The sequence below is a fragment of the Agelaius phoeniceus genome, chromosome 17, assembly GCF_051311805.1.
Source record: "Agelaius phoeniceus isolate bAgePho1 chromosome 17, bAgePho1.hap1, whole genome shotgun sequence".
NCBI lineage: Eukaryota > Metazoa > Chordata > Aves > Passeriformes > Icteridae > Agelaius > Agelaius phoeniceus.
Genome location: NC_135281.1, coordinates 12,648,763 through 12,773,056, shown reverse-complemented (window position 1 = coordinate 12,773,056; position 124,294 = coordinate 12,648,763). Strand labels below are relative to the sequence as shown.

The 124,294-nt window shown below is 42.6% G+C and overlaps 8 protein-coding genes and 1 long non-coding RNA gene across 23 annotated transcripts in view; 5 read left to right on the top strand and 4 right to left on the bottom strand.

Annotated features, from left to right (window-relative positions):
- Positions 1 to 689, top strand: part of GNAS (GNAS complex locus) — a 129,950-nt gene extending 129,261 nt beyond the window's left edge. For both annotated transcript variants that reach the window (XM_077187549.1, XM_054644754.2), the window contains exon 12: positions 1 to 689. This exon is cut by the window's left edge and continues 3,167 nt beyond it. The gene's annotated coding sequence lies outside the window, so the exon portion shown is untranslated.
- A 6,770-nt stretch (positions 690 to 7,459) lies between these two features.
- On the top strand, positions 7,460 to 15,961 carry NELFCD (negative elongation factor complex member C/D). 2 transcript variants are annotated; one of them, XM_054644504.2, is made up of 15 exons: positions 7,460 to 7,586; positions 8,012 to 8,127; positions 8,292 to 8,401; positions 9,179 to 9,288; positions 9,592 to 9,699; positions 10,262 to 10,414; positions 11,181 to 11,311; positions 11,728 to 11,893; positions 12,528 to 12,662; positions 13,037 to 13,176; positions 13,362 to 13,476; positions 13,778 to 13,873; positions 14,045 to 14,185; positions 14,517 to 14,646; positions 15,053 to 15,961. In XM_054644504.2, exons 1-15 carry the CDS (start codon positions 7,521 to 7,523, stop codon positions 15,085 to 15,087), a joined length of 1,752 nt encoding a protein of 583 aa, XP_054500479.1. In that variant the 5' UTR covers positions 7,460 to 7,520; the 3' UTR covers positions 15,088 to 15,961. The 2 variants fall into 2 exon arrangements, with proteins under 2 accessions (XP_054500479.1, XP_054500478.1); XM_054644503.2 differs by lacking the exon at positions 15,053 to 15,961 and having other exon boundaries at positions 14,517 to 15,012.
- A 637-nt stretch (positions 15,962 to 16,598) lies between these two features.
- Positions 16,599 to 21,661, bottom strand: CTSZ (cathepsin Z). The gene is made up of 6 exons (XM_054644517.2): positions 21,352 to 21,661; positions 20,735 to 20,898; positions 18,985 to 19,164; positions 18,246 to 18,396; positions 17,897 to 18,059; positions 16,599 to 17,438 (listed from the first exon to the last, which is right to left on the bottom strand). The coding sequence occupies exons 1-6, from the start codon at positions 21,486 to 21,488 to the stop codon at positions 17,325 to 17,327; spliced, it is 909 nt and encodes a 302-aa protein (XP_054500492.1). The 5' UTR covers positions 21,489 to 21,661; the 3' UTR covers positions 16,599 to 17,324.
- Positions 21,662 to 25,049: 3,388 nt separating this feature from the next.
- On the top strand, positions 25,050 to 29,143 carry TUBB1 (tubulin beta 1 class VI). The gene is made up of 4 exons (XM_054644263.2): positions 25,050 to 25,193; positions 26,636 to 26,744; positions 26,906 to 27,016; positions 27,136 to 29,143. Exons 1-4 carry the CDS (start codon positions 25,137 to 25,139, stop codon positions 28,212 to 28,214), a joined length of 1,356 nt encoding a protein of 451 aa, XP_054500238.1. The 5' UTR covers positions 25,050 to 25,136; the 3' UTR covers positions 28,215 to 29,143.
- Positions 29,144 to 29,811: 668 nt separating this feature from the next.
- On the bottom strand, positions 29,812 to 30,979 carry ATP5F1E (ATP synthase F1 subunit epsilon). The gene is made up of 3 exons (XM_077187227.1): positions 30,824 to 30,979; positions 30,557 to 30,683; positions 29,812 to 29,949 (listed from the first exon to the last, which is right to left on the bottom strand). Exons 1-2 carry the CDS (start codon positions 30,853 to 30,855, stop codon positions 30,560 to 30,562), a joined length of 156 nt encoding a protein of 51 aa, XP_077043342.1. The 5' UTR covers positions 30,856 to 30,979; the 3' UTR covers positions 29,812 to 29,949; positions 30,557 to 30,559.
- A 756-nt stretch (positions 30,980 to 31,735) lies between these two features.
- PRELID3B (PRELI domain containing 3B) lies at positions 31,736 to 42,527 on the bottom strand. 6 transcript variants are annotated; one of them, XM_077187335.1, is made up of 6 exons: positions 41,883 to 42,346; positions 41,595 to 41,763; positions 41,160 to 41,249; positions 40,722 to 40,792; positions 39,863 to 39,965; positions 31,736 to 33,499 (listed from the first exon to the last, which is right to left on the bottom strand). In XM_077187335.1, the coding sequence occupies exons 2-6, from the start codon at positions 41,742 to 41,744 to the stop codon at positions 33,272 to 33,274; spliced, it is 642 nt and encodes a 213-aa protein (XP_077043450.1). In that variant the 5' UTR covers positions 41,745 to 41,763; positions 41,883 to 42,346; the 3' UTR covers positions 31,736 to 33,271. The 6 variants fall into 6 exon arrangements, with proteins under 6 accessions (XP_077043450.1, XP_077043446.1, XP_077043447.1 ...); XM_077187331.1 differs by lacking the exon at positions 41,883 to 42,346 and adding an exon at positions 42,370 to 42,527 and having other exon boundaries at positions 31,749 to 33,499; XM_077187332.1 differs by lacking the exons at positions 31,736 to 33,499; positions 41,883 to 42,346 and adding exons at positions 33,506 to 34,121; positions 42,370 to 42,527.
- Positions 42,528 to 43,891: 1,364 nt separating this feature from the next.
- Positions 43,892 to 111,558, bottom strand: LOC143695405 (uncharacterized). 4 transcript variants are annotated; one of them, XR_013184551.1, is made up of 5 exons: positions 110,527 to 111,558; positions 63,113 to 63,378; positions 49,893 to 50,066; positions 45,145 to 45,703; positions 43,892 to 44,397 (listed from the first exon to the last, which is right to left on the bottom strand). It is a non-coding gene; the product is annotated as an uncharacterized LOC143695405 (long non-coding RNA). The 4 variants fall into 4 exon arrangements; XR_013184549.1 differs by lacking the exon at positions 110,527 to 111,558 and having other exon boundaries at positions 63,113 to 63,625; XR_013184550.1 differs by lacking the exon at positions 110,527 to 111,558 and having other exon boundaries at positions 45,497 to 45,703; positions 63,113 to 63,625.
- ZNF831 (zinc finger protein 831) lies at positions 59,094 to 76,125 on the top strand. 3 transcript variants are annotated; one of them, XM_077187329.1, is made up of 7 exons: positions 59,094 to 59,362; positions 63,698 to 63,754; positions 67,181 to 71,384; positions 71,858 to 72,000; positions 73,637 to 73,806; positions 73,935 to 74,086; positions 74,382 to 76,125. In XM_077187329.1, the coding sequence occupies exons 3-7, from the start codon at positions 67,212 to 67,214 to the stop codon at positions 75,231 to 75,233; spliced, it is 5,490 nt and encodes a 1,829-aa protein (XP_077043444.1). In that variant the 5' UTR covers positions 59,094 to 59,362; positions 63,698 to 63,754; positions 67,181 to 67,211; the 3' UTR covers positions 75,234 to 76,125. The 3 variants fall into 3 exon arrangements, with proteins under 3 accessions (XP_077043444.1, XP_077043445.1, XP_054500643.2); XM_077187330.1 differs by having other exon boundaries at positions 63,588 to 63,754; XM_054644668.2 differs by lacking the exon at positions 63,698 to 63,754.
- EDN3 (endothelin 3) lies at positions 96,500 to 112,561 on the top strand. 3 transcript variants are annotated; one of them, XR_013184548.1, is made up of 7 exons: positions 96,500 to 96,517; positions 96,803 to 97,058; positions 97,163 to 97,230; positions 97,412 to 97,628; positions 108,668 to 108,832; positions 109,332 to 109,437; positions 110,183 to 112,561. XR_013184548.1 is itself a non-coding variant. In XM_077187336.1 (5 exons), the coding sequence occupies exons 1-4, from the start codon at positions 97,007 to 97,009 to the stop codon at positions 109,402 to 109,404; spliced, it is 507 nt and encodes a 168-aa protein (XP_077043451.1). In that variant the 5' UTR covers positions 96,695 to 97,006; the 3' UTR covers positions 109,405 to 109,437; positions 110,183 to 112,561. The 3 variants fall into 3 exon arrangements, 1 of the variants encoding a protein (XP_077043451.1); XR_013184547.1 differs by lacking the exon at positions 96,500 to 96,517 and adding an exon at positions 96,532 to 96,672; XM_077187336.1 differs by lacking the exons at positions 96,500 to 96,517; positions 97,163 to 97,230 and having other exon boundaries at positions 96,695 to 97,058.
- The last annotated feature ends 11,733 nt before the right edge of the window (positions 112,562 to 124,294 follow it).

The window sequence follows — 124,294 nt, the reverse complement described above, 5'->3', positions numbered from 1 at the left end:
GTATTTTCTTCTGTCTCTAATTTAGTGGCCATAATTTGCAGTTAATTGAACCATTCCAACCTAATGCTTACCCATATTTCTTAGTTTTGATTTATTTATTTATTTGAACTTCTTGTTTTCATGATTGAGGACTGTCACTTCTGTCTCATTCATCTGTTTGGAAACTTCTGACCTTACAGCCAAAACTTAACTCATTCTACTCAGTATTCATCGTGATGCTGAAGTGTAAGATACCTGCAAATGTAAACACTACCACTTTTATTAATAAAAGCAAATACAGTGTTTTTAGGGCACATTTGCATCACTGTAGTTGAGGTTGTGTCAGTATTTCCATTGTAAACCTATGGAGGGTTGGCACTAAACTGCCCTAAGCTGAATCTTTGCCATACAAGGCTTCTGCTCAAGCGTGATTTTGGTGGGTTGGTTTTTCAACAGTTTCCAACACAAACTCTTGTTTCTGTTTTAAGTTATACAACTGTTTTGTTGGATGGGGGTTGGTTTAAAAAGAAAACAACAAAAAACAACCAACAAACCTGGTTCAAGATTGTTTTTGGCACTTCTGTAACTCAGAAATGGTTTTGATTTTAAAACAACCTTCGGCAAGCCAGTAACCTACAATATGGTCTGATCACTTTGGGTATTTTGTAAAAATAATAATAAATTGTAGAGATGTTGTGGTTTCAAAATCAGCTACTGTGCATTTGCAGTAACTTATTTCAACCCAAGAACTTTTAGTAATTTATGCATCAGAGCACACATTCAGTGTGGTGCAGCAGAGTAGGGATAACTCCTAAAGATTTTTTTCTTTTATAATAATGTGGAGAGATAAATCCACTACAGACTAGAAAAGGATTCAGCTGCCTCTGAAAGCATCAAAAACTGCTCTCAGAAGCTGAAACTGGAGCTCTGCAAGTTGGTAGGAGCAGACTTTGATGCAAAAGCCTAGGAAGGCATCCTGGATCAGCTGTCATAGGCAGGAGTCCTGAGGGCTTTTCTTCATTTATCTAAAAACTGTTTTGATTCGTGGCATCAGGGCAGGATTTAACTGAGGGCATGTCCTAGCTCCAGAGGAAGGGAAGCTAACACTGCTGCACTGTGCTGCACAGAATTGATACCTGCAGGCTAATTTCCTCCTGCCAGTAAATCTATGCACTGATCTATTCATGTTCATGGCTTCAGAACTTGAGCACCTTGTAATTCCTCGTGGTGTGTTGTTGCTGTAAATGATGGAGAATGTTTTGTATTATTTTATCTTATTTTCCAATGTCTAAAGTTATGTGCCAGTAAAAACAAAAGACAGAAACACAGGAGATTGACCCCAGAGCTGGAGGCAGAGCCCGTGACAGCTGAGTACCAGTCCAGTGCCTTAGTGACAATGCTCTTGGTGATTGGTGCTATACAAATGTCTTAAGAGTGATAAAGTTGTTCTAAGTTATAAAATTATGTGACTCATTGTGGAAGAGAGTAAATTCTCTTCTTTCCCCAACTGTACCTAATGTGCTGTGTGTATTCCTAACAATGCTGGCACTCCTAGGACCTCTTCCATGGGAGTAGATGTTAAAATTCCTACTAAATTTAATAAGCAGGATCAGGGCCATAGATTATTATCAGTGGAAATCTCACACAGGAGCAGGTCCTCATCTCTAAAGTACATGTTGAGTTTTTGTATAACAGTAAAAATATTTATAAGCAAACATCTCTTTGCAGTCCAAAACTAAACTGTGCCCTTCTTCCTCAGCTTGCTATCTCTGAAAATTCATCTGTTGAGAAATAATCCTCCTGTTCTGTGACAAACTTTGAAGCGTCTTTGTAAATAAAATAAGCTACAAAAGGGATTTCTGAAAGCTCTGCTGATGAAAGCCTGACACTGAAAAATCCCTCTGGTGACTGACAAGACAAATTCCAAGGGTGAGCCTGTTTTAATCCTGGTCGTACTCAGTTGGCTTCAGTCCTGTGAGTGGATGCAGGTCAGGGTAGGTAAAACTGCTTCAGAATTTTACTGTAGTGCCCAGACTGCTAAAATTTGAGCCATAAGTACTGGCTTTGTCATTAATTGTTTTGATCCCTGATTCTCATTAAGAGCTCAAACTTCTTTTTATCCTGGTTACTTTCAGTGTATTGAGCTGAGCAAAATGGGTGCAGTATAAAGCACAAATCTGACCTGGAAAAGCAACATGGGAGGAGGTGGGAAGGCAAATAAGATCTCTCACTGCATTAAATGTAAAAATAATAAGGTGGAGGTTTTTGTCTGACATCTGTGTCCTATAAACTTAGCCTGGTCCTGTGGAAAACAGGGAATTCACCAGGGTAACAACAGCATTGATACCTCTGTAACATGGATAACTGACCAAATATGGAATAGATAATTAAAAATCCACCAAAAACAAACTTTCAGATTTTCCTAATTTTTTTTTCACTTAGGAAGTCTGACTCAAAATTATTGAATGACAGAACAAAATAAAACCTCTGAACATTGTCCCAGATAGGGAGAAGGATAAATTTTTGAGGGAGAAGGGATTTTTGTGTAACATGCTTTCTAATGCTGGGGTACCAGCAGACAAATGTGAGCTAATTCAAAATGAAAATGTGAATTTATCTCTTCACTTTAATTTACCCAGTCATTTCATTGAATGAGTTGGCTAATTAATTTTTTTTAATTTACTACTATGCAAGTTTGGAGAAAGACAAGCCTAGGACAGAGGCAGTAATGTTGGGAATTCTCTGAGTTCTGTTGTTCTGTCATGCAAACTATTGTTTTAGGCTGTGAATTTTATGTGGATTATTAACAGTGAAGTACAAGGTTTCTATCTGTAGTTTTCTGGTATTTGATGTGACTTTGGAACTGCATCATTCTTGCAACTGAAATGCCAGAGTGCCCAGAGGAAGGAGCAGCTGTGTCAGGGTTAGGAATTGCCACATCGAGGGGCACATTCCAGTTCTTTTTTTGCTACATTTTCAGTTTGCTGTTGGCAGGAGCAGAAGAGCTTCCACAAAAAGACAAATTAGGGGTTGGGTGATAGAACTCAAGGTATTAATGAGGAATGTTTCAGACTGGTGCTGAGGTGGAGCCATGGAGATGTGTCCTGAGGGGGCTCTGAGGGCTGATGAATATCTCAGTAGTTTTAATCTCTGTTCTCTTACTGTTTGAAGGCACAACATCCAAAATGAAGTAAATTGTGACAGTTTTGGTGCTAACCCTGAGTTCTGTTTCTCACAGGGCAAAGCTCTGCTGGGTTACAGAGGTTTGTCTGGAAGCCACGAGCAGCAGCTTTTGGGAACCTGTTTGTGATTTAAAACTGGGAAACTTAAAAGCCAATTGCTCTGTCCTGCAGCATGGCCCAAACCCTGCTGCCTCTGGGTTCAGCTGCTTTCTCCTGCCCTCACCCCCCTCACTCCTGGAATGGTGTGGTTGATAATAGAGCAGAAAGAAAGGTATGAGACAACTTCAGAGTTCAAAATCCATCACCTTGGACCCTGAAAAAGAGATTTAGGGGGGAAAATTCTTCATTCCCCAGGTGAGTGACCCAGTCTGGCATCCTCATACAAATTTTCAAGGTCAGAGAATGAATCTATCCCAAAAGGCCAGGGTTATCCAGTTAAGGAACTGCAAAAATAAAAGCACTTTGTGCAACCATTAGAGCTGGGAGATAGTTTAGTGAAAGGTGAGTTTAATGATCAGCATGAAAACCAACTGGAACTTGCTTTAAAGCAGAAAATATTTCCACCAGAGTCTCATCTTGAGAAGCACTTGGGGCGCTGGGAGGTTCAGTGTTTAAAGCAATCTTCAGGATATAAAATACACTTCCAACTTTTGACATTTGAGGGACACTGGAATGACATCACATCAGCAACCTCCAAACCACCTTGTTTTGTCTTGGAATATTCTTGGTTACCTGGTGAAGTGTTGTGTGTTCAATGTCTGGAATAACTGTTACCAGTACTTGAGGTACAACGAGAAATGCTTCGTCTTGAGGCTCTGCTTGAGAAGGAAGAACTCTTTAGCCAAAACTCATTAGCCTAATGATGCTGCTGTAATTTCCTACTCCATTGGAAAGTTATTACCTTAACTCTAGTTGAATGTATTGGCTGCTTTGTAAAGGGCTAACGATTACAAAAATACAAATTTATGCTAAAAGAATTTGTAGAGGGCGAGGAGCAGAGGGAATGACAGAGAATGCCAGGGTGGATATTTTTAAAAAAACATATGAATAAAAGGCAAACAGTTTTGTTGGAAGTCGGCTCTTCTGTTTGGGATTTTTCTTCTATATTTTAGGAAGGAACCAAATGAAGTTGGATGATTTCATCAGCTGTGTTACATTCAGCCCTTTAGGCAGCAAATCCTGAAGTATGGTTGTTTAATAATTTGGTGAAAAATCAAGCAAATTTTGATAGTTGGAACTGAAACTTGAGCATTTGATACTTTGTTTCTTTTTCTGTTAAATACTAACAAAAAAAAAGGTACAAAAAGAAAAAGTAATGCAATTTTCCATGTTCCTGTACATCTGGCTCTTCTTCACACACTTTCATTTTCCAGAATGCCTTTACTGCTTCCTCAAATCATGCAGCAGAGACACCATGGCTGACCTTCACTGGATATTTTTTGGGTCCAAATTTATCTCAATTTATCTCGAAATTTATCTCAAAATTTGTTCTCTGCCTCATCGAAATCTCATTAGATAGAAATTGTCACCCAAGAATATTTTACACATAAAATGTAGTCAAATATGCATTTAGGGGAAAATTTGTTGCTGCATAATAAAACCTTTCAGGGACATTCAGGTAAATCTAAGTGCTTTTAGTCATGAACATTTCACTGATACTTTGTAAAACAAAAATCCATATGGGGGAATGCAGTTAAACCCAAGAGACAACCAACATTATTTCCATTCAAAATTGTAGAGGTTTAGTTAGCAAAATCCATTTCTGGTACATTTAATATTTCATCACATTTTAAGTGATATCTTGAAACTGTTTGGTTTAATCTGATTTTACCTCTTGTTTATTGACCTGAAGCAAGGCAAGCTTGGATACTGCAATTCTGCAAAGGGCTATTCAGCAAATGTCTGGCTGTTACAGATCTCTAGTTTCCTTCTCAAGGGAAGCTGAAAGTAAATGCTTTGAGTATTGTTCATTCTTTATATATTAAAAAAAAAATCTTTTTCTGTTACTGCAATCGAAATAAAGAGATATAAATATATAAAGATGAAAACTTCTAGTTTTAAGATTCAGGCACTGAAATTGTATCATAAATGTCTAATACCACTATGTCTCTTAGTGGCAGTTGGTGCTGGGGACTGTTCCCATTTTCTACTCTATTAAGCAGGAAGTTTTGTAACATAATTACCACTGAAGTCCCACAAGTCCAACTGTTGTCACCAGACAAAACTTTTACCTGCTCTGAAAACGCTTTACTGAGGCTAAGAGTGTTCCAGGCCATAAGCTCTGGCACAATGAAATTCTCTGGGCTGCAGATCCCAATGTCCTGCCCAGGAGACGTACAGCAAATTTTGGTTGTGGGAAGGAAAATTCTCCTACCCATATAAAAATTGTCATGCAAAGTGTATTTAGTTGAACTTTCTGTAAAGAACCAGGATCTCCTCCAAAGCCTCATGAAGTCTCAGACTTGTGGTTTTCCCATTCAGTTTCATTGGAATGTTAAGTTCTGGGCTCACTTTTCCTCCAATCTGAACTTTTCTGAACCTTCTGTTAAGGTGTGATAATGGTTACTCTGAAATCACCTCCAGAGAACTTTTCTTTCACCTAATAGCTGATACAGGAGGTGTAGAGATGTTTCTTACGAGACTCTCAGTACCTTTTCTTTCTTGGATGGGATGGTTTAAATTCAGATCTGGTACTTAGGAAGCTCCGACTGGTTAATCACTCTGTCTGTTCCAAGTTCATATTATTTCTCACATCTATGGGATGGAAATTGCCTGCTAACCAAATGGAGATGAGCCAAAATCTTTTTCTCAAGGATATTTCCATTGGCTCCCAGCCTCAGCTTGTCACTTCACTCCCAGTTCATCCCTCATAAAAAACGACCACAGGCACCAGGGTGCCCTCACCGTCCCCTGCCTGCAGTGGAAAACGTGGAAAACCTGTCCCTTGTGGCTCTGCTTCAATCTGTGGCTGAAAAAGTCTTTTTTCTTTCTGCTGGCAGAGCAAAAAGCATCGAATGTTTCTCTCCCGACTGTTGTAGCAGTGTTCCAGGAAAAGCTGCTTCACCACTGTAGGGCAGCACAGGACAGCACAACTCTGCTGTGCTGCAGCTCAGGTGCTGGGGTACACTCTCTGTATTGAGCTTTGAAATGCAGCAAATCCCTTGATTAGCACAGCAACCACATTTGAGCAAGGATTTTGTCTGTTGGAGATCCTGTAACTTATTTCTGAACAGGGTTTTTTTTGGCCTTTCTTACCTAGCAATGCATGGAAGACAATGTCATTTCTTTTGACTATTTTTCAGTTAGAAACTGAATGAGAATAAAGGACCTTTTAAATAATTAATCAGCAAAACTCCTGGCTGGCCTCCAAATCCCAGAACACAGCCTCACCCTCCCCTTTTTTTACAGTGAAACTCTTATACAACTGAAGAACAGGAGTGGATCTGAAGAGGGACAAAGGGACTGTTTCTGACATGGTCTCACTAATGCCTCTCCGTGCTGAGGCCTGTTTATGTGATCAGTTTTCATTGTAGGCTTGTCCCCTCATGAACATGGGAATGTTCATCTCATTCCCTGTCCCTCCCTTCCTTGGGGACCCTCTTGACCCATTATCTTTGCTCAGCACCCCCAGAAAGGTTCCAGGGTGAGCACAGCCAGTGCTCTGGGATGCAGTTTTGGGGATGGGGAGCAAATCCTGTGTCACAGGCTGCCCTGCCTGCTTACAGAGGACAGGGGACGTGGCTCCCACAGCACCTCTCCTCCGCCCAGAGATGCCCACTTTCATTCTCCAAAGTTACCCCTTTTTGTTTGTTTGGGGGTTTTTGGGTTTGTTTTCCTACTTGTCAAATACTCTATTCTACCCTAACATCATTCCTATCAACTTGCTGTTGTTCAACATCCCCCTCATGCTTCCATGGGAGGGAACTGCCTTTGTCCAGCCGCAGCCAGAAAAGGAACACATCCCTTGGGGCAACACATCCCTTGGACAACACGTCTCATGGAGAACACGTCCCTTGGAGAACACATTCCATGTCCATGGAGAACACACCCCATGGAGAACAACCCCTCGGAGCAAGGCATCCCTTTCTTTCCTCTTCCCTTGCAATTCCCGTGCGATTGCTGCTGCGCTGGGAGGCTTTGCAGGGCAGTTTGATGTTACATTTCCTGGTTTGGTTTTATATTTCCACTGGTTCTTTCCCCCTCAGAAGTGTGTGCCCGCTGCCCGCCTCCCCTCAGAGCCCGCCCGCCCTCAGGGCCCCCTCAGCCGCCGCCATGCCGGCTCCCGCCCCGCCCCCGCCGCCGCCATTCCGCGGCGCTCCGCCCGTTCCGGCCGCCGGGCGGGGAGGCCGGGCCGGAGCCATGGAGGATGCCGATTACTTCGAGGGCAGCGCGGCCGAGTGGGGCAGCGAGGCGGACGGGGGCGCGGTGAGCGCCGGGGGGAGCGAGGCGAGGGATGACCGCAGCCCCAGGCGTGTCCCGGAGCAACCCCTGGGCACAGACTCCGAGCGTTCCCCTGGGTCCGGAGCATCCTCCGGGGCAATCCTGGAGTGTTCCCCGGGCGGGTCCCGGAGCGTCCCCCGGGCCCTCCCGTTCCCCCGCGGGCTCTCCGGGCTGGGGCGATAGCGCCGGGTGTGGGGGCAGGGGCAGGGGCCGGGCCCGGGCCCCGGGGTTAAACAGAGAAGGCGGTGCGGGTTTTTGCGCCTTCCCCGTTAATAATCGCCGTCTGTCGGGGTGCAGGTCGCTTGCGGTGCTGAGCCCAGGTGTGTGTGCTGCTGTGGGCAAACAGAGCCTGAATATGGGAGTGGGGGGAGACGGGACAGGGAGGCTGACCTGACTGTGCTTGTGAACAGCAAGATGATGAGGATGGGGAGGGAGAAGACGATGCCGAAGTCCAGCAGGAGTGCCTGAAGAAATTTTCAACGCCTGATTATATAATGGAACCGTCTATATTTAACACGTTAAAGAGGTGAGTGTGACCTGATGTGTGTTATGGTGTGTTCGAGGTGTCACTTCGTATGGAAATGTGTGCAAATGTATAAATGGTGCTGTTGTTTTCCCTTTAAATTTAGACTTCTATTTATTTTTGGTTTTAATATGACTCACATAGTTCTTTGGTAATCCTTTCATCAGATATTTCCAAGCAGGAGGCTCTCCAGAGAATGTTATTCAGCTCCTCTCTGAAAACTACACTGCAGTGGCACAGACTGTCAATTTACTGGCAGAGTGGCTCATTCAGACAGGTATGATACAAGATACAGAGTATTTTGGGTCTATATTCTGTCAGAAATATCTGAATTTGTGGCAAATTTGTTCATACACAGGAAGTGGATTGTTATAAAGTTGTCATCCTTTATGTGCCTAAATCCTTTATAATAATAGGTGTATTCCACTTGGAGAATAATGATGCAATATGTTGAGGAAAAGCCAACAAACTGTGTTATAAAAGGTTTCATAGTTGAAACAGCTGCATAAATTATAGCTTCTTTTAAATTTCATTCAAAGGGCAAGGGTGCTGTTACATAGGCAGCATAAGCAGTGTTTTTATCCTGTAATGGAATTATTTAATCGTTATTACATTACCAGAACTATTATACTCTGATTTCAGAAATGCAGAACTACTCATTTCTATATGTGTGTTATTTTGTAGAATACTATCAAAGCTACTGATAAACAATACTTAAAAGGATGAACTTTAGTGTGTAGTAATGTGGGTTTGTGCCCCAGCCCTGGTAATCCCTCTTGTGGTTAAGACACTCCTGCATTTGTGTGTCTGATGAGGAGAGAAAGAAAAGGTTTTGACCTGAAATCCCAAGCAGTTCAGTATTTAGGGAAAAGGTGGAAAATCTGTAAATCTGTATCAGTGTGGCTCAGTAGCAGAACTGATGGCTCTCCTCTTGTCTTCTCTGTGCTGATAAATTTTGGAGTAGTTTCTGTTCTCATTGGAAAATGTGGGATGCTGCTGCTGTGTTCCACTGGACTGCAGTAAATCTGCCAAGAGTTTTGTTCCTTCTATGCAGGTGTTGAGCCAATGCAAGTTCAGGAGACTGTGGAGAACCACTTGAAGAGTTTACTGATCAAGCACTTCGACCCTCGGAAAGCAGATTCCATCTTCACAGAGGAAGGAGAGGTGTGCATGCAATCCCTGGTGCTGTCCCTACAGAGGATCCTTCCTCCACACCTTCATCTGATGGAATGGTGAAGGGAAGGGAAATTGAATCTTCAAAGCTCTTTGGCTGAGGAGCAACTGGTTTCAGAAAACCAGCTCTGTCTGACTGGAGTCCTCAGAGGTTTAGAGAGCTTGGAAATTTGGAATGCATCCTCCTTTGTAATAAAGCTCTGTAGAACAACTCACAGGACTGCTGAGAGGTAAAAGCCTTGCTTTTTATGATCCTGACAACAAGACATTCTTAAATTTTTTTCTTCTTTTCAGACTCCAGCCTGGCTTGAGCAAATGATAGCACATACCACGTGGAGGGACCTCTTTTACAAATTGGCAGAAGCCCATCCTGATTGTTTAATGCTTAATTTTACTGTGAAGGTACTATGCTTAAGTCTAATCAGTAAGAATATCCATAGAGGGCTAATTGTTCTGGCATCAAATATTAGTTGTGGTCTTGCTTGATTCTTTTATGTATTCCTGCCAATACCAATTAGTAAAAGTACTCCTTGGTGGGAGGACTTGTGCTACAAGTTGCAGTACATGTAATTTCCCAGTTTGAAGTACTGCTTTTTCAATTTTTGTTGAGGTGTGGGGGTCTTCTTTTTTTTTTTTTTTTTCTTGTTTGTTTTCCTTTGATCTCTGTCTGAAAATTCTGGATTTCTGGTGCAGTGGAACATCTCAGTCAGTTTTCTATGTTTCTGTGACAAGAAAAGAATGTTATATTTTGGTGTGCTCTGCTACATGTTTTATTATTGTGCTTTATTTATTCTTGCTGCATCTTTATTGGTTTCTTTTTCTGTAGACCACAATATAAATGTGAATTCCAGTCAGTGTATGCAGAGATGAAACTTAGATTCTCTGTGTTCTTCTAGATTTGTTAGGATAACAGAAATAGAAATGTAAATAACACAAGATTTCTGTGATGCTTTTATTTTTATAGCTTATATCTGATGCTGGCTATCAAGGGGAAATAACCAGTGTTTCAACAGCATGTCAGCAACTAGAAGTATTTTCCAGAGTCCTGCGTACATCTCTGGCAACAATTTTAGATGGAGGAGAAGAAAACCTTGAGAAAAACCTCCCTGAATTTGCTGTAAGTTTGGTTTTTGGGTTGTTTTTTTTTTTCCTTTTTATGTGGAAAAAGAAGTGTTCTGCTTTCCAGTTAGGAGGTACAGATCACTGTGGGTTGTAGCCAATCTTGATGTCCTACAAGAGCTTCTGAAGAGAAGGTATATCTGAGTTAAAACAAATTTATACTTTTTGGTCATTCTGTGACCAAGAATTTTTGATTTACTTATGTGACACTTCTTATATTTATTAAATGGATTGTAAAAAGGTGGGGGTAGAACCGTTGTCTTTAACATGTACTTCAAGATCTAAAGATCAGTATTGTCAGTCCCCTGGCAAATGAAAATAATTCTCTTATCATCCACATCAGTGTGAAAGTTGCCATCTGAATCAACCCAGCATTTCAGTGTTGTGAAACAGCACAATTATTGTACTCTGATTTCAGAAATGTAGAACTACTCAAAAAATGATTTTCAGCTGGCTTTGAACTTCTCTTAGTGTTCAAATACTGCAGAGAAAGTTCTGAGCATACGTAGAACGGATTTTCCTCTCAGTTTTGGAATTTGAGAAATTAAGTTCTCAATTCAGAAATTTCTTCTTGTGTGGTGTCAGTGCTTTTCTCTATTTTCCTCTTGGCTTTTGGGGTTTGGGCTTTGTTTGTGCTTTGGTTTTTTTCCTTCGCAATTTTGCTGTTTATTTTTTCCCCCCTTTGCTCTCCCGGCAATGTAATCACAGAAGGCCATTGGGCTGTCTGCTTGCTGTCTGCTGAGGTTTGTGCTGTGCTTTCACAGAAGATGGTGTGCCATGGGGAACACACTTACCTCTTTGCCCAGTCCATGATGTCCATCCTGGCGCAGGAGGAGCAGGGCGGCTCCGCCGTCCGACGCATTGCGCAGGAGGTTCAGCGCTACGCCCACGAGAAGTGAGTGGCACCTGTGGGAGCAGGGAATGGAGCTCGCCCCAGCCCGTGAACCCTGCTGGCTTTTGGCCTTCTGCTTCTCCTTCCTCACCTTTCAGCAGCAAAAGGGGGATCTCAAACTGCAACAGAGCAGTTTTTGTAGCAGGGCTTGAAACTGTGGGACAGCAGAAGAGTTCAGTGTCCTGTACCACAGAGACCTGAAACTGGAAAAGCAAATATTTGATGTTTCTGTCTGTTAAGGAATGTATTTTTATTTTTCTGTTAGCATTTTGGAAACAAACCAGGCAAACACAGGCCTATTTCTGTAATTACCCTAAGGCATTACATCCCATAGAGTATGCCCTGTTGACTCAGTGAGACTTCATCTGAAATGTCTGAATCAAGAAAAATAATCACTGTGTGGTTTGCTCTGCCTGCAGAGGCCACGATGCCAGTCAGATCACCTTAGCACTGGGTACTGCAGCCTCCTACCCCCGAGCTTGCCAGGCTCTGGGGGCAATGCTGTCCAAAGGAGCTCTGAATCCAGCAGATATCACTGTCCTCTTCAAAATGTTTACAAGCATGGACCCACCTCCAGTAGAACTGGTCAGTATTCACCTGTTTGTAACCTCTGAAACTTATTTCTGTTACAGTAGCACTCGGAAATGGGGTGCCTTGTGCTTAGTGTTGTATGGACACAAAAATTAAATCAGCACTCACTTGTCCCTCTGTCATTGTAAGTAATGTCTAAACGTGAAGCTGCTACTTGCATTCTGGTTTGCATCAGCTTTGTGGTACTTCTGTTGGGGTTTTTTAATCATTCCAAGTTGTGGTTTTACATATAACTAAATTAAAAAACTTTTCCACAGGAGATAAAGATTGCAAGGAATTAATTCTTTAAACAAACAAAAAAAAATCAGAAAAAAAAATCCCTGCCCACTTTAGTAGTTTGTTATAAACAGGCCTAAATTATACATTTCACATTTCTCACTGCATTGTTCTAACATGGGTTTTGGTAAGAAAAGGCAAGATTTTGATACTTTAGAAATATAGTTTGTAACTGATTCCTTTTTTTTTTCCTTTTTTCTTTCAAAAATCTGTGTCTCTTCAGAAAACTGTTTAATGTACTCTTAAAGGAAAATGTATCTATCTTGTTTAAGGTATATCAAATGCAAAAACTCCATTCTTAGTCACCTCTCATAATTCCCAGGCTCTGATAAAATGCTCTTTCTCTTCACAGATTCGAGTGCCTGCATTTCTGGACCTCTTCATGCAGTCCTTGTTTAAACCAGGTGCTAAGATCAACCAGGATCACAAACATAAATATATCCACATACTGGCATATGCAGCGAGTGTTGTAGAGATGTGGAAAAAGGTAATGTTCACTTCTGTGAATAATATTCTTTTTTAACTGTCTGTGCCAAAGAAAATGTATGGTTGTGAAGTCGTTTAAAATAATACATTCAGCTTAGTTTAATTATTTTAATATGAAATGCTTCTGCCTTCAACTGAGGTGATTAAAAAGTGTAGATCCTGATGATCAAACAAAAGTCTGAGTGCACTGAGAATAAATAAAGCAAAACATCCTTGTACTTCAGCTCACTCATAATTAATTCTTCTGAAACTTGCATGTGAGTCTGCATTTTGAGACAGGATGCAATCCTAGGCTTATTGCAGGTCAAGCTCCTTTCCTTAAATAACCAAAGACATCTGCAGCTCTTGCATTCCAACTTTGCAATAATTTTGCAGAACAAGAGAGTCAGCATCAACAAGGATGAACTCAAGTCGACCTCAAAAGCCATTGAGACTGTTCACAATCTGTGTTGCAATGAGAACAAAGGGGCATCAGAGCTGGTTGCAGAACTGAGCACTCTCTATCAGTGCATCAGGTGAGCAGAGAGGCTGGGAGTCTCCCATGACTGATAAATCCTGTCTTTCACACAGAACTTGTCCTCCTTGGGTGGCAGAACATGATTTTCTGTGCCACTGGAAAGTGATGGCAGATTACTTTGGGTTGCTAATAAAACTTCCATTTATTTTTCATGCTGCTGTGCTAAGGTGATTCTCTCTGTAGGTTCCCAGTGGTGGCTATGGGGGTGTTGAAGTGGGTGGACTGGACAGTGTCAGAGCCACGGTACTTCCAGCTGCAGACTGATCACACCCCAGTTCACCTGGCACTGCTGGATGAGGTGAGAGTGTCTGGAAACTGTGCTGAGAGCAGGAACGGTTCTGGTTCTTGTGTAACACTGAATGCCTGTCATTTGCAGTAAGGCAGTAAATATGCAGAGATGAATCTATTCAGAGTAAATTGTTTGGTTTTGTCAGCTCAGCATGATTTATGCCAGGAAAACTTGGGCATTATAGAAAGAAATGATGGAATGCTTTTCTAAAGGAATTTCTGTCTGGCCCTGAACATCAGTGTAAACTTGTCTGGTGCACTGTGTTTTAAATTGCAGTTCTGAGGATCTCACTTTGCTGTGTTGTTTGCAGATCAGTACATGCCATCAGCTGCTTCATCCCCAAGTTCTGCAACTTCTTGTCAAGCTCTTTGAAACAGAACATTCTCAGCTGGATGTGATGGAGCAGGTGATACTCAGAGGATTCAGGTCTTTGTTACTTCACATCTGTCACTCCTTTTCCTCTCACAGCAGGGTTAATGTAGAAGTGGTTAAAATGTAGCAGATATTGAAAGAATAAAAATTGCACACTCTGAGGGCAAGTTCTGAAGTGTTGGCTCTTCCCTCCCTTCCCCACCAGCTGGAGCTGAAGAAGACTCTCCTGGACAGGATGGTTCACTCGCTGAGCCGGGGCTACGTCCTGCCCGTCGTCAGCTACATCCGCAAATGCCTGGAGAAGCTGGACACCGACATCTCCCTCATCAGATACTTTGTGACAGAGGTCAGCAGCAAAAACTCTTTACTGAAGTCTAGATATCAAGTTTAAATCAGATCCATGTGTTTTGGATATTCAGAAATACTTCAAGTTCAGGTCAGAGTCTGAGCAATGTCTCAGTGTTCACCAGGATGTGATTTGGTCCTACTGATCCTGACTTCTGGCTATAACAAGGTACTCATAGAGCACCCTCAGAGTTCATAACTAAATACTTGCACTTGAGACCTCTTGTTCTCATCCACCTACCTGTATGCTGCCAAGACTGGTATATTAATTAAATGTTGTCCCTCCTCCCCCTGTAAGTGCAAGAGTCATCAGTTTTTGTCTGCTCTTTCAGGTGCTTGATGTGATTGCCCCTCCATATACCTCAGACTTCGTACAGCTTTTTCTTCCAATCTTGGAGAATGAAAGTATTGCAGGCACTATAAAAACAGAAGGTGAACATGATCCTGTCACAGAGTTCATAGGTAAGTCACGTTTATTCCTTCCATACCTGCTTCCATTTGTGTCTGTTACAACTTGCAAATAATGTTTAGGAGGAAGATTGCTAAATATAGGAATGCCTGCCAGCTATTTTCACAGACAACTTCCCTTTTAGGGGCCTGTGTTTAGCAATTTTCCTGTGATCAAGAATCTGTGGGTAGTAGTGGGGAAAGTGAAGATAAATACTGCTTTTTGGGAACTGTCACTGCAGCAAGGAAAGGAAGGAAGGAAAGTTGTCTGTCGTAATATGGTACTCCACCCTAAACCAGGAACATCTGTTCAGACCCTAAAAGCCTAATTATTTACATAATGCAGAAATCCATATGCAAATATATAAATCAGAATCATTGTAATGCACTGAACAGTGTCTTTTTTTTCTCTCCTTTTAAGCTCATTGCAAATCTAACTTTATTATGATGAACTAAGCAGTGGAAAACATCAAGAATGCAGCCAGAACTCATGATCACTGTTTTGCCATGCTCTCCACCTGTGAGGTTCTAAAACTGGGGAAAAAAACCCCAATAAACCTAAAATGAGGAGGAAAAGGCTGAAGGGCACTTGCTTGACTTGCATGGTGACCTTGAAATTCTTAACCAGAGGAGTGTTTGTGTTTCATATCAGAGAACTGTCAATGTCATTTGGAAAATGGAACAATACCAAAGGTCTTTCTGCTGTTACACAAATCAGTATAAATCTGTGTTCTGAAGGGGATGGATAGCAAGAAACAGATTTAGTTGAAAGAACTTGCAGAATTTGTCACTGATTCTTTGTGTAATAAACAAAATATGAAGAAGGGGTAAGGTAATTCCTACTAAAACACTTTGCAGATCGTTCTCTGAATAGGTCCTGAATGCTCCAGGCTTTGATGTTGTAAGTTGTAAAAATAGGAATTTGTGGATTTGCTCTGTGCCTGCAGCACAAAAGCCCTAATGTCTGTTCCTCCCCTTTGCTTTATATTAGAATTCTAAATATGCTACATGAAAACAAAAAACCTGTTTTGTGTAACACAAGAGGAGTTGCAACAGCCAAGGTTATTTTGTATTAAGAGAGGAATTCTTTGTGAGTGTGTTACCTTTCAGAATCTATTTTTGCTAAATAGATGCATCAGATGTTACTGGTAAGTTTCATTACCATGTCATTACTGTCCCAAAATACGAAACGTGTGCCCAAATTTCATTACTGCTTGTTGTGGCTTTGTTTTTATACTGATCTCTACTCTGTCCTGGCTGATGCCAAACTGTGGGAAAACACCCAGCAATATAATTTACCTTTAAATAAAGGTGTTTGCTCTTTTCCAGAGATGTCTTTCAGTTTCATTATGACTCGTTCTCTCTGCTCATTGGGGCTGGATTCCTCTTTACACCCCTCACTTTTAAACAAACAGTAATTTTGTTGAACAAACAAGCACATTTTGCTTCTCCAAGTACATCTGTTTTCTGAAGAATCTACTTCGTAAAAGACATTTAAACTCTAAGTCCAGAATAGAAGATTTACTATTATTCCAGCTAACCCTCACAATTTAAAATTTGCCTGAGACCTAGTTTGTGTAATTTAAGTAAACTGTTGAATTAACAGCAGAAATTATTCACCTTATAGAGAATAAATTTAGGATAGAGCCCTGTAAAAGCTCTTGGTGATAATTGAGAGCAGCTTGCTCTGTGTCCATGCAGCTTTACCAGCAGTTTAAACAAGGTTTATTTTTACTTTTCCTGTGTTCTGCTTAGTATCACTTCCTCTAAACAGTTCCTCTGTAGATGATTTTTAACTTGTTGAACCCTTTGTGATGCTGTGATCAGTGCTGTGTTCATACCCACTTGTTTGAACCAGCATCCTTGCTGTATAAAATTGTTCATCAGGCCCATGACAGCAGCCCCATCCAGGTGGAGACAACCACACACCTCTATCAATAAGCTCTTATAATAAAGACCCAGTCATGTAAGAGAAAAAGTCTGTTTATTAAATCAGTTAGCAATGCCAGGCAGTAACATCTGATATGGCACTGATTTGTCATATTAGTGAGGAGTTCAGGGTTATGGCAATTTAGGTTTTGCATCTTTAGGAGAAAAAGGGCACAGTCACATATTAAAGCAAGAAATTTGAGCAAAGACAAGACTAATTAAGTAAGAAGTGTTTAGACTGTCTTTTGGTTAAAGTAATTCCCATTTTATACTTTTGGTGGATAAAAGCACTTGGTTATGGAACAATTCCAACACCACTGTTTCACCAGGAGGTCAAGCAAACAAGGTTCAATATTTTTGATTTATATCATGTCCAGATTATCATGGCTTTTGCATCATTGCAACATATTTGGTCAGTACTGTCACAGAATTTAAAAGCTCTAGACCCAAATATTGAGTACACTTTTCCAGTACATCTACATGATTTATATTTAAAAAAATAGATATTTACATGTACAGGTCCTGTGAGTCAGTCAGTGTGATTTTAATACTGTGCACCAAGGTAGACAACTCCTTCATGGGTGAATTACTTCAAGGTGTAAATAAAATTAGGGCAGTTCTGTATTTTTTGAAGGCATTGTGTGTTGCATCTGGACTAATTTTTCAGAACTGTGAAGGAGTGTTAGGCTATTATTCTTTAAACAAGAGGAGGTTGTGCTGGGCAGCTCCCAAAGCACCCAAACACAAAGCTGTACCATGTAGAATCAAGGCAGTATAGGATCTCCATATGCACAGTCCTCTTCAATAGCCAGATTGTAGTCTGCTCCTCTTCCACCCTTGTAGGCACTGGTCACAATCCTCAGCCACCCTCTTTCACCCTGTAAAGGATTTCATTTGCATTGTAAATTAGGAAACACAGCTGTAGAAGTTGTGTGTTGGTGAGTCTGTTCTGTCTGCCAAATATGAGTGATTGAGGTGAATGGAGGAATTCACTCAAGCTGAAGTGCAGCCCTGGAGTCATGGGGCAACCTGCTGGGGTGAATTTACATCCCACTCATCCAGTCCAGGTACATGATTGGATTTTTGCCTACAACCAATAGCAATTTCCAGCTGCCCATAACAGGAGCTGCACGTCCTTGAAAGGCAGAATTTGGGATAGAGCTGAAAGTTTTACTCAAATAACTTCCAAATATCCTTGTCTTCAGATTGGCTGGGTGTCATTTTTAAACTGGCAGTCTAGTTCAAAGCCAGTTCCAGTTTTCTATCCACAGGCTGCAGTTTTGCAGTGACAAACCCCTCCCTCCCAAGCCCAAAGTGTGCTGCCATGTGTCCTTACCCAGGGCTCACCCCAGGAGTTCCGGACTATCCAATATTCTGTCCCGTTTTCCACTCCCCAGCCAGCCACAGACACGATGTGATTCACTGTGGGTGAGGGGTTGTACTCTGTGTATAGCCCCCCTGTGTAGGCATCCAGCTTTTCTGTAGCCATTATGCCACAGCTGCAAGAAAACAGAGAGAGGAGGTTTCATACAAGGGGATCAGGGCAGGGGCCTGCCTAAAAACCAACTGGTTTTCTTGTATTTTGAATTCTGATCTCAGAATTCAAGTCTGCATGTCAGAGCAGAGCTGCTGACATGTGCTAGAGTGAAAATGTACATTGAGTTTCATGTATCTTTCTTTTTTACCTAATTGGTCCATTAGTGTAGATTTCTGCCATCATTTTTTCTCTTCCACTGACAGATCCATAGTCAGCAACTTTCCAGAGAGTGTAGTTCTTGATCACATGGCATTCTCCAAAAGTGACACAAGTTCCACACTGGTTAAACTTCTTACACTCTGGAAAAAAAAGGTGAGATTACTCCTGGAGGTAATCTGCAGGAAGGTGCTTTTCTTCAAGTGAAGGGATTTTAGGACACTGAGCTTTTATAATATAATTGAGGCAGATATTAATAACTTCAGAGTAATTATTAATACATATTCTCTTTGGTGAACTCAATTGTTTTCTGGAAACCACATTTAAAGTCCCTTTTATCACCACTTACTGTTCTTTACTTCACAGGTATAAATACTTTGTTGAGGACACAGAGAAACCATTGCAGTCATACATGACCAACGGTTAAATTTCTTCTTTGTTCAGCTTGAGGTGACACTTGTAAATATTTCAGTACACTAGAGATTGTGTGTCACAGATTTAAGAGATTAAGTTAAAACAATTCAGCTGTGCAAACTTGCCTGAGCATGATTTAGTGCTACACTGTCTGTCTGGAGCAGGAAACACACACAGGCCCGTAAAGAAAACCTGTTCTGTCAGTCAAACAGCAGGAACCAGTACTCTGAAAACCCAAAACATTTTTTTTTTTTTTAAATACACCAAGATCTGCTAAACCTGGGAAGAAATCCTAGAGCAAAGCAGAGCCATCCTACTTTGGTCCTTGGCTTGGTAGTTGTTGCAGGTCTCGTCGGGGATGCCGTGGTCGTGCGCGTACCTCCAGACCCCCGAGTGGTCCCCGCCCTCACAGGAGCCAGCGTCGGCACAGTCGATGACATTCTGCACAGACAGGTAGGCAGAGGGCCAGGCACCTTTCCTCTTGATGTTGATTCGGTCTGGAAGGATAAGGAACTGGGGTTTGCTGCTGGAATACGTGGGTGGCTACACATTGCAACTGCTTTTGAAACTGTCTCCTCTTCATTGAGCCTGCCACTGGTTGCAGACAGCAGCACTTGTGGTTGGAAAGGCTCTGCTGTCTGCAGTGAGGAACACAGCGTGACCTAATTCAAACCAGAGGCTGAGCTATTATTGTGGGTTTCCATTAGGAGGGGTTTTTCCAATAAAAACTCAGCAAAAACATGGAGATGAGTAAGATCTGTCTAAAGCCTTGAAGAGCCCTAGACCTCTTTCAATTCAAGACACAGCTTCTGAAAACTTCCAGATCTATTTCCTGACTTTGACAGCAAAGAGTTTTCAAATTCACATCTAAAAACAGCTCTGAGCATCATCTTTCAGAGGAGTAGAGATTTATGTATAAGCCCATGCATAAACATAAGCCCATGGAGCCCAGGCTGCTGGCTCTGTGAGACAGTCTAAATGCAGGAGAAAGCTTTCAGAGTTATCTCCTTGCTGTTACACCAGCACCTCACTGTTATCCTGCCATCTCAGACAGGCACCACCACCCTGCTGCCTTCTTTTGTCAGAAACAAGAAGCTTACTTGGCGGAAAAGCTTCCTGACGAGTATTTATAAACTGCTTTTCTGCATTAACAGTCTTAACTGATGCCACTGTAGTTACTTTAAATCCTATTAGTACCAACAACATTCAAATAAACTTGACAGAACAGGAAGCTATCATCCCAGCCTAATCTTCCTGCAAGCTGCTGTATTTTACTGTCCCAGTACTTCACTCCATCCTGGCAGGTGTCATACATCCTTGTATGCTGCATGACTCCTGCTGTCTGCTCACACCTGCATTATCTGCCCCCTTCTCCCCAGTTTCCTCTGTTTCCCCTTCACAGGTAATTTTCCTACAGCCTCCCTGTGCAAGTGCTGCTTCTCCAGCACGAAGCTGTTGCATGCAAATCATGCACTCTCTCTAGAGCCACTACTTCTCCATCTGTAGCAAACCACTACTTCCCCTTGACTAAGAAAAAGGCTGAAATCAGATTTCGTGTCTGCTGTGGTGGTCATGCAATGACAGGGCTCCTGCAGCAAATACCCCACAAGAGGCATCTCCTTTCATTTCCTCATGGCCAGCATGGCTGGAGAGCCCCTGCTGTAAGGAGGTACCAAGAGACCTCACAACTCTTTTGCATCTCCTGCCACACCTCTGGGGGGAGGGCAGAAACCTTACCCCAGGACCTAAAGAGCAGTTTGGGAGGAGCTATGGCCACATTCCTTCTGCAAAGAAGGTTTTTAACCACACACCAGTGCTCTCCCCTTGCTGCCTTTGGATGAGGTGGAGTCAGCCTCACTCTGGTTGCTTTTCCTACTGAAACCAACCCTCCTTGCCTTCAGCTTGGGCATTCCCACAGTTCTGGTGTATTCACAGACACATCAGCCTCGGTTTTGCTGCGTTAGTCCCTGCAGTGATTTAGCACCTTATACCAGCTGTCAGTACCCTGAATCTAAACTTCCTTTGCTTCCCAAACACTCCCGACTGCAGCGGGGAGCCCGAGGGTACCTGCCAAGGCGCTGGTGCTGCCGTGGGCCCAGCAGGAGCCGCAGTACTGGGGGATGTGCTGGTTCCGAGTGGTGCTGGCGTAATTCACCCCATTCACGTTCCTCCAGTCCCAGCTCTGCGGCAGCGCCGACACGTCCAAGTACTCGTGCGGGCGGGGGTAGGTCCTGCGGGGGGGGATGGGACGAGGAGGTAGCGCCGGCATCCCCCGGGAGCAGGACGGGCGGGTGTTATTTAAAAAAAAAAAAAACAAAATAAAAAATAAATAAGGATAAAAGGCAAAAAACCCCCACGGATTTCACCGAGTTTCACAACGAGCCCGCGAGTGTCCGCCGGGGTCACGTGACCGATCCGGCCCCGCCGTCTCGTGACCGCCCCCCCCCCCCCCACCCCGGACCCCGGCACGGCCGGAGCGGCCCTGGGAGCCCCGAACCACTCCCGGGCACCCCCGAAATCCCCCGGGCATCCCCGAAATTCCCGAACCCCCCGGGCACCCCCGAAATCCCTGAACCCCTCCGGGCACCCTCGAGCCCCGGCTGTGCCCGCCCAGCCCTCCCCAGCGCCGCTCTCGGCCGTGCGAGCCGTGAGGGGCCGGGAGGGCACACGGGAGCGAAGCGCACCTGAGGCCGGGCGCCTTGCGTGGGGCCGGGCGGTAGCAGTGCTGCCCTTCCCTGAAGTGGAGCCCGGCGCGGGCGGGCGGGCAGAGGCAGCCGCAGAGCAGCAGGAGCGCGATGAGGGGCTGGAGCGGCGGGGCCATGCTGGGACAGCGGCGGCCGCCGGGCTACGGGGTTTGAGGGCGGCGGGAGCGGAGGGGAGGAGCGGAGGGCCGGGCCGGGCCGGGCCGGGCCGGGCTCACCTGCGGCGGGCGGGGACTGCGGGCCGGCCCCGCGCCCTCCTCGGCGCCGCCTCAGCGCGTCCGAGGGAGCTCCTGGGGATGAGGAACGAACTCAGATCCCGCCGCCCCAGCCCCCAGGGACGCTTCCAGCTCAAGAATTCGATCACATGGGTTGCGATTGTATCTGGGACAGGCCCTGTCACAGGTTTCTTCACCTTTGGCCTAACACCTCAGCATTGTGCTAGACTGTGGCCAGCGACTGTGACTGGATTTTTTTGTTTGGTTCTTGTTTTTTTCCCTAGTCCCAAGTTCTGGGTTTCTCAAGCCCTTTAATGCTACAATTAGCAAAGGAGCACAGGCCTGTGTCCATTTTCTAGGCTGCTCCTTAGGGTTTGAATATCTGAAGGTTCTTTATTATTTGCTAGAAGATTTAGTCAATAGTAAAAATAGTTTTCTAATTTTCCTGCAGAAGCTTCTAGGGGCTGTGTGAATGGATTATCAGTCTCTTTTGCATACATTAGCTAGAAGTTTTCATGTTTGATAAACCGGTTTAGTAAACCACAGACAGTTCTCCCCTCCTTGCTTCTCTTCCTTGGCTTTCAGCACTTTTTGTAGAGGACCTGAGGTTTATTAGTTCCACACTATGAATAAAGAAACTGAGGCACAGAGAACAAACGCACCAAAAGGAGGAGCAGAGCACAAATGGAGCCTGTGAGTTGAATGCAGTGGTTTTGGTATCATTCTTAAGGGTGATTCAGCAAGCCCAGGTTAGTTAAGACTTGCATCAGCTCGTCTGGTAGCCATTCATAGATCTCTGTAAAATAATCTGATGCCCTGTAGCCATGCTTATCTCAAACTGAATAGGCTTTCCTCTCAACAATCTTCTCTACTACTCTGAAAAGCCAGCTCCTCCCAAGCAAACCATTAAAAAAGATTATCCCAGAATGCCTCCTTGCACATGCATGTTTATCGGGGGTAGTGTTAAAAAACCCCCAAAATCAACCAAGGAAACAAAACCAACAACAAATAGCCCAGCAACCACAAAAGCCTTGTGTCTCTGTGGTCTCAGCTCAAGCCCATCAGCAGGGCTGTGGTATCTGGGAGCAGTGGCAGCCTGATAATGGCCACAGTGGGACAGCTGCCCTTGCTGTGCCCAGTGCCAGGCTGCTCCTAATCTCCCCAGTGCCACAGTGCCTGTGAGCCGGCCCATCCAGCTCAGCCCCTCTGTCCCAGCGCCTCTCTCTGCTAATCTGCAGCTGCACATGGGCCATGGCAGTGCTGGAGTCCCTCGGGTGTTAACAGGCCTGGGGCTTCTCTGGGCTGAGCAGGGACTGCAGCTGAACCTCCACAGGAACAGCCCCTCCTAGGCCAGGCTTGGATAAAGTCAGACTTGAGGCTCACAGAAATGCAGATGGGGAGGAGAGGGAAAAGAGGCCCAAGCCCACAAAGCGTCTCAGCTGCCTGGTGTCATGTGCCAGAATGTTTAAGGCTCTGTAAGGAAGCCCTTCAGAGGAGGCACATGATCCTAGGGAGCTATTTTCAGCAAGAGGAAAAACCCCTATTGAGTAACTGCATATTTCTTTTGCTTCCCTTTTCCCCCTTTCCTTGTGAGATTTGCTCAGTGAATTTATTTATTGCTGAAATTATTTTGTCAAATTTTTTGGACAGTGAATTAGCACCTTCAGCCTCTTCCTAAGTTGTGTCTGTTGTGAATACATTGCGTATTTTTCATTTATATGAATTTAATTTTTTATAAATTCATATATTTTTTATATTTTATATTGTATTTATTTAGTATTTGTTATTGACATTGTATCAATGTCTATTCAAAATGCAGCAGTTGAATACACAACTCAGATGTGCATTACTGCTCTTAGCTAGAGATGGTTGGAGAAAACAAGTACAAAATGTGCATAAATAAAATGAGATGCACATAAAATAAATAAAATACAATGCTTTTTAAGTAAATGTCCAAATAACCTTTTCAGAATTTTCTTAGGGAATTGTAGACAATATCCAAAGCTATTGTGGAAAATATTGACAATGTGGCAATGGAACAGAACATTTTGTGTGGGTAAACTGAATGGCTTAGAGGATACTTACCTTTTGAAAATGATAAAATGATTGTGTTTTAAGGAAACAAAATGAATTTATCTGCATTTGAAGTCTTCCTTTTATTGCTCCCTAAGCAGTATGTTCATAGCATGGCAGAGGATGATGGATATTTGCTCTCTATTTTTTTAAATGCACTTCTGATGCTGAGCTCTGTGTTTCAAGCACTTGTGTGTTCCTTCATTGGCTGGTGGGAGAAGTGGAAGTCCTCAAGTGGAGGGGAAGCCTGGAATAAGCTGATTTTTCTTCTGGAACCATATGGAAGCTCAGAAATCCCTTATCTCTAGCAAGCCATAAAGTGGTCAAGTAGTTACATTCAGTGAGTCAAGCCCTTCCTCTGTCACCATTTCATGCTGAATAGTTTTAAGGTGCTTTCTAAATTCTAGTTCCTTTCCCCATCCTTAAAAGGAACACTTGCAAGGCAGTGACAGTCATTTGACATGTCATGAAACTGCTCTAGGCTTCCACAAGTCATTTTACCCTGGGTTTCTGCTGCTCAGTGATACTGGTGCTGGTTATCAGCAGCCAAACACGACTGTGCTGTGTTTGGTTCTGCCTCACAGCGTTTCCTTCAGCACAGGGAGATGTTTCACTCAGTGAATGTTACAGTTCACTTCAGAGAACTTCAGTGAAATGGGGTTTTCACCTCTAGCATTTTCCTGGCAAGTTCTGAAGCACATCTGAGATATAAGAAATTAAGAAATATTAGAAATGCTGTATTTCTTCTCCCTTCATTTCCTGAAGGGAGAGAAAGAGAGTTAACTGTGCACGTTAGTCACAAGTTAATTCAAGTTTTGGCTAAATATGATGGGTTCCTAGAAGTATTAAAGGACCATGCATCACTGAGGGTACAGTGTTATTTTTATGTGTTACAAAGTATTTTTTGTTCCTGCTCCTGTTCCCCTCCTTCATACAGTCAAACATCAGGAATTATGCTTGTTAGTGAACTGGAGTTTGCCTTGCAATCCTGCTCACAAGTTGTTACCATTTTTATTATGGGTGTTGTCCTCTATGACTCATACGATGCTAAAATTTAAATTATGTAGCAGAAGCACATGTGCTTAATAAATTAAGATCACTCACTTTGGGCTATAATCTCTACATATGCACATATATTTGTGTATATATTATGTTTAATATAACATAATGCACCACAAACAGAATATGCACATATATGCTGGAAGGGGTGCATGTGACAGTGCTGCTCTCCAAGGCACAGGTGCTGCACCTGTGCTGCTCTGCCTGCACCCAGGCAGGGAAGGGGCCCCGGGCTCCTGGTGCAGAGCCTGGGGCTGGCTACTCCCCTGGCTGGCTCAGTGACACTCCCTGGGGTATAAAAGGGCCCCTGGGCCGGGCTGTGCTGGGTGTAGCTGATAGAGCAGCAGGCACAGGGCTCGTCCTGCACAGCTGCAGAGCCTGGCTGAGGTCGTAGCCACCGGCAGGTCTGAGGCACACAAAATGCGTGAGATCGTGCACCTGCAGATTGGCCAGTGTGGGAACCAAATTGGATCCAAGGTAAGGTCTCTTTTAACACTGATTATCAGCAGGAGATCAGAGGTAGCAGGTCACACATCATCAATGGATGGGGACTTCTGGGGGAACAATTACCTTGTAACTCAGTGGGGGGAAGCGTGGCATGTTAGCAGGGAACGTGAGGAGTATTTTGGTATGAAAGGCAAAAGCTGGATTTGTTCCTTTAAGGTTAATGTTCATTTGCAATAACTGGCCCAGGGATTACAGGTGCACCAGAGCATTCCTGCTGGGACTGTTCCCAGGGGAACTCACATACTCTGCAAGATACTGGGGCAAGTGACAGAGCCAGTAATTCCAGGGCTGTGAAGTTGTGTTGCTGGTACTTTAGTTCAGTCATGCCGCAGTTCTGCCACATTTTATTCTTAAATATCACAGAATTATACAATGGCTTGGGTTGGAAGGGGTCTTAAAGATCATATGGAATCATATTAATCAACAGCATAACCTATGTTAGAGTGTAGAACGACACAAAGTGTCACTGGCCTCCTGAGAGAGAGAGGTGTCATTTGGAGTATTTTTGTGTAGCTCAAACACTGGCATGCTGTGACATAGGGAGTAGTCACTATTGCTGACTTTCTGGGCTAGGAGTAAAATTACTCCTCAATTACTATGCTGTGTGATGTCCATACTTTCTTTTTTTTCTTTAATTGATAAGTAGGAAGTTGTCCAAAATTATCTAGTTTGGGCTGGCAGGTCTATTAAGACATGGGATAGTTGAGGGATTGTTCTGCTGTGTTCTTCCTCCCTTCTCCCATGCCTAACCTTGATTCCTTTTAATGGAACATGAAGCATGGAACATGCACCTGTTGACAGTGGTGTATTTGTACACTCAAAATGGGACTGGATGCTAACCCAGGAGAGCTTTAATATTAGAATAGCCTGGTCATTACAGTGGGTGGGTGTGTCTGCTTGAACACTGCTGTGGCTGCTGCCCAGATAAGAGCCCAGCACAAGAGCACATCCATATGAGTGTCAAGATAGGACATTTGGGACCAGCAGCTGTTTGAGGAAAGGCTTGCTCACGTACAAATTTGCCTGTGCCAGCTTTGTTGTGCCATGGTCCCATTTGTGCATGGCAGGACTCAAAGCAACTCTCCCTAATCCACACCCTCACAACCTTTTTGTTAAGCTCATACCAAGTAGTAACTGTTATTTAAACTAACATCAATTCCCTTTTACTATAAAGAGAACAAATTGAGGGCCTCCACCTATTAGTGCACAGGTCATAGCTAAGCAGCATAAATAGTCTGCTAAACTTTTCCCTCAAATTTATTTGGGAGGGGTAGAGAAGGATCCCTGTTCTGATGTGGTACGTAAATGGCAGAGCATCCCCTGCTTCAGGCACAGCTCCCAGAGCTGGTGCTGAACATGTGCTGAAAATCAATAAATCATTCTCAGTGTGTTGTACCTCTTTCCTTTTGCAGTTCTGGGAGGTGCTTGGTGAGGAACATGGCATTGACATCACTGGGAACTACCGTGGGGATTCACCACTGCAGCTGGAGCGAATTAACGTGTACTTCAATGAGGCTTATTGTAAGTGCTCAGCAGAGCCAACAGGGAGGGTAAAATAAGTAATTAAAAAACCCACAAAAAGCCTAAATCACCCTAGGTGGACTGGACTTTCCAGAGTGCATTGTAAACCTGTTTCTTTGACCACTAGCAGTGATTATTTGCATTAATTTTGTTTGTTCCAGCCCATAAATACGTGCCCCGTTCCATCCTGGTGGACCTGGAGCCTGGGACGATGGACAGCGTCCGGTCCAGCAGAATCGGGCCCCTCTTTCGGCCTGACAACTTTATCCATGGTATGTACAGCACACTGCCAGCAAACTGACTGCAGGCAGTGTCCCAAAAGGGCCCTGGAAGTCCTTCAAAAATTCTCCTGCTAACTTTGGGATTGTTCTTTCTGTAATTCTATTTACAGGTAATTCAGGTGCTGGCAACAACTGGGCCAAGGGCCATTACACAGAAGGTGCTGAACTGATTGAAAATGTCATGGATGTGGTCAGGAACGAGTGTGAGAGCTGTGACTGCCTTCAGGGGTTCCAGCTCATCCATTCCCTTGGTGGTGGAACGGGCTCAGGCATGGGGACACTCCTCATCAACAAGATCAGAGAGGAATATCCCGACAGGATCATGAACACCTTCAGCGTGGTGCCCTCGCCCAAGGTGTCCGACACGGTGGTGGAGCCGTACAACGCCATCCTCTCCATCCACCAGCTGATAGAGAACACGGATGAGACCTTCTGCATTGACAACGAGGCTCTGTATGATATATGCTTCAGGACACTAAAGCTCACCAATCCCACCTATGGGGACCTCAACCACTTGGTGTCCCTCACCATGAGCGGCGTCACCACCTCGCTGCGTTTCCCCGGCCAGCTGAACGCGGATCTACGGAAGCTGGCGGTGAACATGGTGCCCTTTCCTCGCCTGCACTTCTTCATGCCCGGCTTTGCCCCGCTGACAGCTCGGGGCAGCCAGCAGTACCGGGCCCTGACGGTGCCAGAGCTCACCCAGCAGATGTTCGACGCCCGGAACATGATGGCCGCCTGCGACCCCCGCCGCGGGCGCTACCTCACCGTCGCCTGCATCTTCAGGGGCAGAATGTCCACCAAGGAAGTGGACGAGCAGCTGCTGTCTGTCCAGACCAAGAACAGCTCCTACTTTGTGGAGTGGATCCCTAACAATGTGAAAGTGGCCGTGTGTGACATCCCGCCGCGAGGGCTGAAGATGGCAGCCACGTTTATTGGCAATAACACGGCCATCCAGGAGCTCTTCATCAGGGTGTCCGAGCAGTTCTCGGCCATGTTCAGGAGGAAAGCCTTTCTCCACTGGTACACAGGGGAAGGCATGGATGAGATGGAATTTTCTGAAGCAGAAGGTAACACCAATGACCTTGTGTCTGAGTACCAACAGTACCAGGATGCCACTGCAGATGTGGAGGAGTTTGAAGAGGTAGAAGTGGAAGCAGAAGCCAAGCCAGAAAAGGAAGCAGAGTAAAAAGAATCAAAACATTCTCCAAATGAGCCTGTTCACATTCACTAAAGACAAAGCAATAGCCATCATCTGCATACCCAAAATAACACATTTCTTCAGAACTTCTTCTGTGCATCTGGCCAAGTGTATCTGATATTACAACACAGTGCTTTTGAAATTCATGGCAGCTCTGCTTTACTGTCTTGAACAACTGTTGGGATGGAATCTCTCCCCAGACCAATCCACTATGAGGACATGTTATCTCACACCAGCCTTTCCTGTAAATGGATTCACTTTTAGAACACAATCACCAGATACTGAATGTACTATACAGCCACTGGGCCTGTGTATATAGATCAGGATCTTAAGCAATAGCAAAATGTGCTGTCAGCTCATCACATTTATTTATTCTCAGGTAAACACAGTCCCTGCTGACTGGGAACTTGTTACTGTTTAAGGATCATGTGCACATCTCTGAGGCCTCCAAAGGCAGTGACTCTTTTATTGCTCCACAGACTGATGTAGATCTGCAGAAACAACAGGGGGCAAATGACTGAATATGCACATTCTTATTTGATAAGTATTCTAATTGTTTTATCACATTGCTGGCTTATATTATTGCAGAGCTTGTATTCATTATCATGGTGTGGTTTGTTTCTATTTCTAACTACAGGTTGAGTTATATTAGCACACTAAGTTGTGACATTGTGTAAAACTTTTGGTGTGGTATTTTTTTTCCTAGGTACTAACTACTGTAAATTTTTTTCCCAAACATTCAGTACAACAAAAATGACATGGAATGGTTTGTAGTTTGTTAATATAAATTCTATGGCAGTCACTAAAACAAAATCTTATTTTGCCTTCAGTGAAAAAATTTTCTTGCCATCACAGCTGCCTACTTAATGTATTTATAATATTATTTTAAATAAAGATAATATACCATTCTATGAAAAGTTTTATACTTGAAACATTTGATAGACAAACCCCCATAGTTTATTCTTGCAAGAACTAACTTTGAATTAAATTAGTTATACTCTTAGATGAAAAGGTTTGTTGTACTCTGAAGAAAGTAATGCCTCATGTTTGAGTTCAGTCTTGGTGAAGGAACCTGAAGCAAATCCCCCTGTGCAGTGGGACAGTGTCATCCCTGCTGTGAGGACACACAGCAGCAGGAAAATGCAGGATAAACAATTCAGATTCCTGTGTCTCCTTCCCCACCTCTTACATGACAACCAGCTCTCCCAATTCCTGATTCACTACTCAGTGTCTCAGACTTGGAGATTGGATCTCCAGCAGCACATCCATGGCACAATTATCCTGCTTCCAGTTTTCTATCTATATGCTACATTCTCTGTTTATACAGCTTTTAGCCAGGACTTTTTTCCAAAGTAATCATTTAAATGAAGTAGGCAGAAAAGTTTTAAACAGGAATCAAATCTCTCACTCATTTATGTACCTGAAATATCAGCATGACACCCAAAAAGAGATTTGGCTTAAAAATAAACAGTGTTGCTACTGAATGTCCAGACTGTGCTAAAAGCAGCCTTTTATTTTAACAGAACTGAAAAGTAAATGTCTCTGCAGAACAGAAACTTTGTTTCAAGAGGAACTACACTTTCCACACATTCAGAAATTACATTTATTAGCATATCAATTTACATACACAGGCAAGTTCTACAGTTCATGTGATGACATTACACTGCAGTCTTGAGCTCGCCTACAGCTTTGCAGTTTGCTGCTATTCACCACAGATCAGCTCCTACAAGAAATTAAAAGTACAAATAACTCGATTCAAGGTACATTTTAAACAAAAGGTAACCTCAGATCAGAACAGAAGCTGTTCTATCCAGAATAGGGAATATTTCAGCTGCTTGTGATGTATGGGATGGCACAAATAAAGGTACAAGCAGCATCTGTCTCACAGAGAGCAGATAACCCACATAAGGAATTTGCTGATCAGGAGAAGGAGCAGTTCAGAGAGGCTGTCTGCTGGCTTAGCAAGTATGAAACGTGAAAATCACAGAGAAACCTGTGAGTGTCACTACAGAGCCGCAGCTGTTCTGTGTAAGCTCATACCAAGACTGACCAACCCCCAAGAGGTTCAATGCGGGGTTTGACAGCCGGTCCATCTCACCTCACTGATGGGACCAGGCTGTTCCCATCCCACCCGTAACCAGCTCACAAACACCTGCGCGCATTCGCCCCGCACCGGCCGCGATCCCTCCCCGCCCATGCCTGGAAACGGAGCCGATTATCCCCAGATACTGGGGATTAATGGACTCAGCAGTCACAGACTATCGCTAACGCCACTCTCGCCCTACAGAGCTCCAGCCACGCACCCAGCCCACCCCACCCCACCCACTTACACTTCATTCCTTTTTGGGTTTCACCGTTTTCACCGTGGCCACCGCTGCCCTCTCCGCCTCCGCTTTGTACTGCGGCTTCATGGCGGCCCGCACGGCCTGGGCGCAGATCTGCGAGTAGCGGATGTAGCTGCGGCCGGGGGGAAAGAGGGCGGTGAGACCCGGGCCCGGCCCCAAAGCCGCCTCCCCCGCCCCAACCCCGCGTTCCCCCGGCACCGCCGTGACCCCGCCAGGCGCTCCCTCACGGCGGGGCGGCCGCCGCGGCCGTACCTGAGCCCGGCCTGTCGCCAATACGCCACCATGGCTGCGGCTCCGCGGGCAAGGTCAGCGCGCGCCGTAGGGGACGTGCCCGCCGGCCAATCAGCAGGCGGGAACCGCCCACGCGCGCCGCCGTTCGCGGGCGCGCGCCTCTGCCAGCGACCAATCAGAGAGCTCCGTTCCGGGGCGCGGTTCCCGCCCTTTCCGCCTGACGCGCTACGGGCTCGCCCCGCCCCTTCCCCTCGGCCCGGGCGGCCCCGCGGCTGTGAGGGGCGGTGGGCGGGGCCATGGCGGCTCCGGGCTGGGCCGTGAAGGGCGGTGGGCGGGGCCATGGCGGCTCCCGTGTGTGCCCTTCCCGGCATTGGAGCCTCCCGCCTCCGCCGGTGGCCGGTCGGGGCCTGCCTGGCTGTCAAAACCACGGCAGTCGGTTCGGTGCTGGTCATTTGCCAGAAATACACGAGATGTCAAATACCTAAAGAACGTAAGTTAAAGTCCAAGTTTTCTGTGAGGCTCGTGGCTGGTTATAGAGCCCTGTGTTAGTTACACATTAACTCCTTCCACAGAAATCCTGTTGTAATCGAAGAATCCGAGCAAGTTAAATGGGCGTCTTTTGCACCTAAATCTGTTCTTACCCCTCTGTACCATTGCTTCCTTTTTTTTTTTCTAGATGACATATTAAAAAGAAAACCATTTTACAAGCATATGGAGCCAGTGATGTTTTTTAAAGAGTGTTTTAATTTTGATCTGTGTGTGGCCAGGCTGTGACAGTTCTGTCTCATGGGACACAGTGCCTTGCCATGGGCTTCCTTTGGATGTTGATACAAACACCTGAAATTCAATAATTTCCTCTAAACAAACCCATAAAGGACAACATAGCAAACTAGAAGCTATTGACACAAAGAAAAAAATAGTCAATTTCCCAGATATAATAAGCAAAAAGCTATTAGAAGATTCAAATAATTTTTGATAGGTGAGAAATTTGGTCCTAACCTAATGGCCGTTTAAATAATTAATACAAAATACTTAAGGAGATTAAATACTGGCTTTTAAACAAATCTTTGCGCTTGTGTCTTGTTCTCCTTTATTTCCTTTCATCCAAAGTCAAACCATTTTTAAAGCACAGAGTAATTTTCAGCTTTATTAGAGATCTCATTTAGTCCAGAACCTTTGCAATTAACAACCCACATGATAATGTCAGGGAAGAGCCACCAGAACAAGAAGAACAATTGTTCACCAGATATGTCAGTCTGTGTCCAGCATACACCAGTGAGATCTGGACTAGTGATCTGTATTTTTTTAACTGCTAAACAACTCTGCTCCTATAGAATTTTGGATTAATTTCTTAAATACACATATTGCAATTGTTCCTACTTAATTTTAAAGAAATCAGTAGTGTAAATGAGGCAGAAAACAATTCTTACTTCATACATTTGTTTTCTACTTTATTTTTGTGTGAAACATATTTTAATTTTGTGACAGACGTGGCATATTGGAGCAAAGCTTTCCACTTTGCAGAAATTAAATGAATTAAAAAATATTTGTTATGACAAACATGTTTCTGCACTTTTAACACAGAAAGGTGCCAGTGACATTGAAAGGAAATATATTTGGTTTCGAAGCCCCAGTCATAACAATGATAACAAAAATATACAAGAGAGCACCAAAGATTTTGGGAAGCCCCTCTGTGCTACTTAAGCAGCATATTTGATACAAGACAAGTAATGCAGTACTTACATATATTGAGAAAGGGGATGTTACATGCAAACACTTCTTTAATGGGAACATCTGATGATTTGATAGGTAAAATAATTAGCACTAAGATTATTTTAAGCCTCCTGGGCAGCCCAGGCCCCACAGATGGCTTGGCAGAGAAAAATCATGCCAGTAGAGTTGGACACTTTTTCCCAGCTAGATGCCCCTCTATTCCTGCCCCACGGCTTCTCTGGCTCCTCTCCCTAACCCACTTCTCACCTGAGTTTTTGCTCTACAATCTTCTTTTCCCACCACATTTTCTCTCTCTGTGTGCCTCTGCCTGCAATTCTTTGAAATTAACTCAGATACAAATCCATAATGGAGATACACAACCTGGATGCAATTACTTACACATTTAACTCTATTTACTATTTGTTGGTCTTGATAGATAAAAATCCAGCATGAACTGAAAAAGCCAAGCCTTTGGGAGAGGTACCAGCCATGAGTGGGTATCAATCAGTGACAGAAACTGTGCTCTACAAAAATTCCAGAATAAATATTGATGTTTATGCAGCTGTTCCAAGGCACCGTTACAGATTTGCACGACCTGTTTTCATGCCCAGTTTAGATGCCAGGAGACATTTTGTAAAGCCCTAAACTTTGCTCAGGTAGGAGTTTTCAGCAGGAGAAGAAAGGAGAGAGCAGAGGAAGGAGAGAAGTGTGGCAGGACAGGGGGAGGTTGCAGGGAGAAGGGGAGGGCGGGCAGGGTTAGATGCACAGGTCCAGGGAAGCCGCCGCAGCGCGATTCGCAACATCCAGGAACGTCAGCGTGGACAGGTCTGGGGGAACCAAGGACGTCAGGTTGGACATGTCCAGAGAAACTGAGGGACTGAGGGGAGAAGCATCCTGGAAGGTGAGGCTGGAGACATCCAGGAAAGGTGCAGAGATGAGGCTGGGAACGTCCTCAGGAGCTGATGAAGATAACCCAGAGGAGCGCTGAAACATGAAATAGTTCAAATCGGTCAGGTCTAGAGATTCCGACGAGGTGGAGGAGCTGTACTCAGACACACCTGGGGAGCATGGAGGGATTGTACAGGAAAAGTCCAGGGAAGCTGAGGAGCTGTGACTGGAAACATCTGTGGAGGACGAAGAAGTGAGACTGGAGAGGTCGAGGGAGAGTGAAGAAGTAGGGCTGGAGAAATCTGTGGATAGAGAGGTGACACTGGAGAGATCTAAAGAGATTGAGGAGCTGTCACCAGACTGATCCAGGGAGCCTGATGAAGTGGGACTTGATAGGTCCAGGGACACTGAAGAGGAGAAACTGGAGCGCTCCCAGGAGTCTGAAGAGGTGAGACTGGAGAGCTCTAAGGAAATTGAAGAGGAGGTGCTGGAGAAGTCTGAGGAGAATGAGGATGTGAGACTTGAAAGGTCCAGAGAGGATGAAGAAGTGAGACTGGAGAATTCCACAGAGGATGAAGAGCTCAGACTGGATAAATCCAATGAATCTGAAAAGGGGATTTTAAAGAGTTCCAAGGAGGCTAAAGTCTTGGCACTGGAGGGGTCCAGGGAGGCCAAAAGAGTGAGACCAAGTAGGTCCAGGTAGGTTGAAGAGATGACACTGAAAAGCCAAATAAATCCCCAACATGATGGGTGTTAAATCAGGAGCATTTTAAACAAAAGATCTCTATCATCACATCAAAACAAAAAGACAGCATTACCCCCCCCCCCCCCTTTTTTTTTTTTTTTAATGATTCAAACTCTTAGTCTCAGTAGTTTCTCTTTTGGTGCAGAAAAGCTCAGTAATAGGAGCCCACAGAATTATTGAGAACATTGTGCCTTTCCAGGGCACCAGTACAGCATCACATGTACACTTGCAGACAGTCTTCTGTCTTCTCTCCTGGCATGTCTGTCCTTGCTCAACCAGATTTGTTTTTCTGTGTAGTATGTGCAGGATTTGGTTTTGGAAGCTAATACTGTGCTAAACTGATTCTGTGTCTGAGAAATACACATTCCAGCAACAGCAGTTCTAACTGTTATCAGATAAAAAGAGGTCTTATTTTGTTACCTTTTTTCATACCTCTGGATAGAAAACCTGTATAGTAACAATAATCTTTTATTTGTGTTAGTTTTTAATTGTTAATAAAAATATCATAAAGAGAAGTTGTGGTAGAAGGCAGACATGATTAAAAAGGGAACAGAACAGCTTAAATTTCAGTTCAAAAAGGTGCATCTAATTATAGTGTGAGTAGATCAAGAGGCTGATCCACAGCTGCCTTCTCTCATCTCCAGCCCGTGCTGCAAAGCTCAGAGCACTCAGACCCGTGGCTGCCTCTCCAGAACAGCACAGGGAGCACAAAAAGCTCTTCCCTCATCACAGCCACATTTTATGGACAAGAGGTGCAAGGTCCAGGAGGCTGCAGTGAACACACCCCAGCTTTGCCCCTGTTCTTACACAACCCACGTGCAGATGAGTGTGTAATGGATTTAACTTAATCACCACGGGTGCAACTCCCCCCCAGGTCACCTCTTGACTGAGGCAGGTGTCTGCAGAGCAGCCACTGAGCTGGAGGGGCCCTCACTGTGCAAACATCACAATCGTGGGGATTTAGCACAATGCAAAAATTGCCACGCTAAAAACAGAGCTGCTTATGTACCATTGATAAGACCCCCAAAGGTTCCTGAATATATTTAACACTTACAGATAATGCTGCTGTAATTTAAGAGCTGTTGCAACATGGTTGCAATTATTTCTAGAGTACAATCTTTATAGATCAAAAGGCAAAATAAATTACTTTTTCCAAACATGCATTATTTATGATGAAATGACAAGTTTGCTTGCTGCCCTGTATTGTTAATACAACATAAAAGTAATTAACCCCTTAAAAAAATCCCTTGCTATCTAAAAGCAATTCAACTTTGTGACTACCTTTAATCTCAAAGTTTTCTCAAATGTATTTTACAGGGGAGAAAAAAAAATTAAAAAAGGCAAATTACAATACAATAAAAAGCCAGTGTCCAACAGTCTATAAATTCCATCATCTCTTCACTGAGTTCTTTCTGTCTTAATTTAAAATAATGAAGTTACTGCACTTTCTCCTATGAAATAACACTGTCAAGAAATGTGGAATTACGGTCACCTTTGTACAAAATGTAGAGGTCAGTAATAATGTTTCCTACCTTGGGTAGCTGTGGATTTACCTCCTTTCTCTGCCTGGGTAAGCCATTCTGGGCTGTGCTGGTAAAGCTCTGCTGTTCCCTCTGCTCTGACCCTAATCTGCTGCACAGCCCCTGGGAATGATGCCATGCTGATGACAATCCAGTCACCAGCACCCTGCTAAATCTCCTGTCTGAGCACAGCCCTGCACACAGTGCCAGCAAACACCTGACTGGAATCAGCTCCAATCTTGAGAGGGAGATTCAGTTCTGTGCTGTTTTCTATGACAGGACAGTATTTTGAAGGTTACTTGATGAAGATGTAAATTTTCAACTTCTGGACACCTGGATTCAAAGTAGAAATAATTTTGCATTGTCAGCCAGGTCTCAGCTGTCCATTCTACACGATCTGGCATAAATGGCCTGAGGAGGACCCAGGATCCGCAGAGGAGAATTCAGGTACAGTCAAGTTTCAAAAATTTTGTGTATTACTTCCTCTTTTCATGTGGTTAATGACTTGTGTTACTTTTAAAATGTGGTTATGACAAAATAGCATCATGATGTAAGGTATTTTGTCCACAGCTGGTGCCCATGGTCCTCCTAAGGAAAGCAATGAGTTCAGCTTGGTTGTAACATGTAGCCTTAGCTTTAGAATAATTCAGTTCTACAGCAACAGGTAAAGCACAGCTATGGAGTTATTTAGGATAGAAATTAACAGATCCTGAGGCAAGTGAAAGAACAACCTCCACCTTAAGAAATGGAAGGATTCTGAAGTGACTCACTGCTTCCACATGAGCTCTTCAGCAGCACTCTTCAGTTCTTCCATAAATGTGAACCTCAGCAGGCTCCTGGCCTTCCCTTTGACCCAGTGCTGCCAGGGCCAGGAGATTGGAAATGGTGCAGTTATCACACAGTGGGGGCTCGTGTTTACTATGTTTGACATTTATTGGAAATATAAATGCAAGTACAGACCACAAGAGACAGATCAGCAATGTTGCAGGAAATGCTGGTTACAATTTTTCTGGTTTTTTTTGAAGCAAACCCTTGGCTGGCACTTGTGGTTCAGAGCTGTGGCTGAACAGGGGCTGGTGCCCATTGCTGGGCAGGGATCCATCAGAGCCCTCAGCACTGATCTGCTCACATCACATTCCTCCACCTCTGCCCCTCCACTTCCTGCATCCATTTCCCCTTTTTTAAAATTCTTTCCTCCTGGCCCTTCAGTTCTGTTCCTCCAGCTGTAGCTGCTTTCTCCTCCCCATTTCCTCCATTCCTTCAGCCCCAGAGCCTCCCTGCCCTGCCCCTGTCCCCTGGAGCTGCACCCACCCACAGCAGCCCACAGTGGCTGCAGCAAAGCTGAACACAGCTCCCAGCCCGTGACAATCTTCCCACAGCATGGATGCTCCACAGCAAGCTGTGAATGTGCATTTTAGGATATGCATCTCAAAAACAGCCACTCACTGCAGGGATTTCTTCACCTTCAGCCCTCTCATTTTAGATTACTCACCTCATAGTTCTAAAACACAAATAGATCAGAAAGTTTCAGGAATTAGCTAGAATTGAAACAAAATTTTATTTAAAAAGGACCACATACAGAAAGCCATACTCTGACAGAATGAGAATGCAGGCATATAAATAAAATAGAAGAAAGAAATTTATTATCTTTCAAGAAGTTGTTGAATGCCTGTAGAAATTAAACAGGAAGGTTTTTTTCAGTGCAAGGCCAAACTGTGAGTTCTACTATGCAGTCCCTAGTGCAGAAAAATTTGGAAATGAAAAAACTGACTTTAGAATATCAAACGATGCTAATGACTGAGCAAACATATAAAATGAATTTCAAGCTAAGCATTTTCATCAGAAATGATGGTACAGTTTTGCAAAAGTTTCACATACACTTTTAAAATTGAAATGTTATTTCAGTTGTAATAATCTCCTGTAAAAGTATGGCAAACCTCAATGACTTAAATTAGTAAGGTAGTCTCAAGCCATTTCTGTTTAGAAAAATATTCTGTTTAGAATAGTTAATTTTTAAAAGTTATATATCTATATTCCTGTTTTCTTCCCCCAGCACACACCTTATGGAAGTGTTCTTGTTTGTTAAAATAAGCTCTGTAAGCAATTTGATCTAACAGAAATGGCATGCAAAATCAAATATGCTGGGCAGGGTGACATTACCGTTCATAAGGGCTACAAGAGCCTTGAAATCACTTGTAAGCTTAGAAACAAAATTCCAGGAAAAGCCTTGGGCACCAAAATACCACATCAGCTCCTTCTGGGCTGTGCCTTTGCCTTTTCCTGCTCACCCTGAAGTGCCCAGCAGAGCCTGCAGTGGCTCAGCCCAGCACGTGCCAAGGGCTGACCTTTCCCTTCCTCAGGGAGTGACTGTGACAGCACCAGGAACCACCAAGAGAAACCCCTGAGAATGCACAGGGCCTTGACTGGGTCAAATCAGCTCAAAGGGTGAAGGGAACTGCAACTCAGAACTCAGGTTAAAGTGAACACAACACAACAGCCACTGGATGGGGCAGCTTATTTCTGATCAACTTAACAGTATATTGTTAAATATTATTTCCTTTTATGTTCAGGTATCTCCTCAGCCACCTTCACAAGGGTTTTTTAGTCTTTAATTGGTTCTTTGAAGTGAACACCTACTACTGTAGCAGCTTACAAGATTTTAAGGCTCTGTGCTTATCGTACCTTTACATAATGGGCTTTTAGAAATGGAGATACTTGTGGCAGAAGTTTAAGATAAAATTTGACTTTAAGGTACTGCATGCCCAGCTCATTGATGTTGCATTTAGGAGCAGGATTTAGATCTTGGTAGGTAGGTAAGAGACACTTTGATGTTTTACCTATAGTGCCTGAAAAACAACTTGAGTACCGTGTTAGTTCAACCAGTCAAGTTAAAAAGGTTATCAAAAAATATTTTGTACATTCTTTTATATTTCAAGCATCAAGTAATAAGCTTTCTGTTAAACCAAGTTGTATCACACAACTGTCAAAAATCAACAAAAAGAACAATGCTGGAACAACCATTCTGCTTAATTTTGGGCTTGGTCCCAAAAGAGGTAGTCCATAAGTCACACAAAAAATAAAAGTTAGCCTAACATGCCAGTGTCCTCCACCATATGCAGCCTCAGCACTAAATGAGGCTATTTCATATCTGCAAACATTATAAGTTAGTGTTCATGTAAATACAGGAACTACACTTAAATTTATTTCTTCATCGGTCCAGCTGACCCAATATATTAAACAGCCTTTGAGCCTCAGCCTTGGGAAAAATCCAGCTTCTCTCCAAATTAAATTTATAACGTGCCTCATACACACATCCTTTAAATAACAAAGGATGCATGTATCCAGGCCTGGAGAGAAGCTGCAGGTTGTTTAGCCTCATTAGTGATTCTAAGAACTATTATCATTTCTCTACAAATGCTGCTGCTGCCATCGAATTCCTCATGGTTCCTCTTGCTGAAGCTGCCAACTCTTCAATTTCAGCATTCAGTCTTTTAATTACCCATTCCAATGCTTCACGGCCCTGCAGTTAAAGGAAAGTTTATTGGTGTATAAATCTTAGTGAATAAGTCAATCAGTTAAATTCTTACTGAAAATGACTGAAGTCACAGTAGTTGAAAGAGGAAGGAACAGAAGTACATGCCTCTGATGTTATTTCAATAACTGCAGTACAGCTGAATATGTTCTGCCTTTGATTTCAGGACAACAATTCCTTATATCAGCAGTTTTCACATTATGATCCACAAAAGACTTTTTATCCAGCCTGCTTTATCATTCTCGAGGCTGAACTCAAGGTATCTCTGGACTGCCAGAGGACAGACCCTGCTAAAATACTGCTCCATTGCTCCCACATGACTGTTCATACATTCTGTATGAATGTAGATCCTTTCTGACAGCAAAAATGAACAGATGGCATCAAGAGGGCAGCAAAAGAATGACAGTGTCACACTGCTTGAAGATGTTTTCTCCAGTGAAGATTCAGAGAGCTTTGCCAATAACAATTTATCTTATCTCCATTCACAAGAGGAAAACGAGAGTAAGTTCAGCATGCTGAGCATTCAGTGTCTGCAGTAAAGGCAGCAGAACCATGTGGCTCCTTTCTAAGATTGCTGACAAAGCCAAAAAGTAAACCAGAGATCTTTATTCCCTTTGACATTTAGCCAGTGATCACACATTTCACACAAAGGCCATACTTACTTTTTTAGCATTGGAGGAAATTGTGTTTGCCATTAGCCCTTCTAGGTAACTGCTGAGACTGACACCTTTTACAGATATTATTGCTTCTTGTGTCAGAATGGTTCTGAAACAGAGCAGGAAACTGAATTACTCTGAGCAGTTTAAAAGAGAAACCCCCTCCTCCCCCACAAGTACATTCCCTCATCAGCTTTGCTCTGTAACACAGAACTTCTTGCCCCCTGAACACAACCCACTGCCACGCTGTGTAACTGCTTTATGCTTCTACCTCTAAAATTAAGCCCAAGGGTGCCTGGCAAGTCCAAGGCTCCCTTTGTGTCTCTCAGCCATTTCCATCTTTAGCAGAAGGATGTTAAGAGTGGAAACAGCAGATCTGGAGTTACTGTATACTGGGAAAAGTATTAAAACATCCCCTTCAACAACAGGGATTGAACATTTCTGACTATCCTGACAGAAAGAACTCCCATGTTAGAATCCCTAGAACAATCTTTCAGAATTGTCACCACTTCCAGCAGCACAGATTCACTAAGCTCTAAGTTAAAACACCAAGCAACCACCAAAACACAAACCTCTAGAATTAGAGGCTAAAGGCATTATCAGTGTGGAACAAGGAGCTGAAAACTGCAGATGTACACAAATTCACACCCTGAACTAGACTGGACTGGACTCCAGCACAGAATGACACAAAGTCTCCCAGGGCTCAGCAGAACCAATGTCACTGCATGAAGTGACAGTCCATTGAATCCTGGTTTAGACAATTTCCTGTAAATAAAAGCCATGTAACCCTCATCTTCTGATCAAGGGAAACCAGGGACATTTTCAAAGCAAAATCCAGTCAATCTCAGAGCAGGGAGGTACTCACTTGTGTGGTTCCTGAGGGTGTGGTTTATAGACGAGCCTCTCATCGACTGACACGAGGTTTGTAAATGAAATCTGCAGAACACAGGACAGGATTACCCTTTAATACAAATAACAGAATACTACAGAGAGCAAAATGTCATGTGATTAGGAAACAGTCACAGTGCACCTACACCAAGAGGCTTTAAAACATTTTTTCTTAACACCACCCCCTCCCCCAAACCTCCTCCTGCTCATCAGTGTGTTCACAGCTTCAGCAGTGACAAGATCCAAAAGCCAAGCAGCTCTTTCCTGAAAACCAGAACTGATCAACTCTAACCACGTTACTTAAACCTTTAACTTGTACTATTCCAACGCAATTCTCAAGTTATTTTCAAGATGATTTTCCTTTTCATAAGTACAAGGTGTGTTCCATTTGAGAGGCACAAACACAACTACTTACATTACAGGATTTAAGCTCCATTGTTTTTTTCACAGGGTCAACAACAGAGTGCTCCTGCACATACGTCCTTGTCCTGCAGGTACCAATGAGCTGGGGACAGGCAAACAGAGATGGCATCAATTCCACCAACCCACTGCAATTCTTCATGCCTTTAAATGCAGTGGTTATGCATTGAACAGACACCAAGAGAGCACAGTTAGGGTTTAGCTTAAAACAAAGCTATTCAGCTGAGGTAGATCTCATTTTCCAGATGGAAGCAGCCTGAGGTGCAGATTTGGCTGTAGGGTCACTGTTAAGCTTTCCCCATACATTAATGCTTAAGCCATTAAACTTTTAAACCATTAGTTGTGAAATGATACACATCTATTACAGCAGCTGGCTCAGGAGCTTCCCCTCCCTGCGGTGTCCCTTTGTGGCCTGTGACACAACACCCACCGATTTCACAATGGCCGGGATTCCCCACTCGGTGCTCAGGAGCCGGTGGCTGTGCAGCTTCCCGCTGGGATCCACGTGCCTGTCCAGGACATCGACGCCCACCACGCTGGGGTTCATGGGGTTGGGGTATTTCCTCATGGCAGCTGTCATCACAGTTTCCCAGGGGTGACTGCACAAACACAAGCAGGACACCAAGTTGCACACTCTGCTTGCAATAGGATTGTGTCCTTCCCTGAAGAAAAACCTCTATTTCGTTGAGTGGGCAGCGCACATGAAAACACAACATACCTGATTAACTGGGTGTGCCGGTTCTGTTATAACTGGAAAAGATTTTTTTCCCTGTGACACAATGCCAAAAGACTGCACTTTATCCCAATTTTCATAATACTGGAGTGATTTATTAAAGTTTCTACTTCCCTCCAACGAGTTCTCCCTCAGATTATTTTAACACGGGAGTCTGGAGCGCTCGGCACCGGGCAGGCCCTCACGGTGTTCGGGAGCCGGGGGCAGCACAAGGACGCCGCTCGGAGCCGGCAGCGCGCTGGCCCCGCAAGGTTCAGCCCCTGCCGAGCTTCCGCAGCCCCGAGCACCGGCCCCGGGAGCCTCCCCCAGCCCGGGGGAAGGTCAGGGGAGCCGAGAGGCCGCGGCCCGGAGCGCCCGGGGGCGGCCCTGGCCCGGTGCAGCCCCACAGCCCCCGGCCCGCCGGAAAAAGCCCCCCGCTCTCGGGGCCGGCCTGTCCGCCTCCCGCCGCCTCCCCGCACGGCACGGCACTCACTCGAACACGTGCTCCGAGGTCCAGATCTTCATGGCTGCGGGGCCGCTCCCAGCCCGGCAGCGCTCCGGAGCCGCCGCTGCCGCCGCTCGGCTCCGCGGGCCCGGCTCTGCCGCCGGCGGCGCGCGCCTGCGCGGACAGCGCCCGCCAATCGCCGCGCGGCGCCGCGCTGACGTCACGGGGCGCGTCCCGCGTGACCGGGGCCGTGCCCGGCCGGGGACATTCGGGGTGAGGTTGGGGCGGCCCCGGGCGCCGCCCGTGACCCCCGGCCCGGCTCGGCCTGGGCAGGGCTGGGCTGGGCTGGGCGTGAAGGGCGCCCCCGGGCGTGGCACCGCCGGCTCCATGTTGCCGCCCATCGCGCAAAGACGGGCGGGTGCGGCTGTGAGCCGCGCTGCGGTCAGGCCGAGGTTCGCACGGCCCAGCCCGACCCTGCTGCCCCTCGCCCCTTACCCAGGCGCGGCGGTGCCGGGGCTGCGTGTGCCCGATGACGTCACAGCACGGCCGCAGGTGGCCGATGACGTCACAGCACGGCCGTTCCCGCACTGTGCCGGCAGGGGGCGCGCAGGCGGGTGTGACGTCACGCGAGCGGCGGCGCGGCCCGGCCCGGCCCGGCCCGGCCCGGCGGGTTTTGTAAGAGGTTTCGTAAGGGTTTCATAACCCGCAGCGCTGGGGCTGCTGCCGAGCGCCTCCGGTCATGGGGATGGAGCAGCGGCGCTGACGGCGCTCGTAAAGCAGCGGGCGCGGCCCCAAACGCGGCCACAGAGCCACGGGCCAGGCTCGGCACGGCCCCAGACGCACCCACACAGCCACGGGCCACGCTCGGCGCCATCGAGCGCTTCGTGCTCACCCTCCCGTCAGTGCCGGAGTGCCGTGGCTCGGAGCGAGCGGTGTTGGTGACAAACAGCGGCAGCGCTTCGTGCACAGACACCGAGTGACCTCTGTGCGCCCCTCACCGCACAGAAATAGCCTCAGTGGAAAAGCACAGGGGAACCTTCCCCGAAACTGATCGGATCACACGGAGCTGACACCGCCGGCCGTGCCAGGAACCCCAGCCAGGCTGGGAGCGCTCACCGGCAGTAAACGTCCCCTGTGCATCCCAACATAAACCAGCAGCTTTGTTACAGAGAAACTGCTGTTTAATGAGAAATACCGGGTTCAGCCAGTAGCAAATCCTTAACTGAGAGCTGTTAAGCTAATAAATTTTTGCTGGACATACCTGTCTTGATTCTATATTCCCTGACTCCTTCACCTCATTATTCCTGAGCGTGGCTAACTCTGCTGATCTGCCAGAGTGGACAGAGTTACTGCTGGGAGATTGTGAGGCAGCTCTAAATCCATTGTACCTCGATACCCACCGAGTGATTTTTGCAACTGGAGAATTTTGCAAAGGATGTTAAAAATGCAAAGCATTTTGAGAGGTGTCAGCATGACACAGTTGTGGAAGGCAGTGACCCTGAAACAGGCAGGGACACTGCAGCAGATATCCATCCCTTATCCATCCCTTATCCATCCCTTATCCATCCCTTATCCATCAGGCTGCCTGTAGCCTCTCATCAGGTTTTTTTTCTTTAAAAGAAAAGTTATCTACTGGAAGTAAAGCAAAATGTCATCTCCAAGAAGGAGGCATGCCAACATATGGTGCAGATTAGGAGCTAGATTTCAGCAGTTCTTGCTCATGTAAACTTCAGGCTATTTTAACAGGAGATTTGTTAAAGTAGCTTTCTATATCTGAGTGATACCAAGTGTGGAACTACTTATAAACCTGTCCTGTAAGAGAAATAACACAATTATAAATAAAACAGCCAGACTTTAGGAAAATGAAATGCGCATTTGTAACTGCAGAATAAAAAGTGGCACATCCTAAACATTAGAATTATTTATATACATTATAATACCATAAAATCCAATAGCTTCGCCCCTGTGTGTTGTCAGTATCTGTCTAATAACTGAAATAAAAGAAAACATTCTGTCAGTTGAGTTTGTCCAGTCCCAGGCAGTACCAAAATGATCACTGAGGATGATGATGGACACCTACAAGAGAACACAAAAACCTGTGGAAACCCGTGATGAGATTCCTTATGTGCCTTTCAGGGGCTGTTTGCTCACGGCTGCCAGGTACAACTGATGCCTGAAATGGGCCTTGTGATTCTATGTTTCAGATTTTGGCAGAGCAATCCCCTTGGCATAGCTAAGAAATACTGGAAATTGCTCCAGGAATTCTGTGGGAAAGTGCTCTGGGGTCCCAAGCAATCAATCTGCTCAATGAGGCATGAAGATTTTGTATTGCCAGACCCATGTTTGCCAGCAGGGAGGTGTGACTTGTCCCCTTTAAGCAGCCTCATAAAAACCTTCTAATTTTGATCAAAAAGCATAAATATCAGGAAGTAACTCACAGCCCCAAAGTCTCTTTATCTGCAGCATTGTATCCAGATCATTCCTGCTCTCCATAGTGGGTACCAAAACCCCAGATTGTGAAACCCAATCAGGCCTACACTACTGTGTAAAAATGCAGGTATTGTGTTTCTATTTGGAAAGCAAACAGCACCCTGGTTCAGAGCCCTGCTCCAGAGATCAGCCAGGGCACTCTGCAGCACAAAATGTCACTGAATTCCACCCTGGGAAGGGTTTGGTGACAATGGCAGTGACTCAAGCTGCACTTCGGAGGGAAATGAATGCCTGGAGTGCCATTCATCATGGGTCAGCAGAGCTGAGCTGTGCAGAGGTGACAGTGCAGGGGATGATTCAGGGAGGGGTGAGAGGGGAAGGCTCTGAGCTCACCTGCTGTGCTCCCTGCCAGGGGCTCTGGTTGCTGCCCTGCTTCAGGTATCACAGCTCTGCACTTTTCACATGGCAGCTGAGGTGTTTCTTACACTTCAGAAAATTGTATTTTGTGGTGTATTTCCCCCCTGTGATATTCTGAAATATGGCTGTGCTGCAGTAACACAGCAATTCCTTGATCTGAAATCCAAGTTTTATTGGTGTGAAATATTGGTACTCACAGGCAATATTAATCAAAACTGTTCAAAAGTTTTGCTCTTTTCTTGAGCTGGAAAAACAAATTCCCACTCCCTCTGTCAATCTGGCAGTTGAAATGATAGAAAATTGTCAAAGTTTTCTTTTCCAGACATACCTCTTCAGTGACTTCCATGGTACAATTCCTCATGGCTGCCCAGCTACAAACACTCTTTCATCAGCTGTCAGTTCAGGATCAGCCTCCTCGTGCTTGGCTGTATTTTCCTGAATGTACTTCTCAGAGAAAACTTTTGTTGGATAGCAGAACTCCTTTTCAGTGCTTCCAGAACTGGCTCATTAATTCCTGGCAAGTCATAATGCATCCCTGCATGACAAGGTCACATCAATCAAATGGTGCTTTTAATAAAAAAATACTTTTCTTGACAGAAAGAAAGCACAGCAATAACTCAGGGAGGTACCTACTCCTCTAGCTTTGCCCATACTTTAATAGGAGTTTTGTTCAAGTAATTTTGATCTTTCCAGATTTCTGATTAATATCTAAAGAAGAAACCAATGAGGAAATGCCACCGCTACAGAACATTCTGGAAAAGTGGTGTTAGGCACAAATGAGTTTCCATGATGAGACCTTTATTAGGTCAGAACAGAGCTCACACTGTAGCAGGGATTAACATGCTTTGGTGCATCTCTTTGTCTCTTCAGAGAAACATAAATGGAATAAAAATATTTCCCTTTCAATACTGAGAATGTGTTTTTATTGAAGTAACCAGCATTTTTTACCAGTTTTACCTCCTTTGCAAGGCATTAACAGTTCCACTGCCACTGCTGCAGCAATCTGCCCTCCCACCCCTAAGCCCTTCACCTTCCTTCAGAACAGATGTTGTCCTAAATTCCTCATCCCTGAGGCCTGGAGCCCTCCTTTGGCCCAGGGCAGGGGAAGGACCAGAATGCAGCACAGAGCACTTGGGAGCCCTGAGCTCCCTGAGCCTCCCAGCCTGGGGCAGGGGAGCTGCGCTGCCAGAGTGCCCCAGGGCAGCTGCTCTGCAGCGCTGCCCAGGCTGGGGAGCTGCCCTGGGGGAGCTGCCCTGGTGCCACCTGAGGACAGTTATTTCTGTCCTTGGGCTGCTGCTCTTGTTGCTCTGGGACAGCTCATCACGTGGCCAGGATGAGCCCTGTGAGGAACAAGGCACCCAAATTTCTGTTAGCACAGTGAGCCATAAATGACATGGGGAAATGACAGGAAGGCCCTGCTGGTGCTGCAGAGCAAGAACAACTGATCAGGGCTGATTTGGCCAGTGCTGTGCACCCCAAAACACCCACTGGAACCAGCTTGGCTTTAGCCAGACCTGCAGCAGTTCTCTCAGTTCCGTGCATTTGTTCTTCACCTGCTGACAAGCACTGCCTTGTTTGTATCATGCAATTCTGTTCAATTCAATTAAAACACAGAGCAGTGCAGGACACCAAATGCCTGTGTTTGTTTCTGCACTTTATCAGTTGACCAGAAGAATTTGTTTTCTACCCTGTAGTATTTGCTTCCTCCCTCAGTTTGAAGAAAAACCAGCTCATAGAAATAGCCAACAAATCTCCTTCCCTTACTCCTTCATATTCTACCAGAAATAGCCATCAAGTTGCCTAGGAAATACAAATAAAAATTTTTACAGATTATAATTTTCTATCCTCAGACTAATACCTATCACTCCCTAAGAAGCAGTGAAATGCCAGTAACCATATCAGCTTTCAGAGAAGAGATGCAGATGTTCATATCATTACTAAGAAATCAGTTGGAGTCAATTCCTGCCTTCTGTGTGGAAAAACCACGAGAGGGGGCTGGATCACACGTGTTGTCTGTGTATTCCACTCCCTGTGTGTCCCTGTGAGAACTGGCTTTTGGATTTCTATTTGCACAAGTCCTCATCTGTGATGAAGCAGCTTTTCTCCCCTTTGCAGATATTGGTCACCACAGCTACAATTACACTGCACATCTCTCTGGGATGTGATTTCAGTCAAGCTGCTCTCAGGTAACCTGAGAACAATTCAGAGTGCAAATGTCCTGTTGTGAACCTGTGCACTCAGTGCCAGATAAGAGTGTTTGGTACTTAAGGGAAAAGCCAAGAACATCATTCACAGAATGCAGCTGAAGAAGCTCTCAACTTCTTGAGAAAGTGAGGGAGGGATATGTTTAAAAAATATCAGGCAGTCTTTGGTTGGAGAGAGAATGGCCTCTTCATCTTGACCATGGATTTGCTTTTTCTTGGAGAAGCTCTGAAAGCAGAGTTGCAGTCAGAAGGGATATGAAAGAGTGCTATAGAAGGTGTAAATCTCCCATAGATCCTCCTGTGCATCTCCCACGGTGCCCACAGAGGGAATGGCACACACCAGAGAGCCCCTCTGCAAACCTACAGGGGATTCAGACTGAGCATCACAGGATCAATAAGCAAAATCCTTTAATATTCCACTCATATCTGAAGTCATTCTCAACAAGTGAAAACAAAAAAAAAATAGTGATAAGATCTTCAGAAACCTGTGGCCAGCTGATGTGGAAGGACAGCTTGGGATCTGCCCTGCTGATTGGTGATACTGCTACAGCCACTTCGTTTTAGCTGATTGGAGCTAAGAACATCAAGAGGAGACTGAGATTTTGTTACCTGCCATTTAACAACTCTCCCTTCCCCAAATGCCCCTGCACACCTTGAAGAACCCTGCCCAAATCCCACCAATATCCTGCCCCCTTGCCCCAATAAATTCAAACCCAGACATTATCTTTGCCTCACAACACAGAGTTTAAGTTAGGTCACATTAAAAATGTGCATTTTTAATAGAATGATCTGGGACAACCATTTGATTTTCAGATCCTTTTTGTTTTATTTTTCTGCCATAAAATGTGCCAAGAGGCTTAGAGCTGCACACCTTCAGAGTGCTGTTGCCTCATATACCTTCCTTACCCAGCATGTGATACATCTCCTGCAGTTGGGAAACACTCTGTCTAACACTGCCTACACTAACCAGGCTCTGGCACTGTTTATATAATTTGAATGCAAATAATTATTTTTCTTATCAGCTTCCTCCCCCACCTGACAACATCCAAAATGTAAACGCCCTGCACACAGGATCCCACCCAGCTGGCCTGAGCTGCCTCTGACACTCACTCTTCCACCTGCCCTCTGGGCTCCCTTGTTTTAACACTCTCCAATTACTACAGAGAAATGATTTACCACCTTGCACAGCTGTGCTTGCCTTTATGTTTGGCAGCAGAGGACTGAAACAGGTAGTACATGGCCCTTAAATGGCTTTTGCAAAGAACGATCTGGTTTCAATTTAAAAACTGACTCAGAATTTGTAACAAGGTAGGTGCTGTTTGACTCATTTTGACTTTTTAATTTAGGTTGTGCAGTTTCCTTGATTTGCAGAGTTCAGGCAGTTGGATTATGGCTCTACACACATCTTGTCTGTGTCAGGAGTGGGAGCAGCAGCTGCCACCAGGTGTTAGACTGAGCTCAGGTCCACGGTGGTGCACGGCTCGTGGATCAAGGGGACTGTGCTGTTGTCTGGGAAACAGTCTCTGAAACTGAGTGTGACAGATCCCAGCCAATAAAGTTTGCTCTTGCAAGCATCACAAACGTGCATGTGATCAAGTAGGCAGATGATGATCACATGTTATCACCCACAACTCATGAGCAAGCACAGTAACAGCACAATTAAAGACAAAACTACAAATTCTAAAGTACTTTGAAAATGCTGATGATTTTGTGTTGTTTGGAGATAATCATGTTTCTCTCCCAGTGATTCTTGTGTAATTCAAAAGATGACAACAGTTCTTATAAAAACACTGTGCTCTCAAACATTTGTTGGGTGCAACTTTCAGTGCAAAGCCTGAAGGACCAGTGATGACAGGTCATGGTCAGAATTATGTCTTAAATCACAAACATAACTCATGGTCTTCAGACCTTGTTCCCTTGTCCAAAATTTCTGTCAAACTCTTTGTTTCAGAAATCTTGTGCTCCATCAGCTATCTTTGGACATGGTTTCAAGAAACCACAACCTGAAAATAAAAGTTGTGACGTTGTCATACACAAAGTACCACATGGAAGTGGCCCCTTAGTCATCAGTGCTGACATCCTCACTGCCACCAAGGCAATGCCTAACTGTCACCAAGATAAGGATCAAATCAATAATAAAAAACAGCCTTGAGGCATGTAGGCTTTCATGTGCCTGAGGCTGACCTCCCAGCTCTGCTGAAGGCAAGCCATTGAATTGTTTTTGTTCTAAGTTTTGTGGGCCAGAGAACAGGTGGGTCCTGGACTTGAGAGTATTTCTGCTGTCCTTAGTGCTGGGATTGTGTTTGTTCCTGCTTTGCAGTCTCAGCAGCTGAGAACACAAAACCTCCTCTCTGGAACTGCAGCCCTCAGATCTTCAACAGGAACAGCAGTTTAAGGCTCAGTCCCAGCCTCTCATCTGGGCCTGACAGTGGGAATTCCCAACCCCAAACTGGGAAGAAATGTATGGACAGGACTGACAAGTCACAGGGAAAAAGCAAGCATGGAAGTCAAAAACTGCACCTGAAATGATCCTTGTCCTTCTGGGGATGAGGTGCTTTGACAGTTTTAAATTTTTAATATCTTATCTGGCCACTGGTGGTTTCCTGTTTGTAGCTCCACTAAAAATACTTCTCTTTTCCAAAAAGCCTTCTGAGTAGTTCTCATGAGTTCCTTTCATCCAACCTAGGGGATAAACTATAAAATAAAAAGAAATAAAAAGTATTAATCAAATAGGAGAGTTTAAAATGGAAACATAATGCAAGGATCTTCCATGCAAATAAAGTAACAGAATACTCTTCATGCACAACTGGGACAAAAGTATTTTCTTACATGGTATGCTGTAATAACATTTTAAACTGTAAAGTAAGCAGACACCATAAAATCTTCACTAATGTAAAAGTCATAGATTCCATTTAGGAAAAATCAAAATCCAAGGCCATGAGATGTTGTGATCAAAACTGTCAGAGTCCAGCTTGAGAAAATGCCTGAATCTGCATTTCCTGTAGCCACTGTCTGACACCCCAGGCCATGGGGGCTTTTTCATGTACTTAGCTGTGAAATATTACAACACTTAAAGAAAAGTGAGAGGAATATGTGGGAATACTTATAATCTTGGAAATCCTGCAAGAGAACTCCACTCCATCCTGTCCTGATCCAAAGCCAAACACGTTTAACAGGCCTGCACAAACCTGCTGCACACAGACCAAGCAGATTTGAGTCAAACATATGCAACAACTTGAGGAGGGTCTAAGAATTTAGTAAATATTACAAGAACATATGAGCTGTTAAAAATCCATTTGCAGAGCAGCCCTGGGTGGGTTGCACTTGTGAAGAACTGGAAGCAAAATCCTCACAGCCTGGACTCAGCCCTCAGAGTCTTCTAGGCCATCCACAACCCCCATTATTGTTAATTAGCAGAGCTTCATTAGTGATGATTAATTAGAGAGCCCTTTGGGAGAAAATAGCTTTTTCACCATTGTACTGCCTAGCCTTAATGTGCTGCTGAAATGAAGCTGTCTGCAATTTAGTGTTTCAGCAAGAATAAGAGGAATAAGCCACGTGTATAAATAAAAAAAGAAAAAGTTGAATTCCATGCACTGAGAAATCATCCAATTTATCCCAGTATGATTAAGTCAGCTTGGATTAATCCATCTCCTGAGGATGGATATATGTTCTCTGTTACATGAGTACAGAGTCCAAAATGTTAACAGACAGCTACAAACTGAAGTTAAAAATATTTTTTAAATGAATTGAATACTCGTTTTAGCATTGAATACGCTTTTCACAAAACCATTTAAAATGCAATTTTTCATATCTAGGTCTTGCATAGTGTACATTAAAGCACTTTCTATCTAGCTGCCTCAATGTATTTTTTCTCTAAATGGAGCCATTTAGGCACCACTTCTAAGTTGCTGCATATATTTCAGTTCTAGTGCACTGATTCAATAGGATATCCAGCAGGTTCATGATTAATAAGATGGCAAAAATGGAGTTTAAGCTTCTTAGTGTCAACTTTTGGTTTTCCTGCTCAGAAATAAGAGGAATTGTTATATACACTTTCTAGTGATGAAAAATTGTGACTATCCAGGAGCTTTCTAAATACACATAATCCTGTAAAGCAGTAATTATTAAAAATAAAAGTCTTTAAAAGGCAAGATGAAGAGCACAGCTCTTCTTTGTAATCAAGGTGTGCACTCCATGTGTCTTCAAAGCCAGGAGCTCCCAAGTGTGCAGTGGGATGAGCAGCACAGGAAGAGGAGGAACAAATCCTGTGTGACCAGCTGGACACTCCTGAGCAGAACTCAGCCAGGGGCTGCTGCTGCCAGGTCCATCAGTGAGGGGGCAGCAGGCAAGGAGACTTCTAAGGAAAATGATGGTATTAATAAAAAGCCTCCACAAAGCTTCATTAATCACAAAACTTGGAGAGAACCCAGTATCAGCAGCAACTAAAACTTATTTAATTTGCTTACTCCAAACTCACTGTTTGTTCCCTTTGTAAATGTGTGTTTCAGAGTGTCACATATCTCAATCCTTGCTGATAAAAGAGGCTGTAAAGATTTTAAAGGAAAAAAAAAGATGATGATGATGATGATGATGATGATGATGATGATGATATTGCTATCACTGCATCCCTCTCAAGAGGGGAAAAGACTGGGTTTCAAAACTGATAATTTCTGAGTAGCTTTTGTTTTCCTGCTTCCCTGAAGTACAGTGGAGGTATTTGAATTACACTAACAAATTCATTATGTTTGGGGGATTTCTTTATACATTATAAATTGTAATCAGAGATATTCAGATATTCAGTGTTAGGAAATGTTCTCTTTACAAGCCACAATAACCAGTATTTGATGTAGGAATAAAGAGATAGGATATAATCTTCTAGGATGGTTTGGGTTGGAAAGGACCTTCTTGGTGTAGATGATTTTGATTAAATAATAAAAAAAAGATAAAGATAAAAGTGTGAATTTACAGTCTTAAGTTGCAGTAACTACATGGAAAAATCAATGTAATTGGGCAGGAAGCTCTTTACAGCTGGCTATTAACCTGAGCAGCACCTTTTAGTTGGTTTGTTTTAGTGTTCCTGATTCTTTGGTGGTTTTATTGAAGAAAATACAAAATACTCATGCCCACAGAACTCTAGTGAAATATGTAAGTAGTAGTATCTCAGATGTTACAAATATGAAAATGTTGAGGAGATTTTCTAGGATCAGCTAAGGACTCAATTCCCAGGAAAAAATTAGTGGGAGTTGAGCTTCCAACTCACATGTTCTCTTTTCTGAAATCTGCCTTGGGTGGCTTTCCTGAGACAAAGAACAGTTCACCTGGAATTAAAATGTGAGAATTCCCAGTTCAGTCATGTGAACCACATTTTCTCCCTGCACCTTCTTATTTTCTGAATTTCATTTCCATGCTGGCACATAGGATGGGTGTGTGAAGGAGCCCTTGTACAGAACATGGCATCACAATTTGCTTTTCTGAAGTAGTTTTGTTAATGATTGTTGGGGAGGACAGACCCATCTTCCCCCCAAACCTTTGCTGATGGCAGGGATTATTGAAAGGGCAAGGTAATTCTATATTTTTTCCATTGCTGTATTTATAATTTAGAGAAGCCTTGAGGGTTTTATTAAATTTCCATGTACTTCAGGGAATTAGTTTTATTAAAATGAATCCTGCAAGGAGGATTTAGCAATGGATCTTTACAAACACAATCACTGAAGTACAGACATGAGTTGAGCTGTTCAGAGGACTGTTGCCATAACAGCACCCAGCTACAGCAGGTCCTCAGAGACACAGGATACTGTTTCTATGGCAATAGAATGTCTGAGCCTCCAGGATGCACAGAAATCCATGATGAAAAACAGGAACTAATATTTTAGATTAAAGAGACTTCCTTGTTCACACTTACTTGTGTTTAGCCACTTGTCACCTTTTTGCCAAGCCTAGGTTTTAGGCTGGTGACTCTCTTGAGCTTGTGTTTCTAAAACCAGTGTGGGATCCAGACATTCTGTCTGTCCACCTCTTAAACTTTTTAAACTGCTTTAATTTGATTCCAGTTCCAGTGTGTCTCTGGCTGGGGCTCAGCACAAGGAGTGGTGGGACATCCATGCAGGGAATTCAGCTGCTTTCTGTCCTCAGCTGAGGGCAGGAGGGGCAGGAAAGAAAGGGCAGAGGTGCAGGATTTGCACTTAGGGCGCTTTGTGAGCACCTCAAATAGGCAATGGTAACAAGTAAATGGAAAGTGCTAGAAGGCAGCACAGGAACAATTTCAGGATGGTAGGAGAGTGCATAGAGCCACAGACAGTGCAGTGTCACTTTTTGTTTCAAAACATGAATTATGTCCCTGCTAAGTAATACCAGTTGTTAGCAATGCTGGTACTCTCGATTCTTTGTGCTTTTCCCATGTTCCTACATCCTGAGTTGCCGAGATCCTTATCTGCAAAAATTCTTCCAGATTATTCTACTGGGGTCAAATCACAAAGGATCTGTAATGTGCTAATACTGAGCAGATTCACAACAGAACCTGCGCACTCCTTTGCAGGAGACCATCAGAAATTGAAAATAATCCAAGTAAAGAGCATTACTATCACTATTTTCAGTAATTTTCAGAGCACCACGTATGCAGCCTGAGCCAGGCTGCAGCCAGACACTGACTGCTGAAGACTTTTCTGAGCATGTACCCAGGATTTCAGGACAAGGAGATAACATGTTAATAGCTGAAAAACTGCTGATACAATTTCAGTGTCTGCTTTTGAAAATCAGAACCATTAATGGTGTCAATAAATTTGAAAAAGTCATAGTAATCCAATTACTGCTATTTTAAAACACTAAGGTTCCTTTGTAGCTATGGAAACAAAAATGCAGACATTAATGAGCAAGGGGAAAAAGCCCTGGTGTTTCCTTGACGACAGATAAAAGCAAAGCTCCATGAGACCCAAAGGAGAGAGGAACAGAAATACCTCTCACCATGAGAGACAGCTGAAATCCAAGTCCAGTGCAACAATAAACTTCCTTCTGCCAGGAGTGCTCCTTCACAGCACCATTCCTGCCTTTACCCTGCAGTTACCCTTGCATGAGGCACTCAGGGTCAGAACTGCAGCCTTAGAGCACGTGGGGAGAGCTGGAGCCCTCCTGGAGCCCTCCTGGGGCAGGTGAGTGTGGTGTGGAACCTGGAAAAGCTCCTCAGCCCCAGGGGAGAGGCAAAGTGCCAGCTCTGAGCCTGCCCTGCTGCTTTGCAGTGTGGATGTGACTCATGTGCTCCACATGAGCTTGGTGTGGGCACAGGGGACACCACCATGGCACCCCCAGGGCTTGGAGAGCTCCTGTTCCCTGCAGTGCACCCTAAGCCAGTGCTCATATGTACATTTATATATAGCAGCTCTTCACCAAGTGAAAATCTGTGCAACTGTTAGATAAAAGTATGACACAGATACAAGCAGCGTGCAACTGCTGCTGTTATCACTTGAAATTTAGTTGGCAGCTCTCACAAAATTCACAAAATACTGTTTGTCAGAGGAACTCAATGTTGTTCAAAGATAACCTAAGAGTGGAATTGAGACAGAGCTAAATAAGAGGACACCAGTCAGGTTACAGAGCTATTTTTCAGTGGATAGCATAAAGCAGAATAGAATATTGATATGTACAATGATTAATAAAATAATAAAGGGAAGAGTTAATTGGCAAGTTTCTCCCAGGCATTTGGGAAGAGCTGAACTTTCAGAAAGGTCTCATTTTAACTCTATCCAGCTTATGGTATAAGTGAAGGTATCTTCATAATGGGAAGGACAGTGTATCAATTGGTTCAAAATCCTAAATTTTGGGATGTCAGTAGCAATAAAGAGCTGGATACTGAGCTACAGGAGTGTAGGGTTTCCTTGACAACACGTTGGGAAAAGACACAGCTATGTAGAAAGTTATGGGGAAAATAAAAAGAAATGCAGAATTGAGTAGTCTGAGTGGTGTGGACCATGGGTTTACTGGTGACTGGTGCTGGGGTCATGGTGATGGGAATGTTCTGCTTCTCTATTTGTAGTTACTGATGCTTCCTTTTATGGGTTTTGACATTGATCTGAGTTGGTTCAAGTGATCAATGACCCTGTCAAATTCTATTCTCTTTTTCTGTAAAACACATTAAAGTCAGTGTACTTGGGGGCTTTAGAACGTTCTGACTACTGTCAGTTGTTCTGAGTTATCTGTTTTACATCCGTTTTTCTGTGACAAATAAGAAACAGATGGAAAAATGAATACATCTGTAGTTTGTGCATGTACAAACCACTGAACCTTGCTGCCTTTTCGAGTTGGAGCAACTGTTCCTCTGAAAGCTGCATTGCTTCTAAGTGTGTCATAATGGAAATTATTCATGTTTGTGGTGTGATATGCCTAAAAAAACTACAGCTCATTAATCCTGGAGCCTATAGGACCTGGAAAGACTCTTCCCATTTCTCCTGCACTTCATCTCTTTTGTGGCAGAGGCACCATAACATCGTCCACTTTCAGCTGTCAGCAAAAGGAAGATTTGGGCAAGGAGGAAGAACTGAAGCTCTGCATTCCCACCCCATCACCGGATACTTCAGGAGCAAAGCTGGACTCATCTGCTTTTTCTCTCTGATGTCCAAGGTTTTTCTTGGATTTTAGGCTATCCTTGTAAATTAGTCCATGAAACAACCTTCACCATACCTGCTCATGGTGAATTAATACTAAAAACCCAAACCAAATAAAGCCCCAAATCAAACTGTGTGATGATTCAGCATTTAGAGCCTTACCTAACACACATTAAAACTACATTTGGAAAAAAGGTCTATGGGATTTTAATGGAAGATGGATTGAGGCTGGACTTTTTCCTTTTCTTCTTTTTTTCCTTTCTCCTTTGGGTGAGTGTCTGCCTGTCCAGCCCTGATGTTGGGCTGTGGAAAGAACCCAAGTACTTTAAAGGAAAAATCCAATTCCTAGTGAAACTGAGGTTGTGTCTGCAACCAGCTGAACCTTTTCAGCTTTGTGGCTGCTTTAGCATTTTCTCAGAAGCCTTGAGTCTTTTTCCTATGGGATCCATTACTTTTGCCTTCTCTTTTAGTTTTCCTTGAACTGACTTTTTTGGCAAGGAGACCCATGTTTGCTTCTAATGAAGCTTTGTCTCTCCCTTTTGCTGTTCAAGCACATTTTTGTCTTTAAGTTTTTTTCTCTTGGTATGGCCTGACCAGTTTGTGAGGGTTATACTCCTCTTTGGGTGGTAGTTCTTGCTGGCTCAACAAACAGAAAAAACTGCCAGATGAATCTTAGTAGTTGTTATGTGATGTTGATAGGAGGGTGGTAGCTGGCTGTCCAGTTTAAAAGAATGTGTTTTTTTGGAATATTTTTCTATATTCAGTTTTTTTCCCCCAGATTTTTAATAGTCACTTTAAAATATTCTGCCAATTCACAAAGCTGTGATCTTTGGGAAAAAAGAGTCATCTTAATTACCATGCTGGAGACGGTCAAATGTAAGATTTCTGTACATTCCAACTTAAGAGTTCATGTCTAGAAAAGAAATATTGCTACTTGTGATAACCAATATCCATGTTACACAATGGTTCTTCATGGGGATTACTCCTCCCATGAGGATTAGGTGCATTTAGACATTCCAGGTGCTACTTCAGCTGCAGCACAGCCATCAACACCATGGAGAAATGGTGACTTGGGAATACAGCAGCTACAGGGCCATGAAATAGTTGTCCATGTCATATTGAGACAAAAATGAGCCACACATGCACCTCTGAGAGTTACTGCTGCAGGATCTGTATTTGGTTACTACTCTTTTCAAGCTGAGTCAAAAAAAATTGTAATTAATTTAGAAAAAAAAAAAAAAGAATGATAATAAAAGATTGAGCTGATACCACTCATTAATAATGCATGATGTTTAACTGGGCAAAAAATATCTTCACTGATCAAATAGAACACAAAGATTAAGAGTTTAGAGAAAGAGTAACAGAAAGAAATTGTGGTTCTTTTCTTTTACTTCTATCCACACACAAAAAACGTTTACAATGCCAGGAAAAGGACCATTTTTACCAAATTGATTTAAGCAATGTCAGCTTGCAGACTACATCAGTTGTGCAATGGCACTGGGTCTGCATGAATGGAACCCTGCTGGCAGGCAGATTTCTTGTCTCTCCAGACATTCACTTTTCTGTGTCAGCTGAGCACACAGATATTTCTCCAGCAAAGTTTTGCTGCAGCTGACCTCAGCTGTTAGTGTATACATGGAAAAAGAATTTAAGTTTCTCCTGTGGCCAGTGGCCAGACCCCACTTAGTGCCAAGTCAGGCTGTACTGCTGTGTAATAATGGCAATAGCTGAGAGTTTTACCCCACAGACACAGAACTGAGGACTGGTTTTCATCCACTGTTGGGTGATTCACTGTTTCACTCCTTTATCAGTCTTTGTCAAAGTGTGGGATCAGCAGTCTGAAGCCCTCCAGTCCAGTCCTGCTGCTTTTACTGACACTGAGTTGTGCTGGTTTGCCATTCAGCTCTGGCTCCTCAGCCCTGGGTGAGGAGGAAAATGACTGCCAGGGGTGAATAGCAAGGGGGGCACCACCCAGAGCCTCCCCTTTCGCTTCCCTGTCCCTGTGCACGCAGCTGCTCTGCTTTTCATTGTCAGCAGGACACCAAAGAAATCCTGCTTGATTTGGGACTCACCTGGATGTGTGAAGAATGGACACCTGCACCCCACAGTGCACATGCCTTCTGTGCAAGCACAAGATTTTCAACCTGGCTGTCTCTTCTCAACATACTGGAAGATACAAATTTAGCAAGTGTCAGTCCCTTACTATCATGGAGCAGCTAAGTCATAAAGATTCTTTCAAGTTTTCAGGTTTCCTTCTAAAACTGTTTTGTCTGTCTTTCACTTTTTGTGGTAAAAAGTATGTTTGAGAAGTGTTCTTGCTTTTCTGACAAAACCTTCCACCTGTCCCTCCCAGCAACAGTGTGTTCATAACTGTTTTAGTCACTGCCACTTGTGTCAGCACTTTTATATCAGCTGAAATCCCATTTTCCTCTCATTCCCCATGATGTGACAGGGAGCAGCCCCTTTGTCTCACTCCTGTTGGTCTCCAGTAGTTACAACCAATATTCAAGCCTGTTTTCTGCCCAGTTCAGATCAGTAAACCTGAGGTGTTGCTGGACTAGTGAACAAAAGTGGGCTGCCAGCATGTCCTGGTTTTTGGCTGTGTTTTGTGGAATATTCAAGGGATAGTCCTGGGCTCAGATGTCCTGCCTGGCCAGTTGTGGAGTGGCTGCTCTGTCTATTGTACTGTGCTACTTGGTGCTACCAAGATTTAGGCACCTATTTAGCATGTTCTAAAGCACAAATATAGGTGTCCTGTGAAGACTTTCACTGGGGAAATCTGGATACCCTTCAGGAATACAAGCTTTTGTAGATTAATTAAAAAATAGCAGCAAAAAAATGATAACAAAATATTCATACTCTGTAAAATATAAAACCTTCCTAAATACTCAATTTACCTTTTTTTCCTTTAGAGGCTGAGGGAGCAACTTGACTAGGTTACATCTGCTAACTTAAAACAAAGCAACAAAAAACCCTTAGAAAAAGATAAAAGGAGAAAAGTCATAATTTTTCATTTGTGCCTGATGGGGTTGTGTGTTTTGGTGGTTTTTTTTTTTTTTTTTTTAACTGTTTGCAAATCTTCAGTGTAATGGTTTGAAACCCAGTCGTGTCATTTCTTTACGCCCACACACAGAGCTGCAGTAGTGCAGACACTGTAGCAGGCAAACCATATTCCCAGCATCGGCCATTAAAACTCTTCCTACAGCAGCGTGGGCTGCCTGCACCCCCTGCTCTCTCTGCACACACCCCACCACCCACCCTTCACTGTTCAAATGCTTAAAAAAAAAGGAGAAGAGAAAGACACTGAAAAAAGAAAACAGGATGCTTCTTTTGTTTCAACGCTATTCCAGGGACCTGAACCTCTCCACCTGCCTGTGAATTGGCCACCTAAAGGTTAGCAAGTGTTTTGTTGTCATTTTCTATGGACAGAGAGAGAATTCAATTCTAGATGGCAAGACAGAAATTTTAAAGTTACAGTTTTTGGGTTTTTTTTAATTGTGATGGTTCTTTCACTTAGCAACGAGAAAGATTTTTTTCATAAAACACAAAGCATTTCAGTTCTGGCCCCACTTCAGCTTTTCAGAGGGCTTTAATCGGGATTTCTTCATCATTTAGTCCAACCTTCTAAACTTTAAAAGATGGATTAGGGTTATTATTTTTCTGTTAGAGCAACCTGTTGATTGCAGTCTGCTGGCTGGAGGGTGTTAACTCTTTCCTAACACGGGAAATGCACAGGAGTAAATTTGATGAAAGGATAAAAGAATTGAAATCCTTTGAGGTTTTTAAGCACTAAAAATCCTATTTTTTCCTCATTGTCAAGCCACCAAGCATGTTACAAAACGAACAGATATGTTAGGCATGTTTCTTTTTAGAAATAGTGATGTAAATCTAAACTAGAGACATATAATAAACTAGAAAGCATTTCTTATAGCTGGAGCTGAGAAAAGTAGCAGTGTAAGAAGTAGAAAAGGAAATATTCTTGATACAAATTGCATGAAGAGGTCAAAAAGGCTAATACAGTGTTTACTTACACATTAAAATGTATTTTAGGCAATAATATTTTTACTGGTTTAAGCCTTTGGAGTGTTTTCATTATGGATATTCAAGAAAAGGAACATAGGAAAATATAGAAAGCTGTATAATAATGATAAAACCAGCTGCTATTCTGGAGCAAAGGGAAGGTAAAGCAGATCCTGTTCTTCCTAAAAGATTTTAATACTGTATTCTGGCACAATATTTACAGAAATTATTGTTTTAAAAAGCCCAACCTAACCAGCTTTGCTGATATTATACAACTGTAGAAGTAAGTGTCAAAAATATTTGTCCTTAGGATATGGTACAAGAATTTCTAAGTTCCCCCAGCAGGTTTTCCAGTGGCTTTGTACTTTAATAACACACTAAGAAGGGCAGAACTTCAGAACAATGACTCGTTCTGAGCAGCAAGATTTCCCAAAGTCAGAATTTGAGATGTGACCATGGAAAGACCCTAAAGGTTTCAGGAGATGATGGAATTAAACACTTCCAGCCTGATTCTGCAGGGAACTGAGGCTCCCAACTTTGTTCAGGAGGTACCGGCAGCGTGCGGGCTGCGGGTGGAACTGGCAGAGTTGTGAGATCAGACACAGCCCTTAAGAACAAGGGGAAAGGTGAACTCAGTACTTCTGTTATGAGATCTTTCAAGATAGGAAGTCAAACTGAGAAAAGAGCAAAGGCAGAAATAGTTTCCAAGTAAAATGAGATTAACAGTCATTGCTGGGCTAACCAGGAAATGTGTCGGTTCCATTTTGCTTGATGAATTGAGAACTAAAAATCTCCAGACCTGGGGTACACTCACAAACATTTTGCTTCCATCACAGAAGGGGTGTTTAAAGTGCCTGCACAAAGTTTATTTCAAACCCTATGGTTCACTGTGACTTTATGATGCTAAGATTGAAGTAGAAGTTTTGTGTGGTCTGTCAAGGGAGTTGTGCTGGCTGTCAGTGTTGGATGAGCAAATGGAAATGATAATCCCACTGTCTGCATCTTCCTCTGACAGTAAGATACTGTGTGCTGCTCTCAGCATCACTGCCCTCCCAGGAAAAAATAATAATTAGCAATCCTGGAAGAGACTTTCTTTTTGTTTAACTTTGTGAAGTTCATTAAAACATGTAGTTGTAGGGTCCTCAGAATCTATTTCCTCACCAGCACAAGAGGAATGTTTATTGCTGCTTTCACTTGCTCTCACCCCTGACAAAACTCTGTAGGTGTCCTTGAAAGATGCAGGGTTTTAAACACCTGGGGTGGGACCTTTTCCACTTGGGACCCAGAAATGTGTATTAATGATGTGTGGGTTTAACTCCTCACATCCTGATGGGGACATGAATTGAGAGAGGAGAGCAGCCCCAGAACTCCCTCCTGTGCAGCCCCTGACAGCAGGCTCAGCTTTGTGCATAGTTTAAATTGACACTGTGCTGTCTATTGAGACAACTGAAGTTAGCTGAGTTTCTCTGAGCAGGACAGTATTTTGTACCTAAATGAATATAAATAATCTTGCTTAGAGATTGCAGCTGAGGAAGCATCACATAAGTAGATTGATTAGAAAGAGAAAAGAAAAACCCCTAATTTCAAACAGAGCTAATGCAGTGTAATACTGGTGCTCTGAATTTTGTTACTTCTAGCCATTACAGCAGCCTGTTCATCCACATAAATGGGAAGAATCACAGGATGCTGTGAAGGACCCTGATTCCAGAGTCACTTATTCAAGATTTAGAGATTTTAGATCATGCTTCAAAAGGTTCTGCTAAGCCCTGAAACCTCTGTGATAGTGGCAAATATCCAGACAGCCACTTGCTTTTGTTGTAACTTGCTTTAATTAATTATTGCCTCCTTAAGCCTCTCAGGGTAAACAGTTTGCTGTTTTAGCATTTGGAATTCGATACTGAGTGATGTAAATAATGAATTTTAAATGCTTATACATGTTTTCAATTTGATACTAGGTCCAGCATACTGCTGCAATTATTGGTACTGTTGAAATTGTGTCCCTTTTAAGTAAATTCACCTTAACTTAATAATAGTCAATCTCAAAGTGGAATAAAATATAATGGGCTCCAGAAATGTGATCAAACTGAAGACAAACTAATTTTGACTGGTTATGTAAAATGCCCATAATCATCTGTTTGTATGATTTGATTCATACCAGTGTTCTATTATAAGATGTGCATCTTTTTTCCCCGTTGGTTTGTTGACTGTAGCATGCAGTAATCCTCCAGAAGATCTCACTTAGAGGTGAGAACACATTCCTTTAGGAAAGTATCTCCCAGCAGAGCTGAAACTATTTGCTGCATGTAATTCTCTCCATCTGGACAGACTGAGTCTGTAGAGCAGAAGCATGAGTCACTGTAAAGCAGTTCAGAATGTCAAGTATTTTCTAGATTCACAGATTTGAAGTGTCTGCAGTGCCATTACCAATTACTGGGAGCATTTCAGGGTATGGGAGAAACCAGGAGGATTTTAAGCAGTAATCCTGGGTCCTGTTAAGAGCTTTTCTGCCCCTATGTGACAGGCAAGAAAGATGGGAAGAACAAGACAGAAATATTTCACCACCACCAAAATTAGAGGCCTGCTAAATCAGGGCTCCAGAAATAAATGGAAAGCAATTCAAACAGCAGGCAAAACTCTCCAGGATCAATAAAGCTGTTTGAAATGAAAATCCACTGAGGCCTCTGGCATTAGTCTATCACCAGAATTATTAAAAGAAAGAGCTCCCACTGAAGTGGATATTGGACAATTATAACATTACAGTTTCACCACCACCCAGCCAGGAACAGGCTGCAGGGTCTGGACTGGGCAGCTGCTCATCACAGGGAAAACAAATAAAATAAAACTGAAAAGAAAACTGTATCTTCCAAAATATGGTGTACCTAAGGAAATTATACATTTGTAGCATTATACATTTGTAGCATTATTGGGAATGCATATTCCAGTTTGGGATTCACTCAGTTTGCCAGCAGAGGAGGTTGAGCCATCCCAGTCCCTATTTTAAACAAATGCTTGCATAAAGAAGAGTGGCCCCTCCCAGGACCCCTCAGTGCTGTGCACTGTGTTGTTACCTGAGCACTCCTTAGGAACTCAACACACAAATAAAATCTAATTTTTTAAAATTACCTTTTTAACTGCACTTGACTGTGCCTTATCCCATTCTCCCTGCAGCTTTCCACAAGTTTATGGAGGTTTGTTGAGCATGTCCCAAACACTTTTAACAATCCTGAGGCATTTTCCCACCTGGTTCCTGCTTTCTCCTGTCCCACAGGGCACGTTAGAAGAAGCTGGTGGACAGCACCCACACTGGATAAATTTAGTATTTCATGTGTGCCAAGGGTCTTCTCTCCACCATTGTCTTCTTTCCCAACATATCTTAAGAGAGCCCTTTACTGTAAAATTAAAAGAAGATTAGCTTTAAGAGTATAAATTAAAAACCCTACCATTACATTTCAGGAAAATACAACTGAAAGCAGAGTACAAACCCCCCACGTTTCAAAGATTCTTTTTAGAGCTCCCTAATTAAATAATGATAAAGGATACAGAGAGATTGAAATGCCACTTCATTTTCTTCTGTTTCAACTCTTCCTGTTTGCTGAAGGTTGTTAATGTGACACCAATGTAAAAAAAAAAAAAAAAAAAGAAAACCCCAACTTCCTACTTCTAATCTGTTTCAAGTCTTTGTCCTCGTTTCTCTCTGCTTGCATCAAGTATTGACAGAAATGAGACTTTTTTGCTGAAATGCTGAAATGCCTGGATCAATCAAAGGTATGTGAACTAGAATTATTTCCAGACTAAAGACTTAATTATTTCCAGACTTCCACTTCTGCTCCCTGGTATTTAATCACTAAAAGCTTTTAAAAAAGGTAAAGACTCCTGGTATAATTGAGTATATTGTGTATGTTCAGAATGTTGAAAACCTGCTTCTGTGGGGTTACAAAAATAAAGGGACTCTGTCGTGTTTCCAGGTTGTACCTGCAGACCAGGGTGGGGGACTGAGCAATTGAGCTTACAGACTGATGCTCTGCTCAGTACTGTGTCAAAATATGATATGAAAGTGCAGAAAAGAAGCATTTACATGTTTAGCTATTGATTTGGTGTATAATGATGGGCAGTTGACAGAGCATTGCATGTGCCATGCAGAAGACAAAAATCTTTTGGTTGTGTAGTCCAAAATTATACAACAGTGCTGACAAAATGAAACAAGGTTTCTAAAATGTTTGGAATTCAGGAAGAAGTCTATAAAAATGAAACTTACTGGATTTAAAATTAGGAGTTTTTTAATCAACCTCCTGTGTTAAACTACTTTATACTTATAAAGTGACTAAGACAATTTCTGCTACAATGATTTTTTATCTGAAACTGCTCCACTTTCCAGTGTTCCACAGACCTGCCTGTGGTGCTTACCTGAAGTTAGAATTTCAAATCAGGAACAAAATAATTGTATTTAATGGGATTTTAGTGACCAGTTCTGACAACTTAAGAAATCAATTTAGAAAATTCTGAGCTGGCCAAATCCTTCATTTAGTTTTGTTTATTGGAAAATTTTCCTTATCTACTTAGGATCAAGTTCTTATGCTGGTAGTTCAGTGCCACAAGTTACAAACAGCTGAGAACATGGGGTGGATGCTCAGTAACAGAGCCCAGGGCAAAACCAACAGAGGAAGTTCTACAGTTGGGCAAGGACTACCCTGAATCAGCCCTGGGGCAAGATTACTTTGAGATAAGCTATTTTTGTCAACTACAAAGAAATACAGTGGCCTTTTTTGGAATAGAAATAACAGATGTGAAAAGTCTGATGGTATTTGCCCCAGTAGAATACAAGTCATGGCAGTTTCACTCAGGAAGAAAGTATTTTCTTGCTGTGAAAAGCAGCAAACTACCACATCTGGTAGAGATGTGTTATTACATTCTTAAAAGTGCATTAAGTATCACCATTAGCTTACTTGTTGAGCTTTATTTAAAACTTTATTTTAAATTTTCTGTCGCCACGTAGGTATTTTTGTTGTAGAGCATTACAGAACACCAAAATGAGTCTCAGGCTGTGTCGTTGGCCCCAGAAATTTAACAGCATTAAGTGAAATTACAGAGCATCTGGTACTTGGGAACCACAGTATGATTCCTATGAAAAACATCTGTCTGTGGTGGCCTTGAAGGGCCCATCAGCTCTGCATGGCCTGGAGGAAACCAGAGAGAGAAACAGTTTGTGCCACTGGAGCAGGCTGCTGGGGGAAATGTAAAATATGTGGAAGTGCATTTCCACACTTCTCTCTGGGGGAGGGAGGGGAGCAAAGAAAAGTGACTTGTCCTGTCTGATGTGGTGCTTGTTAGGTGTTCTGCCTGCTGGGTATGTAGGCTTCACTTTTCTCCTTGCTGTCTGTTCTCTACAGCATATTTTTTCCCCTAAACTTTTTAAAAAATATTTTGGAAAAAGTACTGCATACTTAATTTGTATCATTGTCTCATCCCTTATTGTATGCTGTGTTTAAATTTAAAAGTGACCATATAACTTAGCAACCATCTTAAATGGACTTGAAATGTTGATAACATCACTTTGGAAATTAGAGAATTCCACTTTTATTCTGTAGGGGTAACCACATTGCACAGTATGGATAATAACTTATTTCTTTAACAAGCCATATTCTTTTAACATTCTTTAACCATTATAGTCACTACTATGATAAAAAGACTCTTAAGTGATTATTCCACATAGAAATGTCAGAAGTGCATAAGAAAGGTCCATGCTTGATAACTGAGCTTAATTTATAACATTCATAAGGAAGAAAAAAAAGGCAAAATCTAACATTTTGCTGTGCAGAGATCAGTTCATTTTACACGTTGTTGTCTTGGATGGAACCAGTAAAAATTTCAAACCACATTTTGAAGCAATTCTTTTACTGTTTCCCAGTAATGATAACCTATTAAAATGATCCAAAGAAGTTACAGAAACACCACTAGAGATTATGCAGTAAAGCAACAAATTGCTGATTTCAAATTGAGCCACTGATTATGTTATTCCAAATGGGTTTTTAATGGCTATTTGCAAAAGAACAGCCCATTATTCATAGCAGCCAGTGCATCCAGTGAGCATAGCTGAGCAAGAATCAAGTAAATATTCACAGATCACTTGATTTTCACCCAAACTGTAATTACAAGGAGTTATGCCCCTAACTCTTTGAAAGAAAATGTTCACCTTGCTTATTTAGATAGTTTCCTCCCTTTTTTCTAAGAAAGAAATAAAGACAATACAAATTTTTGCTGAAATAAGTAGTCTGGACTGGCACCAACCCTGCATATATCAGGATAGATTTCAAAAGAATAGGTTCACTTTTTAAAAAAGAAGATGTTTTCATTTGGCATTGAGAGCATCTGAAAACAAGCAGTACACCATAGTATCTCCATTAATTATACCAAATTAATTTGGTCTACACAAAAGCCAGCTTTAATTTCTCGCACTATTTTCCTATGATACCATCTTTTCTACTTTGCAGATATTTATGCAAACCTGACTTGTAAAACAGGACATGAGTTTCATTTTGTTCACATATTTCCTTTTTACACCACTTGTTGCAATGTGTTTGGCCTTAGCTCCCTTAAACTGGGGAAGCACAGATAATATGCAGGCAAGTGTAATGTCCTGTGTTTGGAACTGGTTGCCCAAAGAAACTGTGCAGTTTTTATCCCCAGAGATTTTCAAAACCAGACTGGTAACACCCTGAGAGCCTCATCTGACCTCGGTGCTGACTCTGCTGTGAGAAGGTGTTTGGATTAGAGAAGTCCTGAGGTCCCCTTTAACCTCAACTGTTCTGTTAATATTGTTAATGTTAATGAAATTTAAAACCGTGATATAAATATGTAATGGAAATATGGTTCCAGAAAATGAAAATTGTATTATTTCTGGTGTTCTTAGAGCCTTCATTTGCAAATCTGAAACTCAGACTTGTTTCCAGTGCTTTGGGTACTCAGTGTAGGTTGTAGGAGCAGTTTTAAGTGCAGCGTTGAGTGTTCTTTACACTGTAACTCCTAGAGGAAAAATGAAAGAGGAACCAATTTAATTGGGAAAGGAAGTGGTGGTTGTCTGTATAATGCCTGCATGTGTGGTATTCTCAGTTGCTCATTTGCCCAGCCCAGGGTGGGCTGTGTTGTGTTATTTCAGCCTGCAGACCGGTGTTTGTTCTGTGTTCCCCCCGGCAGGTCCGTGAGCCCATGGCAGCTGGGCCCTGCCATGGAGGCCCAGACCCCGCCAGGCCCGGGCCCGTCCCCGCGGGGCCCCTCGGAGCCTGCCCGGGGCCAGGCCCTGCCACAGCCCCTGTACCTCAAGGCCCTGACGATCCCGCTGCTCCAGCCCGTCCAGCCTGGCTGCTTCCAGCCCCACGGGCCCTTGGTGGCTGCCAGGAGCTGCGTCCACCTCGATGGCAGCAACGTCCCCCTCATCCTCAAGCCGCTCGTCCCCTCAGAGGGCACGGAGCAGCCTCAGCCGCTTCTCCAGAAACAGCTCGGGCAAAGCCTGACCTTGAGCATAGTCAGCACTTTACCAGTTTTGTCGTCGCCAAGTCCTTGTGTGAAAGCATCTATTGGGAGCCCGGGCAAATCAAAAAAATCTGGGAAATACATCTGCAAACACTGTGGACGAGATTGTTTGAAGCCAAGTGTCCTTGAGAAACACATTCGCTCCCACACGGGAGAGAGGCCCTTTCCATGCACCACTTGTGGCATCGCCTTTAAAACCCAGAGCAACTTGTATAAACACAGGAGAACTCAAACACACGTCAACAACACCAGGCTGCCCTCAGACTCTGACATCAGTGGGGGACCAGAGCAAAATGAGAGATCAGCAGAGAGCACCACCTCTCCCCAAGGCAGCAAAATCTTGAGTAGCACCAGTGAAGACCAGGGGATGCACATCAAACAGCCCAGTTCAGAGACCAGTGCAGCAACAGACACTAAAAAACCTCATGAGCTCTCACTGCCAGCGACAAGCTCCTCATCAGCTGCTTCAGAAAATCAAGAAACAACAAGTCAATCACTGAATTCAAAGGCTATTCAGGGGGTTCCTGAAAGAGAACCTCAAAGTTTATCATCTCCAGGAGCTTTGCCAAATGGTCCGAGTCTGAGAAAGAAGATGCACGAGCAAAGAACTCCGACTGCCAATAAGCACATTCAGCTGCAAAGGCAGCAGGCAACCTCTTCAGAGAAGCAGTGGGATTACAAAGCCTTGGACTGCAAGCTGAAGAAGTGTGAGAGCACTGACTCGGGGTATCTGTCACGCTCTGACAGCACAGAGCAGCAGATGACATCCTCCAGCCCCCTGCACAGTCTCCACGAGCACAGCACAGAACTGGAAAATGAAGCTGCCTTCAGCAGCCCAACGTGTGCCTCCAGCAGCACTGCAAAGCCAGAGGCAGCTGACAAAGCTACAGCCTCGATGCTAGAGAAAAAGAGGCTGGAAGAACACATTTCAAAGCTTATTTCTCACAACAAAAGTGTGGTGGATGACACCCAGTTAGACAATGTCAGGCCCAGAAAAACTGTCCTTTCTAAACAGGGAAGCATTGACCTTCCGATGCCTTACACATACAAAGACTCTTTCCATTTTGATATCAGAACTTGTGATGTAAATAGGAAAAAGAATATTTCTCTTTGTTCAGCAAAATCTACCTTTGCACCCCTGGAGAAATGCAAGCCAATGTTTTTCCATTCAGTTCCCACCCAGTTCTCCACAACAATCGACACTGTGCCTGTTACTCGGAGCAACTCCTTGCCTGTTGTGGAGGGAGCGAGGATGGTGCATGACAAAGCAGGATGCTCAAAACCACTTTCTCTTACTAAGCACTCTGTAAACACAGGCACTGCTGGTTTGCTGCCTAGCAACGATCTCACTGCCAGTTCAGTGGATTTCCCTAATAGCCATCCCCGAGCTCTAGTCAGACAAACTGCAGTGGATGATTTGCCCCTAAGTAACGTGGCTGATCATCCTTCTCTGTCAGAGGAGCTGAAAGGGACTAAAAAGCTTGGGGCTGGAGAAGTAATCAGTGCTAAAAATAAGAAACACAATCAAAGGAAGTTGAAGATGTTCTCTCAAGAAAAATGGCAAATGTATGGAGATGAAACGTTTAAGAAAATCTACCAAAAAATGAAAAGCAGTCAAAATGCCAAGAAAATGAAACAAAGAGAGAATAAGATTACAGATAGTACAAGCCTGACTTCTAATTCAATGGAATCAGCCAGCAGCACTGAAATAACTGAGGAAAGAGATGGCAGGAGCTCTGCAACTGACAGTCCTTCCTCCCTCGTGACTGCAGCTTCAGCCATGGCTAAAACAGGAATGTCTGCTGATGGTAACCGTGTTCTGCAGAATGTGTCCTCTGAGGAAACTTCAGACAGAGTGTCCAACCTAATGGAGACATCACATTCCATAACTTCTGGAGCTGTAACCAGCCAAACTTCCCCAGAGCTCAGTGGCAGAGACACGGAGAAATGCACAGCTGGCAGCAGCACACTGCTGGCTCCAAGCACTGGTGAGCTCAGGCTTCAAAATCCTGAGTGTCAGCTGAGCAGCCACGGGAGGAATGAGGACTGCTTGCCAGTACAGAGTAGCAATTGGGAGAAACCAAGCCCTGGGAAAGAATCCAGTGCATTTGAATTAGATTGTAAAAGCACCTCACACAATTATGGGAACCAGCAGGGGACTAAGGAAAGTGGCCAGCATGGCCTGATGCCCCCGTGGGTCCCTTGCAACGACAGAGAAACTGCAGGGAAATCCCAGACTCTGCCATCAGAAAGGAAAAAGCTGAAATTCGAAGTGGAGAAGACACAAAATGTGATTTCAGTGCCCTGCCCTAGTCCCAGTAGTGAAACCACTGAAGTAAGTGAAGCAGAGAGAGGCCATTGCTCTGGCACTCAGTGTCTTCCCACAGCTCCAGTGAAATTCTCCACTAAAGCAGAGGAACAAAAATCAAGCACAGGAATTAATGAAGCCACTGGAGGTACTGAGAATGTGGAATATAGGAAAACAATCAAACTTCCCACACAAACTCTCAATTACTGTGACATCAACCTTTTTTCGCATCCTGCAGGTATCTCAAAAGCTTCACTGGTGGGATTTTTAGGGTCTGAATTAAGGGGAAGTGATTCCAATTTGCACAATGCAGCAGATGGAGACAACAAATCATGTCTTGTAAAAACAGGAGCAAAAGTGCCACTTCCCAGTGACAATGCTGTGGATGTGTCTTCTAAAAGCCATCATCTGCAATCTGATCATTTAAGTCCAGTCCCACAACAAAATGCCTTCTCTCCAAAATATATCCTTAAATTGCCCCAGGACAAGAGAGCTTCAGATCTGTCACCTTTGCTTCAATCTGAACAGGAGATGGCACCTGGCACACCTGTGACAGACACTTTAACCACCCCACCCTGCTCTTCCAGCAGCACATCCCTCCATGCTCATTCCAGTGATGCAGTTTGGTCCCCTTTAAAATCTGAAGTGAGACAAAAGGCTGGCAAAGAAGAAATTCAATGGAATCTTCACACAAATTGGAAAACTCCAGGATTCTGTTTACCAGTCAACTCAGAAACCACAAATATCTTAACCACAGCAGAGAACACCTTTCTTAACCAAAACTTCAAGCAGCAGGATATTGCAAGAGAGGATTGGAAAAACAAACAGAACAAAAATAAATTAAATTATCAAAGGCAAACAGAAGAGAAGTGGATGAGTAAAAGTACTTGCTCTATACAGACTCCAAAGAAGAAAATCTGCTTTACTTCTGTGTATACAAGTGGCTTTTTCATATCTGCTGATATTAAAGATGATAGGAAGGCTTTACACCACCTTTGCTCAGGAAGTGACTCTTTGATAAAAACATCAGTTTCTAGCAAAGATGCAGAGCCAACAATCCTGGAATGGGACAGAGAGGGAAGTCCACACATCCTGAAGGACACCACAGCACCACTGCAGGATCTGCAGCATTCCCAGAGCTCAAGAGACAACCCCACTTATTTTTGCCATTCTTTTGGCACTTTCTACTGCCACACTCTCAGCACTCACTGTAAAGGATTCCCAGTGCTGCCCCACTCTAGCAGGACCAGCTGCTCTGGCACTTCTCCAGTGCCAGGCTCCAAAAGCAGCTTCCCATCCCTCAGTGCCGAGCCCCGGCTGACCTGGTGCTGTCTGAGCAGGAGCCTCCCTCTGCCCTCGGAGCAGGGGGGCAATGCAGCCTCTGTCCACCCCTCCGTGCCCCCCTGGCACAGGGAGCCCAGCAGGGAATGCACCCTCTCCAAATACGACATCTCCATTTTCAAAATGAGAAATATTAGCAAGACTGTGGCATATGGCTTAACAAACACAAGCTTGAAAACGTTGGTTTCATCCTTTTCTAAAGGACATCAGATGCAGGAGGTAATATTAATAATTCTGTTTGCTTTCTCAAGAGGGTGTTATTGGCTGACAGCCCACCTCCACCCTCTTATTAGGAAAATTAAATAATTATCAGAAGTGTATTTATGAACATTTACAGGCATTTGCGATTACACAATTTACAATTTATATTTTTATAACATAAGTCTATATTAATTTGATGCATCAGAAAGATATATTTCTATGTGAATATTTAAGTTTCTTTCACTTTTCAGAATGCTGATAGTGAGAAGAGTGAATTTCTATTTCTTGATTTTTTCCCCTTTATGGGGATTTTTTAACATTTTTCTCTAATAGCATCTGTTTTCATTCTAAATGAATATTTGACTTAAATACAGAGTTGTGCTACTTCTATGCTGTTCAGTGCTATTTAAAACATGCACAGATTTCCAACTTCTCAGTCAATGTCATTCACAGTTTTCATGTACTTGATTTTTCCCCAATATTCTCAACAGTTAAGCTCAGACGTTCCCAGTGGTTCTTTCAAAAATATTTCAGAGCAAAAGAAAAAAACAGTAGTTTGCAAAAAGGAAAAACTCTCAACAAATAAACTCAAGAGGAGCCACAAACAGAAGAGGATTAAAGTCACCCCTAAATGGTAAGGAGTATAGCATTCAGGTTCACTAGCTATAGACATAATTTTGTTGTAATGCGTGTAAAAACTCCACAGAAAAGAAAAAGGTTTACCCAAAGTTCAACTTTATCAAAACTGTGAGGAAAAAAAGAATAAATCCCTCAGAAAGAGCTGTTCTTATACCACAGCAAACTTTGGGCCCCAAAGGTAAACTATAAAAATATCAATATGTTGTTTACTATTAGGAACAGACTTTTCTAAGCAAACCAGACATATCGCACAGAAAGAAGATGCCTGGTCAGTTGACTCTCTCTATGATTTAGAATTTACTGGTATCTGTCAAAATTATCAGCATTAACTTTTGTTTGAAGGGGACCAAAATGGTTCTGTTTTTAATCCTGTCCCAGCTCAGAGCAGTTCGTGAGAGCCTTTGTCCTTGCAAGATCCATATCCTGAGGTGGTATTCACAATACCAGGACAATAAATATCAAGTTTAACACCAACTAACAGAACCATCTGTAGTTCAAAGGATCATTTGGTTTAAATAAAAAAGCAGGAAGAATTTGAGCATAAAACTATCAAGGGCACATTGTCTCAATCAGCACAGCTCCTCCCTTTCAATGGGAATTCCTATCAGTGGAACATTTACCCTCTAATCTTTCAGGAGTGTGGGGCAGGATGCCTGATGAATTGCTTCAGTAAGGAACACATATTGTGTGCACACATCCCTCTTTATTTCATGACCAAAATCAGACAGAGTGACTCCCTTGAGGACAAATCAGTGTCAGTAACTTAATCACCATGTCCAGCTCAGCAAACAGCACTGCAATTCTGAAGGGTCATAAGAACAGAAATAGAAGACTCAGGTCTGTGTCACCCAGCTGAATGACATTCTTCTAGGACTTTTTCCTGGTTTGATTTTCAGGTGCTGTTTTGTTGTTGTGGTTTTTTCCCCTGCTGGTCTCAGAATTTGTTTATATCAAATTTATTTAGGGATTTAATTAAGTACAGTGTCCTGAAAGCTCAGGTCATGCCTATTAGTAGGTAACTGGCCCAACTGGTAACCACCAAATGTAATTTAATTTTCTAATACACCAAACACCTGAATAAATGCATCCTTTTAGATTTACATCTTGCTCTGTGGATAGTGACAGTCTGTTGATTTAGGGATGGGACTTCAGTGTCACTCATTCAGAGTAGAAAATAAAGCAGAGTTGGATTATTCAGTGTGGGTTTGCTAAATAACCAAAATCCTTGTGTTGTCCTTTAGTGATGATGAGCAGGTAGCACTCAAGAAGTGAAAAGGAAAAAACACAATAACCACACAGCCTCAGGTGATTCCTGTGTGGTTCAAGTCTTTGTGAAGTATATTGTTTTAAAATTCCTGATATAAGAAAAAGAATCTGTTATTCCTTAATCCTTTTCTCTTGGAAAATCAAAGATTTACTGAATCCTAGAGAGAAATAAAGATCATAAAATAATTGTGGGTCTCTCACCTAAAATCCAGCTTTTGTTTTTGAGTTGACATAAACAAGCATCTCCTTCCCAGTAATAAACTGCTGTTAGACTTTAATGCACCTGATGAGGTGGTGTTGTTCTCCTCTGGCTGCTCCCACATCTCCCATATTTGTTTATCCCCTCAATGCCCCTGGCACTGCAGGTACAGAGGGAGGCACAGCCATGGATTTGCTCAGCTGAAAATGAACCGGCTGAGCAGGAGGCCCTGTTTTCCCAACAGAGCCCTGGATGCTTTGAGAAAGGGCTGCTCATCCCAACCCCCCAGATTTACTAAGCATAAGAAGTGCCATCCTCCTCAATCCAAGATGCAAGGTAAGTATTTGGAATATTTGTGTGGGAATATTATTCCAGTGATATAATGAGAAATGTAGCAAGTTCAAGCAGGGTGGTGGTGGGGGGGTGTGATAAAAATCAAAGTTTAACCAACCTCTTTTCAATAGAAAATTATCTACACCAGCAAAAAGACACATCATATTCCACCTCAGACAAACAACTTTGCAGAAGGAAAAAAGAAGCAAAGAATAACTCAGGAATATCTTCCCATACTGAAAACCTAAACCATGTTAAACAAAAAGACAAAATGGATAAAAAAGTAGGTATTGTACCTTAATTCTTGTATTATTTTTTATTAACAGAAAAAAGAAGGGTTAATTAAAACCTGAATTATATTCAGCTATTTTAAAGTTGAAATTGAAACTATTTTGTATCACAGATTTTGGTTAAAATGTTTAAAAATGTGTTAAAGGTATTTTTTGGGGTTAAAATAAAATGAAAACTTACTAATGTTAGAATTAGCTAAAATAACAAGTAAACTTGAATACTTTGGATGAAATTGCTCTGGACTGAAAACTTTATGTATACATTTTTTACCCTCCTAATTTCTACAGGACATTTCTGGGCAAATCAGGGAACACCCAAGAACAAACGCCTCTGTCCAGAACATTACAGCTCCTCTGGGAATAGCTGTGACAGCTCATTCCTTTTCCTCCAGAGCTGATACATCCCTGCAGGGGTTCAGCAGGGACGTGGCCATTTGCTGCTGGGTGACACAGCCCCTCGTGCTGCAGCCATCCCTGCCCGGGCAATCCCGGCCAAGCCCTCGGAGCCACCCCCTGGCAGCTTCCTTTGGGTCTTGTCCTGAATTTACAAACACAGACAGAGGTGACCAGCCTGACAGCACAAACCCAGAGGCTGCTGCTCCTCTTTCCTTACATCCAGGAGGAAGCCAGGAAAACATACTGAGGGTAGAGTCAGAGAGCCAAATATTTGGGATATCAGAGCCAGTGATCCAGGCTGCTGGAAGGGAGAAAGCTCCGAGTGAAGAAAACACGGATTCACCTCGCACAGAGAGCTCAGCTCCCAGTTCCCAGCCAGGATGTTCACGTTTGTTTGGATCCCAAGCAGAGTCTGCTCCTGAGACAGTCACGAGGGCTCAGTTACCCAGCAGGGAGCACTCACAGAGGGCAAACTTAGCTCAGCATCTCCTGGAGCTGCACGGAAGCACAGACAAGAGCAGATCCCACCTGCAGCCCAATCCCTATGGAAGGCCACAGGGAACAGCTACTGCTACCTTTAAGAAGTCCCCAATGACTCTCAAATCCCCTGAGTTCAAGAGTTACTCTGCAACACCCCCCAAGACATACAAAAAGAGAGGTTTAGAGATGATGAGGAAACAAACGCGGGTGGAATATGATGACACGAGCAGTGATGATGAGGACAGGCTGGTTATAGAAATATAGCAGCAGGCTGCTGCCAGGGCTTGTGTGCCAGCCTGGAAATGCCAGGGATCTTTGATCCATAGTTCTGAAACACCTTAACATCAGCAAAGCCATTCCTCTGTGCCAGAGGCAACACCCTCTTTGGAAGAGCCCTTCCTTTCAAAGACTCAACCTTTTTAAAAAAATTCTCACTTGAGGCTGGCATGGCACATTTCCATGCAAGAGGCAGCCCTGTGCTCCTGACAGGTTTCCAGCATTGTTAATGTTCCTGCCAGTCTCAGAATTCCCACAAGTGCTGCCTGCCCGTGGGTGTGTTACTCCAAGCCTGCAGTGGATTGGGTTTCTTCAACAATGCAGCTGCAGCAGCTTCCTCAGCTCAGATTTCCTGCAAGGGTTCACTTGTGTTCCCTTCTCTATATTCCTGTTTCTGTAGTCACGGCCTCTGTACTGGGAGTGACACACTGGCATTAAGGGCAAGATCTGTTCCCTAAGTTTCTGTGATATTGGAAGAGCCTGGAAAAATGCTGGTCTTTTTCCATGTTGCACAAATGTCAATGCTTCTGTGTGAGAGATGACACAAGCATGCTTTGCTTTGTGTTTTGTGCCTTTTATGCCAAGATCTACTCAAATATTCTTGATTTTTAGGTGGAGAATATGGGTGTTAGCTGTTGGTATTTCCTTGTGGTAAAATTTCTGACAAGGATTTTCTCATTATATTTGTCACATTGTGCTCCAACTGATGTCATCTGGAATGTTTCATTTTTATTGTAATTTTAACTGCAATGATGCCATTTTATGGAGGATAAAGAAGCTATATGGCAGAGCTTGTTTTCTTTTTTTAACAAGTTTTGTGCTACAAACCCTAAAATTTACTGGTTTCTATGTGAATAAATAATTAGATATTTCAATTTGACCAGTGTGTTGACTTGCTTGATTAAACTGATGAACACTAAAAACAATCCACTTCTACATTATAGTTGAATTGTGTACTTAAACTTCTCCTGCTCTTGTATTCTGATTCATACATAGGGATTAATGGATTAACCTACATGGGATATTTGGAGTTGCTTTTTAGTCATGCTCAGGCAAAAGATTAAACAGATCATACAAAGAAATATGTACAAATTATCTGAAACAAATATATGTGTATGTGTAAAAAAATGCCCAAACAGCTCAGAGAGATAAACCACGTGCCAAGTCCTGTGCAATTCCTGTGTGTTTGGATGCCCTACAAATGTGACAAGGCTTGAGGTTGTCACAACAGAGCTTCACATTTATTCTTTATCTTGTTCAGTATTTGTGCTCACAAACTGGTGGGTATTGGGGTGCAATGAATTGAAATAATGTGAATTCAATGAAGTACACAAATAGAATTTGGGAAGAAAAAGAGGAAAAGAAAGGGAGGAACCATCAATATTCACACAATATTGAACCATTCAAAGTTCTGGAACTTTTTTTGCTGATGGAATCACTCAAAGCTACAGCTGGATTCTGAATTTGTAGGAAAAGCAGGAGAAGAAGAAACACAAAGCTTATAGAGATCCCCATATCAGTGTTCCCAGCAATGCTGTTGGCCAAGCACCTTTAGAAAGCACAAAAATCATTGCACCAAACCTCACCAGCACCTGCACAGCAACAATCTTCACCTCTTGCCTGTGCAAGAGATAATTATTATAATACATGGACACGTAAGGAATATTCTATCTAAGTTTTTTGCATAATGTTTGTGGCTAATTAATGTATTTAAAAGTGGAATTTCTAGATCAGTAATTCAGAAATAATCTAATCACAGACTCAGAAGTGGTGTGTAAAGAAACTTTTGTCCTGCATAGATTTTACAGCATGAAAACCAGAAATTTCTGTCTTTCTGCAGCTGTAGCTGGAACAAAAATGGGATAAGGTTAAGGTAGCTGGGAAAGTAAATTTTAAACTCAATTTTCTGACAGAAGTTATCCTTGACATTTTAGTTCCCTATCTTGTGTAACAATTTGACCTAACATTAGTTCTTTAAAAGTGCCACTACATCCATGGTGGCATTTTAACAGGATCACTGCAGAAGGCTGTGACTCCAGCTCAAATCCTTTTAGCCACAACAGCCCTTGGAGCAGCCAGGTCTGAGTCAGGTCTGAGTCAGGCTCACCAGTGTGTGAGGACTGGCAGAAATGGTCTTGGTCTAAGTTAGGGACCTCAGGAGTCTGCACATCCAAATCCAGCTGCCTGTATGGAAAACTGTATTTCAGCTTTCCAGAACACACTGTACTCACAAAAAAGACTAAACAGGCAAACTCTTCTGTAGGTTTTACACAGCACAAGAATCAGCCACTGATGTGTTTAATTCACTCCCAAGCAGCTGAACATAAAAACCACAGGAGGGCACCAGGCACAGAGGGAAAAATCTGTTTCCTTCTCCTCCAAAGCCAGCAGCAGTTCTGATGGATCATCTCTTTGCACATGAATGCACCTCATCAACTTTATCCTCCTTCCAGTGAAGGAAGCAAATTAATAAGGAATGCTGATTACTAATTAGGTCTATATTCAACACCTACATCTACCCAGGCAGATGCAAATTAGTGGATGTTTCAGATTTTGCCTCTTTAACTGGGAACACATTTTTTCTTATTGTTTCAGACTTTTCTAGTAGATCTATTAAATATTGATACTTCACTGATCTGCCTGGCAAACCCCAACTCTTACACAAAGGTGGGTGAGAGGGGTGTGAACCAACCAGAGCAAGCCTGAAATCCCCAGCAAATACATAGAAATACCTTGAATAAAAGTTCTGCCTTGGAGCTGCTGGAGCTGGCTCTGTAGGGGAAACTTCCAGCAGCTTTTCACAGAAGCAGCCTGCAGCCCCCCACTACCAAAACCTTGCCACACAAACCCAATACAGCATCATGTTATTTAGGACTGGAGGAGACTTTCTTTCTAGTCCTATTTTTACCCATAAAATCTTGTTTGTCAACATCTTCCCCAAAACACAATTCCTAATATATTTAGTGCTTCAGTGTATGCCCTCTGACACACACAGGGAGCAGTACACACCTAAACCTGGTTTTGGATCCTGCCTAGGTTTTATTTGCATCACCAAATTTGGTCCCATTCATCAGTGTTCATATTGAATTAGTTTTCCTGTTGTTAAGTAGCTTTGTTAAAGCATTAATTTTACCTTAAGGATTTGTGTGGTATTATGGCCACAGATTAAGACTTCTGGCCTGTATTTTTCATTTACTATCATCATTCCATGAGTCACATGGATGAAAGGGTCAATAGTGGGGTTTTTTTTAGACTTTAAGATACTTTGAGATTCTTGCAGCTGATTTAAAGTGTCCTGGTGGAACTGGACAAATGTCACGTAGAGGCTGTGTCTTCCAGGGAGCTGTAATGTTACCACAGTTTGGTTATAAGGCATCCTCTTAAGTACTTAAACAGAAAAAAGTGGTTTTCTTTCTCACAATCAAGGTACCTATTGACTACTCATGACACTTGCCTGAATATGTTCTGATTTTATGTAATGCCTGAGGTGTAGAGGGGCAAGAGCCAGTTAAACAAGGGATGAACTCTCTTGAACAAATTTGTGGGTGCTTTGCAAAGGAGTCAAAGAGAATTCTTGTGCCATGGCTGTATAGATTATTTTAGCTTTAAAATCCTCACTATAAAAGTCTCATTACCAGTCCCTAATGATTGTCAGGGTTCAAAACCCAGTGCTAAACAAAGTGATTCTCATAGCATCAATTCATTAATCTCTAATCCATTTTTTAACCATCAGAAGGTTTGTGCACGTGCATCTGCCTCATGTTTTTGATTCACTGATTGACAAACAAGCAGTGCTGAGTACAGCACCAGGAGCATGTTCTTAATCCAGCCAGGACTGGAAGTGTTTCAGAATGAGCTAGTTGGGATATATTAGACTGATTCTTTTCAAAGATTCTTATGCCATTAACAAAAGGAGGGATTGGATGAGAGCCATGGGAGCTGTTTCATAACCTCCTGTGGTCTTGTTTTCCAGCTGACTGTGGCGGCCACTCAGGTCCTGCTGCTCAGGTCAGACATTCTGGACCAGCACTGACAGTTAAGCCTTGATAGAGGCAGCCTTCAATTACACTTTCTGCTTTACACTTAACTCTGCAAAGCAAAGCCTCCTACACATTACAGGGCTATTCACTGGGCAAAATTTAGGTCACATCAACAGCCCTCCCCACTCTTTTTACACTAATAGAGCTATAATCAGTGTTTGTATCTGAAAATCTATGATTTATCATTCTTGAGAGTCAGATTTTTCTTGAAAACATCCTTATTTCATTGCACATGCCCAAATTAAACATTCTGTCTCAAACACAGCTGGGAGTATGACAGGCTCACTCAGCTGAGCTGCTGTCCTTTCTCCTCTGTAAAAAGAAGCCATTACAGAGACTTCCTCCTCTCCATCCAAATGGTTAATACAAAGAAAAAAAAAAATCCAAATTGATTTCCGTAACATGCTTTGGCAGCTACTGAGGTGAGCAACTACATGGGGAAAAGGGAGCCAGGGTTGTTCCCACCTGTGTTAGGAAACCACAGTCTGAGAAGAGCAATACTTCCCTGGGAAGCTGAGCCAGGACTGTAACAGTTACCTCAAATCTCCAAACTTGTAAGTACAAATGCAATTAGGAGATTGGCACAAGCAGCAGTTCAGAGGGTTCTGTGCACATACACGTTTGTGTCTTGGCTGGGAAGAGAAACAGGTAGAATTACACTCCTTAAAAAAAAGTAATTCAATCATTAGCTCCACAATGCCTCTTAATGCTCCCTTTGCTCACAGGGAATCTTTTGCTTTGAGCTCCTCAAATGGAAAGACACAAAAAGCCATCACAGCCTCTGCAGCCCATGAGTGCTTGGTGTTCCAACTCATCCCACTTATGAAAAAGTCTTGTATAACTTTTTTGGTTCTAGTTATTTATGGGTTATTTTAGCTCCAAATGGAGAAAATGTTGAAAAGGAAAATTATACACAAGTCTCAGACCTCAAATCACTGGCTGTACAGAAGCAAGAAAGTAAATACAGCAAAGTAAGGCATAAAAAAACTGCCTCATCCTGCCCAATATTATAAGGCTTAAGAGATTATGTGAAAAAGGATTTACAAACTTTGATTTAAAAATAAGAACAAAAGCAAAATGGTCATTATTACATGTTTGATATGGAAAACACCAAACCTTTTTTTATTCATACCAGATGTGGATAGGCAGATGTGAACCGTTGGACAATATTCACAGAAGTGGAATTAGGGAAATATCTATAATTAATAGCATGCCTGTGGAAACATGTTCTGTGCTTCAAAAAGAATTCAGGTGGTATTAGAACTGGAAGAACCTCCTTACCCTGAAGATGTTGACAAATCTGAAGAAATTCCAAGCAGTGAAAAAAATCCTGATGGGAGAAACAGATTACTTGTGCAGAAACATTAAAGGAACCAGTCTTCTGCTCTCAATTACACCAATGTGGTCCAGTTAAATTCAGTGGCAGTCTACCAATAGAACCAGGAGAAAAACTTGATTATAACATATGATATAAAGGATTTGCTTAGAAATGATCAGAGGAAGAATTCCCTTTAGGAAGGAAAGGAATTGGTAAAACATTTTGGGGAAACAATAGGTCCTGTAAGATTTAAAGTGCAAAGAAGGAAAATACAGCCAGAGAATGTTCCACTGTAATAACATCTAAATACCCAGGTCCTCTGGGAAATTTAACAGAAGTTAAAGCACAGTTACTCACTGTACAGAACAATTACACACTGAGGTCTTCAGAGAAAGCCATCAGGCTGTTCTTCCCCTGGATATCCATGGAATCTTCCTTCCTGTTATCCATGGAACATCTATGCTCATCTTTTCTGTGCCCACATCCATTGTTTCTCCCCACCTTAATTCACACAGTAGTGACTAATGCATTATGAAAATTCATCCATGCTGGATCAGTTATAAAATGTAGTTGCATTGCCTATGTGCTCTGTCTACCAGATGTTTCCTTTTGTGTTCATCAAGAACACATTGTGTAAGAAGAGCTCCTCTACGCAAAATACCCTTACCATTCTTGCTTTAATTACAGTGACGCTGCAAAAAATGGGGCCAGAAAAAGAGAAATCTTATCCTTGCCTCATGGACAATAGTATCAAGAGAGAATTTCTAGGATAGATCTGACAATACTTATATAGAATCAGAGAATCACAGAACCCTTAAGGTTGGAAAAGATGTCTAAGGTCATCAAGTCCAACAATCAACCCACCACCTTGTTCACCACTAAACCATCTCCTCAAGAGCCATACCCACACATTTTTTACCCACACATTTTTTACCCGCACATTTCTAGGGATGGTGACTCCACTACTCTCCTGGGTAGTCTATTCAACAACTTGTCAAGCTTGACAACTCTTTCAGTGTAGAAATGTTTCCTGAGCTCCCATCTAAACTTCCCCCGGTGCAACTTGAGGCCATTTGCTCCTGTCCTGGCATTTGTTGCCTGGGAGAGGAGACCAACCGCCAGCTCACTGCACCCTCCTTGTCAGGGAGTTGTGGAGAGCCAGAAGGTCCCCCTTGAACCTCCTTTTCTCCAGGCTGAGCCCCCCCAGCTCCCTCAGCTGCTCCTGTTAGATACATTTACCAGTTGCTGGTCACTGAGTGCATTAATTCGCTCTCAGAGTTGGTGGGCTTCCTCTTGAAGCTGCAACACCCTCTGAGCAGTGCGCGTTCCCTGGGTGCTGGCTCTCCCGTGGGCACCGGGCCAGGGTCTCTGTCGCTGCCCTTTGGGACGTGGCACCCGCGCTGTGACAGAGGAGCTGCTGCCGGCAGCCCCGGGCAGCGGGAGCCACCTGCGGGAACCGCCAACAATTACAGCCCTAACCTGTCCCCAGCTGGGGAGGGGACACCTTCCCCAGGGAGAGGACACCTTCCCGTGTCATGCCATCACAGTGGCCTTTGAGGATGCTGAAAGCTCTGGATATCCCTGGGATGCTGAAAACAGCACAGTCCTATTGCTGGGTACCAATATGTGGCCAAACATGTTCCAAGTCTTGCTTAGGGTTAAACAAGTAGTTAAGGACCACCAGGTGCTGTTCTGGACATGCTGGACCTTTAACATGAACTGGTGCCACAAGTGTCACTCCTCGTGCGCCTTCCTCAATCCCTTTGGCAGGATGCAGTTTGCTGTCCCCTGAGGGGTGTCCAGTGCAGCTGGAATTGAGTGTCCAGGGGTGCAAACACAGGAATCCTGCCAAGGATCCCTACAGGGAGGCTCCAGGGCACCTGCACTGCACTGCTGCCATTGTCTGTGGGTAACACAGCATGTCCTAGCCTGCAGCAAGGCACACACCCCACACCAGATCTCTTGAGCCATTCAGATGACTGTGCCACCCACCCCTGCAACTCCCTGATGTTTCTGGCTTCAGAAATTGATAGAAATCTCAAGGCAAAACAAAACCAAATCTGGAGTTTAGCATAGCAAAGAATTGATCTAAAATTAAATGGGATTTACTTTGCCTCCCAAGCTCTGGATGTGACAAATTTCAGAACAATGAGATACGGATCATTTAGAAGTCAGTGATCAAAATAGCATTTCTGATGGAAAGATTCCAGATTGGACTGCAGCAACAGTAACTATGTTGCAGTAAGGCCAAGTCTAAAAAAGCCCCTAAATCCTAAAAAAGCCCCTAAGATATACAAAGGGAAAGAGCCATTTTTTCACATGAATATCCCCCCCTTGATCACTGCGTGACAATAAGAGAGCTGGAGTCAACACAAAACTATTTAGTTGACTATCCCTGAGTTCTTTACATAGCTTGTATTGCTTTAAATATCTTTGCCCCCTGAAAAGTTAAATTAATCCCACATTCTTCTAGGAAGGCTCAGGGCTGGCATTCCAGCAGAGTTCCTAAGGGGAGCCTTACAGAACTGGAATGTGTTCACAGGTACTCTCCCTTCTCCCCAAGTGAGAAATCACAATTATGGGATGCAGGGAGAATTAACATCATTTGGGAGACAAAGGTTTCATAGTACAGCACAACTTAAAACAGACCACAAGTCTGCATTAAACACAATCAAGTCCAAAATAAAAAAATAATACAGAGCACAGTAAATGGCTTCAAGGCAACCTCAGCCTATGAGTCTTTTTTTTCTGCTGTTGTGGGAAATCATGTGCTATTCTCCAGAAAAACCCAGGAGTGTAAAGAAGTCCTAAAAGCAATGAAATCCTAATAGTTTTTTAACAGACTAAAAGGATTTGAATTCTCCAACTAAATTGATTGATCATAAGACTGATTCATAAAAATTCATACTTTAACCCTGCTGGTCTGCAGGGCTGTGTGACTCTGGCAAGCACAAAGGTTGTGGTCAATGAAATAAGACTTGTTCTTCCACTCAGAGCTGCAGATCCCATCATGCCTCAGGTTGTTCCTAGTGCTGGCATGTGCTGGTGTTTGAGATGAATGCAGAGAGCAGGTTTACAAAATTTCCAAATCCTGATTTAGTGAAAACTCCTGTTACCCACTTTTCTAATGATGTTTTACCAACACAGTGAATTTAACATTGTATTTTCCTCTTGGCTCTGGCTGAAGGGGGTGTGAGCTGCAAACAAATGTGTACAGAAAGATTTTCAGACTGAAAGGAGAGAATAGATCTGATCTCCTTGGGGCTGCACAGAAGTCCTTCCTCTATGAAAAGCTCTCTGTGGCTTGGAAAGGTGTAACTGCCAATATTTTCATTTTACTAATGCAGCTCAGACTTCAGCAGTTCAGGTGGCAAATTTACAGTAAATTTGATATACCCAGCCTAATTTCTACTACATTCACATTATTCAAAAACAAGATGCTTTTCTACTCTTCTTTGCCCTAAAAGAAATGGAACTCTGGCAACAGCACCTTTTGAGAGCGCTCCACAGCTGGTGAACATTTCCAGTTCATTTTGTTCAACAATGGAACAGAAATACTTGTTAGTCACTGCAGCTAATCCACTTTATAACTGGCATAGTCATAATTGATAAGAAATCAATTTCTTTTGCCAGCTGCATAATTTCATTCACAATTTTACTTCATCTTTCAAGCAATCTCAAAAGCCCTCAGGCCCTTCCCAGATGCAGAAGAGAGAAAACCTCTGTTCCTCTGTTTTGAGAACACCCTCAGCTGCCAGTTCAATTTAACACCATGGATTTCTGGATTGCACATCCTTGGTTTTTGGGCTGCCATCACAAAACAGGTGCTTTCACTCATAGAACAGAATTATCTCTTGCAATGCAGAACATCTGACTTGCACATCAGACTGCAGAGTAATTTTAGAATTTTCTATTAATATTTCTTTACAAACTTTTGTTTCAGATAATCTTGTGTACGAGGTGGTTATAGCCAGTGGTATTTACAGGCTTTTTATCTACTCAATGAGCTTTTTTAGTTCTACCTAAAGCTGGATTTTCCTTTCATGAATAGTTAATGTCACACCTATCAGCTCATCGGTTTGATCTTTATCTTTTTCATACAGGCCTTGGCATCTCCTGTGGCATTTAACTATAGGGGAAGAATCTGTTTCCTTATGAAAAATATAAATTGCTTACTTGATCCTTGATTTCAGAGATATTAATGTGCTAAGAAAGAACACTTTCAATTGAAAGTAAAGGTTTTAGGCTTCTTCAAGGATAAAATCTAAACCCCCAGCATGACATGACTGTAATCCTGTCCAACAACACACACAAACCACAAGTTTCCAGTTCTCTGTTGACAGAGAACAGCCATCCACAGTGCTAAAAAAGCAGTTTCCCCATTAGGTGCCCTAACAAAGTTTTCAAACTATTCAAACACAGAGGCATAAATCAAGAAAACAAAGCTTTTGCAAGATGTTACATGTAAGTTATACTAAGAAGTTAAAGAAAACCATCTGGGCATAAAATGTAAATACAGCCAGCATAAAAAAAATAAGAGGAAAATAAAACCAACCATGCATTTCAAATGCCCCAAAGACAGAGGTTTCATTCTGTAAGACCACTGAAGTTTAACTCAAATCACCCAGCTTGAACAAAACAGTCATTTTTCAAAATACCAATGAGCCAGGGCACTAAAGCTTATGCAAGATGCAGCTCCTTTCAAATTTTTGGCTGATTTAAGATATGGTCCTTCAAGGTGGGGGAATTAACAGCATCTCTTCAGTGGCACCTATGAATCAAAGAAAGAGATAGTGGCTTCCTAAATCACCATGGAAAATATCTATCAGGACTAAAACAATCTAAAAGGTTTGGTTCAGTTTCCTGTATTGCCAAATCTTCAGTTTCTGAAGGGTAAATAAAGTACCCTGGACTTTATAGACCCAAGAGATTCTGAGTAACCCCAGGAGGACAAAAGAGAAGAAAGTCTGAATAAAGTCCCAAAACCAGGGCTCTGCAGTGTTGGAAGGAGATTAGAAAAGACCTCAAAATCCTCTATCCCTGTACAGCAGCTGTCTTTCAAAGGAGTCTACAATAAACCAGGAAAAAAGTCTTTTAAAAATCAAAACCTAGAACATACTGGTATAAAATGCCCAAACTCGGGATTTTTCATGCTGACTTAGTGCAGATCACTTACATAAGTAACATACTTGAGATTTGATTACATAGCTAGATTTTTTGTATATTTATTTACTTTTAAACAGGATGCTTGCTTGGGTTTAAGTTAGTTTGGGGAAGGAGAAGTAGGAAGATTTTGAAAACAAACAAATTACTTACAAACAGACAAGCTAAAAAAATAAACCTGGAGTGCCAAAGCTCTCCCTGCCTCTCGAGGCTGGTACCTCTGGATTCCCAGCACATTCCTGAGCTCATGGAGTGTCTGGGAGGGACCAGCAGCCTGGAACCCTTGGCAGAGCCCAGCTCACAGAAGATGAGACTCAGTTTATCACCGATTTCAGAGATAATTATCAAGATAGGGATTTCTGGCTTAATTTCCTGATTCGAGAAGGGAGTACGTGATCCCAATCATAAACCATCCTGTGAGCAGCAAATGGTGTCTTAACAGCATTTATAGCTGAGGTTTAAAATACTCATGGAGTTTGTATAAAACAGATGTGAATTTTCAAACTAAACTAACAAACTATTTTCCTAAGAGGAAAGAAGTTGAAGCAGCAGAGGGAAGCTCTGTGTCTTCCTGTGCTTCTGAGGAATCACAAAGGGAGTGATGGTTTTCTCACAGTTAATGTATGGAGTTTCAGTTTTCCTGCTGATCTGTTTTTATTCTCTTCTTCCCAATAACTTTTTCATAGTCTGCCTTTCACACTTCTGGGAAATTCTATCTACACATGCTTTCTTGAAAGGGCTCATCTGTTTATTTAAAAAATACATGTTTTTTTTTCCCCCTGCAGATATGATATTTTATTAGTCTTATGTGTTGAAGTTATTGTCCCAGATATTGTATTTACTTGGGCCTTTGGCCTGAAATGTGCATCTGTTCTCAATCCATCCATAGGAGCCCTAATCTCTAAGAGGCTCTGGAATCTCCAGTGTGTTGGGTTTTTTGTTCTCTCCTTTCCTAAACCAGCTAATGTGGAATAGCCTGGCCCATAATTTCCCTGGTTTAGTCAATATTTTCTAAACTATCTGACCTTCAGTTTTCCAACTGTGTAAGCCTGTCTTGACCAGGAACAGTCAGAACAGAGGAAAGTAGCAACCACTTCTTATGCATATGCGGTGGATCAAACAAACACATCCTTCTCTTTTGGCCCTTTAAGTTGATGCTACAAACCAAACATTAAAATAAAATAAAAAATAGAATAGCTCTATGTCATTTTCAGGGAGGCCAAATGCTCATAGAGTATGTCCTTTAGCTCCAAAAAGCATATACTGAAAACTTTGTCATAGACTCATTGTGTGGAGTCATGGTGACTGTCAGGAAGGTAAGAGCAACTAAATAAAATAGCAAATAAAGTTTTTCACTGAAAACTGGCAAATAAGTCTGAACTTTAATAGAAAACCTCAGGCTCAGAGCAGAATTTTCTTCATAGAAATAAAACATGCTCCTTTAATTACAGCTTAACATGTTCCTGCCAAGGCACTGCTGTGAAACACAGGCTGGAAGCACAATGGAGGCTTCCAGCGCCTGGTGTGGCATTGCCTTGAGTGGTGATGGACTGGAAAGATGCAGTTCTTCCCAAACAGTGTGAACTGTGACCCAGCCTCCTCATGAGTGGCAGTCTCAGAAATCACAGGAGCTGTTTGTCTGAAAGAAAATCTCTCCAGAACATCAGGCAAACAACTTTTAGTTTTTTGCAAAGCAGACACAAGTCCCAGTGCCACAGTGCCAGAACTCTGCAGAGTGAGAGTGGAAGAAATGCATTAATTAACTCAACATTCAACCCCTCCCCTCAAAACCAAGAAAACTGGCCTCTGTAGTAAATAATCATGGAGGATTTACCACATATGAGAAGAGCCCAGAGTTTAAACAGTGTCATGCCCTTTATCCCACTGCGAACTGCAGTATCTGGACATTTGGCACAGCTGCTGTCCTTGTGTACTCTCACAGTTTGGTAACAGGAACCACAATCTCAATACCCCTGAGAACTGTAAATTTGTTACTTTATTTGTGTTGCTGCCTCATAACTTCTCCTTGATCTTGCTTTCTCTACTTATTTTACTGGCAGTAAAACTCAGTAGATTAATAATGCTATTAATACTTTAATTTCTCTGCCAGATCTTCTTGGGTGGCCAGTTTCCAGCTGTGTAACAATCTTTGCTTGCTCACATTTCCTTGTTCTCAGTTCCACTGTTTTTTACCTTTTTTATTGTATCCTGCAAATTTGAAGGCCTCAGTGCATTTTCAGAACTCAAGATAGAAACTATTTCAAAGCAGTGGCTACAATTCATGAATAACTCATGCATCTTTTCTCAGAGTAACTAAAAGCAAATAAAGGTGCCTGAATAACACTCTAGCTGGTCAGACATCTATGAGATTTAGTGGAAAAGCTGATAATCATGATTTAATTCATATTTTATGCTTATTTAACTGGAGCCTATAATAATCCTCATTGCTTTTTGCAGCTACCCTGTAGTCAGTGATTTTCTGCCTGTCACTATTATGGCAATGATGGACGTATAAGATCCTTGCCTGCAGATTCTGACTGATCCCAAAGTGAATACGAGTCCTGTGTCCTCTTCAGCTATTTGTCATTATAGAGCCACTACCAGTCTGACTTTAACTCATACACACATTAAGTTAAACTTTGCTGGCAAATTTACAAATATCAAAAGCAGAAACTCTGCCTCCTACTCCTCTATTCCTTGACTGAGAAAAGATAAAACAGTAAAAGGAAAAATGTCAAAACAATAATAAATTACCCCAGAGCCAGGAATAATAAATTACATTATGGCCTTTCTAATGTGTGAAATGCTGTTTCTCAAAACTGGAAAGGCATGGAAACAATTGCACTTCAGAGTGAGAGAAGTATGATCCCAGCTCTTTTGTTCCAGTTCAAACACCACACACGACCCTTGCTAACAGCTTTGGTGCATTGTGCCTCCCTAGGTCAGCAAGGTATATCCAGGCTCCAGAGAACAGCTTGAAGCATCATTGTTTCTTTGGAAGTGAGAGTCAATAAAAATACTGACAAAGGAATGCAGCCAGCCTCTTGGAGTTGTACAAATTCCAGTTCTCCTTTATCCCCTCCCTCATCAAGTCCTTCAAAGAATAAAACAGCTTTTTGAACTTGCCTTTTTTTTTTTTCTATTTTCCCTCAATATTCTTTTCAATGCTTGCCACAATGTATTTTCTAAAATACATGAAAAGTAATACTGAAATAAGAAGTGATCCCAGACTCTCTATTTTCTCCAAGCCTGTAACAACACAACCATGGCCTGACAATGTTTGCAGCTGAAGGATTTTCAGCAGAGTACTGCAGAGTACCTGGGAAGCTCAAATGACAGGCAACCACTTTAAACAGCCTGGTGCCTGCTTAGGTCTTTGCTTTAAAGAAGCACTCAGAGGCAAAAAACAGAAGCAAAACCCCAGCTATGCTGTTGGAGCGATAAACTTTACCCTAGGCCAGAGATTAACATCTCATTTTCTTCCTTTACCATGTTTCTTTATTCCTTTTCTCTACATCCCCTACTAATGTCCTGTTGTATCTTTTTACTTTTCATTTATTCCTCCTCCTGTTTGCTTCTGTTTTCTTTATAATAAAAAGATACTTCTGTGAAATGTGAGTTAATTGCCTTTCTCTTTTCCCCATGCTTTGTCTATTGTTTTTCATCATTATCTTTCCCATTTCCCCACAAAACTCTGCTACCTGCCCTGTCCTATAACTTTTGGCTGATGCCCTGGTGTTCCCCCCTAGGAGCTCAGGGAGTGCACTCTTTTGGCACCCACTCTTTACTTATAATCTGATTTACTGTAACTTGCTTTGCCAACCCTGATAAAGGAGGTTGAAATGCAGTTGTGGAAATGTGAGAAAGCCCCATCAGCTGCATTCAGAACTTGCATGCAGGTTGTATGGACAGTTCCTGTCCCTCTACCTCTCAGGGTGGGAATACCCTCCTGTTTCAGCCCCACAGAAGGTAACTCATGTACTTAGATGTACCAAATGTAAGAAATCCAGCCATGCCTGAAGTTCTGCACTGCTGTTATTCCCAGGCTTGTGTTCTTAAGCTGAATGTGAGGTCAAGACCCTCCACAAGAAGCACAACCATGTCAATGAGAACAGATAAATAGATTCAGAATTCCCATGTTACGTTAGGTTTGTGCTCATCTCGTAACTCCCTGTGTTTACTTTGCAGCCCTCTGCCTCTTCTGGAAAGGGCTGTTCCTTTTGAACCATCAAGGAAGATGCTGTCAACTCTTGTTCTTCCAACAAGCCAGACTAAACAAGACATTGCCACAGAGATGAATTTCATAACTGGGGCTGCTTTGGATATCTGTGCCATCTGGTATTTACAGCTGGGTACCTGGATGTGCCTGCAATCTCCCCTTGCCATAGGACATGCTGGGTCTGTAATCACACCTCAGTGGAGTTTTAGAATGCACAAAGCCAGCTGTGCACCCTGAGCACGGCAGGAAGGGCTGGAACACTGCACAGGCACCTCAGTGCATGAGCTCCCTTAAGCTCCCCTGGTGAAAGCCACCCCAGCCCCCACAGCCTGCACACCAGGTCTGCAGGTGTCACCCCAGGCCTCACCCACAGCCCCTGAGCCCCCAGCCAGCCTCTCCAGGGGATGGGACTGCTCAGCCCCTGCACCAAACTGGAGTAACCCCAGAGGGCTGACAGCACTCACAACACTGATGCCAACTTGGCCTTGTCTCTGTGTTCAGACATTTGTGCGATTTCATCCCAACAAATCTGGAGAATTATAACATCATGCCACTGCAAAATGTAATTTATTCACAAAAATAGGTTCAGCAACTAAAGGTTCAGGTTCAATCAAAGCTTATCAACAAAGCAAGCTGCTCTCAGAGGGCTAGGTGTGAGCAGCACTTGCAGTTTGTCATGTCACACTGTTTAAATAATACAAGTTCATTTTTCATTTTATTTTCCCTTTACTAGTTCATACAGGCAGACACTTGTTTATTTCTCTCTGAAAGTCTTTTCTTAGTGAGAGATAAGTTACTTGGGGAGAGGAAAGGTTATATATTCAAACATGGTGTCAAGGTTGTTGCTAAACTGATGAGTCTCAGCTGTGGATCTTTCCAAAAAAGAAATGGTCAGACCTGTATTTGTCTTTAAAATTGGATTTACCAAGAAGTTGCAATGAGGAGTCACTAACTTCATTAGTAGCTGGTAACTGCTGCAGAACTTTTCTTTATTATACAAGGCAGCACCAGAAACATTAATCTCTTACAAATCTTGTTAAGTACAAATTTGAAGAGATTTGCTACAGAATAAAGGTGGTTATGACCAGCCTGTTTGGTTTTTTATATAGGTGAATAAATTATTATCACACAATATTCTGACTGCTGTACAATAACAGTCTGGTCCACCTGGGCACATCATATACAATAAATCAGGTTTTTGCCATCAATGTGCACATTTTTTGAACTACATATTACATTAAACTTTGCTTTATAATAAATCAGTTTTTTGCCATCAATGTGCACATTTTTTGCACCACATATTACATTAAGCTTTGCTCCAGACTGCCCTAATTATGTAACAAGATTGGCTGCTAGAAAACACCTGTCTCACCTATGGATTTGTAAATAGATTTTCCTGTCTATCAGGGCTCCAACACAGGGTATTTTTAATACTTGCAGTCACCTGCAGGTCACATCACAGAGCCACAGCAAGAGAAAAGCCCCAAAAGTGCTTAACTAGGCAAAAAGGAATCAGCAGAACCCAGAGAGACCAAGCTTTTCTGCAGAATTCATGCTCTTAATTAAAAGCCAGCAGATGTTGTAAAGCTCTTCACTGCCAGAAGGGCTATGAACCACAGATTTGCAGAACAAGCTTTAGGCTTTTATTCCACCCAAGCTGCTGCATCTCTGCTCAAAGAGAGCTGCAAAAGTGCCCCAGTACCCCTCCCCTGCTGTTCCAGGAGCTCCCAGGGCACCACAGTGGCACTGGCCAACACTCACCTCTGCAGCAGCCCAGGGCACCCCTCCCTGCAGGCTCTGCTCCACACAGGACAGTGGATTCAGGGCTTGTGGTCCTTTGGCTTTCCAACAAATGCAAGAAAAGCCTCTTCCAAGGCATCCAGGCAGGCTCCAGCTCCAGGAAAAGGAGCTCCCAAGGAGGAGCTGTCAGAGAGGCACATGGATTTCACTTTCTCTATAACAACCTGAGGATCTGCCATAGCTCTGGGGACATCCTCGGTCTCAAGCCCCCTTCCTCCAGCTTATCTTCACACCTCCCTCTCCTCCAGGACTGCAGACTCCCCCAGCCACTCACACTACAAATGATTGACCACGAGTTTCCTATCAGTCTGCTGAGGAAGGAAAACCAGGCCAGACCCAAACCCTTATACATGCACACCACTCCTCCCTCTCCACAGCACCCTCCAGACTGGCTTCTGCCCAAAATGATTTGTTTTGGAGCTTGAGTTTTCCTCCCTGCCATTGCACCTCCAGAAACAAGCTGTCCCTCCCAAGTCCTTGCTCATTTTTAAATGTGTGAAGTTCTTTTGGCAAGACAACCTCCTCAGTTTTTCACCTCCAGCTTCGTATTTGCTGGCAGCTCCCTGTCCATTCTTTACAAACACTGGAAGTGCTCAGATTGATCACATTTTGATATGGAATTCTCTTTGTTCAGTAACATGCCCAAACATGAACAAATGTGAAGGAAAAGAACTGTTTCACTTAATAATTATAGAAAATTCTCTTCCTGTTAAATCCTGTTATTTTCACAAAGACAGAGATTGTTTGGATCAAGGAAGGGAGGTCAGGTTCAGATCCTGGGGAGAGTGGTGTGTAGTGATAATAACACTTAGGATTTCTGCAGCATTCCTTATCCAGAGATCTGAGCCCTGTCTCCAGTACATTACAACAGCAGGATATGTTATCTTATGCAAACTCCTTCCTAAATTTCACAATAGCTGTAACAAGCAGGAATCATTAAATTAGTGTGGCTGAAAAACAGCCACAGAGCTCCTTCTTTACTTTGCTTTTATCTAAATAAAGTGAAGCAGTCAGAGCTGATGTATTAGTCCTCTTCACTGTTTACCAAGTATCTACATTACTCTTAATGGGATATAAATACTAAAAGTAATAAAAAAAAGGGGAAAACAAAAAGGAATATCCAAACTCCCCTCCTTTAAGCAAGTTACCTAGTTGCAACCCCTACAAATGCTCAGTTGCCCTTTTACTACATCTGGTTCAAAGGCCACTAAAAATGGGATTCTTTGCACTGACATCAAAGGGCTTGAATGGGACTGTCTGAAACACGGGGGGAGACAAGATTAACTTCAGCTTTCTGCCTATAGAACTCCAGCAAAAAGTAACAAATAATAATCAGAAGATAAGGTTTTCTTGAGAACCTACTGATTTCAGCACATTTTTCCAACATCAGCTACCACTATGAAGTTGCTTGCTTTGTGAGAGTGGTGCAGAGTGTGCTACTAAACACAGTTTGCAGCTTAATATGACCTTTTTTTTTTTCAATAACACTAAAGAACACGGTGACTAAGAAGGAAGCAAGAGGGTGGGAAAAGAAATATGAATAGTTTATAAAGCACTAGATGGGTTGTCTTTATTTAGCACCATATCTGTATTGATCAGGCTTTCCTCCTGGCCTGCTGTGAAGCTGTAAGAACAGGCATCAGCGCCAAAAATCCTGCACTGCTGCTGAAACCTTACCCTACCTTTTAACTACAGGCTTTATTACTTGTGTAAATACATCCTAGGAACTCAGCTTTTAAAGTGGTTCCTCTCAGTAACCAACTTTATTTAAACACATCTGGAACTTCTTTGTAACTCACAACTGCTTTGTGTAGTCACCTGTATGATGAAGGTTAAATGCTGTGGAATTACTGCTGGGGCTCTGATTGCCCCACAATCACAGGAGTGGATGTATAAAGCAGGGATACAAGGGGCAGAGGAGTCCTAAACAAACCTAAGATTATGTTCCTAATTGAAATGGCAGCCCAGGGTTTTCGCATATAAAATCTGGAATCTGAGCTTACTTGCCTTAACATCATCTGTTTCAGCTGCTCCACATTCCAGGACTCCTTCAGCCTTGACCTCATCCCTGAGATTATTCTCCCTTCAGTCAATTAGAAGTTCTCAAATATACAATATTTATACCCAGCAATGAGGCAGATCTGCTGATTGTCTTTCTTCAGCTGCCTGGGTGGCCCTAAGAATGAGGAAGTGTCCCAGGACTGGGGAATTCCCATTGTCTGAGCAGGGCTCAGCACTGCCAGGGCTGCACAAGGGCACAGGGGATGTGGTGGAGTTGGGAAGATTGAAGGTATAAAGAGAAGGATTCATTCTACACATTTTGAACACGGCTCTCAAGATTTATGCAAAGTGCCCATCCACCTTAAAGATCTTGAAACTGGAAAAGAAAAAGGAATCTATGGAGTTAAAACAACTTTAAAGGAAGGGCTGAAAAATATTATGAATTAGGTCTGTTGGCTTCCAATCTCTGCCTACTACTTCCAAGGCTACTACTGTTTTTACTTTTTTTTTTTTTTTTTACTAAATGAAAACACAATCATTAAATAGATTTACAAAACTATTTTGCATCATATGTGAATATCACTGGCAATGGTATCCAGATATCTTTTATTTCTTATCCCAAATCAAAACAGACCCTGGATTTAAAAAATTTATTTGTTGCTATTTCCTTAATCGTGTTTCTTGTTTTGAGAGTGCTCTATTTATGAAACAAAAAGTTCTCAAGTCATTAGGTAATATATGACCCAAACAACTTGATGATCAATGTGAATCAATAAATGAGAATCAGGCCTACAGTACCAGAAGCATTCATTCCTTTGATGAGAGTATCTTTCTTCCTGTAGAGCCTCTGTCTTATCTTCTACTAAAACCTACATTAGGTCACTTGGCCAAACCCTTGCCCTTAATTTCTGAACCCTGGTAGCTGATTTAAGAATATATTTTATTACTCCTTTTGTTTGCACAGCAGTGGGTGCTGATATAGTCTCCCCTGGCTCTTCAGAGATTAAACAGCACACGGAAGAAAAAGTAGAGCAATGTAGAAGATGCCTTCAAAATTTCATGTAGAAAACACAAAAAAAATTTTTAGGAAAATGTTAGTTCACACGCAACAAAATTTTTTTTGTCATGACATATCTATATATATGATACAGTTATATATTTCTCATTTCTATGATAAATTTGCATTATTATAATAAAAAATGAGTAACGGTTGCAATAAGGAAAATGAACTAAACGAATCAGAATTTAGACTGATGTAATTGTTACTTATGATACCTGCAACATGTAACCAGTACTTCCTACTCCCTCAGTTTCTGTTAAACAGTAACTGCACAATAAATCTTCTTTTTCTTTTCCCGATGAGTTAAAACACAATCATAAGCATTTGCCAAAATCGATCCTGTATCCAATAGCACGAGAGTACAATATCTAGAACTTCCTGATCTGAAACAATTAATTTTTACTAGGTATATAAGAAATGGCAATAACTTCAAACCAATTCCTTTTTTCAGAGCTGTTTTGTCACAATATTTTTCAAAACAGAGCACCCCTAGGACTGTGAGGCTGAACTGTAACTCTGCTGATGTTGGGGAGCTTGGCTTGAACACACACAGACTCCCCCCTGCCCCAGCAAAACAAAGGGTACAAACATTCAGGTCACTGCAGTTCCTCATCCCTCAAGGTGAGCAAGCACTTCTTTCCCAGCTATGAACTTCAATATACTCTTAAATTCAGTAATTTACCAGGGTTCTGTGGTAGTTTGCAGGTTTAGTAGTTTACAGGTTCCCCCCCTGTATTTATTATGAGAACATCTTGTAATTTGCACAAATAGTGTGAAATAAAAGCAATTTAAATTTCCTCAGAGAGCTGTGGGCTTGCCTGAGGCTATTGCCCTGCCTGGTGACCACCGTGCTTTTGTGAGCAGCTGGGAACACGGTCCACTCCAAACTCTCAATCTTCAGGCACTGACAAAGGCAAGGCTTGACAAGCTGACAAAACATGACATCTTAATGAGGTTTCTTTGCAAGTGGTACTGGACAGTCCACACCAGAAGCTGGAGTCGGGGGCAGGGCTGGAGAAGAATGTGAGGTTGTAGAGAACAGTGTTCATCAATTGGACAATTCCTGGGTGATCCTCCAACCAGTTTCTTACAGATTTTAATGGACATGTTAAATTGGCATGATACATAAAAGAAATTTTGGCTGCAGCTCTGTTAGTGTTGAAACATTCTTAAGTGAAACATTTTGATTTAAAATATCCACAATTAAGTTTGCAACATGTCTCCATGTGCTCTCTATAATATGTGTTTTCCAAAACAGGATATATTGTACATACTACTATAAGAAAAGATACAGCCAATTACCTTAAACCCTTACTTATTATCACTTAATATCTGCTTCTACGATAGAAAATGGGGCCACAAGCTGGAGTGTTCTCCTAGGTCAAGCTATCAGGTATTTCACACAATACAAAATTTGTCTTAAGTGTTGCACTCTAGGTGGGTTTGCCTGCAAAGAGGTGCTCATAGGTAAGTAGGGAAAAGAAAGTCTGAATAAATTGGTGACTTAATTTCACCCACAGAAATCAGTGGCAGAGTCTTGGGGGGAAAAAAAAAGAAAAAAAGCCCTCCAAACAACTCTCAAATCTGTAGCCCAGCTTTAACTCAAAAAAAGCTGCGTCTTTATTACACAAGCGATTCCTTTTGGAATCAGACACGGAGCAACAGGATCAGGTAATTGAGCTGAAGGCAGAGCAGCACGGCGGGCCGCGGCTCTCCGGAGGATGTGCTGCCCCAGCCCGGCTGTTACCTGCCCGGGGAGCGGGGGCGGTGCGGGGCCGTGCCCGCCCCCGGCCCGCGCCCCGGGGGAGGCCGGCAGCTGTCGGCGGGTGGGAGGCGTCTGCAGCTGGAAAACAGCAGCTCCGGTTGCTGATCCGATTTGGGGGTGGGGTGGGAGGTGTGTGTGGGAAAAGCCGAGCGATGGATCTTCCCTTCTTTTGATAACACTCTCCCCTTCAGGACTAAGTCTGCACTGGAGGAAATTAACTGCGAGGGAGAAGCGCTAATCACACCTCCGAGTGGGAGCCAGCTCCCGGGAGCAGCGTGTGCCGCCGGGCCCAGGATATTCCCTGCCTCCAACCTGAAGCGATCCCTCCTGGAACGGTTCAGTCGCGCCTGCAGTTCACCTTTGCCTGCAGTTAACCAGCGTGCAATTTGGGTTTAATGGAGCTGGGTTTATTGTTCCTCTTTGGACTTACGATTACGTCGACTGCAGGTAACGTGAATTTCTTTCTTTCTTTGCCCACTTCCACGCATGCACACAAAGAAAGGCTGGGTGTTTTTTTTGTGTTGCCTTTTTTTTCCCCCTCCTTCCAACAGGCTGCAAGCAGCAGCCCACTCCGGTGCGCTGCAAAGAACGGGACTGCGAAGCCATCCTTTGGCCGCCCGTAGGTTTATCGCGAGCCCCGCGGGCTGGCGCTGCAGCCCGGGGCGCGCACCAACATAACGGTGCTCCCGGCGCCCCGGGACTCCCGGGGAGCGGGGCCGGGCCCGGGGGGGCTGCGGGCGGGGGTGTGCGGGCTCGGGGATTCGCCGGGATCTGCCGGGAGCTGAGCGCGGCTGTTGCAGGGACCGCGCTGCCCCGGCCCCGCTCCGCGCTGCCGGCGGCCGGCCCGGGACACCGCGAGCGCGACGAGAGCGGAGCGGCGGCGGCCGCGGGCGGCAGGGCCAGGGCGGACGGCGGAGCGCTGCGGCACCGGGCCCGGCGCTGCACTTGCTACACCTACAAGGACAAGGAGTGCGTGTACTACTGCCACCTCGACATCATCTGGATCAACACCCCCGAGTGAGTGCGGGAAATGGCGGGCGGGGAGGGGCGGGGGAGCCCCGGGGACCCCGCGGGGGCAGCCGGAGGCGGGGCCGGGGGAGCCCAGCGCAGCCCCCGAGCTGCCCCCGCAGCACCTGCCCGGCCCGGACCCCGCGGTGCGCCGGCATGGGTGACAGGAGCAATAGCGGTGATTTCCCACGAGAAATGTGTTTCTAACAACTCACCCGCTGCCAGAGCGGGAATAGTGTGCGTGCGTGCAGCTGTACTAGTTTCGATACCAATTAGCGTGGAAAAATACCGAGACGTTAAGATAATGTTTGAAAAATTCAATATGCCAGATTTTAAGATGTTACAAAAGAAAGCCTTTTATAACTGTCCTGTGCGGAAACGCAAGCTTTTGTTTGAACTCGTAATAAAAACAAATTTTGAAGCCGTTTCCCCTGGATTGGAAGTTCTGAGCTCCACACAGGGCGGCGGGGGTGCAGCACACGTGCAGAAAAGCTGCTCTGCTGTCTGCCTGACAGTGCTTAATGGGAAGAAAGCATCCAGGAAGAGTGACACTTTGCCTACATCCCAAAGGTTAGGGGCCTCCTTTTCCTACCCCACTGTATATATCCTGTCTTGCTGAGTAACCAAAACAGACCTCAGATTTGTAAAGATTCTCCCAGGCTAATAAGTTCCTGTAGCATCCACAGCGATCAGTTCAGTACAAAAATAATCAGGACATCAGATGAGCCTGAGAACAAGTGACTTCAGGAATTCAAGATTTTCAGACTCTGGGATGTGAACTTGAAGTATTCCGGTGACTAAAGTCTGGGAACAGTTGTAATGATTTAGATCTGCCTTTGAATCGATTGCAAAGCTTTTAATGAGATTAAAATAACAAAAGGAGTAGAAAAATAGAAAGTAGCCATAAACTAGGTTAAGTCAAATGGGGTTTAGGGCACTGAATTTGTAAATTCACGTGTGTGTCCTGGCTAGAGGCCATGTCTGATGACGTCTTTTGAACTTCTACCAACCTGTGAGTATCATGCATTCACACAAGTCATTCAATTCTTTGAGTTCCATACCTGCACTAATCCACCCCAGGATTACTTAGGGTTATTTTAGCCAAATATTTATGACTCAGTAAATTTAAGTCAGACCTCACCAGTGAAAATGGAGGAATGACATTCCTTTTCCCCTACGCACTGAATAAATAGACTTCTGCTAATTTTAAACATACACTCCCCTTTTTCTTTATGATTTTTTTTTTAGGATATCCTTTTTTAAGTCTATAGGACTTACAATTTTCATTCCACTGCCAAAATTATTTCATGTGCATTAATTCAGTGATATGGAGAGTTTTCCTACATGAAAGTTTTGTGCCAGTATCGCTAAAGAAACAACAAAAAAATTAGGAAACAAGGCATATAATATTTTCATGATACCTGTAGAATTGACAATGAAGTCTGTATATAGTAAACAGTTGGGGTTCTAAGTCTTTGCTTTCTTAACTGAAGTCAGTTGTACATAAAATAGCAGCAGATCTGTAAAGTCTACCCCCATAGGATATAAGTTAACGTGAAATGATTTAATGTGAGGACTAGGAAATTCTCTTTTTATAGTTTTTATGCCATGTGATGGGATGTTTCTATGCAAACCATGGAATGAATACATTCAATTTCAATATTAATTATTCACACAGAATAATACATTTTTAGCTCCTAAGACATAAACTTGTACAACCTAACAACACTGTTGGAACTGGGTGAATTGAACCTCTGAGGCTGATAAAGAGTGGGCGTATGATGGTGAAATTAGCCTGGAATCAGTCCAGCAGGGACTGAATTTCCTGAAATCTGTCTGAACTGGGCAGCTTTGCTGTCCTGCTCCATGGACAGGTGACAGAGGTACAAAACTCTCACTGAAACAGCACAGTTGTGATTTTCGGAAATCCTCGGATTCTTCCTAGGAATGCTCCCAGGGCAGAGGTAAACATTAAATTAAGTGTATTGGGTATTTTGAACCCTTTCAGTGCAACAGAAGCAGGATTTAAGATTCCACGTGCCATGAACAGGCACTAACTCTGCTCTGGTGATTGATTTGGAATAACATCTCAGGAAGTCGAGAGGTTCTTTGGGATGTGAATGAGGGGAACCAGGCCTGCTCAGGCAATTTAATATCCTGAGCAAGTTACACTACTTCTTTGAAATGCAAGTAACCACAGGATGTGTACAGACTGGCTGTTTGTAAAAGGGGCTTTTACATTCCTCTTGTACACATGTTGTGGAAAGTTTTTGTATTTACTAAAAATTTGGCTCCAATGCAACTTGGAGGATCATATACACAGCGAGAAGCCAGAAAGTTGGTGCTAAAGTTTGGAGAAGTTTTCCTGACATCTGTTGATTCTGGTATTTTTCTTGCTTATTTATGTTTTTTTCCCCACTACATCAAACCCTACAATTGCTTCTTATTTTTTTCTTTCTTTCCCCCTGACTTATTTATTTCACTTTATCGCTTCTTGTTCCCCACAAAATTTCCTCAGTACTTTCTGTTTTCAGGCTACTCTTGCCTCTGTACTGTAAATACAAACTTCAATTCCTCCTCTGGTTTCTTCTGCTTTTCCCAACAGGAGCTGTTAAGCATTGTTGTAATATATTCAAAACAAATCTTGGTCATGGCCTCTCCTCCTTTTCTGGAAAAGCAGTTAAAGTTTTTATTGAAGCTGTTGGAGGCAGAGTGACAATAGAAGGTCTATTTCTATCCCTGCTGAGAAACCACTTAGATCAGCAGGGTGACAGTTGTAGAAAAGCACAAAATTGCAGAATGTGGAGCCTCTGACTCCGTACAGCTTTCACCAATTAAATGAGAAATTATCTCTGCACACATGTTTTGAGTATTGCTCTATACTTGACTGTGAACCACTGCTGTTAGTCCAGACCATGAGGAGCACCAGTGTTGGTTTGATATAGTGAGTCTTTCATTCTGGCAGCAGTGGGAAAGTGGAAAAGAAGATGACCTAGAGAAAGGCAGGTAAGTCAAAAGAGAATAATGCAATTATGTGGTGTAGACAAACAAAGGTTGCATAACAAAGGTAATTAAAAGCTGGTAAACTGTGCTCCCTGATAAGATTGATTAGCCAGGGATTAGTTTGCAATGTATTTTTTTTTTGTCAAGTGATTAATTATGCTTATCTTGATCTATAGCTACAGACACATTTTAAATAATGAATTGTCTTTTAGACAGTACCCACTGACGTAATACAGGCACAGCTTGATGCTTAATTTTGTAAGTTAAAGAGGAAAATATAGGTAAGGAAGAAAATATGGGCAACACTACTTTTAGATCTGCACTTCAGAGGGATCCTATATTTGAATATGAACTGAGATTGTACATTCAACAGCAATAAAAACAATTATAGTTCATTCAGTAAATAACATGAATGTTGTTGCATGAAGCTCTATTGATGCTCAGAATGATGAGTGATAGATTAAAAAGGTGACAACTCCTAAGAAAGTGTTACTGTCATGAGGGCACAGACACTCAAGTGGTCTTCAATTCTAAAATAAATGAGCATCTATGGCAATAATCCAGACATTTCCAAAGGAGAATTTCTCACTCAAACTAAGCACCAAAAATAAGAACATGTCTTTTGAAGGGTCCAAAACAAAGCAAAAATGCTTTTTTCTTTCCTAAATGACATGTCATTTTGGTATTTGTTATTATGTTCAAAAGAGGAGTGAATGAAATTCTGTGACCACACTGTTAAGACCAGTTACATGATGATCTAAGAGTTCTGTCTGCCAGTTACATAAATTTCTGAATCAGGCAAATTGGATGGAAAAAGTGAAAGGCATATTTTGATCTAACACTGTGCTGCTGCTCTGATCCTCTGTACTTAACACAGGTTCAGTTTCCTCTGGGAGAGAGCAAGGACAGGGACAGGACTTGTGTCTGTCTCTGCTGTGTGGGACACACTGGGAGAGGATCTGCTCAGTGTTCCTTGCTGTGGGAGCACATGGGGTCACTGGAAGGATCTGGTATTTTGTCACTTAATAAAAAAAATTTGTTTCTCTGACTCAGGCAAGTCAGATAATCCTTAGCAACAAGTTAGCTCCAGATAGTGCCCAACAGAAATGTGTTTTCCTGACCTCAGGTGACACTGGCTGAGGTGAGAAAGGCTTTTCAGACACTTGTGGTTGTGGCTGTAAGTGATGATGAGTGGGTTTGTCAGGAACTAAACAGCCTGAGCAGATCCCAGCTGCACCCAGCTCTCCAACAAATATGAGTTAATGATCTTTGCTCATTACTGACTTAGGTTACCTCAGAAAATCATCTCAGAAAGGAAACAATCTGTAGCCTAGCATTTCTGCACTCACAGTTTTGCTCACACACACACAGATGATGTCTCAGGATGGTGTTCCAACAGACAAGATTTAATACAGCCCAGTGCCTACTCTGCTCTAACTGCATGTGCTGCTGGCCAATTTTTCCTTCATAGCATCTTTTTGTTACCTGCATCTCTTTGGTGATTGAATTTTGTTGAACAGAAGCCCACATAACAAAATTTAAGATGCTTTTAATCCTTATGGACATTAAGTGATGTTCTAAATTATCATAATTACCCCAATTCTGGATAATTCTATTCATCATTAAATAAGTATAGGTGATGTATTGGTGTGAAGTATTTTAGTGGAAATAAAAGTACACAGCTCAAGATCTCTTGTTCAGCAGAACAATTAAGCAGGTGCTCATAAACTCCAGATCAGATTGAAAATCCCTGCTAGTCAGAGGCATGATGATAAAACAGTGGCTGCCAGCCAGGCAGCTCGAATAAGGAAGCTGATCTGTCAGCTGAACAGTGCACATGGTTAACCTTCAGAACCAAGTGCCAAAGCTGAAATGATGAATCTTTGTTGAGTTGATTTTATTTTTCTGAATGAAGCTCGCCCTGATTTTGCAATCTTTACTGTTCATGGGAACATGTGGAATCTGTTTGTCTTGCAAAATCTTCATGTGAAATGAAGAATATTTCAAATAGATTTACTGAACATGGTAACAGGCTCCTGCTGTAATTGTTATATTTTATTTGATTTTAGGCCTCTCTATTCAGAGATATTATTACATTTTAAAATGTATATTCATCTCACACTTTCAGTGTCTCTCTGTCTGAAGTGTGCATAGCTTGTATGCCCTCCTCAGTCTAGAAGTAGAATATTTCCTCTGAACTTACTGACAGTACTCCCAGGACTGATGTTTTACAGCAATCTCAGGAAGATCTGAAATGATTTGGCTGTGCAGTTCCAATCCCTGCAGGAGCTGGCCCTGAGAAGATGAGGTCAGGGATGAGACATGCTGATAGCCAGGGCTTTGAAATTTCACCACTGCTGCTCCTGCTGGTCTAATTCTAAGAATAAACACTCTTGAGGGCTGTCAAACCACAGTCACTTTCACCAGTCTTACATTTTAACACCATGTGTTTATTTTCCCCTGGGTTTTTGTTTTATTTGTTTTTAAGCCAGCGGTGGGTTTTGAACTCTACAGGCTGTGGAGAGAGGTAGGAACATGCAGTAGTGTGTGTTCCTTGTGTGCACTGCTGGGGTGGCTTCTGAAGCAGCAGTAAGTACTCTGAATTTAGGTTGAAAAAATCTTAATTGTATTAATTTCATCCATATTTCCCAGCTGCTTTGTCTTTTGGGCTTTACCTCAGTGGTTTTGTGCCACTGGTAAATGGTAAGAACCACTTACTGATAGTACTGACTGCCAGTCAGAGGGAGAAAAGGAATAATCTGAATTTGGGTCTGACAGACAGAAGATGCTGCTTCAAATTTTACTTATTTCTTTAAATTAATGATTATATATTTTGTAACGGGGCTGGGAGCAGATTGGGATTGACATGAGGCACCGAAGGAGATGCTGAGAGTTGTTTTGAGAGAGGTATTTCTGTGACACACAGCCTCAGTTTATTAGGGCAGGTGAGCTCTACCCAGCCTCTCTGGGGATTTGGGATGTTAAGGGACACCCCCAGGCATGATTCATATTGTTTACCCCAATAAATATACCCCAGCTTTTCCACTCCACAACTCAGATATTGTTCTGACCATATTTGAGAAACAGAACCTGTAACACCCCTTTGACAGCTGCAAGAGGAGGATGGAGAGTGATAAACAGCTCCAGATTCTCACAGAGCCTGACATGGGTACAAGAAGCCCCAGGGGGAGGAAAATCAAAGCACTCACGTGGTCAGTGAGCCTGAGTGGTGAAGCAGGTGTGTGCAGTCCTTGGCTTATTACCTAAGTTTGCTGTAATTAATGAGCTAAAATGAATTGGCATCCTTGCAAATTAGCAAATATTAATTAAAAGATAAGATAGCAAGGTCATGGAGGTGCATCTTTTTGGATGATAGGAGCCTGTTCAGTATCTAGGAACACTGAGCACTACTAAATTTAGGATGTGGGAAAGAAAGGCGTAGCTATAAAAGATAAAAAGTAGTTTCATCTGAAAATAGCTTTAGCTTCAAAAAGCTACCCAGAAAAAGTGCAGCTTCTGAGAATGTGGACAGGATGACCAGAGCAACAAGTCAGGCATCCTTTGGAGATGTTTTACTCCTTAAATAATGGTAAGGATGGGTTAATATGGGAGGTGCCTCTATTGTGAGCTCCTAAAAACCCACGTCTGTTACAGGAAGAGCTGGAGCCAACTTCCAGAGCAGCCAATGATCTCTTCATCTGCAAGGCTACACAGTGCTACTGCAGTGCCTTTATATCAAAATACACACAGAAATATCTGTTATTTCCCCAGGCATCATCCTTCATTCTGGGGACATTTTGTCTCACTTGGAGGATGGTAAATTTTGCTTTATTTACTCTCAGTGGTCCTTCCAGGGATCCCATGCATTTTGGGATTGTCTGAAAGCACTGGAGACTGTTGTTGCTGGTCTGGATGTGTGCCAGAAAATATATTGGCTGAATCCTGAAATCACAGCATCTAAGATGATTGCTGCAACCCCCTCATCCCTTTGTTTAGGCTGAAACTCCCCAGTGCCCTGAAGGTATCTGCTGTGTTAAAGTGGCTGGGAAAGTAGAAAATAATAGCAGCTCATAGATCAATTATAACATAGCATGAGAAACTCAGCCACATGTTATAAAATTAAACCAATTGGATTTGTCTGCCTGAATTCTGAGCCTTCACTGTGAGTGAGGGACAGCAGGAGTCAGGCAAATCTCACTTCCAATCCACCCTGAAGGTATTAATCCTCCAACAGGAAGTTTTCTTCTGTGGAAGATTTTCACTGTTTCAGAATGGCTGTTCAGTGGAAAAATCACTTGGTACCAATTGCTTGGACTTCCTGTCTTATTTCAACAAACAAATGCCTATTTCTGTTAATTTAATGGCAAAACCTTCCTCCAAGAGCTAGCTGGCTCGTAGGGGGAGAGCTTTTCTAATTGTGTTTTGGGGACACAAAGTACACAAATCATCTGGGTTATTTCATCCTCTAGTACCCAATCTGACAAGTACACACTGTGCTATGATTAATTCTGTGCTGCTCTGTTATACATGAGATTATCTTCAGTTCATTATCTGTTGCACTGACTAATCACAATTGCCACACATGGGATTATTGCAAGTACTGAAGAGTTGTGATCGTTTTCTTAGGGTTTTTTTTTTGCATACAGAGTCAAGAATAAATAGCTTATATTGAAGAAGCAATTATTTCCTTAAACTCAGACCTTCTCTTTGTTAGAAAATGCTAAAGCACTGAGCATGCAGACCTTTATGCACCCACTGGCTGGCTGGAGTAATCATAGTGAACCTCCCAAAAGAGTGTAATGCCTCAGAAATCACAGATTTGGATGTTGCCAATCAGATACCAGTTCGAAGGAGTACCTTGGAAAGGCTGATTCAGAAATGTCTAGGTTTGCTTATTCTCCACTTTGTAGAGAAGAAAGGCATGAAGGACTCACAGCACACCTTAGCTGCAAATATATCTTAAACTCAGATTCGTTTACTTCAGGAGAATTTTATTCTCCTAAAGGAAGAAATGCTGCATACTGAGTTAAAAGTCAGGAATTCAAATTTTCTTGTGAAATGTAAACCTTTAAAAAATGAATTAATTAAAAACCTGTGGATGCTGCAGAGAAATTTCCAAAACATTTAGTAAATGGCTCAGCCAGTACTTTGTCCAGGGACTGGATCATAAAAGACAGTGTAAGGAACTGCTAGTTCAGTTCTGCCTGTGCCTCACTCCAGCTGATCCTTATATTCACTGAGGGGACACAAAGTGCCCTGTGCATATAAAATTCACCAAACTCTTCATGATTATTATTTGAAAGACTTTGGGTTGCTTTTGAAGTGTATTTTGTTTGAATTTGAATTTTTAGATTAGAAGCCAAAACCAGACATATTTGGGTTATTGTATTTCTATCTCTGATTGGCAAATCTGCACATTACCTTACACTAAAACTTCATTCTGGTTAAAAGTCTTTGAAACTTGAAACACTTGAAAATGCCATTGCTTTGGCACATGTTTCTGGTCCACTGAGAATGAAGTAGCCTTGAATACAATTTCTAAGCTATGAAGCATAATGTACTTAATTAGAAAGATCAGAAGAAGTATCAAAAATATCCCTTTCCTCCTTTCCTTAAGGCTGTGATTCATGGCTCTTATCACTTGTAATTATAATTATATCTGCCCTCCTCCCTGTTTGCTGGAATTTACTGGCTCTTAGGAAAGGCAGCAGATTGCTAATGGGCCCCTTCCTCAATCACTGCAGTTCACATAGTGATGGATTGAGGTAAAATCAAAAGTTGATGACATTTCTGCTTGGTCCATTAATTTGCCAATTGCAGCAATTAAGAATAAAACTTATGCCCTTCTTTCTCTCTGGCTATTCAGGCAGAGCCTCTGACTCAGGGAAAACTGTGACTCAGTCCCACAGAGCTTTTGGTAAAACTTAACTTTAGAGTAAAAAAGCCCAGTATCATATTTAAAAGAGTGAACTTTTGAACAAGGAACCACTTTAAATAATGAGAATAATATATTACAGTGTTTTATGTCTCATTAGCACAATGTAGGATGACATCTGCAAAAGCTGCAAGAAGCTTCTTTATGTCCTGGCAAACTATCTGTCATTAAACAGGGCTCTCACATTGTCTAAAACACACAAAATTCATCTTTGCATTTCAGTCTCAGTTGGAGCAGGAAGTTGAATAACAGAATTTTACCAGACACTTTTCATAGAGGATTTGCCACTGTTAAAAAGAAAGGAACTTTCCCCCACTCCTGCCTCTAAACATCAGTTCTTACTTCATAAAAACATGAATGTGTAAAAAAAAATACGACCATGGAGAAATTATTTATGTCAGGAGTTCCCTACATTAGCAATTTCACATTCATTATTGTAAAGCAGATGTCAGTATAGAATTATTAATACTCTTAAATTATAAAATGGGACTTGCTCCTAATCCTAAAGACAACAAAAAGCTTTTTAAATGATGGTTTGAGAAGGGAGGCCAAAATCAAGTCCTAAAATCTTTTAAGACAAATGTGGGTGTTCTTGGTCTTTCCCAGTGTCCTGGCATAGGAGCAAAGTGGTGAAAATAAGGAACATTTTCTGCATGGAGGCAGACCAGGACCTGCTGGAGAAAAACCATCCCCTGGGCTCTGAACACAGAAGTATTGCTTGTGATTTTTTCTCTCTCAGGATGATTTTAGAATCAACCCAGCTCTGACAGGTTCAGGCTGTGAAAGACAAGGTGCACTGGTACAAATGTACTAGGAGTGCAGAGGCTTGAATAAATGATTTGCATCAACTGTACTGATGTTGCATCAAAAATTGTTGTAGAGATTAGGAAAATAATGTTTCTGAACCTTTCAGCCCACCATGTGTGTGGGAAAATGGAAAATTTGCAGCTTTCCCATTAGCAGCCTAATGATGTTTTTATGAAAGCAGAAATGAAAGAAGCAGAGCTATGTGAAGGTAGTGGTTCCAGACTCATTATTCAGGCTTTGTTCTGTAACCTTTCTGTAACCTTTCTAGACTGACTCTGACTTCCTCTTCCCTGTCTTTTTCTTTTTTTCTTTTTCCCCACTCCTCCCCTCCTCTTTCTTGCTTTTGAACATGAGATTCTCTTCAGATTTTTAGCATTTGTGGATTTGTGTCTTGCTTAGCCCATCCCTCAAGTCCTCAGGAACTTTTATGAGTCTCCAGAAGTTTCATGGGGAGTACAGCTGCTGTTGATTGAGATTCTTTAACAGCTTGGAAGAGAGTAATTTATGACATCAATCCAAACTATCCAACTCTTTTTGGGGGTTTTAGCAGGCAGTGAAGAACCGTTTCCTTTCCTGATAGGAATATTGACCATAACCCATTGAAGAACAAATCATGCAGGGAGATAAAGAGAGGGACCTCCTATGATTTCTTGGTGTGCTGCAGCACAGAATAGGATCTCTCACAGAAAGGTAGAACCATACAAGGAGGATTACCTGGGAGTTTCTTGCATTTTAAACTCCAGGGGTCATGTTCCAAACTTGATGCAGTAAATGAGTCATGCTGGCAGTTTTCTCAATTGCTCAATGATAAAGTTAATGGCAAATCAGGCTCAGAACCATGAACTACATGACAACTACACAATGCTACTGATCTGGTGAAATCAGCACAGCTCCTCTGTCACTTCAGACCAGCCAAGGCACTGAATGTGACAGATCTTGTGCATTGGCTGGGGAAACCAACACAACACAGGAATAAGGAGTAAAATACGTGATAACCTGGGGATGTATTTGCATCACCTCTTAGGTATTCCAATTTTTTTTTCTAGTAGTGTATCTGCCAATTAATCCTTCCAGTAGAGCTGAAGGATTTATAACTTGGTAATTTATAACTGCTAATTTATAACTTGATGAAAGCCTGAGCTGATGGAGCAGAAGTTATGATCTAGTACAGGGAGAACTTAGATGAGCACAGGGTTTAATTTTTCTGCCATTGTTTATTCCTTTCCATCAACAGATCTCTTCACTAAACTAGAAAAGAGGTGGAACATAATTTTAATTGGTTCCTGTGTGATTCTCACAACAGGAGGACTGTGCCATATGGACTGTCTAACTACAGAGGCAGCTTCAGAGGCAAGAGGTCCACAGGGCAGACTCAGGGCGCTCCCCAGCCCTCACTGCGATGCTCCTGTTTGGATGCCCATGACAAGCAGTGTTTGCAGTTTTGCAGAAGAATGCAGGACAGAAGGAGGTGAGTGTCTTTTCCTGTCACGGCAACCTGGCCCCATGATGAGGCCATTTCATGGAGATAAATGAATCAAGATGCATTTTTCAAGAGGAACTGATTAAAAGGTATTGATTTTAAATAAACCTCCCCTCTGCAGTTGTGGTGGGTTAACCCTGGCCAGCAGCCAAGCGCTTCCACTGATGCTTGTTCACTTCCCCTTCAGTGGGATGGGGGAGTGAACAGGAAGAAAAAAAGCAAGAAAACTCCTGTGTCACATCAGAGTTTAATAAGTGAAGGAAAGAGGCCAGAGCCAGCCAGTACTCCTTGGAATTTTCTTTTTTTCTGTTTCTTTTTATGATGTGGTGATTCTGAAACAGCAGATCTGTCCAGTTAGGGGCACGCTGAACATTGCACTGATCTGGAATGTTTTATGCAGTCTAACAAAGAGCATGACATTGTCATTTCATCTCTGGGGACATTGATGAGAACACAGTGACAAGTTTAGGCAATCTCTATTCTACAGAAATCATGGATCAATGAAAAAGACAGAGGAGAAAGACCAATGCAGGGAAGAGGAACACAATTTTGTTCAGTAGCACAGAGAGTCTGGAGGATTCTGAATAAATCAGGTATGTTACAGATGCTTAATGTTAAAAAGAAATATTCATTTTCCATAAATATTCTTTGTATTGTAGAATCCTTATTCTTTCAACTGAATATTATCACTCCTTCCTAAATTAAGGACAAAATTTGGCCCATGAGTTGTTTGGGTGTTTTTTTTTTTTCCTAATTTAATTTTTAAAATAAACTTTACTATACACAGAACTGCTACAGCCTTTCTTGTGTTGATGTAACCCCTTCAAAAGTTGGATTATTTGGCTATAAGCCAATACATATTTTGGCTTTTTTTTTAGGTCAAGGGCTGTTCCTGTCTATCATGTTTTTCCTCATTTAGCACTGCAGCAAATTAAGCTACACATCCCAGTGCAGTGCTCCAGTAATAGCTGAAGTGTTAAGGTAAAAAAACAGGAAAAACTTTGTGGAAGAAGTATCTGGAGGGAAAAGTAAATCTGCTTTTGATGTCAGGTATGAGGAGGTTACTGTGACCCAGTAGCCAGTTTCAAATATTGCCACTTCTAAAAAAGTCACACCAATACCCCAAATTCTTTGCTGTGAAGGGAAACTTGGATTAGAAGTCCCCAAGCTGAATTTGTTGCTGTGATTATTTGAGCAGAGGTAATTAGAGAACTGTGTAGAGCTTACTCTGTACACATAACCAAGGAGGGCAACCACAATTATCTCAGCTAACAGGGACTTAGTGCTGAATATTCAACAGTTTGGCTCTATTTGTTTGTTGCTTTGTTTTCTTTAAAGCTTTAACATTTATTTGCTGGAGCTCAGAAACAAGAACTTAAACTACAACTCTCCCTTGAGCTGGACAAACTTGATGCTTCAGTGTGATGCCAGTGGAGAATTCAGCAGTAGGCAACACTTCCATTTCAGCAGTGCCCCTCTGAGGGCATGGGAACCTGTATGAAGAAGCTTTTCTCCCCTCGAGAGAGCCTCAGAAAAGGATAATCTTGATCATGTAACCTGGCAGAGAATGTATCACTATTGAGGAAAACTTCAAAGGCAGACCCAAACTTCAGCAATGCAAAGCTTCAGGAAACGTTTTTCTCTGTGATTTAAACAAGTACAATAGAAACTGTTCCACTCACTGTTTGCTCTGTGTCTGAAGAATCCATCCACAGCTCTGTGCAGGCAGCTGCAAGTGGAGAATGTGGAGAGTTAGAGGGAGACTGCCTCTACATCAGTTCTCATTAAGAATAAACAGATATTTCTCTTGTTAATGTATGCAAGCCTGAATCATCATATTGTAACTTTGTGGCAGATGTTTAAATGACAGTATCTATGCAGAATAAATATGAATGGCTAATATAAATATTATTATAAACTATAGCAAGTTAAGAGTATACATTGAGTATTCAATAGATTACCTAATTTAGGCACAAGTTATTCCTGCACTTGGAAGTTCCATTCAAACACACTTACAGTGATTATTTGGGGATGCACTGTAGCTGGTGAACAGAACTTCAGTGATTCATCCCAAAGAATTTCCCTCCAGATGCAAGGCTAGCACTGTGGAACTTGATGCCACCAGAGTCATTTCTGTGCTGGCCATTTGCTGTCCCAGGCCCCTGCAGGTCACACCCACAGCACATCCCCTGGGCTTTGCCAGTGCTACAAATCCCACCTTTATCTCTCCATTGAAACACCAGCACCAAATAACCCAGAAACTTGGCAATAAGGATTAAATCCAACCCTGGACATTTTTCAGTGTAAACAATTTCTTCAGAAATTATGGACTTATTTTTGCTACAAGGATGCAAGAGTAAGCAAAGGAAAAAGAGTAACTTTTGCAAATCCTGTTCTATATTATTTAAAAAGAGAGGAAATCCCTTACTTGTGACATTACAATTTTTTGGGGGGTTTACTGACTTTCATGCAGACTTTCCCCAGGGCACATAGGTTAAACAATAACCCCCTGTTGTTAAATTATATTTTAGAAGAAGAAAGATGGAGACCAAAAGAAAAGTGAAAAGAAATCAACAGTAAAAATATCTATAAAGGGCTTAAACCAGTGGTAATAGTTTTTGTTCAAAACAAGAAAGGGAGGTCTTTGCCAAAACATATGATATATTTTATATATATGTGGATATATTTCATAAATAAATTATTACAGTTATAAAATTAAATATATCTTTCAGTTATTGCATTTGTATCAGTTTCTTACTTGCTGTGTAACTGATTTTGTACATTTATAGAAAATAGATTATTTATTGTATAAAACCACTACACACACTATTTTTGGTATTCTTTTTTAAAAGACATTGTATAGTTTTGGGGTTTTTAAAAAAGAATCAAACTTTGTTATGAAGAATGCTTAATGTTCCTAATGTTCCTTTGTGACCAAAAGCTGGAAATTTCTTCCCCTGACAAATCCCTCCACACAGGTCACACAGCTTGCTGCCTTTAAGGTGTTGATAATTCTCCTGACAGTCTGGGAATTGAGCAGGAAAACAGGAGAGCAAACTCTGTGCTAGAAATTGTGCATAAAAAGTCATGTTTCAATTTTGTGTCCCTTTTGCTATAACTGTAACCCTCATGTGTCCCCTAACCCTGGGAGAAACAAGGCAAAGTTATTTGTCCTGAGAGTCCTTTTAGTGGACAATGTCCCTGGAGTTCAGCTCCAGCCCCAAACACATCCCAGGACTGCACAAGCCTCCAGAGCCTCCTCAGCTCAGCTTTTACATGACCTGCTCAACCTGTGGCTGGAATTCTCCTGCCTTCCCCCATGTGAATTCAATTTAAATGTTGCATTTGAAGATGGATTCACACCTTCCCCAGTCCCAAATGCTTTAATTTAATTTCAAACAATCACAGAAAAAGATAAATTTCTAACTGGGTTCTTTATTTGACATGGAGGCAGATTTAGCCCTCGAGTGGTGAGCTACAGATGTTACTGTTGTGTTTTCTCCTTAGGAAAGAGAAATCCCTTTTCTTTCCATATGAATTCCACATTGAAGGGGTTTGGTTTTGGGACTCTGGTGCCAATGTACCAGTTAATGTAAAAATCAGTCCATTGTGAATACAGCAAAAGAAAGAAAACTAGAAATAATGTTGTGTCAAGCTCAGAAGTGGGAAAATTTAACTGTAGATATTTCCAAATAAACCTATAAACCACAGAATTTACCTGAAAGTTGTGTGTGCTGGATTCTAGCTTTGAACTATCATTATTCCATCTGGGAACAGTTAACAACCATGAGACAGTTTTACCTAATTTCATGTTTATAGGAAATGTCACCTATAGCATTCCTCATTGACTCCCTTTACCTAATTTTTAATTTGTACCAGAAGGTGTTAAGCTAATTGGAAGTACAACTCTTTAGAAGTCATACATAGAAATAAACTCATATACAACTAATATATGTTTTTAATTAAGAAACAACTCTTAAAATCTGATAAATCATCAAAGGGTTATTTGCAAAAGTTAGAATTAAAGGCTCTTTCATCTTTCAACATGTAATGTTAGCATAGTTAGGTGTCCTCAGAATCACTCTTGTTCTGGGACGTTATTTTGAGGACATTTGTACTTTTACTTTTGTAACAACAAATTGGTTCCAGTTCTTACTCTACTCAATGTAAAACCATATATGTACAAATCTGCTATAATTCTGTCAGAGTTCCATAGCATTCATTCTAATTCCCAGTACTAGAAGTTCAGTTTTGCGTTGTTAATAGCAATAAAAACAATAAATGATCAAAAGCACAGAAAACAATGTCGAGAGGAGCTTTGGAAGAATTTAAGTTTTTATCCTCAAGGAGATGTGAGTGCAACCCCCATACAAAGGGCTGTGAGGGAGAGGAGAGCCCCGTTTTGTTCCTCTCTTTCCAGAAGGAATTACAAGGAGCTCAGGGCTCACAGCAAAGCCCTTCAGGTAAACTCAGCAGCAGGAGAGGGGGAGTGTCATGGAACAAGGTCTCCATCACCACCTGCACCTCTCCTCCTTGGCTGTGCCTTGTGGCAGCCACAGAGAGTCAGGCAGTGACAGACAGAGGCCACCAGTGACAGACAGAGGACACCAGAGCTGGAAGGGGCCGTGTCCTCCTCCACTGCTGGGTGACTGTTCCCATCCCCGGAGCAGAGCTCATCCCATTCCCTGTCCTTTACAATAAATGGCTCCTTGTTGCTGTGCCTGCTTGTGGGGACACCATTCTGTTGATTCTGATTCTCCCTGCGTCCAAAATTCTTGTGATGCCTGGAAGCCAAGTTCATCTACAGATCCTTCTCCTTTATGTCATCCCTACATTGATCCCCCACTGGCACCATCCAACATTGTTCTCACATACTCAGATGCTGTTTTTAGGAGCTGGCTGTCAGAACAGCCAGGCAAAAATAACTCTGCTGTGACAGATTGCTGAGGACAATCATGAAAATTTGATTTAAGACAACAAAATCGTTTGTCTTGACAAAAGTGAAATGCAGGCTGACTTAAGACTGGGTAATGTAACTAAAAGTCATCATTAGAAAAGGAACAAATTCTATCCATGTGAGCATTAAATCTTTCAATCCACAGCTTGAAATCTATTGGAAGAGTAATCAAGGAAAATTGCAAACAGATGACTCTGGAAACAATGTTTGTTTTCACTACTAGAGTTTTACAATGCATAATATATAACCTGATCTGGAGAGCTTTATGCTACAAAGAAATGTCAGAATTGAGAGATTTAACATGCTAAGCAAGTTCAACAAAGCATATTGCACCCTCTGTTTACCCTGCAGTAGTATCTTCCAAACTTTGCTTAAAAGTACATTTTGAAGAGTAGTTTGACTTCCAAGGTTTTCAGCAGTGCTTTAGAGGACAGACGTGCCTTGATGTGCACTTCAAAGCTATCTCTGCAGAGGAGGGATCCAGGGATCCATGCAGATTGTGGGTAGCACAACTGAGCTTCAAGAGAGGTTTGGGATGAGGTTCAAGCCTTGGCTCCAGTTTTGCCATGGGAAACACCTCTCTGAAGCCTTGGGCTCTTTCCAGTAGCCTAGAGTGGCCCCAGAGTTCACATCAAACACCCCTCCCCTTATCTAAGTCTTCTGGATTAGTTCCCTCCTTTTATTTCAGTGGGATCCATTTTATAACACACCAGGTGCTGGTCATTTCCTGAAGGCACCACTTTCAGAAATTAGGGAGATGTGTAGGTCTAAAAACTCCTTGTGCACCTCTGTGCTACTTTAGGGATCTAAATATCTTTACCATGTGCTATCAGTGGTCATTGGTAAGTGGATACCTTGGCTCACACTTCCTGCAGATGTCTCCAGCAACATAAATGGAACTGACTGAAGTTCGAGCCCTTTAACAATAAAGATTAGAAGACTTTGACATTCAGACTCCATTTTCCCCATAAATATTTTTAAAAAAATCCTATATGGACAAGATAATGTAGATACTAAAGGGCCAGCATGTTAAACAATGAAATAATCTTTGAGAAGGTGAGGTGTTTTTTTATCTGTTACAGTGGGAATTCCATTAGACTACAAGCCACATTTCTTAAGTAATCATTTCTGCTGAAGCTGGTTCTCAGAGTGTGAAACAGCTCTCCCTTAGGTTACTGAGTATTTATGTGTTTTATTAATGGTACTTTTGCCACAGCTTTCCGGTAAATCTTTGCTCTACTGCAACAAATTATAATAACTGTAATTTTTTTTTTATAGTTCCTTTTGATTTAGCTGTCTTGTTTTCACAATTACTCCTCTCACCCCCACCACAAAGAACTGGCTGAACTTGGAAATGTTTTAGTGTCTCACTGCTTCCCTTTGGTGTTCCAGGCCTGGCAATCTGTGTTGCTCTAGAGAAGAGCTGCCTTCATTTACCACTGCAGGCCCTCAGTTATGCAAATACTTCCAATGCAGATGTGAAGAGGGTGGGAGCCTTTTGTCATTAAAAAGTAAATGTGCAAACTATTGTAGTAATATAAAATATATATTGAATGGCTAGTGCACGAGGTGAGCTACAAAACCACAGAAAAGCAGATGTAAAAATCAAAGCCCAGAGGCTCCATTAGAAGATTCCTGGAACTATGCATATATTTACTCAATTCTGATATCATTAAGATGCAGTTCCCAAAGAGATGGTTTTTAAATCTGTAGTTTGTTTCCCCATATCTATCACAGAAGAGGAATCCATTAATGTCACAATGAAGCCAGTTTCCAGCTCCTTCTGGTGTCAATTTGGATCGTCATGGGTCAGCTAAAGGTCACGTTTTCAGTGGTTTTAAGACACTACAACTGAGAACCAGATTAAACCTAAGCATTTCAATTCTTAAATGTAAAAATTTTCTTTATACAAATCTGCTCATGAATTAATACATTCAAAACACCTGTACCAGCTCCCAAGGGTTATCTTTTATTAACATTCTTCCTTTAAGCAAAGTTCCAAAGAGCTTGGATACTCTGTATTTGCAGGAGCACAGAAGAAAAATGAAAACTGGAGGAGAGGAAATCCTGCACCAGAGTTCAATAACCCCCGAATCATAGTTCTGATTCTGCTATCTCTCTATGGGATCTTGGGTAAATTACTCAGGCTCTTATTGCAGACACTGACACAAGGGCAAGACCCAAAGCTGTGTTTGTGTTAAGATCCCTACAGAGCAAGTCCTAAGCCATGCTTCTCTCTAAGTAACATTTTTACTTATAAATGCTTCTGGTCATCTTTGAGAACACGTGAAGGATCAATGTCTTTTGGTGGAACTGTCTCTGCACCTCTGATTACTTTGAAAGAACTGATCAGCTACTGCCTACCAGAAACAAAAAGTCCCTAAAATACTACCATAAAATACTACCATAAAGTACACAGAGGAGCATGCACACAGCAAAGAGATTGTTTGGTTCTGGTGGTGATTCAGAGCAGAACCAAGGCATAGCACAGGTCTGAGTTGGTCATGGCTGCCTGTGCACTCAGGCACACATTGGCTGTCTTGGAACAACCCAGTATTGCTTTGGCTGCTTGGCTCCAGTCCCCCGCGTGCCTTTGAGCAGAAGGGTCAGAAACACTTTTAAAAGAGCATTGACGTGTTATTTACCAACCTAAACTGAGGAACTGTAGCATGAAAGGGCCATGAAGTGGCATGAAAAACTCACTGGCAATGCACATTCCCTGCAAAAACCCCAAAAATCAAACAATGTCCATGGTGTTCACTGTGGCCAGGTGCTCAGAAAAATCTCAATATTGCTACTGGGACCAGTAATATTGAAATGCACGTCCCACTTGCTTTGTGCATTCTCTGAGGTACCCCTTGGTGTAGGATCCTGCACATCTCCTTGGGGGCAGCCCAGGGGGTGGCACCAGCCAGGCTGTGCTTGCCAGGGAAGGGCACAGTGAGGGCACCAGGCCCTGTGTCAGGACATGAACTTCCATGAACTGCGCTACCCAAGCCAAGGATTCCTGTCAAGGGCGTTTTACTGCACCAGTGTTTATTTCATTGATGTTGCAAATGTGTTCTCCCAAGGATCACAGAGCAAAGGGAGTACACATGTTTTACCAGTTACATGCACTGCCTTCAGAACAGTTCTCAGAGCCTTTATTTCCACATATGCAGCACTATGATTTGGTTTATTTAGAAAGGCAAGGTCGGTTGCCAAGCTCTTTCTACTATGCCTGTCTCACTGTGTGAAAAACACCAATTTCAAAACAAACACTGCTTATTGGAAGAAAATGAGTTCAAAACTCCTCTTTCCTAATTTTCAAGAAATGCTGGTAAAGAAAGATCATGGCACAGCTACAGTGTCTGAAGTAAGAATCCTCCAGCATCTGTCACCTCTGCTGCAGCAAGAGGAGCTTCAGAACAATCTTTCAACAACTCCTTTTTTCCCCATTTTTTGCACAACTGCCAGCATTCTTGATAAATGTTTCTTTCCTCAACTGAATAAGGTATGACTTTTTTAAAGCAGCACTTTTATAACAGGGCTGTCTAACATTCTGAACTGGAACTTCAGCCATCCAGAACGTTCCTAAGTTGTCAACTCCTATTTTTCAAGTGTTCCTTTGTTTGTAAACAGTGAGTAGTTTTCATGCCAGTTTTTGTGCTTCATCTGCTTCCCCTACTGCAGATTCCATTGTCTGCAGATCTCACTTCTGGAAAACAGTCGTAAGATGTTTATCAACTACAATTTTCACTTTAAAGCCTCAGAAACATTTAATGTTGTACAAAACACTACAACATTGATTTCTTGAAAAATTCTAGAAATTTTTCCTTTTTCTGTCAAACTCATGCATATCAGCTCAATCCCTCATGATTAACAAGGAATATGATCACTTGATATACTGTTAGCACTTGAAATGTGCTTTTAAATAACCAGCTGGTTTTGACACAGACCCATTAGAAAGACATAATTCCCATTTTCTGCTACCAGAATCATATTAATGGTATTGGAATTGAGTCATTGTTCCAGTTTCTCAAATACAAAACATTCTTCTAGAAACTACACAGACAAACCCAGTTCTGCTGTCCATTGCTGTATTGTGCCTCTTCTGTACAGAGAGACCTTGCTCAAAGTCAAGCCATACCATTAATAAAAACCTGCCTTTTAGGTAATTAAGGAGAGGAAATACTATGTGACATCACTCAAAGTTTATGTATTATAGCCATAGGAACACTGAGCCATTCATTCTTTGAAAACAGGTTTAAAGGAGTCTGACCTGCATCTGTATACTTTTAAATGACCCTTTTATTAAAATAATGTTTATTCTGTTAATTCCTCACATATTTACACAATTCTTTCCTTTCCCCCCCTGTGAAAATCCTGATTATTCAGCGGATTTTGGTAGAAACAGGGAGGCTGGCAAAAACATTGGTGGATGGGTGATTTTGGGCAAACCTGTAAAGGAACTTTCTGTTGCCTGATGAGCTGCTTATACTGAACCAGGCATTCAAGGATATCTAAGACTATTAACTCAGCCAGACATCTGTCAAAAGTGGCCATAAGCAGAAGAAAGTTTGAAAAGTTCAAACACTCACAGCATTTGCCTAAAAGGCAGAAGTTTGCTTTCTACAGGAAGCCAAAAATGCCTGGAATTGCAGAAATGTGCCAGACTAGAATAAAAATGTAACATGTTACCTAACTAAACAGCTTTCTATGCAGGCCTTCCCTCCTAAAAATAGTAACTACACCTCAAAAGTAAAATAAAATAAATTCATTTCTGTTATAATTTCATAGAAAATGGCAGCTCAGTTGATGTAAAGGAAGAATTTTATGGTTGAGATGCACTGCCAAAAGTATCCAAGCTTGGGGTTTTTTCCTGAAGTTCTCTTGAAGCAGCCAGAGACTTCACTCTTGTCACTGCCCATAAATACAAAATGCCTCTGTCACTGTTTGACCATCCATGTCCTGGCATTTTCACACTCTACCTTCCCACAGGTAAAACATCTACACTCTGGAATTTTCCCTCTTGGAAGGCAGGCAAAGACCCCCCCACCCAGGATGAAATGAAGTCCCATGGGAGACTTGACTCCTCACTGACATCAAAACTCCCTCTATGATGCAGCAGCAGCACAAATATTGCAGGGAGTTTTTGCTGTCCCAGAGTATTTCATCTGAAAGAACAATTCATGTGAATAAAATTTCATTTCTGTTCTCCTTTGTCCCTTTCCTCTGACAGCACCACTGCAGGCAGGTGGCAGTCCTGGGTTTGATTATGGAGATTTATTTATCGTTCTTGGGAAGAAGTCCTCATATGGGAATGATTTGTGATTCATGAATGATCTGGACTTAACTGATTTAGAGGTTGGTCCAAGAATATCTGCACAACTATCCAAATGCTTGTGTAAGTTACTTTCACACACTGTTACATACCACTTCACACCTTCTGCTACAGCTTTTGCATGCAAAACCACCCCCCAAAATCACTGAAGACAATGCAAAATCAGTTAGATTTGAACTACAATACCTGACAGGCACGTCATGGTCTGTAGCTGTCTAGTAATAAATGGTTTTCAATAATCTGAAGTCTTGATTTTATATAAAAATCTTTGGAACACTGAAGTTTCTGGCTGTGTTGCCTTTTTGTGACCTTTTTTTTTTTTTCTTGAAAATCCAACTTTTGTAATTCTTGAAGTTTTAAGTGGAAATTTGAAAAACTGGGCAGGGATGTTAAATACCCAAATTACCTTTTTCATCTGTACTTTTATTCTGTAGAACAGGACAAAAGTAATGATTGCATTTCATTGTTCTATTAAGGGCAATCATGTTCAGTGTGGTGTGTCCAGCCCTTAAAGCTTCACTCAGTTGTTTTTGTAGCACACCTCACCCTCAGAATACTCAGTGCTAGTCATAACATCTATTGGAAACAATGGCACTCCTCCAGTACGTAAATACAGTTTTTAGCAGACAAAGATACACAGAGGAAAGCAGAAATGGCTGTTTGCTTTTGAAATGCTGCCAGGAATGAACCTATTTAGCTCCCTTGGGAACTGCAGAGATTCTACTGTACAGCCTGGGAGGACAGGATTCTCTCACTCTTACATCCCAGAGTTTATCCACAGCTCTCGAAGCAATGCACAGAAATCAGTGGCACCACTTCTATTTCACCAACAACAGAGGCTGGGAAATAGGCAAAGCTTTCCCCAGGTTCACCAACTGGAAACCAGCCCCTTTCCCCACAAAACTGTTCTATCTCTGAGGCAATTGCAGCATTCTGGGGATCAGATTTGATTGAATTTTTTTGGGGGGTGTTTATTATGTAATATCTTGCAGAATTCAAGTTCAGCTTGCAATACTGTGTCTGAATCCAGCCTCTCTTGAATGCAGTTGGGACAGACCCACAAACGCTTCAAGGCATGGGAAAAACGCTGCTCTGGAGAAGTGCATGTTCAGAAGAATAAACAATAACCCTGTCATTACTCATCTGCAGAAGCAGGGACAAGGGGAAGTGGCTGTCCTGAGGAGCTCTGTTAGCTTCCAGAGCAGAATTTAATGCCTGCAAATGTCCCTGAGGCATGGAGCTGGTGGGTTCTGTACTGACAGCACTTCCACGGGGATGGGGTTACACGGGAGCTCAGCAGGAGGAGCAAACCTGAGCAAAGCAGGAATTTATCCTGGCTCAGTGCCATCAGTAACTTTTATTCATGTAATTCAGGCATTTTTACCTTATTGGTGATTTCCATGAAAGAATCTTTCCCACTCCAGAAAAGAGCATCTACCATATCTACCATAAGTAGCTCCCTAAATCTTAAATACTATAATTTCTAAGGCCAGACACAGAACCTTGCAGTGTTTTCACTGAACACAGTAAGATTTAGACATCACTAATTAATTAATTTCCTGAGCAACCTCAACTGGGAGGGAGGATCTGCGTTTGTAAGCACTCTTGATAAAACAAATATACCTCTGACATTCAGTAGGAGTGAGATGACCTTTCTGGAAAAATATAACTGAAATTAAGCAGCTGAAATTGCTTGCACCCCTTACACATCTGAGTACCAAAATTTATGTTCAGGTTCAGTCCAGACTTGGGAATTACCAGGCAAAATAGAAATGCAATTATTATTATTATTAGGATAACAGAGAAAAACCCCCAAAACCTGGCAAGGACTGCAAATTATGAATTTCCCAAAAAATGGATTACCAAAGCCCAAACCTTCAGTTTCCTCCTCTTTTTCTACCCAGGAACCTAAAAGAATAAAAATTCAGTTTTTATATAGTATTGTTATATACAAGTTTGGGGTTTTTTTAGGAATGTGAAAGGAAGCCAGCATTTCTATTCTAGCTTCATGTTAAAAAAACCCCAACCAAACAAAAAAGTGTTGGCTTAGTTACTAACATGGAAATGGGAAAGGGGAAAAGGGCACATCATCCCATTTGCAATCATGTTACAAGAGCATCCAGGCTGTTCCCAACACACACACACACATATTCTGAGAAAATCTTTGGTGTTTAGTATCCAATAAACAAGAGAGTGGAGCAGGAAAGACACACGGAGGGATGGGCCCAACCAGCAGCCCGGAGCATGAATTACCGGAAACAAAACTACAACAGCCAAGAGCAAATTCCTGCTTGGATCCTGCAGCTTGGTGGTGCCATTCCCTCCTCCTTCTGCCACCCAGCCTTCCCTGGGCCCTCTGGAAGCAGCAGAGACTTCACTGCTGTGTCAGTTGTGTGGGGGACAGACTGCAAGCAAAGTTTAACAGAGGAGAACACACACTCATCACGCTCCAGCTTTGTCATTCCTGTTCCCACCTACTCATCCTCTTCCCGTCTGCTTTGGGGGAGGAATGAGGAATTATCTACCTTTGACAGCACATGAATTGAAACAACCCTTTAGCTGCATTTTCCAGTCATTATTCTGCCAATTACAGAATTCCTGGCTGAATTCCTGCAATCATCACACCTGACAGAACTAAATCTAGGGACAGCATCGACCCCCAAAGTCACGGACCACAGCAAGTCCACAACTGTTTTGTTCTAGTGCAGCAAAGCAGCTTTTCCACTCAAAAGTGCAATGCTCCCAGGCCTCACACTGCCAGTACTCTGAGGGCTTGGGTTTTTTCAAAATAGAAAAAAACCCTCAGGAAACAGCCACTTCATCTGCTCTTCTGAGCCACTCTCTTTTTGGCCTTTCTTTAATGGTGAAGATGAGAGCGATGAGAAAAATAGGGAAAAGGAAGAAGGAAAAAAGTGCTCATCATACACTTTTAAATTACTATAAACTGCTTCAATTAAGGAAAAAGTATTTTTTTATAGTAAGGCCAGAAGAAATCCTGCTTTCCTCCCTGAGGTACAGCAGTAGAGCAGACTTAGTCCAGATGCAAACATTTGTTCCTGTAGCAGACAAAAGCACAGGCAGACAACATCCCAGTACTGGTTTGTGCTCACAGGCTTACCAGTAAAGACATCTGGAATAGAACAGTTCAGAAATTATGATTTCAGTCACTATGTAGGCTTTTTAGTGAGTCCTATTATTACATACAAGAAGACTCCATATGTCCTGCTTTGAACCCCAGCTTATTAAGGTCCAAGAACGACCTGAAAATTGAACATACACCCTTGATTTATTGCCTTAAAAAAAAAATAAGATTTATATTGAGAATTGCTAGCTTTTAGTATTTACAACGTTTTTTCAGTTATTTCCTTATTTCTGCAGGATTCTCAATATGCCTCCCCACATACTTACCTACATGTGCATTCCATATGTGTTTCCTTCCCTTCTCCAATGTGATTAGTGCAGTATTTTTTCTCTTTCTGTCTTTTAAATACAGAGCTATAGGATTACACATTGCTGGGCTTAAATTAAGATGTAAGGACTGCTGTAATGGATAGAACCATGACAAGGAAACATTTAACAGAAGCCAGGATTAAGATTTTGGTATTTTTTTGTAGCAAAGCTGGGATGTGGAGTTTTGATGTTGATCGACCCTGATGTTTTTACATGGCCCAGGTCTATGACACCATTCCTGACTTCCCATGCAGAGCTGCCAATCCCTGGCAGATTTAAGCAATTGGTGCTGCAGAGCACGAGCTTGGTCTGATGCCCTGCTCCTGTATGGTGCCCACGAGGAGAGTGATCCACACACTCAGTGCTGTGGTGGTGCTCTTGGCACAAAGCAGAAGTTAAGGACAAATGCCAGGAGTGCCAGGGGTGACACCCCCACTTTCTATGAGTCCAGCACCCAAACCTATCCAGGAGAATTCCTTTGGCTGCTGCTTTCTTCTCTTTTCATTTTTTTTTCATGCCACAATTACTGTCGCTACACCTGTGCTTAAACAGCCATTTCTGGGCCCACATGGTGAACCAGACAAGTAAAAGGAAAAAAAAAATCTTTCTAAATATGCTGTATCATGTTAGAACTAAAAAAAGATTAATATTTTAGAGGAAACCTTTGAAAACCATCTGGTTCAATATCAGAGCTATCTTCAAAGCTAAAGAAAATTTCAAGTTGTCATCAGGTTGCTCAGGACCTTGCCCTGTTAAATTTTGAAAATTTCCACAGCTCCTCTCAGGCTCTAAGTGCTGTGACTGACCATGCTCACCTGGAAGAATTTTCCCTGCTGTAGCCTGTCTGTCCCTGGTCATTGATGGGCCCCCAAGAGCCAGCCCAGCCCACTGCCTGCATGGCCAGGCATGAGGCCACTGGACAGTCCCTGCAGCCTCTGCCCCAGGCTGGACAAACCCGGAGCTCCCAGGCTCTGCCTCAGGGCTCTGAGCAGTACCTGGCACTCTGTATGAGTTCAGAATTATCTTTCTCGAGCTTGGCTCCTTCTCAAGCCCCAAAACATGATCTCACAAGTGGATACAGGTTACAACCACCTTCTTGGCCCCCGGCAGCTTTCTCTGGGCAGAGAGCATTTGGCTCCATTGATAGAAAGGAAGGAGCAGCAAAATTCACAAGAGTAGGGATGCCCAGAACATAAGTTTCCACTGAGACTTAATTCAAAACTTAGTGAAAAAACCCAGAATCTTTCCTGGCTTTACCCATTGTTCACTGAGATCCTCAGTAGGGCCAAATCCTTCATGCCTGGGGCTTATCTGCATGAACACCTTTAACTCAGAACAAGGTGCATCAAAGCAATAAAAGAACTTTATAAGTGCTTTGATCAAAATGTGCCAAAATGAACCATCAGTCTTCTCTTAACCACAAATCCTACTTCCCCAAAAGGGGGTGGATTTTTCCCTAGGGATATGAAAGCCCTGTAGAAGGGATAGAATGGATTTCTGCAGTTCTTTTTGTTGCTGCCATCTCATAAGGTGGGAAATAACTGGGCACATTGGCATAACTACAGTGCAGAGGCTGGGATGGAGCCTGGCCACAAACTGAACCTGGGACACACAGCTCTACACTGGCACCAGAGCAGCAGCAAGAGCATTGAAAGGCTTGAGGAACAGTATTGCTTGAAACATGTGTGAAATAATCCCTCCTTTTCAGCTGTACCCTGTC

Excerpts from the sequence above, each read along its gene's own strand:
- NELFCD (XM_054644503.2), top strand. The coding sequence starts at position 7,521 with ATGGAGGATGCCGATTACTTCGAGGGCAGCGCGGCCGAGTGGGGCAGC. Across the intron at positions 13,477-13,777 it reads ACCTGGCACTGCTGGATGAG|ATCAGTACATGCCATCAGCT; the intron begins GTGAGAGTGTCT and ends TGTTGTTTGCAG. Across the intron at positions 14,186-14,516 it reads TCAGATACTTTGTGACAGAG|GTGCTTGATGTGATTGCCCC; the intron begins GTCAGCAGCAAA and ends CTGCTCTTTCAG.
- EDN3 (XM_077187336.1), top strand. The coding sequence starts at position 97,007 with ATGGAGCTGGGTTTATTGTTCCTCTTTGGACTTACGATTACGTCGACT. Across the intron at positions 97,059-97,411 it reads TACGATTACGTCGACTGCAG|GGACCGCGCTGCCCCGGCCC; the intron begins GTAACGTGAATT and ends CGGCTGTTGCAG. Across the intron at positions 97,629-108,667 it reads ATCTGGATCAACACCCCCGA|GAGGACTGTGCCATATGGAC; the intron begins GTGAGTGCGGGA and ends TTCTCACAACAG.
- ZNF831 (XM_054644668.2), top strand. The coding sequence starts at position 67,212 with ATGGAGGCCCAGACCCCGCCAGGCCCGGGCCCGTCCCCGCGGGGCCCC. Across the intron at positions 71,385-71,857 it reads AAGGACATCAGATGCAGGAG|TTAAGCTCAGACGTTCCCAG; the intron begins GTAATATTAATA and ends TATTCTCAACAG. Across the intron at positions 72,001-73,636 it reads ATTAAAGTCACCCCTAAATG|GTACAGAGGGAGGCACAGCC; the intron begins GTAAGGAGTATA and ends CTGGCACTGCAG.
- PRELID3B (XM_077187331.1), bottom strand. The coding sequence starts at position 42,401 with ATGAAGATCTGGACCTCGGAGCACGTGTTCGA. Across the intron at positions 41,250-41,594 it reads TCCCGGCCATTGTGAAATCG|CTCATTGGTACCTGCAGGAC; the intron begins GTGGGTGTTGTG and ends GCCTGTCCCCAG. Across the intron at positions 33,500-39,862 it reads TTTCCTCCAATGCTAAAAAA|CGCTCCTCTGGGTTATCTTC; the intron begins GTAAGTATGGCC and ends TTCATGTTTCAG.
- CTSZ (XM_054644517.2), bottom strand. The coding sequence starts at position 21,488 with ATGGCCCCGCCGCTCCAGCCCCTCATCGCGCTCCTGCTGCTCTGCGGC. Across the intron at positions 20,899-21,351 it reads CGCAAGGCGCCCGGCCTCAG|GACCTACCCCCGCCCGCACG; the intron begins GTGCGCTTCGCT and ends CCCCCCCCGCAG. Across the intron at positions 18,060-18,245 it reads TACACTAATGGACCAATTAG|CTGTGGCATAATGGCTACAG; the intron begins GTAAAAAAGAAA and ends GTTTTCTTGCAG.
- TUBB1 (XM_054644263.2), top strand. The coding sequence starts at position 25,137 with ATGCGTGAGATCGTGCACCTGCAGATTGGCCAGTGTGGGAACCAAATT. Across the intron at positions 26,745-26,905 it reads GTACTTCAATGAGGCTTATT|CCCATAAATACGTGCCCCGT; the intron begins GTAAGTGCTCAG and ends TGTTTGTTCCAG. Across the intron at positions 27,017-27,135 it reads GCCTGACAACTTTATCCATG|GTAATTCAGGTGCTGGCAAC; the intron begins GTATGTACAGCA and ends TTCTATTTACAG.
- ATP5F1E (XM_077187227.1), bottom strand. The coding sequence starts at position 30,855 with ATGGTGGCGTATTGGCGACAGGCCGGGCTCAG. Across the intron at positions 30,684-30,823 it reads TGGCGACAGGCCGGGCTCAG|CTACATCCGCTACTCGCAGA; the intron begins GTACGGCCGCGG and ends CCCCGGCCGCAG.